This window comes from Eptesicus fuscus, chromosome 5 (genome assembly GCF_027574615.1).
Source record: "Eptesicus fuscus isolate TK198812 chromosome 5, DD_ASM_mEF_20220401, whole genome shotgun sequence".
NCBI lineage: Eukaryota > Metazoa > Chordata > Mammalia > Chiroptera > Vespertilionidae > Eptesicus > Eptesicus fuscus.
In genome coordinates, this window is record NC_072477.1 from 106,724,158 (window position 1) to 106,862,482 (window position 138,325).

At 51.1% G+C, this 138,325-nt stretch overlaps 7 protein-coding genes and 2 pseudogenes across 22 annotated transcripts; 3 read left to right on the forward strand and 6 right to left on the reverse strand.

Moving 5' to 3' along the window:
• The window catches only part of LOC114226690 (phosphatidylinositol 4-kinase beta-like), a 4,918-nt pseudogene extending 3,099 nt beyond the window's left edge, over positions 1-1,819 (reverse strand).
• A 23,565-nt stretch (positions 1,820-25,384) lies between these two features.
• FAM219B (family with sequence similarity 219 member B) lies at positions 25,385-31,070 on the forward strand. Of its 7 annotated transcripts, none has more exons than XR_008556177.1 (5): positions 25,385-25,652; positions 25,852-25,939; positions 26,476-26,553; positions 27,521-27,771; positions 28,457-28,521. XR_008556177.1 is itself a non-coding variant. In XM_054716695.1 (5 exons), exons 1-5 carry the CDS (start codon positions 25,460-25,462, stop codon positions 28,619-28,621), a joined length of 573 nt encoding a protein of 190 aa, XP_054572670.1. In that variant the 5' UTR covers positions 25,385-25,459; the 3' UTR covers positions 28,622-31,070. The 7 variants fall into 7 exon arrangements, 5 of the variants coding, with proteins under 5 accessions (XP_054572670.1, XP_027989224.2, XP_054572668.1 ...); XR_008556178.1 differs by having other exon boundaries at positions 27,539-27,771; XM_054716695.1 differs by lacking the exon at positions 27,521-27,771 and adding an exon at positions 26,996-27,044 and having other exon boundaries at positions 28,457-31,070.
• A 379-nt stretch (positions 31,071-31,449) lies between these two features.
• Positions 31,450-41,607, reverse strand: MPI (mannose phosphate isomerase). 4 transcript variants are annotated; one of them, XM_008157056.3, is made up of 8 exons: positions 41,535-41,607; positions 40,935-41,062; positions 38,398-38,598; positions 37,313-37,454; positions 36,791-36,973; positions 34,140-34,313; positions 33,185-33,393; positions 31,450-32,890 (listed from the first exon to the last, which is right to left on the reverse strand). In XM_008157056.3, exons 1-8 carry the CDS (start codon positions 41,548-41,550, stop codon positions 32,672-32,674), a joined length of 1,272 nt encoding a protein of 423 aa, XP_008155278.2. In that variant the 5' UTR covers positions 41,551-41,607; the 3' UTR covers positions 31,450-32,671. The 4 variants fall into 4 exon arrangements, with proteins under 4 accessions (XP_008155278.2, XP_054572666.1, XP_054572667.1 ...); XM_054716691.1 differs by having other exon boundaries at positions 40,935-41,149; positions 41,535-41,596; XM_054716692.1 differs by lacking the exon at positions 38,398-38,598.
• Positions 41,608-47,480: 5,873 nt separating this feature from the next.
• Positions 47,481-79,286, forward strand: SCAMP2 (secretory carrier membrane protein 2). Of its 2 annotated transcripts, none has more exons than XM_028133420.2 (9): positions 47,481-47,676; positions 60,065-60,133; positions 61,042-61,143; positions 62,964-63,081; positions 63,766-63,894; positions 64,547-64,706; positions 66,395-66,496; positions 78,586-78,703; positions 78,918-79,286. In XM_028133420.2, exons 1-9 carry the CDS (start codon positions 47,620-47,622, stop codon positions 79,050-79,052), a joined length of 990 nt encoding a protein of 329 aa, XP_027989221.1. In that variant the 5' UTR covers positions 47,481-47,619; the 3' UTR covers positions 79,053-79,286. The 2 variants fall into 2 exon arrangements, with proteins under 2 accessions (XP_027989221.1, XP_008155280.1); XM_008157058.3 differs by having other exon boundaries at positions 47,485-47,676; positions 61,045-61,143.
• A 3,346-nt stretch (positions 79,287-82,632) lies between these two features.
• ULK3 (unc-51 like kinase 3) lies at positions 82,633-88,454 on the forward strand. 6 transcript variants are annotated; one of them, XM_054716698.1, is made up of 16 exons: positions 82,633-82,971; positions 83,617-83,757; positions 83,842-83,962; positions 84,474-84,578; positions 85,258-85,401; positions 85,610-85,692; positions 86,081-86,236; positions 86,395-86,500; positions 86,692-86,732; positions 86,966-87,068; positions 87,180-87,244; positions 87,329-87,407; positions 87,456-87,520; positions 87,909-87,956; positions 88,185-88,251; positions 88,371-88,454. In XM_054716698.1, the coding sequence occupies exons 1-16, from the start codon at positions 82,870-82,872 to the stop codon at positions 88,385-88,387; spliced, it is 1,443 nt and encodes a 480-aa protein (XP_054572673.1). In that variant the 5' UTR covers positions 82,633-82,869; the 3' UTR covers positions 88,388-88,454. The 6 variants fall into 6 exon arrangements, with proteins under 6 accessions (XP_054572673.1, XP_008155281.2, XP_054572672.1 ...); XM_008157059.3 differs by having other exon boundaries at positions 87,480-87,520; XM_054716697.1 differs by having other exon boundaries at positions 87,329-87,520.
• Positions 88,455-94,478: 6,024 nt separating this feature from the next.
• Positions 94,479-99,028, reverse strand: CPLX3 (complexin 3). The gene is made up of 3 exons (XM_008157061.3): positions 98,736-99,028; positions 97,493-97,580; positions 94,479-95,583 (listed from the first exon to the last, which is right to left on the reverse strand). The coding sequence occupies exons 1-3, from the start codon at positions 98,897-98,899 to the stop codon at positions 95,359-95,361; spliced, it is 477 nt and encodes a 158-aa protein (XP_008155283.1). The 5' UTR covers positions 98,900-99,028; the 3' UTR covers positions 94,479-95,358.
• A 2,714-nt stretch (positions 99,029-101,742) lies between these two features.
• Positions 101,743-112,765, reverse strand: LMAN1L (lectin, mannose binding 1 like). Its single transcript, XM_054715663.1, is given in 20 exon segments — positions 101,743-101,873; positions 101,876-101,921; positions 102,601-102,637; positions 102,639-102,705; positions 103,355-103,424; positions 104,535-104,572; positions 104,575-104,668; positions 104,927-105,031; positions 105,311-105,363; positions 106,074-106,182; positions 106,371-106,450; positions 106,596-106,731; positions 108,288-108,377; positions 108,380-108,403; positions 108,502-108,578; positions 108,581-108,647; positions 110,953-111,020; positions 111,023-111,076; positions 111,079-111,145; positions 112,733-112,765. Coding segments are annotated over 20 exon segments (1,446 nt in total).
• A 2,801-nt stretch (positions 112,766-115,566) lies between these two features.
• On the reverse strand, positions 115,567-134,224 carry CSK (C-terminal Src kinase). Its single transcript, XM_008157062.3, has 13 exons — positions 133,788-134,224; positions 120,810-120,886; positions 120,355-120,468; positions 120,127-120,239; positions 119,598-119,817; positions 118,235-118,328; positions 117,985-118,050; positions 117,805-117,904; positions 117,618-117,708; positions 117,098-117,171; positions 116,819-117,014; positions 116,626-116,712; positions 115,567-116,396 (listed from the first exon to the last, which is right to left on the reverse strand). The coding sequence occupies exons 2-13, from the start codon at positions 120,822-120,824 to the stop codon at positions 116,214-116,216; spliced, it is 1,353 nt and encodes a 450-aa protein (XP_008155284.1). The 5' UTR covers positions 120,825-120,886; positions 133,788-134,224; the 3' UTR covers positions 115,567-116,213.
• Positions 134,225-135,844: 1,620 nt separating this feature from the next.
• LOC103300217 (60S ribosomal protein L32-like) lies at positions 135,845-136,311 on the reverse strand (annotated as a pseudogene).
• Between the last annotated feature and the right edge of the window lie 2,014 nt (positions 136,312-138,325).

Here is a 138,325-nt window from a genome sequence, read left to right on the forward strand (position 1 = left end):
GGAATTTGATGAATTCTCAATCAGGAGTCGGTCTGAAAGGCTCATCCTCCTTCTCCACTTTGGGTTTGCTGGCATTCATTTCAGATTGCTGCTGAGACTTATGCTGGTGGTGGCATCTGACTTAAGACACCGGTGAGCTCTTTTAGAGGGAGACAGCCCTGCCTGTGTCAGGGACTGGACTCAAGGAAGGCGGCTCCCTCTTTCCGTGAGCTGGCTTCAGCTCGTCTGAGATCAGCTCCCGTAGCTTGGTCCCACAGGAGTGTTGTTGAGTGGAAATGTGCATATCTGAAGAGTAGGCCCCAGGCAATAGGGCACACTGGAGGGAAATGTTAATGCTCTAACAGCAACAGTGGACTAGACTATGTAGGGCTTGATGGCATCATCCATGTCCTCATCCATGTGGATGTACATGTTAAGCAACTGGGGCAAATGGAAGTCCATGTCCCTTCAACATCACTCATCATCAGAGCAATGCAAATTAAAACCACAATGAGATATCACTTCACACCTGTCAGAATGGCTACCATCAATAAACCCACAACGGGCAAGTGTTGAGGATGTGGAGAAAAGGGAACCCTTGTGTACTGTTTGTGGGAATGCAGATTGGTGCAGCCACTATGAAAAACAGTATGGAAGGTTCTCAAAAAAATTAAAAATGGAACTGCCTTATGACCCAGTAATTCCATTTGTGGGTGTATATCTGAAGAAACCCAAAACACAAATTTAAAAGAGTATATGCACCCCTATGTTCATTGTAGCACTATTTACAACTAGAAATTCATGCACCAGAGCAGGGGAGAGATGTCCCTCAGCCTAGCCTGCATCCTCTTGCAATCCAGGACCCCTCAGGGGATGTCAGGCCTAAACCAGCACTTTGTAAAGTATATGATTGTCTAACCACTGTTCTGTGCACCAGGAACCAATACAAAATAGTGAAAGTAAACTGTAATTGAAAAAAAAAAAAAAGTCCACATTCTAATTGTGAAAGCAGACGAGCCAGTTGTTGATGTAGGCTTGTAGTCTGGGCTCCTTGGAGTTATACAGCTATAAAACGGCCATGGACATGTCAGAGTTTTGACTTAGTCTTAGCAGCCACGATGTTGTTTTGCTGCTGCCTTCTTGCTCTCTTGGCTGTGTTGGAGGCTGCAATGGCCCCCATCTCTCTTCCTCCTCTCTTATCTGGGCAGATATATCATTCAGGCAGCAGATCTCACTGTGCACACCATCTGCATTAACCAACTCCAGGGGGATGCCTCTGCTAGAGATAGCCATACCTTCATGCAAAAAGCTTGACCCTCTCCAGCACCTCCTGGCAGGCCTCTTGGCCACTTCAGGTTCAATTACAATAGGTCTCTGCCCCTCTCCATGATGAGGCTTAGCAAGGAGCCCCCTTGTTCCCTTGTGGGCCAGGAGTGGGCTCAGCAGTGGGCCTCAGGGGGCAGGCTCCACTACCATATTCCCATAGCCACAGCCAGACTTCGAGCTTAAAAACTCCCTAGGACCAACCCCCCTTGAGCAGGTGCTGGTGGTTTGGGTCGCGCTGCCAACACTGCCACCTTAGTGGCAGTGTAGTTGCTCCAGGTTCCATTGGCTGCCTGTGCTTCCCTGACAGTGGCCACAGGGGCTGCCTCTAAAAGGTAATTTTATTTTATTTTTCTATTAAATTTATTGGGGTGACATTATTATACAGGTTTCAAGTGCACAATTCTTCAGTACATCATCTGTACACTGTATTGTGTGTTCACCACCCCAAGTCTTCGTCCATCACCATTTATGTCCGCTGTACCTCCCTCCACCTTACCCTACCTATCCTCCCCATCCCCACAATCACCACACTGCTGTCTGTGTCCATTGATTTCTTTTTGTTTCTTTTTTGTTCTATCCCTCTACTTACCCCCTACCCCACCACCCCACACCTGAGAGCTGTCAACCTGCTCTCTATGAGTTGGTTTCTATTTTGCTTGTTAGTTCACTGCATTCATTGGATTCCACATATAAGTGAAATCCTATCTAATAAAAGAGTAATATTCAAATTGACTGTCACACCAAGACACAAGATGGCCGCCCCCATGTGGTCAAAGATGGCTGCCCCCATTTGGACACAAGATGGCCGCCACAAGATGGCCTGCAGGGGAGGGTAGTTGTGGGAAGTTAGGGGTAACCAGGCCAGCAGAGGAGGGCAGTTGGGGGACACCAGGCCAGCAAGGGAGAGCAGTTGGGGGGGACCCAGGCCTGCAGTGGAGGGCAGTTGGGGGGGACCCAGGCCTGCAGTGGCAGGCAGTTGGGGGGGACCCAGGCCTGCAGTGGAGGGCAGTTGTGGGGGACCAGGCCAGAAGGGGAGGGCAGTTGGGAGCCAGCATCCTGGATTGTGAGAGGGATGTCCGACCGTCCGTTTAGGCCCGGGCCTAAACGGGCAGTTGGACATCCCTCAGGAGTCCCAGATTGGAGAGGGTGCAGGCTGGGCTGAGGGACACCCACCCCCCATGCACGAATTTTGTGCACCGGGCCTCTAGTCATATGATACTTGTCTTTTTCTGGCTGGCTTATTTCACTTAGCATAATGCTCTTCAGGTCCATTAAAAGGTAATTTTATTTTTTAAATATGTTTTTACTAATTTTTAGAGAGAGGAAGGGAGATGAAGAGAGAGAAACATAGATGAGAGAGAAATGATTGGCTGCCTCCTGCACACCCCCTACTGGGGATCAAGCCCATAATCCAGGCCTATGCCCTGACTGAGAATTGAACCAGTGACCTCTTAGTGCATGCATAGTATGATGCTCAACCAACAAACCACACCAGCCAAGGCTAAAAGGTAATTTTAAAAAAATTTTTAATATATATTTGTATTGATTTCAGAGAGGAAGGAAGTAGGAAAGAGAGATAGAAACATCAATGATGAGAGAGAATCATTGATAGGCTGCCTCCTGCACGCCCCCTACTGGGGATCGAGCCCATAACCTGGGCATGTGCCCTGACCGGGAATTGAACCATGACCTCCTGGTTCATAGGTCAATGCTCAACCACTGAGCCACACAGGCCAGGCTAAAAGGTAATTTTACCTTTTGGTTTTTACACCATTGGAATGGAGAGGAGGGATTTTTTTTCACGTTCTCATACGTAGATACATAATCACATTTAAATATCCTTCTTTAATTACCAAAACCTAAAGGAATTACTATAACTAGCTGAAAAAGGGTCATGTCAGTAATCATGGGCTCTTAACATATAGGAGAAAGGCCAAATGATTACAATGGTTTCTGCTCTTAAGGTCATGGGAGGAGCCTGAGGAGGGGACATAGTGGGTCACAGCTATCTACAAAGGTGAAATAAGTGCTGTGAGGGTCTTCATGCCACAAACATTTACTGAACAGGTACTAAGCATTGTGTCAGGTTCTGAAGTTAGAACAGGAGAGACAGAATTGGAGCCCAGAGAAACTGGAGGTGGGGGCACAATACAACTATAATGGATAGCAGTAGAGTTATCACTTAATGAGGATTTTGAACTAGGGTAACAGCAGTAGAAATGGAAAGAGGTTAATTTTGAGAGTTACATTCCTGAGGTATAGTTATCTAATTTGGTGAGGGGTAATGGGAACTCTTGGAAGGCCCCTTTTACAGATATGAGTGATGGTGCCATTCATAGGAAAACAGGAGTCAGCAAGAAGAGGAGCTTGGTACATGGTGGAGAAGGTACTGCATTTGGTCCTGATCCTATTAGATCTCAAGTATTAATGGGCAGAGAAGGCCTAGAAAGCTGGAAAGAGGCAGAGACTAGAGGGATTATGAAGGAGGGCCATTTGAAGACAGTTGTTAAGTCTATTAATGGCTAAAGTTGTAGGAGCAGGGACATTTAGAGGGAAATAAGAGAGTTAACTTTTTATTACAGAAAATTTAAAACATTTATAAAAATAGAGCAGTATTATAAATTCTTATAAACTCAACACTCCACTCTTCATCTGTATCCTCAGTAACCCCAACTCCAAATATTTTGAATCAAATCTCAGGCATCATGTCATTTCATCTGTAAATAAATATACTGGAATATCTAAAAAATACACACACACACACACACACACCCATGATAAAGACTTAAACTTTAAAAAAGAATCCTCATCCCTGACTGGTTTGGCTCAGTGGATAGAGCGTCAGCCTGTGGACTGAAGGGTGCCAGGTTCGATTCCGGTCAAGGGCATGTGCCTTGGTTGCGGGCACATACCCAATAGGAGGTGTGCAGGAGGCAGCTGATCGATGTTTCTCTCTCATCGATGTTTCTAACTCTCTACCCCTCTCCCTTCCTCTCTGTAAAAAATCAATAAAATATATTAAAAATAAATAAATAAAATAAAAAAGAATCCTCACGTGAGGATATGTTTAAAGAGAGGTAGGGAGGGAGATGATAGATTATGATGATAGATAGATAGATGATAGATAGATAGAGATAGATAGATAGATAGATAGATAGATAGATAGATAGATAGATAGATAGATGATAGATACATCAATTGGCTGCCTCCCACATGCACCCCAATCAGGGATGAAAACTGCAATCTAGGTATGTGCCTTGACTGGGAATCTAGTCCACAATCATTTGGTGCACGGGACAAAGCTCCAACCAACTGAACCACCCAAGCATCGCTAAGCTTTTTTTAAAGGAAGTTTTGGTTGTGGTCTTTTTTCCTTCAAATAAAAATACCTGCTGGAGGCTAATTACAGCAGGTCATAAAGGCAAGAAGTTCCTCAAAAGGTTGGTGGAACTTGAGCCTTCAGCAGGGCTGAAGACACATATTATTGCCTACTGGAATGGCCAAAAGCATTTCCCCAAACCTGAAAAAGATGCATAAATGATTGCTTGCTGGCCAACAGCTGAACAGCCAAAGGCATTTCCTCCAACCTGACAATGCCTACTGTATACCAAACTTACCTTTGATATGTATATCTACTTTGCTATAGGGCAAAATGTGGGAATAAAAAGAGCCCTGGGTCCAGAGATAGAGAGAACTTGGTTACTGAAGCTAAGCCCTTCTCTGGCTCCCCCATGGGTTACAAATTTATATTATATTTATACTCTCTTTATTAATTTACACACAGCCCTTCGCAGATTCCTGAACGCTTCTAAATGCTGGATATCACCCTGGCATTAAATATCTTTACTAGTTTCTTTTCCATTATAAATAATATATGCTCATCCTACCTAATAATAGACAAATATGCAAATTGACCGTACCTTCACTATGCCCGCGATTGGCCAGGAGGCGCGGGGGGGGGGGGGACTCGGGGTGGCCGGGGTGGCCGATTGGGCAGGCGGAACGCTGAGCTCGCATCGCCAGCGGCAGCTCGAGCTCAGCGTCTGCACCATGGCTGTGCTGTGGCACAGAAGGGGCCTCTGGGGCAGCGAGCTCACGTCCCATCGCGGACCATCAAAAGCGGGGGAGCTGGGTGCCTGTCCGCTCAGGCACCAGGCCTTTCAGAAGCCTTCGCCGCACCAGAGGCTTCTGAAAGGCCTGGTGCACCAGCAGACAGGTACCCAGCTCCCCCGTGATCGAAAGCAAAAGCGTGTAGGAGACCCTACACGTGCATGATTCAATCATGCACTGGGCCTCTAGTCCTATATAATAAAAGGCTAATATGCAAATAGACCAAACGGCGGAACAACTGAACAACCAGTCGCTATGATGTGCACTGACCACCAGGGGGTGCACGCGGTATGTGGCAGATGTCAACAGCAGGCGGCAGAGCATGGAACATGGAGGGTGTTGGCTGCGGTGGGATGGTGGAGCAGGTGAATGGGGGTGCCTAACCAAGGTGGGGTGCTGGTCACTGTCATCGGGGCGAGCCTCTAGCAGTTACTGAAAATTCTTTGCTCTCACATGCTGCGGTCCCACTGGGTGCTCACACCTGCTGTCGGCACTGGCCCCGGCCCTAGCTCCGCTCGCACCCGCTGCCGGTGCCCAGCAATGGCAAGAGTGGGGCTGCAGGCAGACAGGAGACCGGGGGCCACGGTGGGAGGGGCAGGGTGGGGGCATGGAGGATGGGCTGAGACCCGCCCCTGTGTCTACCTCAGCCCCACGACCCACAGTTCCTTCCAAGGTGCATGAATTCGTGCACTGGGCTCCTAGTGAAATAATAAAAGAAAGTACAAGAATAAACACTTGAAATTTCACCACCTATTTATAATCAAGACTATTATTTTGGTGACCATATTTCTAATGTTTGTTGTGCACGTTTAAGTACTTTTGCATATAGTTTTACAAACCTGTTTTTCTCCCCTCTGCTTGGTCAAGGCTATTATTTTCTACTAGAGGCCAGGTGCACAAAATTCGTGCACGGGGGGTGTGTGTCCCTCAGCCCAGCCTGCACCCTCTCCAATCTGAGACCCCTCGAGGGATGTCTGACTGCCCATTTAGGCCCAATCCCGGTAGAATAGGGCCTAAATGGGCAGTCGGACATCCCTCTCACAATCCAGGACTGCTGGCTCCCAACTGCTTGCCTGGCTGCCTTCCTGATTGCCCCTAACCGCTTCTGCCTGCCAGCCTGATCACCCCCTAACCACTCCCTGCCAGCCTGATTGATGACTAACTGCTCCCCTGCCAGCCTGGTCACCCCTAACTGCCCTCCCCTGCAGGCCTGGTCCCCACCAACTGCTCTCCCCTGCAGGCCTGGGTCCCCCCCCCAACTGCCCTTCCTTGCAGGGCCGGTCGCCCCCAACTTCCCTCCTCTGCCGGCCTGGTCACCCCTAACTGCCCTCCCCTGCAGGCTTGATCACCCCCAACTGCCCTCCCTTGCAGGCCTGGTCCCTCCCAACTGTTCTCCCCTGCAGGCCTGGGTCCCCCCCCCCCAACTGACCTTCTTTGCAGGCCCGGTCGCCCCCAACTTCCCTCCTCTGCCCGCCTGGTCACCCCTAACTGCCCTCCCCTGCTGGCCTGGTGCCCCCTAACTGCTCTTCCCTTCAGGCCTGGTCCCCCTAACTGCCCTCCCCTGCAGGCCTGGTCCCCCTCAACTGCTCTTCCCTGCAGGCCTGGGTACTCCCCAACTGCCCTTTCCTGTAGGCCTGGTTACCCCCAACTTCCCTCCTCTGCCAGCCTGGTCACCCCTAACTGCCCTCCCCTGCAGGCTTGATTGCCCCCAACTGCCCTCCCTTGCAGACCTGGTCCCTCCCAACTGCCCTCCCCTGCTGGCCTGATTACCCACAACTGCCCTCCCTTGCAGGCCTGGTCCCTCCCAACTGCCCTCCCCTGCTGGCCATCTTGTGGTGGCCTTGTTGTGTCCACATGGGGGCAGGATCTTTGACCACAAGGTGGCAGCCATCTTGTGTGTTGGAGTAATGGTTAATCTGCATATTACTCTTTTATTATATAGGATAGAGGCCTGGTGCATGGGTGGGGGCCAGCTGGTTTTCCCTGAAGGGTGTCCTGGGTCAGGGTGGGGGTTCTCTTGGGGTGTGGGGTGGCCTGGGCGAGAGGCCTGTGGTGGTTTGCAGGCCAGCCACGCCTCCTGAAGACCCAAGCGGAGGTCCTGGTATCTGGGGTTTATTTATCTTCTATAATTGAAACTTGGTAGCTTGGAGCAGAGCCAAGCCTTCTGCTTGCTCCGTGGCGGCAGCCATTTCTGTTGGGATTTATGTATCTTCTATAATTGAAATTTTGTAGCCTGGAGTGGAGGCCTAGGCCGGCCAGGGCTGCAGAAGCTTGGCTTCCTCCATTGCCGGGGCAACCCTAGCCTCCTGCCCTTCCAGCTCTGTGGCTGCCGCCATTTCTGTTTGGATCTATAATTGAAACTTTGTAGCATTGAGTGGAGGCCTAGGCCAGCAAGGGCAGGCGGAAAGCTTGGCTTCCTCCATCACCAGGGAAACCCAAGTCTCCCTCCTGCTCTGTGGCTGCAGACATCTTGATTGGGTTTATTTGCATATTTGCTCCTGATTGGCTTGTGGGCGTGACTTGTGGGTGTAGGGGAGGTAGAGTCAATTTGCATATTACTCTTTTATTAGATCGGATGTTGATAAATGTAATTCTCCTGCTCTTTAATGGGGCATAGTATTCCATGGTGTGGATATTTCAGTTTGGGTGATGGCTTTTGTAATGATTTGTTTAGTAAGGTAAAATTTCCATGGATTCAAATATGAATTTCATGGGATAACCATATGAAATTCAGAAAACTTAAGTGCACAGCTTGAATTCTTACATTTGTAATCTATGGAATCATGAATGGAGAACTTTTAAAAGCCGTGTGTGTGTGTGTGTGCGTGTGTGTGTGTGTGTGTGTGTGTGTGTGAAGATTAAATAAAATTAAGTGAATTGTCAGCATACAGCAATGTTCAACAAATGTTAGTTTTTCTGCCATGAATTAAGGGAGTACAAGGCCAAATTATAGGAGGTGGAGAAATTGTCTTAGGCAATGAGGGAGGAGGGCTCCTGAAGAATGATTAAGTCCCAAGAGAGTGATGGGAAAGATGGTGAGGGTTGAATGAGATTTGGCATTTCTTTTACATGCTGGAGATTTTTACTACGTAACTAGATAGAACTGATAGCTGGAAAATGTTACTGTTTCCTTTGCATCTTAAGTTCTGTTGAGATTTCTAAATTTAGTTTTTACCTAAGTCATTTGTGCTTTTAGAAACAGATGGGTATTATAATTAGTTTTTTGTAAATGCTAACCTTTAAACTCATTAGTTTTTTACAGCAACACCTCAGACTGCAGAAATAAGTGCTGCCTTTTAAATCACATGATATATCTCCTATATCTCTAAGGTAAAGGTTGCAAACTATGGCCCCTGGGCCAAATCTAGCTCACCACCTGTTTTTGTACAGCTGGCAAGCTAAGAATTGTTTTTATATTTTTTAATTTATATTTTAAATATCAATAAACAATATTTCATGACATGGGATAACCATATGAAATTCAGAATTTATTGTCCATAAATAAAGTTTTATTGGAACACCAGCTACACATTCATTTGCATATTATCTATGGCTGCTTGTTATTTCTTTATTTTTAATAAACCTTTATTGTTCAGATTATTACACTTGTTCCTCTTTTTTCTCCCCATAGCTCCCCTCCACCAGGTTCTCACCCCACCCTCTGCCCTTACCACCCACCACTGTCCTCATCCATACATGTACGATTTTTGTCCAGTCTCTTCCTGCACCCCCCACACCTCTTTCCCTCCGAGAATTGTCAGTCCACTCCCTTTCAATGCCCCTGATTCTATTATATTCACCAGTTTATTCTGTTCATCAGATTTTTTATTCCCTTGATTTTTAGATTCACTTGTTGATAGATATGTATTTGTTGTCACTTTGTTGTTCATAATTTTTATCTTTAACTTTTTCTTCTTCCTCTTCTTAAAAATACCCTTCAGCATTTCATATAATACTGGTTTGGTGGTGATTAACTCTTTAGCTTTTTCTTATCTGTGAAGCTCTTTATCTGACCTTCATTCTAAATGATAGCTTTGCTGGGTAGAGTAATCTTGGTTGTAGGTTCTTACTATTCATCACTTTGAATATTGCTTGCCACTACCTTCTGGCCTGCAAAATTTCTGTTGAGAAATCAGCTGACAATCGTATGGGTACTCCCTTGTAGGTAACTAACTGTTTTTCTCTTGCTGCAATTAATATTCTCTCTTTGTCTTTTGCCCTTGGCATTTTAATTATGATGTGTCTTGGTGTGGTCCTCTTTGGATTCCTTTTGTTAGGGGTTCTCTGCACTTCCTGGACTTGTAAGTCTATTTCTTTCACCAGGTGGGGGAAGTTTGCTGTCATTATTTCTTCAAATAGGTTTTCAATATCTTGCTCACTCTCTCTCTCTTTTTCTGGCACCCCCATAATTCTGATGTTGGTACACTTGAAGTTGTCCCAGAGGCTCCTTACACTATCTTCATATTTTAGGATTCTTTTTTCTTTTCCAGTTGGGTGTTTTTTGCTCCTTCGTATTTCAAATCTTTGACTTGATTCTTGGGATTCTCTAGTCTGCTGTTGGATCTCTGTATATTATTCTTTATTTCAATCAGTGTATGCTTAATTTCTAATTGGTCCTTTTTCATATCCTTGAGGGTCTCACTAAATTTCTCGGAGGTTTCTAGAAGATTCTTGAGTGACCTTATAACCGTGGTTTTGAACTCTATATCCAGTAGTTTGCTTTCCTCCATTTCTTTCATTTGTGACCCGTTTCTTTGTCTCCGCATTTTGGCTGCTTCCCTGTGTTGATAGAGTGGCTTTGTGTGCTAGGTTTCCTATAGGGCCCAGTGGCTCAGCCTCCCCAGTTACCTGAGGTGGACACTCTTGGTGCACTCCTTTGTGGGCTGTGTGCACAGTCTTGTTGTAGTTAAGCCTTGATTGCTGTTGGTATCACTGGGAGGAATTGACCACCAGGCCAATTGGCTATGAGGACCACTTGTGTCTACAATGGGAGAACTTCTGTGCTGAAGACACCCTTATGGGGCAGGGCTTGCTTCAGTGGGGCTTTGGCGCTCACTGAGTCTGCCCCAAGTTTGTCTTTTATGGATGTGAAGAGTTGTAATCTGGATGGTCTCACTCTGACCACTGAGTACACTGGCTCTTGGATCTCCAAGGAGGTGCAAAGTCAGCCACTGCCTGTGGCCACCCAGCTGGAGCTACAGAGAGATCTGCAAATTCCTCCTCTTTGTTTGGGGTTTGGGGATTCCCATATGAGGCCCAGCTGTGAAGCAATGCAAGCTGCTGTCCAGCCTTGGGCCTTCTTTTGGAGGCTCTGGGGCTCTCTAGGTAGATAGATGATAGATAGATAGATAGATAGATAGATAGATAGATATAGATAGATAGATATAGATAGATAGATAGATAGATAGACAGATAGATGATAGATAGGTGATAGATAGTAGATAGATAGATAGATAGATAGATAGATAGATAGATAAAAATAGGCAAAAGATCCAAATAGGCATGTTTCCAAAGAAGACATATGGATGGCCGAAACCGGTTTGGCTCAGTGGATAGAGCATCGGCCTGCGGACTCAAGGGTCCCGGGTTCGATTCCGGTCAAGGCATGTACCTTGGTTGCGGGCACATCCCCAATAGGGGGTGTGCAAGAGGCAGCTGATCAATGTTTCTCTCTCATCGATGTTTCTGGCTCTCTATCCCTCTCTCTTCCTCTCTGTAAAAAATCAATAAAATATATTTTTTAAAAAATAGTGATCTTTAAAAAAAAAATGTTCTGAGTGAGGAAAAAAAAGGAATAAAAAACCTAGGAATAAATTTAACCAAAGACTGATGAAAAAATTAAATACACTAATAAATGAAAAGATACTCTATGCTCATAGATAGAAATAATTAATATTGTTGAAATGTCCCTATTACTCAAAGCAATCTACAAATTTGATGCATCTCTATGAACAATCCCAAAATTTGTACAGAATCACAAAAGATCCCAAGTAGCCAAAGAAATTTTGAGAAAGAATAAAGTTGGAAGCATTATCCTCTCTGATTTCAAACTGTATTACAAATTATAGTATTCAAAACAGTATGGTATTGGTATAAAAACAGATACATAGATAAAGGGAACAGAATAGAAAACCCAGAAATAAACTCATGCATGTTCAAATCATTTACAACTAAGAATAAAAGGACAGTGTCTTTAATAAATGGTGTTGGGAAAACAGGACAGTCACACCAAAAGAATGAAATTAGACTACTATTTTACACCTTACGCAAAAATTAACTCAAAATAGATGAAAGATTTTAATGTAAGACCTAAGAGCATAAAACTCATAGAATAAAACATGGGCAGTAAGCTTCACATTGGTCCTAGCAATAATTTTTGGGTATGACTTCAAAAGTAAAGGCAACAAAAGCTAAAATAAGTAAGTGGGACTACACCAAACTAAAAAGCTTCTGCACAGCAAAGGAAACCACCAACAAAATGAAAAGGTATCTAAATGAATGGGAGAGCATCTTTGCAAATAACATATCTGGTAAGGGGTTAATATCCAAAATACATAAAGAACTCACAACTCAATAACAAAGAACAAAAAATTCTATTAATAATGGGCAGACGTTCCTGGGCAGGTGGCTTGGTTGGTTGGAGTGTTGTCCCATGCACCAAAAGGTTGCTGGTTCTGAGCACATATCTGGGTTGCAGGTTTGACCCCCTGACAGGGCACATATGGAGGGCAACTAATTGATGTTTCTCTCTCTCCCCATTCCTCTTTCTCTAAATTAAATGAAAATGTATCTTTGGATGATGATTAAAAAATAAGTAGATAGATAGATAGATAGATAGATAGATAGAGAGATAGATAGATAGATGATAGATAGATAGATAGATGATAGATAGATAGATGATAGATTAGACAGATGATAGATAGATAGATACATAATAGATAGATAGATGATAGATAGATAGATGATAGATAGATAGATAGATAGGTAGATAGATAGATAGATAGATAGATAAGACAGGTGATAGATAGGTAGATAGGTAGATAGATAGATAGATAGATAGATAGATAGATAGATAGATAGATAGATAGATAAAAATGGGCAAAAGATCCAAATAGGCATGTTTCCAAAGAAGACATATGGATGGCCGAAACCGGTTTGGCTCAGTGGATAGAGTGTCGGCCTGCAGACTGAAAGGTCCCAGGTTCGATTCCGGTCAAGGGCATGTACCTTGGTTGCGGGTACATCCCCAGTAGGGGTTGTGCAAGAGGCAGCTGATTGATGTTTCTCTATCATCGATGTTTCTAACTCTCTATCCCTCTCTCTTCCTCTCTGTGAAAAATCAATAAAGTATATTTTTAAAAAAAAGAAGAAGACATATGGATGGCCAACAGGCACATGAAAAAATGCTCAATATCACAAACCATCGACAAAATACAAATCAAAACCACAATGAGATATCACCTCCCATCTGTTAGAATACTAGTATCAAAAATACAAGAAAGGCCCTAACCGGTTTGGCTCAGTGGATAGAGTGTTGGCCTGCAGACTGAAGGGTCCCGGGTTCGATTCCAGTCAAGGGCATGTACCTTGGTTGCAGGCACATCCCCAGTAGGGGGTGTGCAGGAGGCGGCTGATCAATGTTTCTCTCTCATCGATGTTTCTAACTCTCTATCCCTTCTCCCTTCCTCTCTGTAAAAAATCAATTAAAAAAAAAGAAAAGACAAGAAAGCCTGGCCAGTGTGGCTCAGGGGTTGAGCACTGACCTATGAATCAGGAGGTCTCATTTTGATTCCCGGTCAGGGCACACGCCTAGGTTGCGGGCTCGACCCCCAGTATGGGGCGTGCAGGAGGCAGCCGATCCATGATTCTCTCTCATCATAGATGTTTCTCTCTCTCCCTCCCTCTCGCTTCCTTTCTGAAATCAATAAAAATATATTTTTAAAAAAAGACAAGAAAGAGAACCAAGATGGTGAATAGGTAAATGCCTATACTCAACCACATCAAAATTACAACTAAAATACAGAACAATCATCATTCAGAACTGCCTGGAAGTTGGCTGAATGGAAGTCATAGAATTAGAGAAGTAAAGAAGAAAGCACATTGAGACTGGTTGGAGGGGTGTAGGCATGGAACAGGCTGGTCCAATGCCCATATGTGCCATTTTTTAAATCAGGATGGAGATCATCTCTGTGGAGGCCTCCTATGGGAAGCAAGGGATCCCAGCCCCACACCAACCACTAAACCAGGGATCCAGAGGCAGAGAAAGAAGTCCCCACAACCACAGGCTGTAAAGACCAGCAGGGATTATGGCTGAGCAACACGGAGGCTGCTGAAGACCCAGGTGTTCCTCTTAAAGGGCCTGTGCACAAACTTACATGGTCCCGTTTCTTCTGAGCTCCGGGGCAGGGCAGGGGGGGGGCAGACACATATGGGGAGGAACTGGACTATCTTGCTTCAGGGAAGAAACTTATGAGAAGCTTTCTTCCTGACAGGGGAGCTCGGCAGGAGTCATTGTTCCTGTGCTGGGACCTCCTCTGCTGCAGGGCTGACTGGCAGCCATATCTTAGTCTCCATCAGCCTGGAGCACACTGTTTGCTCCACTCTGGTGATCCCCTGAGACTCCACCCCATCCAATTTGCAGCCCCACCCAAGCTGTTTGCAGCAGCTTTTCCATATGAATGGCCTGTCCCAGCTCAGGCTTCAGACTTTGCTAAAATCTCTCAAACAAGCAGCAGCTGGTGACAGTATGCCCCAAACCTATCATTAAAAGGCCCAAGACCTGGCACTAGCACCAGCCTACCTTGCTTCACAACTGGGTCTTGACTGAGCACCTCCAAGCCCAATATAAACAGCAAATAGCAGCTGTCTGCACATCCCTCTGTAGCTCCTGTACCTCCTGGGAGGCCCTAGAGCCAGTACACCCGGTGGACAGCTTCAGGCCTTAGCAGATTACAACTCTACACATGCACAAGCGACACACTCAAGGAAAAGACGCAGTGAACACCAAAGCCCCACTGAAGCAAGTCCTGCTCCATAGGGGTGTTTCATGCATAGCAGCTCTCCCACTGTAGCCTCAACTGGTCCTCACAGCCAATTGGCCTGGAGGTCAATTCCTCCTAGTGACGCCAACAGCAATCAAGACTCAACTACAAAACTGTGCACACAGCCACACAGGGACCTAGAGTGCCCAGCTCAGGTGAATGGAAAGGCTGAGCCACTGGGCCCTACAGGACACCTACTACACAAGGCCACTCTACCATTTCCAGGAGATATAGCAGCTCTACCTAATATATAGAAACAAACACAGGGAAGCAGCCAAAATGTTGATACAAAGAAATATGTTATAAATTAAAGAAATAGAAGTAAGCAAACTACTGAATACAGAGTTCAAAACCATGGTTAAAGATTACTCAAGGATCTTCATGAGACTTTCAAGGATCTTAGTGAGAATTTCAAAGACATGAAAAAGGACCAGTCAGAAATTAAGCATACACAGCCCTAGCCAGTTTGGCTCAGTGAATAGAGCGTCAGACTGCAGACTGAAAGGTCCCAGGTTCGATTCTGGTCAAGGGCATGTACTTCAGTTGCAAGCTCCTCCCTGGTTGGGGTGTGTGCATTAGGCAACCAATCTATGTGTTTCTCTCACATTGATATTTCTCTCTGTCTTTCCCTCTCTCTTCTACTCTCCCTAAATATCAATGGAAAAAAAATCCTCAGGTGAGGATTAACAACAAAATAATAATAATAAATAAAATAAATAATTTAAAAAATAAAGAAATTAAGCATACACAGCCCGGCTGGCAGGACTCAGTGGTTGAGCATCGACCTATGAACCAGGAGATCAACCCAGATCACATGCCTGGGTTGTGGGTTCAATCCCTAGTGTGGGGCATGCAGAAGGCAGCCAATCAATTATTCTCTCTCATCATTGATGTTTCTATCTCTCTCTCCCTCTCCTTTCCTCTCTCTGAAATCAGTAAAAATATAATTTTTTAAAAAGAAAGAAATTAAGCATACACTAACTAAAATAAAGAATAATTTACAGGGATTCAACAGTACAGTAGAGGATTCCAAGAATCAAATGAATGATTTGAAATATAAGGAAGCAAAAAACACCCAATCAGAAGAGCAAAAGGAAAAAAAGAATCCAAAAATATGAAGATAGTGTAAGGAGCCTTTGGGGCAACTTCAAGTGTACCAACATTCCCATTTGGGGCTGCCAGAAGGAGAAGAGAGATAGTAAGATATTGAAAACCTATTTGAAGAAATAATAACAGAAAACTTCCCCTACCTGTTAAAAGAAATAGACTTGCAAGTACAGAGAGTCCCAAACAAGAGGAACCCAAAAAGGCCCACACCAAGACAAATCATAATTAATGTGCCAGGGGTTAAAGACAAAGAGAGAAATCTAAAAAGCAGCAAGAGAAAAGCAGTTAGTTACCTACAAGAGAGCACCCATACAACTGTCAGCTGATTTCTCAACAGAAATTTTGCAGGCCAGAAGGGAGTGGCAAGAAATATTCTAAGTGATGAATAGCAAGGACCTGCAACTAAGATTACTCTATCAAGCAAAGCTATCATTTAGAATTTCACAAACAATAAAAAGCTAAAGGATTTTATCACCATCACACCAGTATTATATGAAATGTTGCAGGGTATTCTTTAAGAAGAGGAAGAAGAAGAAGAGACCAAAAAAAAAAAAAAAACAAGAAAAGAAAAAGAAAAATAGGGCCAAAACCAGTTTGGCTCAGTGGATAGAGCGTCAGCCTGAGGACTGAAAGGTCCCAGGTTCGATTCCAGTCAAGGGCACGTACCTTGGTTGCGGGCACATCCCCAATAGGGGGCGTGCAAGAGGCAGCTGATTGATGTTTCTCTCTCATCGATGTTTCTAACTCTCTCTCTCTCTCTCTCTCTCTCTCTCTCTCTCTCTCTCTCCCTTCCTCTATGTAAAAAAAGCAATAAAATATATATATTTTTAAAAAATAGGCTTATGCCCGAAACCGGTTTGGCTCAGTGGATAGAGCGTCGGCCTGCGGACTGAAGGGTCCCAGGTTCGATTCCGGTCAAGGGCATGTACCTTGGTTGCGGGCACATCCCCAGCAGGGGGTGTGCTGGAGGCAGCTGGTTGATGTTTCTCTCTCATCGATGCTTCTAGCTATCTATCCCTCTTCCTTCCTCTCTGTAAAAAATCAATAAAAATACATTTTTTTAAAAAATAGGCTTATGGCAACAAATACATATCTATCAACAATTGAATCTAAAGATCAAAATAAATTAACAAGAAATGTAATGAACAAAATAAAATGATGAATAAGATAGAACCAGAAGCATAGAAGCATGGAGCAGACTGACGAATCTTAGAAAGAAGTAGGGAGAAGGGGTGGGAAGAGATTAACCAAAGATCTTACCTATGGACACAGAAAGTTAGGTGGTGAAGACCTAGGGTGGGGCAGGAACCAGGTGGAAGGGGACATCTGCAATAATCTCAACAATAAAGATTTTTAAAAATTAAAAAGATAAGAATTAGCCCAGCCAGTGTGGCTTAGTGGTTGAGCATTGACCTATGAACCAGGAGGTCCCAGTTTGATTCCTGGTCAGAGCACTTGCTGGGGTTTCTGTCTCAATCCACAGTAGGGGACCTGCAGGAGGCAGCCAATCAATGATTTTCTCTCATCATTGATGTTTCTCTCTCTTCCTCTCCCTTCCTCTGTGAAATCAATAAAAATAATTTTAAAAAATACAAGAAATATGTGTTGAATACTTAACTACACAAAGGAGGACCAAGATGGAGGCATAGGGCAGACACCTAATTGTCGCCTACCACAACAATTTTGAAACTACAACTGGAAAACAGAGCAGACACCATCCAGAACCACCGGAGGGCTGGCTGAGCAGATGCTCTACAACTAGAATAAAAGAGAGGGGGACATGGGATGATGCTGATGCCGGTGAGCCAAAGATCACACTTTAAGAACTACGGCTCTGGCGACGCAATGGCGGCCTGGAACGTGCTTGGCGCAGTTCCCCCGGCGGTCTCTGGCTGAGGGGACGGCTCCACTCACTGCCGAGCACGGACAGACGAGCCCCTGGGAAACATGGGGTGGGAGACTCCGTGCTTGCTGACCTCCGAGTCCTTCGAGAATCTCTGCGCCCCGGAAGCGGCCAGGTGTGCACGCCCGGCGATTGGCCACCAATGCAGACCCGAGCGCCATCGCAGCGACCTAAAACCAGCCCGCCACTGTACACCGGGCGCACCAGAGCTTCGCCGAGCCCACCGCCCAGTGAGTTCTGCGGCAGCCGCCCCGGAGCTTTGAGAAAATGGCCAGAGGAATTGCTGAGAGGGAATTGACTGACAGGAATTGGGATCAAGAAGACGCAGCCCTGCTGGGTCCCGGGTCCGGGTGAGGCCGTGCCCCTGGGTCCGGGAGAGGCCACGTGCCCCTGGGTCCGGGTGAGGCCGCGTGCCCCTGGGTTCGGGTGAGGCCACGCGCCCCTGGGTCCGGGTGAGGCTGGATCCCGGGTCCGGGTGAGGCTGGGTCCCGGGCCCGGGTGAGGCCGTGCGCCCCTGGGTCCAGGAGAGGCCAAGCGCCCTTGCGTCTGGGTGAAGCTGGGTCCCGGGCCCAGGTGAGGCCACGCACCCCCGGGTCCGGGTGAGGCCGCGCACCCCTGGGACAGGGTGAGGCTGCACGCCCCCAGGTCCGGGTGAGGCCGCGTGCCCCTGGGTTCGGGTGAGGCCTCGCGCCCCTGGGTCTGGGTGAGGCTGGATCCCGGGTCCGGGTGAGGCTGGGTCCCGGGTCCGGGTGAGGCTGGGTCCGGGCCCGGGTGAGGCCGCGCGCCCCTGAGTCCAGGTGAGGCCGCGCCCCTGGGTCCGGGCGAGACCAAACCAGAGGGAGTCAGACCTGCATTACCACCATTTGTCCACCATCCAGAACTGAAAAGTCAGTGCTGACATGTACACATAAGGAACTGGTGGACATTGAAATTGGGTCTCAAAAGATCTGTTGGTCCAGAAAGAAACTCACTACAGACTGATTCATTTGCCTGTCAGCATAACTACTATTGCTCGTCTCACATTCAGTTCTTATAAGTATATTTCTAGTAACATATGATCTCACTCATCTAGTGGAAATGATGAACAACATAGACTGATGAACAAGAACAGACCCAGAAACAAGGAGGCACCGACCAGACTGTCGGGCCTCAGAGGGAGGGTAGGAGAGGGTGGGGGTAGGAGGGAGAGATCAACCAAAGGACTTGTGTGCATGCATACAAGCCTAACCAATGGTTAAGGACAACAGGGAGTTGGGGCATCCGTGGGGAGGGGTGTGGGATGGGAATGGGGGGATGAGGACAAATATGTGACACCTTAATCAATAAAGAAATAAAAAATATATATATATATATGTGTGTTGGCAAGGATATGGAGAAAAGGGAACTCTCATGCACTGTTGGTGGGAATGTACTTTGGTGCGGCCACTATAGAAAACAGCATAGAACTACTGTATGACCCAGCAATTCCACTTCTGGGTATTTATCCAAAGATAAGGAAATACTGACTCAAAAAGATATATCCACCACTGTGTTTACTGCAGCATTGTTTACAATATAGAAACAACCTAAGTGTTGATTTATGGATAAATGGGGGGAAATTTGTATATATAATATACAACTCAGTCAATAAAATGACATGAATTATTCTTATTTAGCCATGAAAAAGAATTAAATTTTCCAATCTGTAACAACATGGATGAAACCTGAGGCATTATACAAAGTGAAATAAGTCATATAGAGAAAGACAAATATATGATCTCACTTATATGTATAATGTAAAACACAAAACAAATTCATAGATGCAAAGTACAGATTGGTAGTTGCGGGAAGGAGGAATGGATAAAGGGGATCAAAAGATACAAAAAAATTTTTAATATATTTTTATTGATTTCAGAGAGAAAGGGAGAGGGAGAGAGATAGAAACATGAATAATGAGAGACAATCATCCCTGCACCACCCACTGGGGATCAAGCCTGCAACCTGGGCATGTGCCCTGATCAGGAATTGAACCCTGATCTCCAAGTTCATAGGTTGATGCTCAACCACTGAGCCATGCCAGCCCGGCAAAAGTTATAAAATTTCAGCTATAAAATAAATACCATGGGATGTAAATGTACAATATAATGACTATAGTTAATAATACTATACTTCATATTTGAAAGTTACTAAGAGAGATCTTAAAAGTCCTTACACGAGAGAAAAAAATAATTTTGTAACTATGTATGATTATGGATGTTAATTAGACTTACTGTGGTGATTATTTCACAATGTATACAAATACTGAGTCATTCTGTTGTATATCTGAAACTAATATAATGCTATATGTCAATTATGCTATCCTATATAATAAAAGCCCAGCAACCGAATGGTGGAACGACCAGAAAAACCAGTCGCTATGATGTGCACTGACCACCAGGGGGCAGACACTTAACACAGATGCTGCCCCCTGGTGTCAGTGTGCTCCCACAGTGGGAGCGCCACTCAGCTGCCCGGGATGTGCAGCTGCTTCCACAGCAGGAGCAGCCTCTGAGCGGGCGGGTCCACAGCCACTCAGCTGCCTGGGATGAGCGGCGCTCCCACAGCAGGCCAATCCCCTGGCCACGCCCCCCACCAGTGCACGAATCCTGTGAACCTCTCGTACCTCAATAACAAATATTTCACCACTCTTCCCCATCACTTCCTATGCTTAATCACAGGCACTTCCCAGTGGTCAGCAGAACAAGAATTCTCAACTAATAATGAAGATTCTTCTGTCCCAGGACTACAGAAAGGTTAGGGAATGGGTAGGATGCCCATGATCTGAAGCCAAAGGTAAAGGATGTGACTGCCCAATGGGAACAGGAGGGCCTGGAAGCCAGGGTGGGAATTTCCCTCCACTCCATCCTACCCTACCTCCAACAAGAAAGAATAAAAGAAGACTGGGAATCAAAAAGTAGCAGGCGCCTTCTCTGTCCTGTTCATCATTAGATCCGTAGGGTCTCACATGGCACCTGCCCCACCTTAGCTGAATAAAGCTTTGCTGAATGGAGGAGCTAAGGCCCTCCAGTCCAGCAGGGGTGCCAGCACAGTGGTTCCGGGTAAGGGTCGGAGTAGATGAGTGAGGAAGAGAGGCTTTGTGCCGTCTCCTGTGGCAGTTCTTGTCCTGAAGACTCATCCCCTTGAGCCTAGGCTTTATTCTTTGTTGTTTGTTTTGGGGAGTTGGGAATAATTTATTTTTTCTCTGATTCCTAGTGAACATCATGTCTTAAACAGAAAAGAGAGCTGTCCAGCCAAGTGAGAGATTAAACACGAAATACTTAGAATACCATGTAAGCTGCGTAAGGTTAAATTTCTTGGTGCCAGTCCAAGCACTTGACAATTTAACCTCATAATACTAGTACATTAGATAGGTATATAATCATCCCCATTTCTCAGCTAAAGGAATGAGACGAGACGTAAGGAGGTTAAATAACTTGATAATAAGTGATAGAGCAAATAAACTGGAGTCCAGGTGCATGTTCAATCACATAGCAATGAACTGAGCACTAACGATGGGAGATTCAGGAGGGGCATGAATGAAGGCGCTCAGACTCTCTTTTGCTACGAGTTCTTGAAGATTTTCTAGCATCAATAGGTTTTGGTCACATCTTCTTTGGCCTTTGGTGAGGTCCCATCAGTTTAACAGGCAGCATAGCCATGAGAAAAGCCATTTCTTTGGAGTCTTAGGGAGCTGGATTCAAAGTCCAAGTTTACCGCTTAACTAGTGAAATTGACCAAATCTAAGCCTTATTGCATAACAGGAGTAACAACCAGCTTCATTGGGAGATCAGAAAAATTAAATATTAAGTTGCCCAGCCTGTGACCTATGAACTAGGAGGTCACAGGTCAATTCCTGGTCAGAGCATATGCTCGGGTTGCAGGCTCGATCTCCAGTAGGGGGTGTGTTTCTCTCTCCCTCTCCCTTCCTTTCTGAAATCAATAAAAATATTTTTATTTTATTTTTTTAAATTTCTTTATTGATTAAGGTGTCACATATTTGTCCTCATCCCCCCATTCCCATCCCACACCCCACCCCACGGATGCCCCAACCCTCTGTTGAACTTAACCATTGGATAGGCTCATATGCATGCACACAAGTCCTTTGGTTGATCTCTCCCCCCTCCTCCCAACCTCCCCTATCCTCCCTCTGAGGCCCGATAGTCCGATCGATGCCTCCTTGTTTCTGGTTCTGTTCTTGTTCCTCAGTCTATGTTGTTCATCATTTCCCCTAGATGAGCGAGATCATATGTCACTAGATATATACTTATAAGAACTGAATGTGAGACGAGCAATAATAGTTATGCTGACAGGCAAATGAATCAGTCTGTAGTGAGTTTCTTTCTGTACCAACAGTTCTTTTGAGACCCAATTTCAATGTCCACCAGTTCCTTATGTGTACATGTCAGCACTGACCCCTCTGCTCTGGATGGTGGACAAATGGTGGTAACAGAGGTCCGACTCCCTCTGGTTTGGTCTCGGCCAGACCCAGGGGCACGGCTTCACCCGGACTAAGGGGCACATGGCCTCACCCAGACCCAAGGGGCGCATGGCCTCACCCGGGCCCGGGACCCAGCCTCACCCGGATGGATCCAGGGGCACACGGCCTCACCCGGACCCAGGATCCGGCTTCACCCGTACCCAGGGGCGCAAGGCCTCACCCGGACCCAGGGGCACATGGCCTCACCCGGGCCCAGGGACCCAGCCTCATCCGGGTCCAGTGGCGCGTGGTCTCACCCGGACCCAGGGGCGCGTGGCCTCACCCGGGCCCAGGGACCCAGCCTCACCCGGGTCCAGGGGCGCGTGGCCTCTCCCAGACCCAGGGGCGCGTGGCCTCTCCCAGACCCAGGGGTGCGTGGCCTCACCCAGACCTGGGTGTGCAAAGCCTCACCCGGACCTGGGTGTGCGAGGCCTCACCTGGACCCGGGACTCAGCCTCACCTGGATCCAGGGACACATGGCCTCACCCGGACCCAGGGGCGCGTGGCCTCTCCCAGACCCAGGGGTGCGTGGCCTCACCCAGACCTGGGTGTGCAAAGCCTCACCCGGACCTGGGTGTGCGAGGCCTCACCTGGACCCGGGACCCAGCCTCACCCGGATCCAGGGACACATGGCCTCACCCGGACCCAGGGGCGCGTGGCCTCTCCCAGACCCAGGGGCACGTGGCCTCACCCGGGCCTAGGTGCGCGAGGCCTCACCCGGTCCCGGGACCCAGCCTCACCCGGATCCAGGGACACATGGCCTCACCCGGACCCGGGGGCGCGTGGCCTCTCCCAGACCCAGGGGCACGTGGCCTCACCCGGTCCCGGGACCCAGCCTCACCCGGATCCAGGGACACATGGCCTCACCCGGACCCGGGGGCGCGTGGCCTCTCCCAGACCCAGGGGCACGTGGCCTCACCCGGTCCCGGGACCCAGCCTCACCCGGATCCAGGGACACATGGCCTCACCCGGACCCAGGGGCGCGTGGCCTCTCCCAGACCCAGGGGCGCGTAGCCTCACCCGGACCCAGGTGAATAAAAATATTTTTAAAAATTAAGTTAAACCATATGAAATTGCTGTTTCTGGAAGTCAAAACAGAGGTGGAATCTAACAAAATAATCAGCATTCCTTTTTGCCTCTAATTTTTAAAAACTCCAGCTCTAGCCCTAACTGGTTTGGCTCAGTGGATAGAGCGTTGGCCTGTGGACTGAAAGGTCCCAGGTTTGATTCCGGTCAAGGGCATGTACCTTGGTTGCGGGCACATCCCCAGTAGCAGGTGTGCAGGAGGCAGCTGATCGATGTTTCTCTCTCATCGATGTTTCTCTCTATCCCTCTCCCTTCCTCTCTGTAAAAAAAAATCAATAAAATATATTTTTAAAACTCCAGTTCTAAATTCTTTTCTCCTATGCTGCCTAAGGTATAGTCTAGCTCAACTGTTTGTATCATCCTTAGGGCTCAGAAGTTGCATTTGACTCCAAACAGCCTCAGGAGACTCATTAGTTCCTACAAGGATCTGGGACTTCTTTCCAACTAGCTACAACCACACCCCTTGGGGGCCAGAGAAGTCAAGAGCCATTGTGGCACAATAGTAAGGAGCTAGGAGAATTTCTGGGCAAGTAGAGGGGAAACTGAGAAAATTAACAAGGCCAAACAAGTTTGTGCAGCTTGTAGCCAGCTTGTAGCAAGACCTTACCTTCCCCAACGACACTTGAGAGCAAATGATTAATACCTCTCCTCCCAAACCAAAGAATACAGGAAAGCGGGGAGGGGTTATCTCACCCACTGAACAAAGAAGTCAGCAGTCTTGGGACTTGCCAAGATAAAATCACCAGATGTTCTCATAAATTCTGGGAAAAGCCACAACAAAGTAAAAGGGGGACCTTAAAATTTAGTCTGTTGCCCAAAATATCCAGGCAGGAACCTATAAAAGGGTAAAAACCACTTGAACCCCACGGGGCAGTGTGCTCAGTTTAGCTGAGTGAGTGCTTGGGCTATATGCCAAATTTATCCTATATAATAAAAGGCTAATATGCAAATTGTCCCCTCGGGAGTTCAACCGACCTGGAGTTCGACCACTTGCTATGACGTGCACTGACCACCAGGGGGTGGTGCGGAACGAAGGAAGGCCCCGGCCGGCAGCCGGGGCAGGAAGGCTCCCATCACTGGCCCTGATTGCCGGCCAGGGCTAGGGACCCTACCTGTGCATGAATTTCGTGCAGCAGGCCTCTAATCTTTAATAGAGTTGCTTGCCTTGCTTCCTTAATAAATTAATTCACTTGCTTTGCTTCGACACTGATGTCTGTCACTCCTTTCAAATCTTTCTTACAGCCCAAAAAGGGATAGCCCTCTCCCTCCCACTCAGAGGGCTGACCCTTAACACCAGGGCAGTTCCATGCCCTACCTACCACACAGTCAGCGCACACTTTCACCCTTCTGTCTACAGCCTACTTTACCCTTGTTTGTCGCTGCTGTAGGGTTAGTGAGGTTGGTTCCATTTTCAAAGGTAGAAACTGAGGCCTAAAGAGTGTCTGGCCTCATCCAAGGTCTCAGACAACCCCTGGTGTTGGAAGTAACGTGATTTTGGCGTTAAATCAGCCCAGGCACTGCCTCTAGTTATGACCTCTGCAAGGTCATTGAATCTCTCTCCAAACTGTTTCCTTTTATGGAGAAAATACTGAAGCATCTTATATTAAAAAAACTGCTGTTTGAAACTCTCTGCTATTGTTAGATAGTCCCTAGTCCTGTAAACTCTGTCATTATAAACTGTCACTTTAAGACAGTCTGTTATTCTGTAAAATAACTTTGTTTTTTAGTTCAAATAATAGAAAAAGATAAACTTAACTGTCTGACCTTGCAAGCTAGCCATCCAATGTAATAGATAATTCCCATATTCTTATGCCAAGTACAAACTCATTCTGTATTCAAGGTTACAACTGCCTGTAACAATAACACACAGAGCCCTTTGAAAAGTATAAACGCGGGAGACTTCGTCTATGTTGGGGCTCAGAGATTTGGAGAGACACCTCCCTCTGGGCCGCGCACAATCAGACTCCTACTTAACTGGCTCATTAAGGCGTCTTGTATCTCACTCAGTGATTCACAGCACAACAATACCCCTTCCTCACACAGTTCTTTCCCGTCCCACCCGGCTCTCCCCGGTCCTCGAGGGCTCTGGCTGTGGCCATGTGACCCGTGACACAAACGGGAGACCACGTGCGCGCAGGGGCTTAAGGGCGCCGCCAACGCTCCATAAACATCAACCTTTGGTTTTCATTAGAAACAGAGCCAGCAGGACCCCCCAACCTTCAGACCTACTGCACGTGGGATGCGTGGGAACGGAGGCTGCGATTGCCCCGCCCCGGAAGAGCGGAGTGGCCGGCCACGCCCCCAGGAAGCGGGCCGGAAGCTCTGCGGCACCACCCGCGCCTGCTCGCCACCATCTTGTTCAAAGAGGCACCTCCCTCCGCGGTTAGCCATTAGGCGGGGCTTGGCGAGGCCATGGCGGCTGAGGAGCGCGGCGGGCACGCGGCGCGAGCCTCCACCGGAGCCTGGCCGGGCGGGGCACAGCCCGCGGGGCCGCCCTCCGGGCCGAGGGGCTGCGGGGCCCGCCGGGGGCAGCCGACGCCGGCGGCGGCGGAGAAGCGTGGCCCGTACAGGATGGTGCGCGTGCCTTCCGTTCCAGCCCAGCTGCGTGAGTGCGGCCCCGGGGTCTGCCTGGGCGGTCTGCCGCGGCCCCCGGCGGGCCCCGGAGCGTCCCCCCGCTGGGCGACCCCCGAGAGGCACCTGCAGCCCGCTCCCGGCCCCGATGGTCTGCTCGACCAGCGGGTTCCTGGCGTTTGGGAGGAACGCCGAGTGGGGAGCAGCCGCTAACTGGCCCCTTTGACTTCCAGAGAGGCACCGGGACGTGGCCAAGGCCGCTCTGCGGAGGAAAGGCTTGCTGGGCGCCTCGCCGAAGCGCCCCGACTCTTCAGGGAAAAGGTGCCCCAGGCGCCGCCCCCTCCGTGCGCGCAGCTCTCCGAGGAGGCTGGGAGAGCCGGGCTCACGTTTAAGGCCCAGCCGGGATTCCCCCGACGCCAACCTGTCAGGCTCACTATTTTAAAATAGGAAGGAAAGGGCCTTTTTCTTTTTTATTTCTTTAAGAATGTGATGGTGTCAGGGCACAGAATCATTCACTGTCTTAGGTGAGGGAGGAGCACAGCGGCCGGGTGCCCAGGAGTGAAGACGGTCAGCGGTGTGGGGAGGAGCCGGTGCCGTCCCGATGGGTGACTGTGGCCTTTCCTGGGTGGCAGTAGGGAGAGTGGTGTGGGGAGGAGCCGGGGCCGTCCCCATGGGTGGCAGTAGGGAGAGTGGTGTGGGGAGGAGCCTGTGTAGCACAGCTGGCAGCGGTGGCCGTGTGACAGGCAGACGGCAAGTCAGGAGGAGAGCCGTTCTTTTTCCATAAGGAAAGGATTCTGGCTTTCCTGTAAATGCTGGCGCTTCACCTATGCTTGATCTCTTCTCCCATCTTCCCTCAGGTCAGTGAAGTTTAACAAGGGCTACACTGCTCTGAGTCAGAGTCCAGATGAAAACCTGGTGTCCCTCAACTCGGACAGGTGAGTGCTGTCCTTGGGATACCCCTTGGGGAGTGACGGGTAAAGCCGCAGACCGCTTGGTGCCTTCACTAGGCCCCTGTCTCCTCCAAAACCCTTCATGCACGGTCCAGGGCTGTCTTCTCTGGAGCACTATTCCGTCCCAAGGTGGCTTGCTTAGAGGACTCAGGGGATTCATTAGCTCTTGCATTTGGAGCACCAGCCCTGTCTGGAGAAACCATCTTTCCCTCTTGTGTCTTGCACTGTTAGTGACGGTGTCCTTGTCCCTGCCGGCACCAGTGAAGGAACCACTTGTACACTCAAAGCAGACTCTGGTCTTGAATCCTGTGGTGTGTGGTCTTGACTTCATAAGTACTGCAGACCCTCTTGCATGCTCTTCACCTTGTCCTTTGCAGCAGTGCTTCCTAGGCATCCCCCTGAAATAACTGTCTTCCTCTTCTCCTAGTGATGGGGAGCTGGAATCCAGATACTCCTCCGGGTATTCCTCTGCAGAGGCAAGTGCAGAGTGCCTTCTTGCGTGGGGCCAGGCATCAGGCAGTGTTGCCACCACTGCCAAGTGCTTGTCTAGTGCCTGCTGTGTGCACAGCACTATGCCAGACTTCCCGTTGGTTCTCCAGTCTACTCTGTCCTCTTCCTACAGCAGAGCTATAGGTGTCTGAGGAGGGCTGTTGAAAATCCAGGAGACCATAGACCCTTAGGGCTGGAAATGGCCTCACAAATCTAGTTCTGAGGAAAGGAATCCGAGATAAATCCCAGCCAAGTGTTTACCAGCCTCTGCTTGGTTGCTTCTTGTAATCAGGTACTCACTACCTCCAAGAAACCTTGTTGCCCGTCCTCCCTCCAGCCCATACGCACAATTCCTTCTTCATGCAGCTCTGAGAGCTAAGTCTTCCTTATTAATTTGAAATGTCTCCTATACCTGGACTCAGTGGTCCTAAGCCTGCCCTCCAGAGTCACACAGTAATTCTAGTCTCCCTTTTTTTGATAGTCTTTTATCTGACATCAGCATTCCTGCCCCTCCCCTGGCCATCCTCCACCAAGCTTGCTTGCTTCCAGGCCAAACAACCTCTGTTCATCTATGGGAACTCAGACTGAGATACTCTTGGGCTGGTCTTTGGATGTGTTTCCAGAGTGATTGTCCCAGACAGAAACAAGGGATGTAAAGTTCTGGCATGTGCTTTTGACAGAAGTGAAGTGCGGGGGCATGACTGTATACCACAGGTATTTCTTCCTTGTACTCCTGGAAACCGTTGACTAACCCCAAGCTTCTGCCAAAGAAAATAGAGGCGGTTTTTAAATTGCATCCTCCTTGGATATCTGGGTGCCTAAGATTGTTAAAACTAAGAAAAATCAGCCAAGAACCAGAGAAAGTCCTGCACTGTTCCCAGTCTGACTTTCCTGCTCAGAGGAGCTGGTAAAACAGAAGGACAGGTTCCACTTTGCAGGGGGTGAGCTCTGCAGGCATCCAAGGACTGTATGTCTAATGGTAGTACCCACAAAGCAGCTCTGCCCTGTTGTACTGTAACTTATATTCCTTACTATTCTACCCACCGTTCTGTGTTATGGTCCCATCGTTTTCAGCCTTCACAGGGACCAGTCTGGGTTCCCAGTGGGAATGGTCAGAGCATTGATTTTCAAACATATTCTAGAATCTGGTGTTTACATCAGATTCCTCCATATTGAGTGAGAGAAGCTCCCCTGGGGGTTTGCTCCTGAGTGCCCCTCACTGCTGGCTGAGGCACAGGTAGAAAAAGCTGGCATTTCCACCTGCAGTCCAGGAATGTCCGGGGTTGACCTGAGGGTGGAGAATGGACAGGGAGCTCTGTAAAGGGAATGTGAGTCTGCATTGTGGGCAGCAGTTATTCCGCTTTGCAGGCTGGCTTATAGTCTTCTCTCCTGCTCTTAGCAGGTGAACCAGGATGTGAGCCGCCAGCTGCTCCAGGATGGGTATCACCTGGATGAGATTCCAGATGATGAGGACTTGGACCTCATTCCCCCCAAGCCTATGGCCTCAACGTGCTCCTGCTGCTGGCGCTGTGCTGGGGACGCGTTCTCTTGTAGCCTCCAGTAGACAGTGTCCCTAAGTCAGGCCCTGCTTCCATGCCTGCAGATCCCTTTGGCTCTTCATAGGTCACAGACTGCATTCCCAGAATCACTTGAGGTGCTGGCCTTCTGGGAAGTCAGTGACCTGTCGTTACCCCTTACCGGGTGCTTCTCGGGCCGAAGGCCCCATCTGGGCGATAGGGTAATCTGTGGAATTCTGCTGTTGGAGCAGAGTTTGGTGAAACCATTTAATAAGGGTGGGAATAGAGGAATTCTGATTCTTAGGGTGAGTGACAATGCTGGCTAAGAAAAACACTTGAAGACATCTTGACTGGTATTTGTTGTCATGCTCTTGGGATGGAAAACAGCTTTTGTGCCCAGATTGTGTTGTGTGGAGGCAGAAAATTTGTGGCTTGCAGCTGGGAATCTTAGAAAAAGAATTTATGTGGGACCAGTTCAAGAAATTCCTTAAGCTCTCCTTAGCTCCAAGATGGGTTTGCCCTTCAAGAGAGCATAAAGCTTTGGCCCTCTTCTGGTTGTGCCTGACTGTTGCAAGGAGGATAGCAGCTTGCTTGATGACACAGCAGGTTCCAGAATCCCTGGACCCAGAGCATCCCCAAATGGTCCACCTGTGTGAGTAGATTTGTCATTCCTTGGTTGCCATTCTCTGCTTTGGTCTTAGCTAGTTTCTTCATCCAGTCTTGGAGCTAAATGTTGGCCCAGAAGCCTGCAGATTTTGGTCACCAGGAGAGGGAGCTGCAGGGAGCATTCAAGTGTTTCTATTTAAAGCTTTGTAAACTTGAGAAGTAGCAGTGGGTGAGAAGTATACTGGCCAAGCTGAGTGTGGGCTCTGACATAGATGGAGACTCACAAACAGGATGGGGAGTAGGGACCTGTGCCCGCTCCCAAGGCCTCTGCCTGAGGAGATAACCTGCCATGGCAGAGGGCCTCCCGTCAACCCAGTGTGGACCATTCTGTTGTGTCCAGCTGTCCAGGTTCCTCTGACCACAGTATGGGCCTCACAGTGGATATTCAGGATTGGACTTTGTACAGTAAACCTCCGCGTGCAACACAGCCTTTCAGCCCCCAATGTGAACACAGCAAAGACCCATAATCCCCTCCATGACCCTACTAGACAGCATACCTTGCTAGACCACACGTCTCCCTAGAATTTAGTTTTAGTATTTTTGTGTTTTTTGCCTTACCTGGAACCGTGGTGAGAGCTGAATGGGAGTGGGCAGGTTTCCTAGCCCAAGGGGTATGATAGTCAGGATTGGATTGTGGGTCCCACATGGGAAAGTGCTTGGTCTCATGACTTATTTGATGCCCTATCACCACTAGGGGTATATGAGGGATGGCATGGACTCTATTTTGCTCTCCTACTACATGAGGTGATTGAAAGACTGAAAATGTCAGATTAAAAGGCCATATTTGTCAGAGGACTAGCCTCATGAGGGTAATCCTATTAGCTTGATTGGCATCTATATTGGTGCTTTTCTCAAATCTCGGAAAGCTGAGAGGAACTCAGTATCTAGGGGGCTGTGGCTAACTTATTCTGTAATCTCATAGTGCACACAGCAAGAGAGAGATGGGACAGGAACCAGAGGCACTACTGGGATAAGGGAGGCATGGTCATTCTATTCTGGAATGGGGCTCTGCAACTCTACATAGGTTCCCACTTTCTGAGCACTGTGAAAATGCTTGCAGGGAGTGAGGACATCTCCATTCTGAACCCCTTGCCCATCCAGATATATCCAGGCCTTTCTGCCTTCTGCATAGGTGGCAAAATGTACACAATAGGGCTCAGATGTAGGACAGTGTAAAGGAAGACAGTGGTAACAGGAAACCCAGTGGGGGCCAGAAAGTGGCTGTGGCAGCCAAATGTGGGACAGTTTTCTGTGAGGGAGGTGGTTGGGACAGTGGACAGAGTAACCTAAGCATTTGGTAATGGCTGGTGCGTGCTGATGGTGGAACCCAAGACCAGGCCCTCAGGATCATTGTTGCTGTTAACACTAGCATATTTGGCTGCAGTTGTTCCTGAAGAGGATGTTCCAGAGCTGGTTGACCCTGAGCGGGAGGCATTATCTTTGTGGGGAAAGTTGCAGGAACCTGAATAGGGGGAGTGTGTAGTGAGGCAGGATAGGTATGGTCAGTTGTTTGGGGCCAGAAGCTAAAGTATCACCAAAAGGCACCAAGAAGCCCAGTACCAAACAGCCTTATTGAGAGTGCTGGGTATTCTGTAGTGACAGTGCCCTGGGGACAGGGTGTATTCGGGCTTTACCGGACTGATGGGAGTGGTGCTCTATGGTGCTTACAGAGTACTCTACAGAACTCTTGGCTAAGGTTCCACAGCTCTGTAAGTTTATAATAAATAGAGTCATGCTAGTTGAGCTCTCTGTTACAATAGGATTTTTAAGAAAGGTCCAGGCCACAGTCATTGCCACTTGTAAATTCTAAAATAAAGAAATATCCAAATAGCCTGGCCAGTGTTGCTCAGTGGTTGAGTGTCAACCTATGAACCAGGAGGTCACAGTTCAATTCCCATTCAGGGCACATGCCTGGGTTGCAAGCTCCATCCCCAGTGTGGGGCATGCAGGAGACAGCTGATCAATAATTCTCTCATCATTGATATTTCTATCCCTCTCCCATCCTCTCTGAAATAAATAAAAATATAGAAAAGAAAATAAATAGCCTAATAGCCCCAACTGTGACCATTCCTCCTAGGAGCTCCTCTCTGCTCTTGCCAGTAGACTTTACTTTCAGACCTGCTTCACTGGACACCATGGATGGAATCAGCCTTTGCACATCGCTTCTCTTTAGAATGAACTCCCTTTGACAGACCCTTTTCTTCCCAGGTTTTTTATTTTTTTCTTAAGCCAAGGACATTTGGGGGCCAAGAAAACCCAGAACAGATTGACCAGAACTTTTTTTGAAAGTAGTTTCCTAGAATTCGCTTGAACAGGGAGTCTAGTGTGGGCAATAGCCCAGAAAGATCCTTTTGTGAGAGTCCAAACCCTTATCCACAGGAAGGAGCCAATAGCCTGGGTTTCTGCTTAGCCCGGGGTGATAAGCTCTAAGACTGTTGGTCAGAATCTTCAGTGGCAAAACAGCCGTGCAGCCTCCTGCAGAAGTGTGTCCCCCTGAGATGGTAGGCACAGGGAAAGTTATGTGCCCTCCTAGGTACTTCCTGCCAGTTTAGAAAAAGTACCTAGGTTGCTCTTTTACAAGACGAATTGTATTATCTTGTCCCTGGATCTATAATGACTGTGCTCCGGAGAAGTGGCTAACAAACTGTCTGTGAGGGGCCAGTCAGTACTTTGCAGGCTATACGGTTTGATGTATCTACTCAACTTTGTAACCTGAGAGCAGCAAGGGAGTATGTACATGAGTAGGTGTGGCCAAACAGCCTGCTGCTTTTGGCAAGCTCATCTCAGCCCAAAGGCCAGCGCAAATCCTTAAGAATCTTGCTCTTTTATACCCACTTTCCACTGTCTGCAAGGCTGAAGGGCCCAAGGCCTGCCTATAAGCTCTGCATCTGAGGCTGAAGCTGGCCACACCTTCCTATAAAAGTGCTGTAGAGCCCAGCCTACCCACCTCAGAGACAGAAATACCAAAGATTCAGTGCCTCAACACAAGTGATCTTTTAATTGCTTTGACAAAGCAAGAGGGTGACGAGGAACAATACTGGCCCACAGGCCTAACCTTTCACTCCTCTGCCACTGAAGAAAGGGGCACTCCCAGGGCCAGAACCCTGTTCTTAGAAATTAGTTACTACCCTTTTGCTGTAACGGATATTGAGCTAACTATAGATTTCACCAACTTGTCTAATCCTGTAGGTAAAATAGCTGCTCTATCCTGCATTGAATTTGTGTCAGGTGTGGTGAGAATACAAATGGAGTATTGGCCCTTACTCCTCACATGGGCCTCTCCTCCCAGGAAGATGGTTCAGCCTAGGCTTGCTCAGGAGCTCACTGCTCTATACCAGCTCTCCGAGGAAGTACTCAGGGCTGGGCCTGAGGAGTTAAAAGTGGCCAGGATTTGGGATGACTGGGCAGGAGAGCCAGGATGGCTATGGCCTCTACAACAGGCAGCAAGCACGAAATATCAGCAGGTCCTCGGGCACAGTGAGCTTCAGTGAGACACTCTCATTGGCCCCAATGAAGAGCACCCCACCACGCTGCAGGGGGATTACTGCCTGGGCTGTGGGAGTGCTGGCTGTCACTGTACCCTGCACCATTAAAAGGATGCTGGCGGAGTCCACTGCTGAGACTTTATACTCAGTGACTGAACCAGGGACCTGGGTGGGAAGAAACAAAAGAATGATGTAGCTCAGATCCGCTCCAACAGCTCACAGGCACAGGACAACCCCAAGGACCGCCTTCTCCCACTGCTCAGGCTCTTGTCAGCATGGAGGCCTACATCTGGACCCTGGTACAGAGAGGAGTGGGCAGGCCCTGGGCCATCTCTCACCAAATGAACTTAACAAGAAAAGGAAACCCAGCCCCAAGTATAGCCCACAATGTGTCTTTTGCCAGGGTTTATCAGGCCCCACAAAAAAAGCAAAGGACACCCACCACGGCCCCCTACTCACCTCCATCTTCATAACAGCAAAGTCTGGTACAGGGGGTGCATAGAGAGAAAGGTAGGGGTCTTCCTGACTCCGTTTTGGAGGAAAGAGCCTGTCCTTGCTGGGGCTGGGGGTATAGCTGAGCATTTCACACAGAGTTGGCACATCGATGAACTTTGATGTCAGGCCAGCACGTACTGTGTTGTCTGAACACGCCATGCACTCCACACAGTCTGAGGACAGAATTGTCACATGCTGAGCTGATGAAGGATGCCTGGGTGTTTGGCTCTCCAAGGCTGGTCCTTCAAACTTGAGCACTACACATCCACAGCAGCTAGGTAAAAATGTGTGAATGCATTCTCTGGGAGAATAAGCCAAAATGTTGGACACCAAAAACAGGTGACAGTTCACCCGCTATTAGGGGTAGTCAGGTTCACCTTTGGGGAGCCACAACCCTCCTCAAACTCTTAATTCTCCCAGAAATTCCTGTCCATAAATGGATATAAGGCCAACAATCAAAATGGAGCACCCTTCTGTGGCAACGTGTATTTTAATGTAAAATCCTTGGGTTAATAGGACAAAAATGAAGGCAGTGTGATGCAGGGGAGAGAACAGACTTGATCCAATATAGCCTAGGTTCAAATTGTGGTTCCCACACATTGACAGGGTTTAACATGAGTATCATGACCTCAAGGAGTTGGTATGATGATTCAAGCAGTGTCTGCTATCATCTTAGTATTCATCATCCTTACTGGCCTCTTCCCTGCTGACTCCAGGAACTCTGGAACCCTGGGAAGTCAAAACTGGATAGGGCCTTAGTATTCATCATCCTTACTGGCCTCTTCCCTGCTGACTCCAGGAACTCTGGAACCCTGGGAAGTCAAAACTGGATAGGGCCACCCTCTCTGCCATTTGTCTGGATGGGGAAACAGGGCCCAAGGGAAATGGCAGTGGGGCTCACTGCTAAAATGTGGCTCACCTCCTTTCAGGTAGGCATGGGGCACATTGGCCTCAAGAAACATGGCTTCCCCTGGCTTCAGGGTAAGCAGGTTCAGGAAGTAGATGGCAAAGCATCCAATATCACCTGGATACTGCTGGTGCAGCTGCAGTAAGAGCTCCCCACAGATGTCTTCCACATTGTTTCCTGCAGCCACTGAGGATCACAGAGCACCCCAAGAGCATTTAGGTACACTCAGTGGTACTTACAGCCCCACCTTAGAGAGTCAAGTGCCTGCCCACAAGAATCTAAACCAGCCACATGCTCAACCTTTTGGAGACCAGCCTTCCTTGATATTCCAGCTTACACAGATGACCTTTTTCTGTGCCCAGGACCACCCAGGCATTCGAAGATCTGTAGAGTACGCCCTGGCCAAGGTGGCTCAGCTGGTTGAACGTCCTCCTATGCCCGTTCAATTCCCAGTTGGGGCACAGGCACAGGCTGGGGGCCTGGTCCCCAGGAGAGGGCTTGCAGGAGGGAGCCGGTGGATGTTTCTCATCATGTTTCCTTCCCTCCCTCTCTAAAAAGTCAATAAAAACATTAAAAAAAGAGAGAGCTAGAGTTTGTTTCTCACCCTCAGCACTATTGACAATTTGGGCCAGGTGAATCTTTGTTATGGAGGCTGTCCTGTGCATTGTAGGGTGTTTAGCAGCATCCCTGAGTTCTACCCACAAGATACCACTAGCACCTCAACCCAAGTTTTTGTTGTGTGTTTTTTTAATTAGAGAGGGAGAGAGAGAGGAACATCAATGATGAAAGAATCATTTATCGGCTGCCTCCTGCACGCCCCCCACTGGGGATCGAGCCTGCAACCTGGGCATGTGCCCTTGACCGGAATCTTTCAATCCGCAGGCCAATGCTCTATCCACGGAGCCAAACTGGCTAGGGCTCAACCCAGGTTTTGACAACCAAAAATGTCTCCAGATAATTGCCAATGTCCCCTAGCTGAGAACCACTGTTCTAGGAACTCAAAATCTAAGAGAGAACACAAGAATTCAGCCTTTACCTTTTTTAGCACTGAAAGTACTGCATCTCAGAAAATTACTCAGTCCCAGGTTGGTCACCCCAGATAGCATGAGAAAGAATGACCAAGGGCCAAAATGTGAGTTCAGCTTGGGCTAGAGTGGTGAGGGAAGATTTTTAGAAATGGGCAGGGAGTGGGGGGTAGCAGCTGAGTTGTCTTTATTGGAGGGGAGGGTATCTAAGTAAAAGCAGAGTGTGTCAGTGTCACATGAAGAAACCAGCTGGTCTACATTGGAGGGCTGTTCTGAGTTCATACAGACAGCTGATTGCCTACTATGGGCTAAGCATTTGGGACACAGAAAGGTCAAGGAGACAGGTCTACGACCTGTATTTGCACATGATATAGACTCACAGGTGTCAAGGGCTATACCTGACATATGAACAGGGCGCTGTGAGATTTCCAGATAGAAGGAATCACTTCTGCTGTGAGTGTAAGAATCCCTAAAGGGACAGGCATGCAAGCAGAGAAAACACCAAAAAAAAACACAAAACAACAACAAAAAAAACCAAACAATTGGTAGACTTGGATAAAACAGTTACTTGTGGCTCAAAAGTAGCAGGGGAGCCAAAACCGGTTTGGCTCAGTGGATGGAGCGTCGGCCTGCGGACTGAAGGGTCCCAGGTTCGATTCCGGTCAAGGGCATGTACCTTGGTTGTGGGCACATCCCCAGTAGGGGGTGTGCAGGAGGCAGCTGATGGATGTTTCTCTCTCATTGATGTTTCTGACTATCCCTCTCCCTTCCTCTCTGTAAAAAAATCAATAAAATACATATTTTTTTAAAAAAAGTAGCAGGGGAAATGTGTAGAGACAGAATCAGGAGAGTTCTGGGGTTACCTGAAGGAGCTGGGGCCTCATCATGTGTGTCATATAAGCTCATAGGTGAGAGTCCATTCTGCCTTGTTTCTCACTATTGATTCTCTAACCCAGTGGTCGGCAAACTCATTAGTCAACAAAGCCAAATATCAACAATACAACAATTGAAATTTCTTTTGAGAGCCGAAAACCGACTTCTGCGCATGGGCCACGAAGTTTCAGTCACACTGTACATGCGCGCCCGCACTTGGTATTTTGTGGAAGAGCCACACTCAAGGGGCCAAAGGGCCGCATGTGGCTTGCGAGCTGCAGTTTCCCGACCACTGCTCTAACCCAAAGATGACCACACCCACCACAGTCATTTCCTGAACTTGCCTTAATTAGCACAAGGTTGGGCACAGGGCAGGTATTTAAGTTAAGATATATTAATTGAGAGCTCTGAGCGTCAGGCCTATAGAGGAGAGAAAATCCCCTTCCTTCTTCCTGTTATCTAGCTCCAAAGTGCAAATACATCCACAGGGGGCAGCTGTATGGCTGGGGAAATCTCAGAATTCCTGGGTGAAAAACATCCTAATTGTCTTCCAGGCCGATCTGTCTGCAGCCATCTAGAGGAGATAGCCAGTTAGGGCCCTGGTCCACAAAGGTTAGAAAAGGAATGCTAAGTCACCGACAGGCCACCTAAGCCGGGCCTGTCTTAGTGTTCCCCGAGCATAGGGGCTGAGAACCCTGTCCCCACAGCCCAGTGTGTGCTGGGGACCTAGGACAGGGTGCTGGCCCAGCCCATGGTGACACCCACCTTGCTGGGAGATCCGCTTCACCAGCAGGTTGAGCTGCTCCACCACCAGCTGCTTCTTGCTCTCCATCAGGTGGGAGAAGCCGCTCTGCAGAGCAGAGGCCATGGCCTGGGAGTCGCGGCTCAGGCTCTGCTTTAGCTGGGTTGTTGCGTTATCTCCAACTAGGAACTGGAACTCAGGCACTTCTGCAGGAAGGCCAGGCAGGGGCCCATATCAGGAATGGCAAGATGGAACCCACAGAAGTGGGAAGTTGCGGGAGGCCTATCCATCCCATCCCTAACCAAGAAGTCAGGCGGTGCTAAGCAAACTGCAGTGAAAACCGACTGCTCACCAACCCTCAGCAACCACACTAAGCCTGGTCTCACAGGATTCTCCCAGTGGCTTCAAGAATTCATGAGGCTAACCAGCCTTTCAGTTCCTGTGACATTCAACCTCTGTTCTTGGCCACTGTTCTAGCTCAGCCCTGGGTTGCCCATGTATTCTAGCCCCAATATGCATGCTGTCCGCATTTTGCTCAACCTTACTTGTCAGAAAGGTCACAATTTCCTCAACTGGCCGGAAGCCACATAAGCCCTGAAAGGAGGTGAGGGCAATGGCCATCTCTGGCTTATGGTTGGCATCAGGGTAGTGCTGTGGAGCCTGGAGGTGGAGCTTCTCTGCCAATTCCTGTGGGATGGCCAGGGGAAGAGGAGGAAGGTCAAGGTGCAGCCATCATCTAGCAGGATACCAGTCCCACCCAGGCCTTGCTCCCTACCCTCCCAGGCCCCAGACAGCAGTAGCTTCCTACTTCTAGCAACAAGCCCAATCAAGGCATAATGCAGAAATTCCAGGTTCAGCCAACCCAGGGCAGAGACATGGGCCAAATCTGGGGAAGAAATGGGGCAGTCTTAAGAGGCCTGGACTGCGAATCAGGAAAGCCAAACACCAAGCCACACTCTGACACTAACAAGCTGTGTGACTTTGGGAAAATCCCTCACTTCTCTGGGTCTTACTTTGCTCATCTAGAAATGAGGAGGTTGGATAGGCAAATGCTTATGTTGCTCATGGGCTTGTTGCAGAAAGACTCCCTGGGGGTGGAGCGGAGGCAACAGCTAGGGTACCTGCCCTGCTCTAAAAGGTGAATTCCCTAAAAGAACCAAATAGGAAAATGTCAGATATGAATAGTCCTGGGCTGGGTAAAGTGAGAGAAACCCCCCTGGCATCAGCTGGTCACTGTGCACTTAGACTTAGCTGCCAGCATGTGTCACCATCACCTGGCCTTGCCGAGTTGTCAGGCCTGGATTTAGCTTTGAGCTGAAGCCTAGCATAGGAAGGTAAAAGCAGCAATAAAAGTTGTCAGAAGGGCCGGACTGGCGTGCTCAGTGGTTGAGCATCAACATATGAACCAGGAGGTCACGGTCCCATTCCTGGTCAGGGCACATGCCTAGGTTGCAGGCTCAATCCCCAGTGTGGGGTGTGCAGGAGGCAGCTGATTAATGATTCTTTCTCATCATTGATGTTTCTATCTCTCTCTCCCTCTCCCTTCTCTGAAATCAATATATATTTTAATTAGAGGGCCTTAAAAGTAAGCTTTTCTCTACCCTGATTGTACCCCATTCTGATCCTATACCTTGTTAGGGTGTGCCTGGATGGAGAGGGCTGTTTCAACCGAGAGCACTTTGAAGAGGAAGGGCAGCTTGCCATCAAAGGTGTCCTTGACCTTTGAGCCCAAGCAGTCCTGGTTCTCAGCGATCCACTGGCCTAAGGTCCTCTGAGAGATGCGACTGTCAAGAATCTTGGCATCTCCCCGGGGGTGGGCCCCCATCCACAGCTGGAAAAACAGGAAATTTGGGAGGAAAGAGGGGAAAACATACACCACCAGTTTGCCTGCCCCAATCCCAGAGTTACCCTGTGTTCCATAGGGCAGCTGAATCCCAAGACAGGCCTCCCAGCACTGGGTATAAATGTCATGCAATCATGGACCTAAAGGGAGGCAGCGGACCCCAAAATACCAGGAGTCAGGAGACCCAGGCTCTAGCCCAGGTTCTGCCTCTAACCAGCTGTGAAGGCTTAGACTAGTTATTTCCTGTCTCTGGGTCTCGGTTTCCTCATCTGTCCAACAAGGAGAATAACACCTACACTGTTAAGGTCACTAGAAATCTGAGATGCTCAAAGAGCTCCATGAGGTGTTAGCATTCATTTATGCCAGTCTCAGATTTAGAGGCTAAAGCCTCCCTATGCTTTGGCTTTTTCTCTACTAAATGGGCAGGAGAAATAGATAGTATTTTAGCTTTAAAAATGTAAAAAGTGCCCTGACTGGTTTGGCTCAGTGGATAGAGCCTGCAGACTCAAGGGTCCCAGGTTTGATTCCGGTCAAGGGCATGTACCTTGGTTGCAGGCACATACCCAGTAGGGAGTGTGCAGGAGGCAGCTGATTGATGTTTCTCTCTCATTGATGTTTCTAACTCTCTATCCCTTTCCCTTCCTCTCTGTAAAAAATCAATAAAATATATATTTTTTAAAATGTAAAAAGTGCCCTGGCCGGTAGCTCAGTTGGTTAGAGCGTCATCCCAATTCACCAAGGTTTGTGGGTTTGATCCCCAGTCAAGGCACATACAAGAAGTAACCAATGCCTGGCCAGCATGGCTCAGTGATTGAGTGTCGACCTATGAACCAGTTCACAGTTCCATTCCCAGTAGGCATATGCCTGGGATGTGGGCTCAATCCCCAGTATGGGGCATACAGTAGGCAACTGATGAACGATTCTCTCTCATCATTGATATCTCTGTCTCTCCCTCTCCTTTACTCTCTGAAATAAAAAAATAAAAATAAAATCCTATATAATAAAAGGCTAATAGACCAAACAGTGGAACAACCAGTCACTATGACGTGCGCTGACCACCAGGGAGCGTGTGCGGAACATGGCGAGCACTGGCCACAGCGGGATGGTGGAGCAGGTGAGCAGGGGCGCCAGACCAAAGCGGGGCACCGGTCACTGTCATTGGGGCGAGCCTCTGGTGGTTACTGAAAATTCTTTGCTCCCGCGCGCTGTGGTCCGGCCCGGTGCTCGCACCCGCTGCTGGTGCCAGAGCCACCACTCACACCCACTTCCAGCGCCAGCCCTGCTCCCACCTGCAGCTGGTGCAGGAGCCACCATTCGCACCGCTGCTGGTGCCCGGCGCCAGTCCCGATCACTTGGCGCCATCAGCTGGTGCAAGCGGCAGCTGCAGGCCCTGATTGCCCCTGAGGGCTTCTCCACCTCCCCCTTCTCCTGAGGGGCGATCGGGGCAGCAGCCGCCACTCACACCTGCTGAAGGCACCAGCCCCACTCACACCCGCTGCCAGCACTGGCCCCAAATGCTCCACACCGTCAGCAGGTGCGAGTGGGGCTGGCTCCATCAGTGCGTGGGAGCAGCGGGAGCAGGGGCTGCGGTGAGCGGGGCCGGGTGGGGGCACCGAGGATGGGCCGAGACCCGCCCCTGTGCCCACCACAGCCTCGAGGCCCACAGGTCCTTTCAAGGTGCACGAATTCGTGCACTGGACCCCTAGTACATAAATAAAAAATAGAAGCAACCAATTAATGCATGAACAAGTGGAACAAACCAATGTCTCTCTCTAATAAATAAATACTTTTTTTGGTTAATCCCCACCTGAGGATGTTTCCCCCATTCATTTTTAAGAGAGAGTGGAAAGGAGGGAGAGAGGGAGGAAGGGAGACAGACAGACATCAGTGTGAGAGAGATGGATTGGTCGCCTCCGGCACACAGAGGATTGAACCTGCAACCCAGGTACCCGCCCTTGACAGGGACTAGAACCCATGACCTTTTGACCCTTCAGTGTGGGAGTGGGGACCAAGACTCTAACCACTTAGAAACACTGGCCAGGGCAATAAATAATTTCGATAAAATAAAAATGTAAAAGTCAAAGTAAAAATTTTAATTGTCAAAGAAGCCTGAGTAAGAGTTCTCTGAGGAAGGAAATACTGGAAACCCCAGCCTATTATGAGGAAACCTTTCTTCTTTCGGTGCCACCATCTGGGGCCATCAACCTGTACTAATCTGCAGACCCCAGAGGGCCCTTTCTTTGCAGCTTCCCCTCCCAGGGATCCACGTGTCTGGCCTCAGGTCCTTTTGAGTGGCGGAGTCTACGTGGGCTGCCGGCTCTCACCTCCGCATACGGCTTGTCCTCTGAGATCCGGGCCAGTGGGTCACTGCTGGCCAGTAGCCGAGCCACTTCGCTGTCTGAGCCCATCTTCCCCCAGGCATACTGCTGCACCACACAGGAGAGCGGGAACACTGGGGCACAGACAGAGAGTCAGCTTCCACTCCCCGCTGAGGCCTGACTGCTGCCCGGGGAAACTTGACACGAGCTGAGGGTTTTGTCTGAGGGCAAAGCCACATAAGGGGTTTGTAGGTTGTGAGCGGAGACCCTTCTCTGCAGGCCCCAATGTCCCTCGCTATAAAACGGGCAAGAGGATCGTCTGCTGACGTGGGCAGGTGGGTGCATCGAGATGGCGGGGAGGGAGGGGAAGAAACCTTTCCCACCGCACGCGGTCTCAAAGCGAGCCTCGTGCGGCCTCTTCCCTAAGACCTTCCTCGAGGGCTGCCGTAACGACTCAGTCCCCACCACACGTACCCCTCCCCCGCCTGACGCCCTTCCGTCTTTCCGCAAAGTCCCAGGGTGGGTTCGACCTGCCACATCAAGTCCGGAGGGGTCCCCAGGATGCGATCCACACCCTCGCTCTCCTGCACCCGGGGCAAAACCCACCTCGCGGAGAGGCCATCCCGGCAGCACCGGACCTGACTTCTCCCACGTATGCCTTTCCCGGCAGCACCCGCGCGGCCCCTCTGCGCCCAGAGCTTCATGGGATACGTAGTTCCCCTAGAGCGAGAGCCTGGGAGGCGCGGGAGCCCCCTGCGGCCATTCCTGCAATCGCGCTCCCACTCTCCAGTAACCGGGAGAATCTCCACCAGTTCAGAGGCTCCCAGTCGGCAATCCTTAGATCTAAGTGTTCATGCGTTCTCCTACTGGACACATTCTTCGAGAACCTGCTAAATGCCAGGACTGTTCAAAGGGCTGGAGGTACATCGGAGGACAAGATGCTGATCCTTTTGCCTCTGTAGAGTTTACATTCTTGTGAAGGGAAGACAGTCAAACAAGTATAATAAATAAATAAATAAATAAATCGTACAGTATGTTGAAAAATAAGTGCTACAAAAAGGGGGTGCGTGGCAGTTTGCAGAATTTAAAATGTTGTCTAGGTAAGCCTCATTGAGGAGCTGACATCTAGGCATAAACTTGGAGGTGAGGACAACAGTGTTCTGGGCAAAAGAAACAGCTAGAGGGAAGGCCCTAAGGTGGGAACATGGGCATGCTTGGTCATGATGGTAAATACCACATGCAAGGCCCTTAGCCTGTCTGAGCTTCTCTTTCTTCATCTGTAAAAGGGGATAATGCTGGACTGACAGGCTTGGTGGAGGGTCAGATGGGATGATGTGGGATTCAGGAAGGCAGACAGTTCTGGGGGCTCCTCTCATCCTCCCTGCCCTAAGTTCTATAGGACTCAGAACCCCAGCCCCTCCTCCAGGCTGAACTGCTCACAAGTCACAACACACACACAAGTCAAGGAGAGTCACCAGGAGCCCTGTATGGCAAAGGCTGGCCTGGGCCTTGGATGTGGAATAAGAACACAGTAGCCAAAGCTCCAGGGAACCTCTTGTGAGGGGGCTACAGTCCTGACTCTGCCTCCCCTACACTGATTCCCACAGCCTCTACCACACATGCCCAGGAAAAGAGGGGTACTGTTCTCTGTTATGTTATGTCCATCTGTAAACATCAACGCCCCCCCAACCTGGGGCCCCCAGGCTCAGATAAATCAGCCTGCATTTCAAAGTAAGTGTCACCATACACTAAGGAATAATAAAACAGAAAACATAAGAATCATACAAACAGCCCTAGCTGGTTTGGCTCAGTTGGATAGAGCGTCGGCCTGAGGACTGAAGGGGCCCAGGTTCGATTCCAGTCAAGGGCACATGCCCATGTTGTGGGCTCGATCCCCAGTGGGGGGTACGCAGGAGGCAGCCGATCAATGATTCTCTCTCATCATTGATATTTCTATCTCTCTCTCCCTTTCCTTCTTCTCTGAAATCAATAAAAATATATTTTTTAAAAGAATCATACAAACAGCATAACTCCCCCTAGCCTTTTTGCTCAGTGGTTAGAGCATCTGACATTCGGACTGAAGGGTCCTGGGTTCGATTCTGGTCAAGGGCATGTACCTTGGTTGCAGGCTCCTCCCTGGCCTGGGCCCTGATTGGGGCACATATAGGAGGCAACCAATGGATGTGTTTCTCTCAGATTGATATTTCTCTCTGTCTTTCCCTCTCTCTTCCACTCTCTCTAAAAATCAGTGGAAAATATCCTCAGGTGTGGATTAAAAAACAAAACAAAAAAGAGGGATTAGATTAGGCACTGAGGGTTCTTAGAGCACCTCCCACTATGACCACCACAGAAGACAAAATCACTTCCTCATAGTATTTCTACAGGGAGGGAAGAACTTCGATTGCTGGGACAGAGCCTCCACCCCATGCCACCCTCCCTACAAACAGAAAAAATATCTATAAGGAAATCTAGGATTTTTAGAGAACCTAGAACCTTTCACCTCTTGCTTGTCTATCTCTAGCTGAACTGATCACACTATATTATCCAGTGATGATCTGTTTTCCTCTCTCTTCTCTACTAGACCATGTGTCTAATTCACCATCACATATCTGCCAGTGCCCAGCTGAGGCTCAAGCTATAATAGCAGCTAACATTTCCTTTTTAAAAAATATATTTTTATTGGTTTCAGAGAGGAAGAGATAGAAACATCAATGATGAGAGAGAACCATTGATCAGAGGCTCCTGCATGCCCCCTACTGGGGATTGAGCCTGAAACCTGGGCATTTGCCCTTGATTGGAATCAAACCTGCAACCCTTCAATCCACAGGCTGACGCTCTATCCACTGAGCCAAACCAGCTAGGGCCAGCTATCATTTATTTTCTACTAAATCCTGTACTAAGCTGCTCTCAAGAATTCTCTCACTTCATTCTCAAGATACCCTTATGGGATAGGTACTGTCATGAGCCCCATTTTATTTTATTTTATTTTATTTTATTTTTTTTATTTTTAATTAAATGAGAGTTGGAAGTTACTTTGTTTTTTCATTTCAATAAATCTTTATTGTTCAGATTATTACAATTGTTCCTCTTTTTCCCCCCATAGCTCCCCTCCACCCAGTTCCCACCCCACCCTCTGCCCTTACCCGCCCCCCCCCCCACTGTCCTCATCCATAGGTGTACGATTTTTGTCCAGTCTCTTCCCACACCCCCCACACCCCTTTTCCCCCAAGAATTGTCAGTCCACTCCCTTTCTATGCCCCTGATTCTATTATATTCACCAGTTTATTCTGTTCATCAGATTTTTTATTCACTTTAGATTCACTTGTTGATAGTTACCTATTTGTTGTTCATAATTTTTATCTTTTTCTTCTTCTTCTTCTTCTTAAAGAATACCCTTCAGCATTTCATATAATTCTGGTTTGGTGGTGATGAACTCCTTTAGCTTTTTCTTATCTGTGAAGCTCTTTATCTGACCTTCAATTCTGAATGATAGCTTTGCTGGGTAGAGTAATCTTGGTTGTAGGTTCTTGCTATTCATCACTTTGAATATTTCTTGCCACTCCCGTCTGGCCTGCATAGTTTCTGTTGAGAAATCAGCTGACATTCGAATGGGTGCTCCCTTGTAGGTAACTAACTGCTTTTCTCTTGCTGCTTTTAATATTCTCTCTTTGTCTTTTGGTGAGCCCCATTTTAGAGATGAGAAAAATGGATCTTGAAGAGATGAAGTAAATGGTCCAAGAACATAGAGTTCTGGTCTACTATACCTCCTCCCTTGTTGAATATGTGAATTAATAAATAAATGCATGATATATCTTTCACAGGAAAGTGGACAGATCCCAGGAGAGTTCAAAGACAGATAAGTGGGCCAGCTCTACACTGATGATAACAAGTTCCATTCTTTCTTCACCAGTCCACCATTATACTAGGTTGGGCAGACAAGGAGGCAGGACAGCCTCATGTTGTATAGACTGTTTTCTCAGGCTGCAGACAGCAAATATCTCTGTATGCTTCCTGTGATATTATCTATATACTAGAGGCCCAGTGAATGAATTTGTGCACAGGTGGGGTCCCTAGGCCTGGCTGGCGATCAGGGCTGATCAATTGGGTCCTGCCGGCTGTGGGGAGGGATAGGGGAGGGACTACGGGCCTATCAGGGCCTGCCGGCTGGGGGAAGAACAGGGCATGGGAGGTTGGCTGCAGGCCCCAAGAAGGGAGCTGGCCCTTAGCACCGCTGGGAAAGGGGCTGAGTTCACCACCACCCACCTCAGGGTCCCTGTCCCAGCCCAGGGCCCAAAGGCCCCGGTGGGGTCGGGAGAGGAGGCAATGTTCGCTGGAGAGAGCACGGAAGGAATGGATACTAAACACCAACACTGGTGCCCCGCCACTGCACAGTTCCCCGCCTCCCCCCTTCCCTCTGTGGTGGACAGGCAGTGGGCGGGGTGGTGGGCCGATTAGGGCCTGCTGGCCTGGGGTGGGAGGCGGGTTGGAATGGGGTGCAGGTGGTTGGCTAAGGGGCCTGAGGAGGGAGCTGTCCCTCGGCCCCCCGGGGGAAGGGGCTGGGCACAGAAGGACCAGATGCCAGACGCCAATGCTGCTGGCCGGCCACAGATGGTTGGCTGTGGGAGTGCACTGACCTCCAGGGGCAGCTCCTGTGTTGAGTGTCTGGCCCCCTGGTGGTCAGTGCGTGTCATAGTGACTGGTTGACCAGTTGTTCCTGTTGTTCGGTTGTAGCTTAGGCTGTTATATATCTATATATAAAACCCCTAACATGCAAATAGACCGAATGGCGGAACAACTGAACAAGTGAACAACCGGTCACTATGATGTGCGCTGACCACCAGGGGATGCATGCGAAACATGGTGGGCGGTGGCCGCAGAAGGATGGTAGAGCAGGTGAGCGGGGGCGCCAGGCCAAGGCGGGGCGCCAGTTGCTGTCATTGGGGCGAGCCTTTGGTGGTTACTGAAAATTCTTTGCTCCTGCATCTCGCCTGGCGCTCGCACTCATGGCTGGCACCGGAGCCACCACTCACACCTGCTGTCATCCCCGATTGCCCCTGAGGGCTTCTCCACCTCCCCCTACTCCTGAAGGGTGATTGGGGCAGCAGCTGCTGCTCACACCCCCTGACGGCGCTGGCCCCAATTGCTCCGCACCGTCAGCGGGTGCGAGTGGGGCTGGCGCTGTCAGCACATGGGAGCGGTGGTGGCAGGAGCGAGTCTGCTGGCAGACAGAGGATTGGGGGCCACAGTGGGAGGGGCCAGGCAGGGGCACGGAGGTGGGCTGAGACCCGCCCCTGTGCCCACCACAGCCTCAGGGCCACAGTTCCTTTCAAGGTGCACAAATTCATGCACTGGGCCCCTAGTCCTATCTAATAATAGACAAATATGCAAATTGACTGCACCTTCGCTACGCCCAAGCCACGCCCACCAGCCAAAGCCACGCCCACCAGCCAATCAGGATGGGTATGCAAATTACCCCAACAAAGATGGCAGCTAATTTGCATATCAAGACAGTGTAGAAAGAAAGCCAAGAGCTGCAGAAGGGAGCAAAGCTGCAGAGAAGCAAGCAAGCCAGGGAGAGGAGAAGGGAGGAGCGAAGGCGGGGCCGGGGGAGAAGGGAGGAGCGGAGGCGGGGCTGGGGGGAGAAGGGAGGAGTGGAGGCGGGGCCAGGGGAGAAGGGAGGAGTGGAGGCGGGGCCAGGGGAGAAGGGAGGAGTGGAGGCGGGGCTGGGGGAGAAGGGAGGAGTGGAGGTGGGGCCAGGGGAGAAGGAAGTTGAGCAGGCAGGGCAGGGGAGAAGGGAGGAGCGGAGGCGGGGCCGGGGGAGAAGGGAGGAGTGGAGGCGGGGCTGGGGGAGAAGGGAGGAGTGGAGGCGGGGCCAGGGGAGAAGGAAGTTGAGCAGGCAGGGCAGGGGAGAAGGGAGGAGCGGAGGCGGGGCCGGGGGAGAAGGGAGGAGAGCGGGCTGGCGGGCGGGGGGGGGGGGGAGAAAAGCAGCAGGGGAGCTGGTGGAGAACGAGAGGTGGGGGACAAGGGAGGAGAGCAGGCAGGGCGGGGTAGAGTGCAGCAGGAAACCCTATTACAGGATTTTTCCTACAACGTGAACGCTAGTATAGATATAAAAGCCTAAGTGACCGTTGGACTGTTTAACCGTTCACTATGATGTGCACTGACCACCAGGGGGCAGACACTCAACACACAGGCATGGAAACATGGAACAGACTGATGAATCTCAGAGGGAAGGGGGCAGGGGGGAGGGTGGGAAGAGATTAACCAAAGATCTTACATGCATACTAGAGGCCCGGTGGGGTCCCTTGGCCTGGCCTGCAAGGATTGGGCCAAAACCGGAGAGTTAGGTTTCCGGCTCCCCTTAGAGGAGTTTACTTGGAAAGTTTATATTGGGGAGTTCCCAACACAAATCTCGATGCCGTCAGATAGAGAAGCCGCGGGGAATGGCTCCCCAGCTCCGGGACGCGGAAGCACGGGCACCAGGAAGAAGCTGCGGCAGAGGAGGGCAGGGCAGGAGGGCGGAGCGGACCTCTGTTACGTGCGGGATCACGCCCCTGGGGAGGGCGCTGCGCCTGCGCCGGAACGGCCGGCTCGCTCCCGGAAGTGGAGGGTCTGACAGGAGAGAGCCGCTGGGTCTCGGCGCCCGGAGGCAGAAACGCTCGCGAATCTCGCCCGTCAGCCGCCGACTACCATGTCAGCCTTCGACACCAACCCCTTCGCGGACCCAATGGACGTGAACCCCTTCCAGGTAGAGCCTCCTACACGTCGCTCTCCCCGGGGCCGCAGGCCACCACCCGGGCCTTTTCGCCAGCGCCAGGAGACGTGGCGTGGGAGGGACGGGCCGACTGCCCAATGGGAGAGCGGGCTCCCCAGGCTGGCCTATCGTGGCGCGCGTGGGGCGGTACCGGCAGCAGGTGCTCGGCCCGAGGGGCTGGACGGCCCGAGGGGCTGGGCGCCGGTGGCCGGGGAGGAGGTGGGACCCTCTGACTTCCCGGACAAAGCCCTCTGGCGGCTCCGGGGGAGGGGCTGGGCGGACTGGAGGTGCCCCAGTCAGAGGGGAAGGACTGCACTCACCACAAGTGCTCGGGGAAGTGTGACCGCCTCAGTCCCGCGTCTTGGTTCGAGTCGCGTGAGGAGAGGGGTGACCGCAGCATCATGAAGGGGTGGGAGGCTTAGTGGGGTGGAGAAAGGTGGACATCCCAAGGCAACCCTCTCTCCTCTCCCCCAACAGCCAAACCGGCGTTTAAGGTACAAGAGGACCCCAGAGATTGGTCAGGGAAGGAAAGCTAGGGAGAGTGATAAGCTGAAATATGGCCTTGATAAGAATGACACTTTGGCCCGGCCAGTGTGGCTCAGTGGTTGACCATCGGACCCAGCACCAGGAGGTCGCCGGTTCGATTCTCATTGGGGCGCATGCCTGGCCTGCGGGCTCCATCCCCGGTGGGCGGTGGTCAGGAGGCAGCCTACCAATGTTGATGTTTCTCTCTCATCCAGGTGTCTATCTCTCTTTCCCTCTCTCTAAAATCAATAAAAACATGTAAAAAAAAGAAGTACACTTTGGCCAAGAGTCTGCTTTGGACTGAACTGGCTAGACAGGAGAGCCCAGGTCAGGGAGGGAAGAGAAGTGAGAGCTCTGAGGGCCTTGGCGTTGGTCGGATGGACCTGTATGTGGAGGCTGGGTAGTTGAGATGCAGTGACCTACGAGTTGGCCTCACATTTCAGTCAATCGATGGGGGAAGAAACAGTCTTCCTACTTAAAGCCAAAACTTCCCCGCCCTTGAGCCAAGGGGCCAGGGCACTCTTTCTCCATAATGAAATGCTGGGTCTCCTCTTGTTTCGTGTCTGCGTAAAACCGGTTCTGGGAAGCCGTGCTGTGTCGCTGGTGATGTACAGCCCGGAGGTTTCTGCTCTGGAGGGTGTCACCGGCACGTTAACCGTCCTGCTTGGGCTTTGGTCGTTGTCAGCCTCCTGCACGTGCAGGGGAGGTTTTGGAGGGTCCTTTCTGCAGCCAGCAGCATGAGCTTTCCCACCCTGAATCTCCTCAAGGGTCAAAGCCAACCCCAAAGACTAGAACAAAATTACTATACGTTGTTAGGAGGCTGAACGTTTTATGCTTCTTTCATGGTCTCAAGGTGACTTAGCCAATGGGAATCCCCCAGACAATTTGTTGACGTGTTCTTTGTAAAATCAGGGAATTCTTGTAGCTTAATGCTTCTTGACAGGACCTTTAGCAAGGACCGTGTCTCTTATGTAATTCAGTCACCTCTGTTAGTCGAGTAAGGAAAGAACACTTGGCCCTAGCCCGTTTGGTTCAGTGGACAGAGCGTCGGCCTGGGCGCCAAAGAGTCGCAGGTTCAATTCAGGGTCAGGGCTCATGCAGGAGGCAACCAATTGAAGTGTTTCTAATCACATCGATGTTTCTTTCTGTCTTTCCTTCTCTCTCCTACTCGCCCTAAAAAAATCAATGGAAAAATATCCTCAGTGAGGATTAACAAAAAAAGGAAGAAAAAGAATATTTGCATTTTATTTGCCAGTGTCTTCTGGTAACTGTTTTTGCTTTAATTACAAAACTGCTGAATAATACTGGAGTTTGAGTTTTCATAAGGATCCAGTAGGCTTTTGGTTTGTGTGCTGTGTAATCATTTGCTTTTTTTTTTTTGTCCTGTCAGAAACAAAATGTCTGTTGCTGTCTGACAGAGGTGGTCAGCTTGTCCCCACTGCTAGTAGTGGCAAGCTAGTTGGCCTGAGTTCAGCTTTGTATTAGTACTAGCTGGAAAGTATTAAACTACATCTTCAGCCCCAGAAATGATTGTGCAAACTGTGTTAGAAGAAACGTCTGCATTCAAGCAAGACAATCTGTCCATCAGGCAGTCCCAGAATGTGGCAGGACAGGAAACAGCTGTGGGCCTGTGAATAGCAGCATCTGGTTGGGGAATCCTTTGAAGGAAGAAGAGAGTTGGGTGGCTATGACTCTTCTCCATACTCTGGGCTGGTTTTCCCCCTTGGTGCACAGTTGTGTGGGGAGAAGGAGCTGTGGAAGGGAGGCCCCAAGCTCCTCCTCCTGAGCTGCTCTCCCTCTCTCTGTACCGGCAGCATCTGGTTCCACGACTGCCAGGGCCGGGACAGCGGAGGGCGCAGCCTTTGGGTGACAGGGCGTGAGCCCAGCTTCATTTACCCATGGTGTTGGCCCAGAACTCCGGAGTGATAGAGTCCTTTTTTCTATCACTTGATGGTGGGTTGTGAAAATATATTTAGCATTCAGAGTCCATGGTGGACTATTAAAGCTGGGAATATCCTCAGAAGTCTGTTTTAACCCCTTCAGTTTAGAGATGAGAAAACCAAGAACCCAGTGAGGATGGGACATGCCTGAGTCACTGGCTAATTTGCAGCAGGAAGGAGCCCAGACCTGGATCTGATTCCCAGAAGGATCTGATTCCCAGAACAGTGCTGTTTTAAAGGTTTTTAAAGCTCAGATATTGTCTTAACCTGCTCTGGGGTTATTTAGGCCAGCCAAGAAAAAACTGTTATGTCATCACCACCGCCACCATTCTTAAAATGAGAGTACTGCCCGGCTGGTGTGGCTCAGTGGTTGAGCACTGACCCGTGAACCAAGAGTTCCCTGGTTCGATTCCCTGTCATGTGCCCTGCCCGGGTTTCGGGCCCAATCGCCAATAGGGGGCATGCAAAAGGCAGCCAATTGCTGTTTCTCATCGATGTTTCTATCTCTCTATCCCTCTCCCTTCCTCTCTAAAATCAATAAAAAAACATTTTACAAAATGAGAGTGCTGATAGGGGTGAAAGTAACAAATTAGCATTAGCAAGGCTATTTTTTTCCTCCAGTGTGTGGGGCTGGAATAATTGCCTTATGCTTTTTAAGACAGTACTTTTTAAAAAAATATTTTTAAATAGATTTCAGAGAAGAAGGGAGAGGGAGAAAGAGATAGAAACATCAATGATGAGAGAGAATCATTGATCAGCCATCTCCTGCACGCCCTGCATCGAGCTGGCAACCCAGGAATTGAACTGTGACCTCTTGGTTCATAGGTTGATGCTCAACCATGCCAGCTGGGCAAGATAGTACTTTTAAAGTAGTGTATGTTCTGAGTAATAAGTTTTTGGGAATCACTACATATTCCTATTTTTCTTGAAGATTGATAAGGCTTGTTAATTTGTTAAAGGCTCTGAGAAATCCTCAACTATGACCCAACATTTCTCGAAGTTATTAAACCATTGAATCCTTTTTCTGCTAACTTTTGTAATATCTCATGAAACTTCCAGTTCTCCTTTAAGTTGACTTTCTTACCCATGTTCATATATATATATATATATATATATATATATATATATTTTATTTTTTTAATTGATTTCAGAGAGGAATGGAGAGGGAGGGAGAAATAGAAACATCAATGATGATGAGAGAGAATCATTGTTCGGCTGCCTCCTGCACATCCCCTACTGAAGATCAAGATCACAACCTGGGCATGTGCCCTGACTGGGAATCAAATTGTGACCTCCTGGTTCATAGGTCGAACCACTGAGCCATGCTGGCCAGACCTTACCCATGTTCTTTATCCACCCCCTACTCCGATCCCTGCCCCACACTGTGGGCGTGGCCTTTTATGACTTCCTTGTGCACGGTATAGTTATAATTGGAATTATTAGAAAACTTCCTGTAAAGAAAGAGCCATGAAAGGAAAGTTGTCACAAGAGTGCAGCTGAGGGTTTACTAAACTTGTGGGAGGAAGCAGGAAACTGCAAGCCAAGTGTTGCTGATTTCACAACCTCCAGTGGCACTCGGTAACCCCTCTATTAACGATGGTGCATCTGCCTTGTACTCTCTGGAGATGCGGGTCCTGCTTTGGACTGTTTCCAGTGTATCTGCTCCTAAAAGTTTCTCAGTCTTGTCATGGTGATGAGGAGGTAAAGGGATAAACAGGTAGGCAGTGCACTGTTCATTTGATTTTTCAGCAGGCCACTGACAAGCAGGTCACCCAGGCACACCACAGCGTTGCTTTCCTCCTTGGTGTTTCGGCCAGGCTACCTGGTGGCCCACATTGATCTGAAGGAGGGGAGTGGACCAGCTGGTGGCACTGAACAGAGAAAGCCTTTAGGTCTCCATGAGTTTCCAAATCACACAATTTATCACTTTCGCATGTTGCCTCTTTGCAGTTAAAAGATAATCTCAGTGGTGTGGCTGCTTCCTGAGGATTTAAAACAGTTCTCTCCCGTGGGAAGAAAAAGTGGTGACAGAAATGTGATTTGTGTGTAAACAAAGTTACACGAGGTTCTTGGCAGACACGGATGGTTTTGCTGCTTTCCCGAGGGTAGGCTCCAGCTTGACTCTGACTGGGAATTCTCAAAACCACCAAATGGACATGGTAGGACTTTCCTGTGGGACAGGAGAATTACCTCAGAACTTTATCTTATACATTTAGAAGTGTCCTGGAGTTCTGTCCTTGACTTTTTTCTCACTGTATACTTCTGTAATTTCTTCCATCTGCATGGCTTCAGAATAGCATTCACATAACAACAATCCCAGATCTAGTACTTTATCTAGCTCTCACTTAACTCCTGAGCTTCAAACCAGTATTCAGCTCTCACCTGGACATTTCCAACCATTCCAACCAGTTATATTGCATATGTATCTCCATTTTGACCCAGTATCTTCTCAGATCTTCTTCCTGCTCCCCCACATCCACGCCTGAAAAACCTGTTCCTTTTGTCCTGTGATCACTCACCATGCTCAGTGGTCACCCAAGCTGGCAGCTCACCTCCTTCCTTTCCCTTCCCTGCCTCCTCCTCTCCTGCTCTGAGTAATGCCATATCCCTACAATCCAGAGAGTGCCCAACCCTGTGGCATCTACCTGAAAAGGGTCTCCGGGGCCTCTCCCTCTTCTCTAGTCCCCAGCTGTCATCCTTTAGTTCAGTCCCCACTGTCACCCATGTGAACTCTTGTGTCCCAGCCAGTCTTCCCGGCACCCTCCCTCCAGCATTGCAGTCCCCACGGCTGGCAGAGGCAATCCTGGCGATCCCTGCTCAGTCTCTAGTTTTCCTCTATTGCCCATGGGGCAAGTCCAACTCCTGCGGTCTGGCCCTCCCCCTTCTTCAGGTGGGTTCCCTGGTGCTCCTGGCTGTTCTCTGTACACACCCCACTCCACAGTCCTCAGAACCTTCTCCTGTTCCCTGAACGCATGCAAGCTGTTTTTAAAGGTGCCAAGTCCCTGCAAATGCTATTTTTGCCTTGTCCTTTAGTGCTTGCTAAATTTCATTTCTCAACTGAGCTGCCACCTCAGTAGAGCCTTTTTTATTTCTTTTAAACGGTAGTTTAGCCTGACTGACATGGCTCAGTGGTTGAGCGTCGACCTGTAAACCAGGAGATCACGGTTATTCTCAGTCGGCACATGACCGGGTTATGGCTCTATCCCCAGTGTGGGGCGTGCAGGAGGCAGCCGATCAATGATTCTCTCTCATCATTGATGTTTCTTTCTCTCTCCCTCTCCCTTTCTCTCTGAAATCAATAAAAATAAAAATAAAAAAGAATATTGATTTTTAGAGAGAGAGTAAGGGAGAGGAAAAGAAAAACATCAATGTGAGAGCACAATATAGATAGGCTGCCTCCTGCACACCCGGTACTGCATGTAATCAAACCGGCACAGTGACACCCAACCAACTGAGCCACATGCTCCAGGGGGCCAGGGGCCAGGCCAGTAAAGCCTTTCTTGACTCTTGCAGATAGCTTAGTCTGCCCTTCTCTGTGATTCCCTTGCATCTGCCCTCACCTTGTTACCGCACTGACTATGTGCTATCTCTGCCCTGGCCTGTTTTGTGCTCTGTACTGTTTGCTTCTTTTTTTTTTTTTTTTTAATGTGAGGGACGGCATGCACATCATATATATATATATTGATTTTTTTTTACAGAGAGGAAGGGAGAGGGATAGAGAGTTAGAAACATCGATGAGAGAGAAACATCAATCAGTTGCCTCCTGCACACCCCCTACTGGGGATGTGCCCGCAACCAAGGTACATGCCCTTGACTGGAGTCAAACCCGGGACCCTTCAGTCCACAGGCCGATGTTCTATCCACTGAGCCAAACCGGGTAGGGCACTATTTGCTTCTTGAAGGCAAGAACCAATGTTTTTCCTTGGTGTCCTCACCCTGTGCTTGGTGTGGAATGGTTTGTACTGTAGCAACAGACAGAGGTGAAGGCAATGATGAGTGGCACAGTTTGACTGAGAATGGACTGTGCTCAGAGAGTGCTGTGCCAGGTCATGGGGCCTCCAAGTCAGGCCTGGCGGCTCAGACTCACTGTCTGTGGCAGGGAGGTAGGCCCAGGATCACTCAGGCTCTTTTTAAAAATATGTGTTTCCCTAAAATAAAAATAATAATCACATTATGGAAAATAAAATTAAGGCATCCATATTTCTATCAGTCTTTTGCAACTATTGTTATTTTGATGTTTTCCTGCCAGTCTGTTTTCATGAGTACTTTGGACAAAATGTATTGCTGTATTGCTCCCTATGTTCATAGCTTTAATTAAAAAAAAAATATATATATATATATATATATATATATATATATATATTTTTTTTTAATTTGAGAAGGAGAGAGAGAAACATTTATCGGCTGCCTCCTGCACGCTCCCTACTGGAAATTGAATCTGCAACCCGGGCATGAGCCCTGACCAGGAGCCACATGACCTGTTGGTGTATGGGACGACATTCAACCTACTGAGCCACACTGGCTAGGGCCACTGCTGTAATTTTTAATGGCTGCTTAGGCCATTAAGGGAATGGGTACCAAAACATGCTTGTGTTTAGTTTATTATTATTATTATTATTATTATTATTATTATTTAAATATATTTTTATTGATTTCAGAGAGGAAGGAAGAGGGAGAGAGAGATAGAAACATCCATGATGAGAGAGAATCATGGATCGGTTGCCTCCTGCAAGTCCCCCATTGGGGATCGAGCCCACAACCTGGGCATGTGCCCTTGACCGGAATCGAACCTGGGACCTTTCAGTTCGCAGGCCGATGCTCTATCCACTGAGCCAAACTGGCTAGGGCATGCTTGTGTTTACTGTCATTAGATATTTAAGTTGTTTTCTGATTTTTTCTACTATTGTAAATACTGGTGCAATAAATGTTTTTGCAGATACAGATTTTTATGTGTTTTTGTCATATTTCCTTAGGATAAATTCTTAGGTTCTTGGTCAAAGTACCAAGATTAACTGTGGCTCTTGGTACACTTGGGACCCAGCCAGCCTGTCTGGGAGTGGTTGCTTTTCTTGTTCTGTGACAGCCTCTAAAGCAAATAGGACTTCGCAGAGCTTCTACAGTATTGGAGACCCCATGCCTCCCAGAGAGAATGGTGGAGTGTTTTTTAGCCCATAAGGTATTTAATGTTTCTTTGGAGCTAGAACTAAACCCCACATTGGGGTTTATTGGGTAGAGTGTAAGATGGGAAAACAGGGAAAGTTCCAGAGAGCTAGCTCCCAGCAGGACGCGTGAGCCACGAGGGAAGACATTGCCAAACCACTGAACACCAGTGTGTGTTTCAGGGCCCCTCCTGGAAGAGCTGCAGCCGAACTCTGCCTCTTTCTCTTGGGTCCCTCACACCCTGATGACATGGAAGTGTTCCCCTGCCCCAGAGCGGTGGTGAGCCTTACTCACTGGGCCTTTGCTCACCTTTTTCCCTGTCTCTTGGAACCCTGCCTTCCTCAAAGCCCTGCCTAGACCTTTCTTCTCCTCCCTTCCTGTCTTCATTCTGCCCTGGGTTCTTGTGCACGTCTCAGCTACCAGATCGTGGACTCCAGAAGGCAAGAGCTATGCCTTGTTCATCTTAGTGTGTACTTAATGTTAACTGAATGAAAATAACTGAGTTCAGGAGCATTTTATTTGTTATAAATTAAGTAAAAGGCATTAGTCAGTCCAGGGCCTTTGGCACTGAGGGAGTTTTAGGTTACTTCTTTGTAGGTGAAACTTAGCTCTCACTATCCTCTTACTTATTTGTTTGTTTGTTTATTTTTTAAATATATTTTTATTGATTTCAGAGAAGAAGGGAGAGGGAGAGAGATATAGAAACATCAATGATAAGAAAGAAACATTGATCGGCTGCCTCCTGCATGCCCCCCACTGGGGACCGAGCCCCCATGTCCCCCACTGGGGACCGAGCCCACAACCTGAGCATGTGCCCTTGACCAGAATCAAACCTGGGACCCGGACCCTTTAGTCCGCAGGCCGACGCTCTATGCGCTGAGCCAAACCAGCTAGGGCTCACTATCCTTTTAAATAACTACTTGACCCACTTATGAATTAGTTAATGCTCCGTGAGTGGAAAAGAAGATTGCTGTTGTTGACTTCTTATTTGTGACTCAGAGTAAAAGCTGAGGATCCTCATTCAGGCCAGTCAGTGTGGTTCTTAGTCACAAGACTCTGTGCATGTGTCCTACAAAGGAAGTTTCCCAAGAAGGACTTCTCTGAGGCCTGGGAGTAAAGAAATGAGCAGAAGCAGTTATCCCGGTCACTCACAGTGCCCCTGTCAGTGTCCTTCCAGAGTGGGGTTCATTCCACCACACATTGATGGAGCACCTTCCATTTGTCCGGCGCTATACCAGGCTTTGGGGGTGCATCACTAAACAAGGTAGAACTGGGTCTTTCCCTCCCAGGTTTACCACTTTTGCCTTCGGAGACAGCCAGCCTTGGATTCAGAGGCAGGTTCAGCACTACTCTGAAACCTTGGTCGAGCTGCTTCCCCTGAGTGGAGGCTTTCTCCAGCTGCCAACGATACACACTCCTCCCTCACAGGGTGGTCTGAGGTGGAATGAGGAGGAGAGGGTGTCGCTTTTCTTAGCCAGGGATCCTTAGCTGAGCCACAGGACACAGAAATTGATTGACTGTTTTCTCCATTCTCTCAAGGATGGAATATAACCAGGATGGTTCACGATGCACAGGAGAGAAGTCGAGTCATTGCAGACAGTGGATGCCTTAGGGTAGTGGGGCTTAATTCTCTTGAGGAACCAGGTTGAAAGAAGCTAGTAGAACCTTCTTTTTGGATGGCTTGACACAGTGGCCAGTTCTGGGGTGGCTAGAATTTCACAGTAGCAGCCTGGTGTGGTAAGCCTGGCACAGAGTAGACACTCAGTAAATGTCAGCTCCCTTCCTCAGTCCCTCCTCCTCCCTACCTCTGTCCCCAGGCCTCAGCTTCTCTTGAAGCCACCCACAACTTTCAGAGGAGCCCAGAGCTCCTCAGATGGGAGTATCCTTGTCTCCCAGGGTGTCCCATTCCAGGCTCCTCTTCCCAGGCTGCTGGGATGCAGGTGCTCCTCCTCGGTGCCCTAGCATCTGGGCAGCGCCTCCTAGAGAGAGCAGAGGGCCTACAACATGCAGCACTTGTTCTCTGACATTACTTGAGCTTCTGCTCTACACAGACCCTTCACCAAGCACTAGGAAGCCAGAGTATGAACTAGACACCTGGCTGCAGAATTTATAGCCTGTTAATGGAGACAGGATTTGTTTATGGTGAACTATTGTCTTTTTCCATATAGCAAAATTAGGGGGTTCCATGGGGCCTATTTAATGTTAAGATAGTGTTTAAAAATCCAACCTATGGCCCTAACTGGTTTGGCTCAGTGGATAGAGCATCGGCCTGCAGACTGAAGGGTCCCAGGTTCGATTCCGGTCAAGGGCATGTACCTTGGTTGTGGGCACATCCCCAGGAGGGAGTGTGCAGGAGGCAGCTGATCGATGTTTCTCTCTCATCGATGTTTCTAGCTCTCTATCCCTCTCTCTTCCTCTCTGTATGAAATAAATAAAATATATTTAAATAAATAAATAAATCCAATCTATGGAGGCTTCCTGGTGGAGGTGAGGCTGGGCTGGAAAGACAGGAGCATCTGGATGAGGAGTGAGGGATGGGGGTGAGGTGTGCAGACAGGGGAGCCTAGGTGAGGCCTGTACAGGGTCCTTGACAGAGTCCAGCGGCAGTCTGCTTACTCTTCACAGCTGTTTCTCCCCAACCCAGGCATGGTGTTGAGCTGGACCCGAGCTCCATACCTATGTGTATGGAGAAGGGGGAGTGTGTAGGAGCTCTGCTGGTGAGGGGCAGGATGAAGACAGACTGGCCTCAAGTCAGCAGAAAGGCTGCTTGGGTGAAGACGGTGGCTGGGAGCCTGTGCAGGGCCTAGGCCCGAAGGGCTGGCCTTGGCAGAGATCAGATGGCAAAGGGAAGATTAAAAGGTTAGGATAAGCTGTGTTCTGAGGATCTTTTTGTATTTTTTTTTAAAAGAATCGAGAAAAAAATTACCAAAAACATTTCTCTGGCTTTTTATCTGAGCCCTTTATATCTCTTTACTAGGTGTACCGGTTAATAATGGTGGATTTTGTAATCAAAGAAAACAATAATTTCAAGAGAAACACCAAAAGTGCTTTATTAAAAGTAATGTCCATCGCTAGCTACACATTTCCCCCACCTTTCAGGTAATTTGTGGATACTGTCCCAATAGAACTTTTCTTGTTTTGAGGCAAACCATTCAGAGACCCAATTTTCCACTTCTTTGTACGTTTTGAAGTGCTGCTCAGAAAGTGCGTGTGCCATTGATCAGAACAAGTGGTAATCTGAAGGAGCAAGGTCTGGTGAATACGGTGGATGGGTTAATACTTCCCAGGCAAGATCTTTTATCATGTCTTTAACTGGTTTTGAAGTGTGTGATGGTGCGTCATCATGAAGCAAAATTACTTTGCTGTGTCTTCTGGCACATTCTGGTAGTTTCACGATCAAAGCGTAGTTCAAATTGATTATTTGTTGTCGGTAGTGATCAGTATTAATGGTTTCACCTGGTTTTAGAAGCTCATAATACACCACACCTTCCTGATCCCACCAAACGCAGAGCATTGTCTTCTTTCTGAAGCGATTTGGCCTTGCAGTCGATGTTGATGGTTGACCTGGATCAGCCCATGATTCTGTGCATTTGGGATTCTCAAAATAAATCCACTTTTCATCGCCAGTCACAATTCGATGCAAAAAGGACTTACTTTCGTGCCATTGAAGCAACATTTTGCTGATGACTTTTCGGTTTTCCATTTGTCTTTCGTTCAGTTGATGTGGCACCCATTTTCCTTCCTTTAAAATCTTTCCCATTGCTTGTAAATGATCAGAAATTGTTTGCTGAGCAACGTTTAATCTTTCTGCAAGTTGTTTTTGAGTTTGGCACGCATCTTCATCCAATAATGCTTGTAATTGTTGGTCTTCAAACTTTTTCGGTTGACCTGGACATTCTTTGTTTTTCACATCGAAATCATCACTTTTAAAGCATTTAAACCAGCGTTCACAAGTATCTTGAGATGGACCAATGTTCACCATAAGCTCCCCGAAGTATATGATAACTTTTTCTTCAAAATAAAGTAATGAATTAAAATTTCCCACAAATGTCTTTTTTTGGGGCACGAAATTTGACATTTTTAAGCGTAAAAATATCTGATGTTAACACCTTCAGCAAATTTGATATATGAAGTTTTGAAGCTTGTTGTCAATACATCAAAATAGCATACATATCAAATCGCATATATATCGACATATGTGTAACTCCATCTATTGGACAAAATCCGCATTATTGACTGGTACACCTAAGCATGCTTGACTTAATCAGTCAGCACTGGCACCTGGCAGCATGCTTTTGTTCTAAGACCTGGAGCTGTCCTTTAAAAATAAGAGGAATAAAACATTACAGAAAAGTTATAAAGTGAAAATCTCCACCCATACCACCTCTTCACCCCCACCCCCACCATAAAACCCTCCTCCCTGGAGGGAAATACTAGGAACCGTTATGAATCTGTGAAGGGCACTAACAAGAACACATTTCGTATTGACTCCCAGGCCTCAGGGTGTAAAGCTTGCTTTATATCTTCTGGAAAGTCATCTGGGCTGAACCCCTCCTTTTCCAGAAAGAGGAAAGAGATTGCAGCTCCATGTGGCAGGGGCCGGGCACAGGAGTCTGCAGAAGAGGCTGTTCAGAGCACTAGGAAGGGCCATCAGCGGCCTCACTTAGCCGGCCCCCTGGGATTGCCTGCTGGCCCCGAGATGGTTATGTCCCTTCTCCTTCTCCTCAGCATCTAATGGCTCTTTTTTACCTCCTCAGGATCCCTCTGTGACCCAGCTGACCAGTGCTCCACAAGGTGGCCTGGCTGAGTTCAACCCCTTCTCAGAGGTTGGTGAGCATGTCCTCTTTAGCAGTCCCTGGGTCCTCTGGGTGGCGCTGGGCCCTCTGGGGCAAGGAGCCTTGGCAAGACTGAGTGTTCTGAGAATCTGCAAGTTCTCAAAGGGACAGTCTTTTTGTGTTGTTGTTTTAAATATGTTTTATTTATTTTAGAGAGAGAGGAAGGGAGAGGGAGAGAGATGGAAACATCAATGATGAGAAAGAAACATTTGATTGGCTGCCTCCTGTGCACTCCCTACTGGGGATTGAGTCTGAAACCCGGGCATGTGCCCTGACCGGGAATCTAACCGTGACATCCTGGTTCATGGGTTAATGATGCTCAACCCCTGAGCCACAGAGGCCGGGCTCAAAGGGACAGTCTTTTTTTTTTTTTTTTTTTTTAATATATCTTTATTGATTTCAGAGAGGAAGGGAGAGGGAGAGAGCAATAGAAACATCCATGATGAGAGAGAATCATTGATCAGCTGCCTCCTGCACACCACCTATGAGGGATCGAGCCTGCAACCCAGGCATGTGCCCTTGACCGGAATCAAACCTGTGACTCTTCAGTCTGCAGGCTGACACTCTATCCGCTGAGCCAAACCGCTAGGGCTCAAAGGGACAGTCTTAACATGAACTTGAGGGGTGGGGGTAAGATGAGGAAGCCACCAGTTCTCCTCTTAGGGTCCATGATCTGGGCTCCTCCTGAAGAAGGCAGGGCAGGCAGTTCCAGGAGCTCTGGACCCAAAAAGGCCAGGTTAGGCATCACACTGCTCAGAGCCTGAGGCTTGTTGGCTGAAAAGCTACAGAGGGAGTACTCCTCATAGGCAGGGGCATATCACCCTCCCTGTTGTGGGTTTGCCTCCCACATGGCCAACTAATGGCGTCCCACTCACCTCACTCCTTTAATCTGTCCCAAGCAGACAAATGCAGCAACAACGGTTCCTGTCACCCAGCCCCCTGGGCCCTCGCAGCCAGCAGTTCTCCAGCCCTCAGTGGAACCAACCCAGCCAACCCCCCAGGTACTGTTGACAAAGATCCCTTTGCCTCTCCTTTCCAGAAAGGGAAGCACCCAGACTAGTAGCTGACTCCTGATATCGGGGTGGGCAGGGGTCTTATTCTCTGGCTTCCCTTCAAGGGCCCTCTTAATAATCTCTTTAGAGTTTGTCACTTGCATGTGGAGGGTCTGCTCACATAAACCCTCACCCCCCACCTCACTGTCAGCACCAAAAAATAAGCCCTACTCACTAGGCTGGGCTTCTGGGTGTCTTCAGACAGAGCATTGCCGCTCATGCCATTCCAGATCCACCTGAGGCCTTTTTTTACTCAGGGCCCAAAAAACATCTTTTTTTCCTAACCTTATTTATTCCTGCCTTCCTTCTTCTTTTTCTTGGTCCCTTCACCAAATACCATGAATCTTGTCTGCTTGGTACCCAACGCTCCGTCCCTTGCCTCATTGTTTACCCCATGCTCCTCACTGCCCCTGGTGAGCAGTGGAGTTGTATGTTGCAGCTCCTCCTTAGACAGGCCAGCAAGTTCCTGCCTACCAGTTTCCTGGCAGTGAGCGAGCTCTCAGAGAGGCAGATGCTACTAGGAGGAGATAGTATTCTCAGAGACAGCTACATGCGAAAGCTCCCAAAGGTAGGCAACGTATAGGTGAGCGTGAGTGAGGGCAGGGTGCCTGGACTCCAGTGGGCCCCAGGCTGCTCCTGTCATTTGGCCAGACTTACTCTGAAAGTGCTGTCCCTGCATGGAATCCTGGAATCCTGGGATCCTGGGCCCCACCCACGGCCCTAGAATCCTGTGAGGCAAGGCTTAGAGGCAGAGGAGCCTTTCTTGTTCAGCTGGGTGGGGGGTCCTGGGTCCAGCTCACCTGAAGTCACAGACTTGGGGAAATAGGCTAAGACCCTCACCGTCAATTCTGGTCCTGCTTCTACCTCTAGTGCCTGAAATTTACCTCCTGAAGGTAGCCTTAGCTCTTTGGAGAACTCATTTCGGAGAGATAGAGAACACACATGTACACATATGCCTGGCTTATCATCCTGTGAGATGACCAGTTTGGTATTTGCTCCCTAAAAGGGACTGTAGACTTCTGGAGGAACTGGGCTCTGGGCTGGAACTCTGGACCCAGCTCTGCTCGGCCTCACGCAGAGTCCTCTGGCTGCTTCCCTCCGAGGCGTTGCTCTGCCTGGAGAGGGGTGAAGCTTGGACTGTACATCATCAAAGCCAGGCGGAGCAGGGCCAACCCAAAGGGCAGTCCTGGGATGTAGCCAGTAACAGGTCCGGTGGACCTCGGAGCAGTTCCTGGGAATGGAGCAGGTGCAGGTGCTTGAATATACATCCCTCTGGTTCCAGGTGCACAGAGTGTGGCCTCACATGCTTCCCCATCCCACTCACTAGCAGGTTTGCACTGTTTCCCTTCACACACACACCCTCCAGGCTTTCCAAGTGAGGCTTAGGTCTCTGGGTTTCTGACTACAAGACAGTCTGTTGTGATGCCTTCTGCCCTTTGCTATCACCCCAAAGGTCAATATAATGAACTTGGCCTGGACTACAGTATGGAGGATGGTTCTCCTATCTCAAGTTTCAGAATGAAGGGGAGAGGAGAACCCTGGTAATGGGAAAGGGGCCACAGAGGTGTTTTAAGAGCAGTAGGGGACAGGTCCCTTGGCCTCTCGTTGGTGGTCTCAGGTGCCCACGACATTGGAGGGGGCGGGACTACCCTTGGAACTCCCAGCTAGCTCTCCCTGCATGGGGCATGGGCCCTGTGACTTCCTGTCAGGCCAACACTGTTCCTCTGTCTCTTGTGTTTGGTTGCCTTCCACTTCCCTTTTCGCTCCAGGCTGTGGCCTCTGCAGCCCAGGCAAGCCTACTCCGGCAGCAGGAAGAACTGGACAGGAAAGCTGCCGAGCTAGAACGAAAGGAACGGGAGTTGCAGAACACTGTGGCCAACTTACACGGTAAGGGAGGCCACACTAGGTCCTGGGTTCCCGTCCTGGTGCAGGAGAGTTCCCTCGGCCTGCTTGTTCCTGGGGCAGCCTCAGCTCTTTGCTGAGCTCCTGGTCATCTTAGAATGGTGTTGGTCCTGGGGAGAGCAGTAAGTGGGAGTCAGGAAACCTGTAGTGTAACCTTAATGGGTGTAAATTATTTCTGCATTCCTTTCCAGCTGTAAAATTATTTGATAAGAGTGGGGGCATTGGCCCCACGATTCCTTGGTTATAGGCTGTTCAAAAAAATAATCACTTAGGCCAGTGGTCGGCAAACCGTGGCTCGCGAGCCACATGCAGCTCTTTGGCCCCTTGAGTGTGTCTCTTCCACAAAATACCACGTGCGGGCGCGCACGTACAGTGCGATTGAAACTTCGTGGCCCATGCGCAGAAGTCGGTTTTCGGCTCTCAGAAGAAATTTCAGTCGTTGTTCTGTTGGTATTTGGCTCTGCTGACTAATGAGTTTGCCGACCACTGACTTAGGCTGTTTAGCTCTGTGTTTCCCAGTACATTTGGGGTCCATTATCTTGCACTGAGAGTGTGGGTGTTTATGTCCCATCATCCTTTTCCCTTCCCACTTTATATCCATGAATACCCTGAACCCCGCTTGTTGATGCCCCTTTGGGGGTCCTCATCTCATCATCTCCTTCTACACAGTGAGAGAGAACAATTGGCCGCCTTTGCCCTTGTGGTGCCCTGTCAAGCCCTGCTTCTATCAGGACTTCTCCACAGAGATCCCTGCTGACTACCAGCGAATATGCAAGATGCTCTACTATCTCTGGATGTGTGAGTCCAGCTCCTGTGCTTCTGCGCTTAGGGCTGAATGGTCTGTGTCTTGAGAGCCTTGTCTGTGCTCTGGCTGCTCCTCCCTGGCAGACTCCAGCCTTTCTCACACTGGTTGGGCTGGGTGGGGATCTTTGCCCACATAGTTGGCCCTCTGAAGACTGCTTCCTGTCATAGGAACCTCCCCTCAAGGGCGAGTCCAGACCATGAATCAAGTAGGGTGAGACTAGCTTGAGACTTCGAGTTGGAGCTCATTGCACTAAAAGGTTCTCCTTAGGTGGAGGCTTCCCCTCCCCACAGACGCCTGGGCTCCTAGGAGTGAGGATAAAAGACTCCCGGTTGCTAACCTGTGGACCACCCAGGGCCAGGGAAAAGAGTTGCTTAGAGAAGGATTCCATTCCCCAAGGACTCCATTCCCCTTAGATACCTGGGCTCTCCCATCACCTCTTAGGAGCTTGGTTTGGTCCTGGTTTTGAGGTCCCAGAAAAGCAAGGACGGGAGCTAGCCCTGCTTGGGTACAGATCGAGGTCCTTTACTTTCGCTGCAGCTGCCCTGACAGCATGGACCTCGTCTCCTCTCTAGGGATAGTTTGCCACATCCGGGAGCCCTCAGCCACCTGGCACCAGCCCACGTCTGTCTCCCCCCTCTCCCACAGTGCATTCAGTGACTCTGTTTCTGAACCTGCTTGCCTGCCTGGCCTGGTTCTTAGTCGACAGCAGCAAGGGAGTAGACTTCGGCCTCTCAATCCTGTGGTTTGTGATCTTCACCCCCTGTGCCTTCCTTTGTTGGTACCGACCCATCTATAAGGCCTTCAGGTGAGTGGGGCTGGAACAAGGGGGGCGTATATGGCTGGCATCCCAGGTAGCAAGCCAAGGCCATGAGCCCTGGGATCCCATTCCAGTCAGAGCAGAATAGATAATGGGAAGTTCACTTCCCATTCCCACCCACAGCCAGCGTTGGCAGGGACCAGGGGCCATCTGGACCAGGAAAGGAGACCCGGAGCGGGGAGCAGGAGCCGTACTTGCCCTTCCACTGCACCGTCTGTTTGGTGCGGGAGGGTTTCAGTGCCTGGGAGAAGGCAGGAGCTTCCTCAGCTCCCTTCCAAGGTTCTAGGGCCGCGATTTTCAACCGGTGTGCTGCAAGAATTTAAAAGCATGCGGTACCTGACTATTTAGTCATGGCACTGACCTCTTTTCCCTTAGATTGTCAAATTAAAACATGGCGGCAGCAAACACAGTAGCTGTCAGTGTGACTGAATCAAAAGTATACCTATTTTTTGTCAGATTGGCAAAAGATATATTTTTGTTGTGCCACAGAATTTTAGTAGTTTATGTGTGCCATGAGATGAAAAAGGTTGAAAATTGTTGCTCTAGGGCAGTGGCCGGCAAACCGCGGCTCGCGAGCCACATGCAGCTCTTTGGCCCCTGGAGTGTGGCTCTTCCACAAAATACCACGTGCGGGCGCGCACGTACAGTATGATTGAAACTTCGTGGCCCATGCGCAGAAGTCGGTTTTCGGCTCTCAAAAGAAATTTCAGTCGTTGTACTGTTGATATTTGGCTCTGTTGACTAATGAGTTTGCCGACCACTGCTCTAGGGTATTCTATGATAGGGTCAGACTCTAAGATACGCTTTTAATAGCTTATTCCTCCATGCTTACTTATGCCCCTCCCCCTACTTTCCTAGTAACTATGGAGCATCGCTGAATGCCAATATTTGACCAGCTGATCTAGACTAGATTCTGTGGACTTTAATGGATCCACTTTACAGACCCTTAGGGCTTTTGGAATTGTGCCTCAGAGCTGATGCTTTTCAGGGCTGGGATGCACTCAGCAGGGAGGACTTGAACCCTCACTGTATTCTAGCCCTCAAGGACAGGAAATGGAGGTGCTCAAAACACCAGTTTTATCTAGTGTCTTCTACTTCCCAAATACCTTTTCTGCCACTCAGGCCTACAGTTTTATTATTAGAGGTTTATACCTTTGGCTTAGATTTTCTTCCCTGTTATGAAATGCAGATAAGTACTCCAGGAGATGGACTGTTACACTCTTTATATTGTCCTTTGGGTAAGCAACTTTACTAGCTCTTTGAGGAAGGGATCCAGCACTGTCCCCTTAAATTGGAAGGCAGTGAAAGGCAAGCCCTTTCTGATTATAGTTTGTGGGTCTTTGTAGACCAGGCGTCCTCAAACTACAGCCCGCGGGCCACATGCAGGTGTTTTTGCCGTTTTATTTTTTTACTTCAAAATAAGATATGTGCAGTGTGCATAGGAATTTGTTCATAGTTTTTTTTAAACTATAGTCCGGCCCTCCAACGGTCTGAGGGACAGTGAACTGGCCCCCCGTTTAAAAAGTTTGAGGACCCCTGTTGTAGACAGTGCTCTGTGTACTCTCCCATTCTGCCTCATGGCTTCTAGTGAGGAGGAATGTCAGACCATGTGAGGACTGTTGTGGAATGAGTCCCAAGCCCTTTTGTGACTTCTGGTTTCCCCCTTCTCTCCACAGGTCTGACAACTCTTTCAGCTTCTTCGTGTTCTTCTTTGTATTTTTTTGTCAAATAGGGATCTATGTCATCCAGTTGGTCGGCATCCCTAGCCTGGGAGACAGGTGAGACCCGGGGCATTCCAGAGGGAACTATGCTTTGGAGGCTCAGCTCAGCCTCTCTCGCCCTGTTTGCCAGCCTCGGAGGGCCCTCTTCCACCACAGCAGGAAGAGTGGTAACGGGGCCAGCGTGTATCTGTCTTCAAGCCCCCTCTCCAGTTCTTTACCAGTAGCCACTCACTGTCTTCCTTGTTCACCACTTTCTGGGGTGTTGTGGGTGAACATGGCTTGAATCCTTAGGCTACCTGGCTGTGTCCTACATGGGATTACAGCCTCTTTTTCTCTTGTCACACCCTCCTAGAAGCTGGTGGTACTGCCACAGGTTCCACACATGCCCTTAGGTTTGGGCACCTGCTGACGGATGCCCTGGTCTTTGTAGACTCTGAGCTGTGACTTTCCTGGAGGCCCTGTAACCTCAGGAGATGGAGCCCTAGCCTTTCCTGGGTGCCTCCTCTGGCTGCTCCCGGGGAGCAGACAGCTGGCTTGAGTTTCCTGGGTGCTGCAGTCCTCCACTCAGTATTAGTTTCAGAAAGAAAAGCCGATGGTTGATGTTTTCCTTTCTGCCTCAGTGCACAGGGAACATTACAGAAAGGTCAGGCCGGCACTTGGCTAAAAGCCTGAGCCTGGAAGGGCTGCACTATTTTGGTCCCATCTCTCCAGTGGAGCTGGCAAGTACAGAGCAGTAGGGAGGGCCTGAATCACCTTGAACTCAGAGCCAAGTGCACACTGCCTTCCCGCCACCCCTCTTCCTTCTCACCATGTTTATAACCTATCCCCTTTTGTCTTTATATGGTGACCCAATTACATTACTCATTCCCCTAAGTGAGATCCTGGTAGAAAGGCTATGATTAATAACAGCTGTTTGCACCCAGTCAGGGATGACTGTAACCTTCACTGCTCTGCCTAGGACAGTGGTCAGCGAACCGCGGCTCGCGAGCCACATGCGGCTCTTTGGCCCCTGGAGTGTGGCTCTTCCACAAAATACCACGTGTGGGCACGCACATATAGTGCGATTGAAACTTCGAGGCCCATGCGCAGAAGTCGGTTTTCGGCTCTCAAAAGAAATTTCAGTCGTTGTACTGTTGGTATTTGGCTCTGTTGACTAGAGTTTGCCGACCACTGGCCTAGGCCTAGCTGGATGAGTTCTGCAGCCTCCAGCCTCCCAATACCTTTCTCATCTCACCTCCTAACACTCTGTTTTGATTGTAAAATACACATAACATAAAATACACCATTTTATGTACCACTTAAACCATTTTAAAAGATACCTCTGTTTTCTTCTAAGTTTTATAGTTTGAGTTATTATTAGGTCATTGATCCATTTTGAATTAATTTTTGAAGTAAGGAGTCCAACTTAATTGTTTTCCATGTGGATATCCAGTTGTCCCAGCACCAGGTTTTAATGAGTTCTTTTTAAAAAATCTTCATTATTAAAAGTATTGCATCCACCCCCTCCAGCCTACCCCCAACCCCCCACCCCAAGCCCTTATTGTCTGCAACTATGGGTTACACTTATATGCATACAAGGTTGATTACCTCCCACCCACACACGCTTCCCCGCCTTCCCTCTGAGATTCCCCACTCTGTTCCATGCTTCCATGTCTCTGGATCCATTCTGTTCATTAGTTTATTTTGTTAAGTAGATTCCATATATCATGTGATACTTGTCTTTCTCTGACTGACTTATTTCACTTAGCATGATATTCTCCAGGTCCTTCCATTGCTGTCTCAAAGGGTAAGAGATTATTTTTTTTTTTTTTTTTTTTACAGCTGCATAGTATTCCATGGTATAAATTTACCACAGCTTTTTTATCCACTCATCCACTAATGGGCACTTGGGCTGTTGCCAGATCTTAGCTATTCTTTCTGATTGGTGTTTCGGGTTTCTTAGGACATATTCCTAGAAGTGGGATCACTGGGTCATATGGCATTTCCATATGAGGAAACGCCATACTGTTTTCCATAGTGGCTGCACCAGTCTGCATTCCCACCCGCAGTGTACTAGGGTTTCCTTTTCTCCACATACTCACCAGCACTTGTCATTTGTTGATTTGTTGATGACAGCCATTCTGACAGGTGTAAGGTGATACCTCATTGTCATTTTAATTTACATCTCTCTGATGACCTTTGAGGATTTTTTATAGGACTTTTGGCCATCTGTATATCCACTTTGGAGAAGTGTTTAGATCCTTTGCCCATTTTTTAATTGGATCACTGTCTTCCTTTTGTTAAGTTGTAGGAGTTCCTTATATATTTTGGATATTAACCCTTTATCAGATGTATAATTGCCAAATATGTTTTCCCATACAATGGGCCTCTTTTCGTTTTGTTGATGGTTTATTTTTTTTTTAATTGATTTCAGAGAGGAAGGGAGAGAGAGAGAGAAAAAAAAACACATCAATAATGAGAGAGAGTCATTGATCAGCTGCCTCCTGCATGTCTCCTACTGGGGATCAAGCTGCAACCAGGGCATGTGCCCTTGAGTGGACTTGAACCTGGGACCCTTCAGTCTGCAGGCTGATGCTGTATTCTAAGCCAAACTAGCTAGGGCTATTGGTGGTTTCTTTTGCTGTGCAGAAGCTTTTTATTTTGATGTAGTGCCATTTGTTTATTTTTTCCTTAATTTCCTTTGCCGTAGGAGACATATCCATAAACATATTGCTATGAGAGATGTCTGAGATTTTGGTGCCTATGGTTTCTTCTAGGACTTTTATGGTTTCATGTCTTACTTTTAAGTCTTTTTACCCATTTTGAGTTTTTATTCTTGTATATGGTATAAGTTGGTGGTCTAGTTTCATTTTTTTTGCATATACCTACCCAATTTTCCCCGACATTACTTACTGAAGAGACTGTCTTGACTCCATTGTATGCTCTTGCTTCCTTTGTCAAGTATTAATTGAGTGTAATGGCTTGGGTTGATTTCTGGAGTCTTTGTTCTGTTCCATTGATCTATATGCCTCTTCTTGTGCCAGTACCAGGCTGTTGTGATTAGGGTGGCATTGTAGTGTAACTTGATATCTGGTATTGTGATTCCTCCAACTTTTTCTTCTTTCTCAAGATTGCTGCAGCTATTCGGAGTCTTTTGGTTCCATATAAATTTTTGGAGTATTTGTTCTACAACTGTGAGATATGCTGTTGGTATTTTAATAGGGATTGCATTGAATCTGCAGATTGCCTTGGGTAGTATGGACATTTAAATGATGTTAATTCTACCAGTCCACGAACATGGAATATTCTTTCACTTGTTTATATCTTCTTCTATCTTTTTTTTTTTAATGTCCTATAGTTTTCTGAGAACAGGTCTTTTGCCTCCTTGGTTAAGTTTATTCCTAAGTATCTTAATTCTTTTGTTGCAATTGTAAATGGGAGTGTTTGCTTAGTTTCTCTTGCTGAGAATTTATTATTATTATTATTATTTTTAATGAATCTTTATTGTTCAGATTACAATTGTTTCTCCTTTTTCCCCACATATCTCCCCCCCACCCAGTTCCCACCCCCCTCTGCCCCTACCTCCCCCCCGCTGTCCTTATCCATAGGTGTATGATTTTTGTCCAGTCTCTTCCCATACTCTCCACACAGACACCCCTTTCCCCCTGAGAATTATCAATCCACTCCCATTCTATGCCTCTGATTCTATTAAGTTCACCAGTTTATTCTGTTCCTCAGATTTTTAATTCACTTGACTTTTAGATTCACTTGTTGATAGATATGTATTTGTTGTTCATAATTTTTATCTTTCTTCTTCTTTTTCCTCTTTTTAAAGAATACCTTTCAGCATTTCATATAATACTGGTTTGGTGGTGATGAACTCCTTTAGCTTTTTCTTATCTGTGAAGCTCTTTATCTGCCCTTCAATTCTGAATAATAACTTTGCTGGGTAGAGTAGTTTTGGTTGTAGGTTCCTGCTATTCATCACTTTGAATATTTCTTGCCACTCCCATCTGGCCTGCATGGTTTCTGTTGAGAAATTAGCTGATAATCGTATGGGAGCTCCCTTGTAGGTAACGAACTGTTTTTCTCTTGCTGCTTGTAAGATTCTCTTTGTCTTTTGCTCTTGGCATTTTAATTATGATGTGTCTTGGTGTGGTCCTCTTTGGATTCCTTTTGTTTGGGGTTCTGTGCGCTTCCTGGACTTGTAAGTCTATTTCTTTCATCAGGTGGGGGAAGTTTTCGTTCATTATTTCTTCAAATAGGTTTTCAGCATCTTGCTCTCTCTCTTCTTCTGGTACCCCCATAATTCTGATGTTGGTTCGCTTGAAGTTGTCCCAGAGGCTTCTTACACTATCTTCAACTTTCTGAATTCTCTTCTCTTCATGCTTCTCTGGAGGAGTGTCCTTGGCCTCTTTGTATTCCAAATCTTTGAGTTGATTCTTGCAATCCTCTAGTCTGCTTTTGGGTCTCTGTATAATATTTTTTATCTCAGTCAGTGTATGTTTAATTTCTAGTTGGTCCTTTTTCATATCCTCGAGGGTCTCATTGAATTTATCGGCCTTTTCCATGAAATTCTTGAAAAACCTTATAACTGTGGTTTTGAACTCTATGTCCAGTCGCTTGTTCTCCTCCATTTCTTTGGTTTGTGATCTGTTTCCTTGCCTTCTCATATTCTCTGCTTCCCTGAGTTGGTAGGGTAGCTTTGTGTACTAGGTGTCCTATTGGTTCAACGTGTCAGCCTCCCAGTTACCTGAGGTGGACACTCTTGGTGTACCCTTGTGTACTGTGTGTCCCCCAGCAGGAGCTACAGCAAGAACTAGTTTTCTCCTCCTTTGCTTGGGCGGTTTTGGAGCAGTCTGACTGGAGCTGCAGTTAATTTGGTTGAGCTGCCACAGAACAGGCCATTTATATGCAAAAGCCGCTGTGTGGAGCCTGGGCGGGTTTGTAGAATGTGCGGGGCGGGGTCTCAGGGCGGGGCGGGGTCTCAGGGCGTCACTAGGCTGGGGCATGGCCAACGGCGATGGCTGGCGTCAGCCGTCTCCGCCTTTCCCGTTTCCAAGTCCCTGCGCCCCGCGCTCCAGCGCAGTAAACAATGATTGCTGGGCGCACCACCGCAAAAAAGTCACTCTCACTTTCCGACCCGATGGCCGAGAGTCCAGCCTCTCCCCGTAGGTGTCTGGGTCCCCCGAGTGTCCCCAGAAACTGGATTTCACAGTGATCGGGAGCTTGTCTCCCTGCGGGTTGAAGAAAAATCGCGCACCCAGCCGCCCGCTGCCAGCCCGACTCGCGTGCCTCCGTACCTCAGCTCCCCAGCGTTTGTGCTCCTTTCTCTTCCTAGTTGTAAATCTTCCACTCAGCCAGCTTTCCCGTGGTTCTGGGTGGTAGACGCTCTGTCCCTTAGTTGTACCCTCGAAATTGTTGTGTGAGGCAGCAGATTAGCTGCTTAACTATGCCGCCATCTTGGTTCCTCCTCTGACATTCGAGAATTTATTATTGATGTATAAAAAAGCCATCAATTTTTGGGTGTTGATTTTGTATCCTGCTACATTGCCAAATTCATTTATTAAATTTAGTAGTGTTTTTGTGGAGTCTTTAGGATTTTCTATGTACAATATCATGTCATCTGTGAATAATGGGAGTTTTACTTCCTCCTTTCCAATTTGGATACCTTTTATTTCTTCTTCTTGTCTGATTGCTGTGGCTAAGACTTCCAGTACTATCCTATATAATAAAAGGCTAATAAGCAAATCTACCAAATGGGGGAATGACTGGTCGCTATGACGTGCACTGACCACCAGGGGGCAGACGCTTAACACAGGAGCTGCCCCCTGGTGGTCAGTGCATTTCCACAGGGGGAGCACCGCTCAGCCAGAAGCCGGGCTCACCAGCATGAGCACAGCAGCGGTGGCGAGAGAAGCAGCACTAAGGAGCAGTGAGCCCGGCTTCTGGCTGAGCGGCATTCCCGGCAGGTGGACATCCACCGAGGGGTCCCAGACTGTGAGAGGGCGCAGGCTGGGCCGAGGGACACCACCCCACCCCTCTAGTGTTGAATAAGAGTGGTGAAAGCAGACATCCCTGTCTTGTTCCTCTTAGGGGAAATGGTTTTAGTTTTTGCCCATTGAGTATGATGTTCACTGTAGGTTTGTCATATTAGGCCTTTATCATGTTGAGCTATGCTTCCTCTACTTCCACGTTGCTGAGAGTTTTTATCAAAAAATGGGTGTTGGATTTTGTTGAATGCCTTTTCTGAGTCTATTGATATGATCATGTGATTTTTGTCTTTCAATTTGTTTATGTGATGTATCACGTTTATTGGTTTGCTAATATTGTACCAGCCTTGCATCCTTGGAATAAATCCCACTTGGTCATGGTGTATGATCTTTTTAATATATTGCTGGATGCAATTTGCTAATATTTTGTTGAGGATTTTAGCATTTATGTTCATCAGGGATATTGGCCTATAATTTTCTTTCTTTGTAGTGTCTTTATCCAGTTTTGGAATTAGGGTAATGCTGGCCTCATAAAAAGAGCTTGGAAGTGTTCCTTCCTCTTGGATTTTTTGGAATAGCTTGAGGAGTATAGGTATTAGTTCTTTGAATGTTTGGTAAAATTCCCCTGTGAAGCCATCCGGACCTGGGTTTTTGTTTGCTGGGAGTTTTTTAAGTTACTGCTTCTATTTCAGTTGTTATTGGCCTATTCAGGTTTTCTGATTTTCCTGATTCAGTTTTGGGAGATGGTATTTTTTTAAGGAATTTTTCCATTTCATCCACATTGTCCAGCTTGATGGCATAGTTTTTTGAGTGGTTATGCTATGTCTGGATGTGGGCCTGTTTGGGTTCATAGTTTTTTCTTACAATCCTTTGTATTTCTGTGGTGTCAGTGGTTACTTCTCTACTTTTGTTTATGATTTTATTTATTTGGGTCCAGTCTCTTTGTTTCTTGATGAGTCTGATTAACGGTTCATCAATTCTGTTTATCCTTTCAAAGAACCAGCCTTTGGTTACATTGATTTTTTTATATTGTTTTTTTTAAGTCTCTGTGTCATTTATTTCTACTCTAATCTTTATTATTTCCTTCCTCCTACTTACTCTGGGTTTTTCTTGTTGTTCTCTGTCTAGTTCTTTAAGTTGTAGGATTAAATAGTTTATTATTAATTTTTACTGTTTTTTTGATGTAGGCTTTTAGTGCTATGAACTTCCCTTTCTGGACTGGTTTTGCTGTCCCAGAGATTTTGGGTTGTTATGTGATCACTTTCATTTGTTTCCAGGAAGTTTTTTATTTCTTTCTTGATCTTGTTGGTAACCCATTCATTGTTTAATAACATGCTATTTAGCCTCCATGTGTTTGAATGTTTTGGGTGTTTTTACTGTAATTGGTTTCTAATTTCATTCCACTGTGATCTGAAAAGATGCTTGAAATGATTTCAATCTTCTTGAACTTGTAGAGACTTGTTTTGTGTCCTAACATGTGGTCTATATTGGTGAATGATCCATGTGCACTTGAGAAGAATGTATAGTCTGCAGCTTTGAGGTGAAATGTTCTATAAATGTCAATTAACTCCATCTGATACAGTGTAACCTTTAGAATCACTATTTCCTTGTTAATTTTTTGTCTGGAAAATCTATCCAGTGAAGTCAGCGGGGTGTTAAAGTCCCCTACTATGACTGTATTGTTGTCAATTTCTCCCTTAAAGTCCTCTAGAAGTTTTTTTATATATTAGGTGCTCCTATATTGGGTACATATATGTTTCCCAGGGTTATATCCTCTTGTTGGATTGATCCCTTTAGTATTATGTAGTGACCTTTGTTGTCTGTTGTGATGGCCTTCATTTTTAAGTCTATTTTGTCATATGAGTATTGCTACACAGCTCTTTTTTTTCTTTTCCATTTGCATGGAAAAGTTTTTTTCATCCCTTCACTCTCATCCTTTTGTTCTGAGGTGGGTCTCTTGTAGACAGCATATAGTTGGGTCATGTTTTTGTATCCATTCAGCTACCCTGTGTCTTTTGATTGGAGCATTTAATCCATTTACATTTAAGATTATTGATAGGTATTTCTTTATTGCCATTTTAATTCTGTATGGCTAAGTTTCTCTATTTTTCTTTTTATTACAGCAATCCCTTTAGCATTTCTTGTAATGCTGGCTTGGTGGTGATGAACTCCTTTAGCCTTTTTTTTGTCTGGGAAGCTCTTTATGTGATCGTCTATTTTGAATGATAGCCTTGCTGGATATAGTAATCTTGGTTTCAGATCCTTGCTTTCCATTACCTTAAGTATTTAATGCCATTCCCTTTTGGACTGTAGAGTTTCTGATGAGAAATCAGGAGTCAGCCTTATGGAAGCTCCTTTGTAAGTAATAGTTTGCTTTTCTCTTGCTGTCTTTAAGATTCTCTCTTTGTCTTTAATTTTTGGCATTTTAATTATGATATGTCTGGGTGTGGGCCTGTTTGGGTTCTTTTTAATTTTGACTCTCTGTGCCTCCTGAACTCATGTGACTTTTCCCTTTACCAGGTTAGGGAAGTTTTCTGCACTTATTTCTTCAAACACATTCTCTATCCCTTATTCCCTTTCTGCCTCCTCTGGCACACCTGCTATTTGAATATTGTTAGGTTTAATGTTGTTCCACATCTCCTTTAAGCTGTCCTCTTGTTCTTTTAATTGTTTTTTTCTTTTTGGTTCTCTGGTTGAGTGATTTTTTCAACCCTGTCTTCTAATTCACTGATTCGATCATCAGCTTTCCCTAATCTGCTGTGTATTCCTTCCAATGTGTTTTTTTAAAGTTTTACAAGATTTTTTTAGAAGTGAAATTTTTTTTTCAAGAAAAACTATTTTAAATATAAAAATTTTAAACATAAAAGCCAATGTGGGGAGAAATCAAGATGGCGGCATAGGTAAACACCTAAACTGCTGCCTCGCACAACAGTTTCAAAACTACAACTAAAAGACAAAACAAACATCATCGAGAACCACAGGAAGACTGGCTGAGTGGAAATTCTACAACTAGAAGGAAAGAGAAAAGCACACCGAGACTCAGAGGAGCTGCAGAAGGCAGAGGTACGGAGGCGCATGCGCGGAGAGGGCTGGCAACTGAGTACGCTGCTGGCTTTCTCAATCGAGAGGGAAACAAAAGCTCCCGACTGCTCTGAACTCCAGTTCCAGGCGAGACTCTGGGGACCCAGACTCATTCGGGGAGAAACTGGACTGTCGGGCAGTGGGTGAAACTCAAGGGCGGCTTTCTCTCAGAGGTGCTTGCAGTGATTACCGCGGGACACTGAGACCCAGGGGCCTCTTAGGGCAGGGCTGATGGGAAGCCATTGCTGTCTACTCCGCCCTGAGACTCCGCCCCATCCAAGCTGAACACAGAGGCTTTTGCAAGTCTTGTCTCATAAGGTGTCTCCAGCACAGAAGTTCTCCCAGCATAGACACAGCTGATCCTCACAGCCAATTGGCCTGGAGGTCAATTCCTCCCAGTGATACCAACAATAATCAAGGCTTAACTACAACAAGACTGTGCACACAGCCCACAAACGGGTGCACCAAGAGTGTCCACCTCAGGTAACTGGGGAGGCTGAGCCACTGGGCCCTATAGGACACCTAGCACACAAAGCCACTCTACTAACTCAGGGAAGCAGCCAAAATGCGGAGACAAAGAAATAGGTCACAAATGAAAGAAATGGAGCAAAGCAAATGACTGGATATAGAGTTGAAAACCATGGTTATAAGGTTTTTTTAAGAATTTTCTAGAAAAGGCCGATAAATTTAGCGAGACCCTTGAGGATATGAAAAAGGACCAACTAGAAATTAAGCATACACTGACTGAAATAAAGAATAATATACAGAGATCCAACAGCAGACTAGAGGATCGCAAGAATCAAGTTAAAGATTTGAAATACAAAGAAGCAAAAAACACCCAACTGGAAAAGCAAAATGAAAAAAGAATCCAAAAATATGAAGATAGTGTAAGGAGCCTCTGGGACAACTTCAAGCGTACCAACATCTGAATAATGGGGTTGCCAGTAAAAGAGAAAGAGCAAGATACTGAAAACCTATTTGAAGAAATAGTGACAGAAAACTTCCCCCACCTGGTGAAAGAAATAGACTTATAAGTCCAGGAAGCACAGAGAACCCCAAACAAAAGAAATCCAAAGAGGACCACACCAAGACACATCATAATTAAAATGCCAAGAGCAAAAGACAAAGAATATTAAAAGCAGCAAGAGAAAAACAGTTAGTTACCTACAAGGGAGCACCCATACGATTGTCAGCTGATTTCTCAACAGAAACTATGCAGGCCAGATGGGAGTGGCAAGAAATATTCAAAGTGATGAATAGCAAGAACCTACAACCAAGATTACTCTACCCAGAAAAGCTATCATTCAGAATTGAAGGTGAATTAAAGAGCTTCACAGATAAGAAAAAGCTAAAGGAGTTCAGCACCGCCAAACCAGTATTATATGAAATGCTAAAAGGTATTCTTAAGAAGAGGAAGAAGAAAAAGGTAAAGATAAAAATTATGAACAACAAATACATATCTATCAACAAATGAATCTAAAAATCAAGTGAATAAAAAAATCTGATGAACAGAATAAACTGGTGAATATAATAGAATCAGGGGCATAGAAAGGGAGTGGACTGATAATTCTCAGGGGGAAAGGGGTGTGTGCGGGGGTGCGGGAAGAGACTGGACAAAAATCATACACCTGTGGATGAGAACAGTGCGGGGGGCAAGGGCAGAGGGTGGGGTAGGAACCAGGTGGAGGGGACCTATGGGGGGAAAAAAGAGGAACAATTGTAATAATCTGAACAATAAAGATTTATTAAAAAATAAAATAAAAACCAATGTGTTTTCTGTTTGTGCTATGTCATTCTTTATTTCTGTTTTTACAGTTACTATATCTTTTCTCATGCTGTTGATCATTTTTACCACCATTATTCTGAACTCTATGTCAAATAAATTTCTTATATCCATTTCATTTATCTCTTCTTGAGAATTCTCTTGTTCTTTCATTTGTGGGTTGTTTCTTTGTTTCCTCATTTTGACTGCCTGTTTGGGTTTGTGACTCTGTATTAGGTAGATCTGCTACACCTCTCAATCTCTAGTGCAGGACAGTGTCAAACGCTGTTTGTAACTAATTAGATCAGGCAAAGACTCAAAGCTTCCAGAGACCCCTCTTCCTACAGCCTGATAGGATTCTGTCTTGAATAGCCCTCAGGCAATTGTCCACAGGTGTAGTGAGAGTTTTTTCAATGGGGGGGGGGCAATTGCTTCTGCCTGGAGGCTAATTGTTATTCTTAGTCTCTAAATGGGCCTCAGAAACACCCTGGGCAAGGTGTTTTCCAATACGGTGGTTCAGCTGTCTTCCCCCCAGGCAAAGCTGCCTGTATAGCAAAGATCTGTACCAGTTTTCTTAAGAAAAAAAAAAAAAGATTTTGAGAGAGAGAAGAGGGAAACATCAATAGGAGGGAAACATTGATCAGCTGCCTCCTACACGCCTCCTTCCAGGTATGGAGCTCATAACCTGGGCATGTGCCCTGACTGTGAATCAAACCGGTAACCTTTTGGTGCATGGGATCATGCTCAACCTACTTAGCCACACGGCCAGGGCCCAGCATCATTTGCTGAAGAGACTATTCTTTCTTCATGAGTGGTCTTGGCACCTTGTGAAAACCAGTAGATGGTAGATGTGTGGGTTTGTTTCTGGGCTCTTATTTCTATTCCATCAACCTCTATATTGTATATGTCTGTCCTCATGCCAGTACCACACTGTTTTGATAACTGCAGCTTGGTAGTAAGTTTTTAACTCATGAAGTGTGAGGATATTTCCTTGTATAGATGAAAAAGCTGGAGCTCAGGAAGGAGACATGTTTGCAGGCAGAGGGGCCTGTCCCTGTGCCCCAGTGGGAAGAGCTGAGGTGATAGGATGAATGCAGTTCGTTGGCCAGTAGTTCTCTTTTCCAGAGGGTGGGCCCTCAGGAATGATCAGCCATACTTTCCATATTCCCCCACACCCCCAAAACAGCAGGGAAAGTGCTGTTCCTGACTGAGGGCACCAGCCACATCCCTTCCAGACCTCACATGCCCCTCGTGGCAGTGGAAAAAAGCCCCTCATGGGACCTCTGGGGCCCAGTTCTACTATCCCCTCTCACCTCCTCTTCCTTTTGTAGTGGTTGGATTGCAGCCCTGTCTACGCTGAAGCAAGACTTGGCTGTGTCGATCATCATGATGGTGGTGGCTGGCTTCTTCACACTCTGTGCCGTGCTCTCACTCTTCCTTCTAAAGCGGGTGAGTGGTGGGTGCCGGACCAACAGCTAAACTGAGGGTGCAGGCACCGCTCTCCAGCCTTGCCATGGGAGTGTTCATCACTACAGTAGTTGGGACTCCTGAGTCCCCAAATGTCCAGTGCCTTTCTCCAAGGCTCTGGGTGGGAGGTCAGGCAGGCGTGGGTTTCTTGGGGGCCTACAGAACAGGCTTCTCTCACCACAGCCTTTTCCCCCAGGTGCACTCTCTGTACCGCCGGACTGGGGCCAGCTTCCAGCAGGCTCAAGAGGAATTTTCCCAGGGCATCTTCAGCAACAGGACCTTCCGCAGTGCTGCCTCATCTGCTGCCCGAGGAGCCTTCCAAGGGAATTAGTCCTGACTCTCCTCCCTGTGCCCCAGCCTTTTTTCCTGCCTGCCTTCTGAGCTGCACTTTCCGTGGGTGCCTTAAGCAGTGCTATGGCCAGCACAGACCTGGGAGGGTCTTGCTGTGGCTCTTCCTCCTTCCTCAGCAACCAGCTCTCCCTTCCACCCGAGGGAAGGGGCGGAGGGACAGGAACTTTTTTACACAAGAGAAAAGAAAAAACACAACAAAGTTTTCCTTCTCTGGTGGTTTGGTAGGATTCTTTTGTCTCTCTGAAGCAGTGGGACTCAAGTTCTCTTTTCCCTACACACACACACACACACACACACACACACACACACACACATGCACATATATACACACTTGGGATCACTGGCCAACCTAGGCCCACCCCAGTGGGAGTTGTATTTCTGCCGGGGTCCTGGGCCTCCACTCATCCCCTAGAAACCTGGCCTGAATCTGGCTTCACAGCCACAGCCTGTGGCTTCCATAGTCCTGCCCTCCCTTCCTGCTGGGCTGGGCTGACCTCCCAAGGGCTCACCTTTACTAGTAGATGAGCTATGGCCTGGGCTGGTGGATAGCTCTGTTCCCCCAGATCACTCTGGACAGGTCTCTGGGCTTCCAGAGCCTCTGGCTGATTTCTTAGCCTCTTCCCTGCCTCATGTTTCTCACAAACAGATTCATAGCCCTATCGGCCCCCTGCACCTTCCAGCTGTGGGCAGCACCCTGTGCCATCTGGCCCTCCCTGAGCCCTCCCCTCCTTATACTTACTGAATGTGCATTGGGGTTGGTTGGGGTCTGGGGATGGGCAGGAACAGAGGACAACCCGAGTTGTCCTGCCCAGCCTTGAACAGTCTTCTAGGAGGAGTGTGTGTGACTGTCCTAGTGTGGGTTGTTTGTCCCTGTTTGTTTTGATTTCCTCTTCTCCTGGGGGACAGCTGTGCTCTGCCTTGGCCTCACATTCTAACCCTCTGTTCCCACATCAGCAATATCTAGCTTGTATGACTCTTAGGAAGGGCAGGTCAGATCAGTTCAGAACGGAATCCTTCAGGCTGGTCTGATGAGCCAGAGTTCCAGACATCCTCCAGGGTTCTCCCATACCCCGAGTAGGAGTAGAGTCTAGGTCACCTTCCACTGGTCCTAGGTATTCCCCAGGAGGTGTGTCACTGTGATGAGCACCTAAGAGTCTACCATTAACACCTGCACCCTACCCTGCAGAGGCTGTAGGGATGGATACACCTGGAGTTAGCTGTGGATTGAGGGAACTTCTCAAAAAGCAGGCCAATCCAGAGGCAGCCCTGTCTACAGCCCACTCCACTCCAGAGCCACTGAATGATGATTTAATGACAGTGACCAAGGTTTTGTAAATTCCTTTCTGGTATTTTTTGTCTCCATGTACAAATGTATATGTTGTTTCAGTTTTGTGCTTAAATAAAGACATTTTCAGACAACACTGGTTCTGTCTGCTGGACTTGGGCGGATGTGGGTGGCCCACAGGAGTAGGGGCCGAAGTGCTCTATAGGTGTGAGGGGTCAGTCAACATGCCCCCCGCTCCCTGCTGGTCTGTGACAGGCTAAGCCTCTCACCCCTGGGGGAAAGTCCCTTCCTGAGATAACTATTGGCCTCTTCTATTATACTTCTTCTTTTTAATTAAAAAAAAAAAAATTCTCGCCCTAACCAGTTTGGCTCAGTGGATAGAGCGTCGGCCTGCAGACTGAAGTGTTCCAGGTTCGATTACAGTCATGGTCATGTACCTTGGTTGCGGGCACATCCCCAGTAGGAGGTGTGCAGGAGGCAGCTGGTCAATGTTTCTCTCTCATTGATGTTTCTAACTATCCCTCTCCCTTCCTCTCTGTAAAAAAATCAAAAAATATATTTTAAAAATTCTCACAGATTTTATTGATTTGAGAAACAGATTTGTTGTTCCACTTATTTATGTATTCACTAGAAGCCTGTTGCATGAAATTTATGCACTGGGGGGGCGGGGATCTCTCAGCCCGGCCTGCACCCTCTTGCCATCCGGGAGCCCTCAGGGGATGTCCAACTGATGGCTTAGGTAGGGAGTGGGCCTAAGCTGACAGTTGGACATCCTTAGCACTGCTACTGAGCCCAGCTCCCTGTGGTAGCACATTGACCACCAGGGGGCAGCTCCTGCATTGACCATCTGCCCCCTGGTGGTCAGTGCATGTCAAAGTGACTGGTCGGTCCACTGTAGGGCCGAAACCGGCTCTCTGACATCCCCTGAGGGGTCCCAGATTGCGAGAGGGCACAAGCCAGGCTGAGGGATTCCATCCGTGTATGATCAGGCTGGGGAGGGATGCGGGAGGTTGGGAGGGCTCCAGGGTGTATCCGGCCTGTCTCAGTCCTGATCAGCAGCAAGCTAACCTACTGGTCAGAGCATGTGCCCCTGGTGGTCAATGCACATCATTAGCATATTATGCTTTGATTGGTTGAATGGCTGACCTGACGATGGGACACTTAGCATATTAGGCTTTTATTATATAGGATTGGTTGATGTATGTGCCCTGACTGGGGATGTCTGCAACCTTAGCACATGTCCCAGTAATTCCACTTTCAGAGCTGCTGGTCTTGGGAGGAGGGGCCTCTTTGAATCCCCTGCCCCCTCACCCTTCTTGATCCTCACGTGGGCGCTCTCTAAGATCCTAACAAGCCTGGATGTGACTCCTGATGACCTCGTGTGCTGGTCTCTAGTTTAAGGTGACCAGATTTTAACATTGGTAAAGCAGGACACCATTGACCGGGGACGGGGGGGGGGGGGGGGGGGGTTCTTGATTAAAAATTTGGTCTATATGGAACAACAAAAATTTTCATAGAACGCAAAAATAGTATTGTAATATATTTTTTTAAATTTCAACATAAGTACAATTTACAAATATAATAAATAAAAAATTATGTATAGTATTTTATTCTTTGGCATATTTCTCATCTGAGTGAATTTTTTTTAGTAGATTGCTGTCGTTGTTTAAAAGGTCATGAATTTGCCGTAACGTAAGTCGTGTCACTTTCAAAGCTGGCGCTAGACTTTTTGCCGCCACTATAAAATATAAATAATACGAGTACTGTCTGCTAAATTCAAGAACATTTATGTATTTATGAAATAAATAAATTACTTACCTAAATTATCTGAATAGCTGATTTGTAATGACATCACTTGTTTAACTAGCTTACTAGCACGCAGTACGATGTGTATCGTCTGAGAGACAGTTACAAAATGTTTTCGTCGTTGCCAATCCCAAAAAATGCCATTGTTCATTCAGTCCAAACAATGGTGGTCGAATTCTAACAACTGATCCACAATGCGAACTTTGATAAGCAGTTCTCGATCATCAGTTCTCAACAATTATTTGTTATTATTAAAGTTTAACATTATAAAATTAACAAAAGTAATATAAAACTCATATCCTGGCTAAATAGCCACATGGCCGCCGAAAACCGTGTATTCCCTTCCGGTTCTCCCGCCGTTCCCTAGCTTGTCGTGCATTCTTTCCAAAAATCGGGACTTTTTTAAAACGCCGCAGGACGCGGGACAAATTGTTAAAAAGCGGGCCGTCTGGTCACCTTACCCTAGTTCCTCCCTTTGGCCCAGCCAGCTGGATCAGGCAGATCACGTGATTTCCGGGCTGACGGAGGCCGAGCAGGGGGGGCAGCGCCTTGGGGCGGGGAGCCTGGCCCCGCCCCCGCGCTGCACTTCCGGCGGCAGCGAGGACTCCGGCCAGGTGCGGCTCGCTCTTCCGCTCTCCGCGCTGGACTCGGCCGGAACCCGCCAGGGAAGCAGGAAGCGCCTGGTGGCTGGCGCGAGGTGGTCGGGATGGCGGGGTCCAGCTGGGGCCCCCCGCGGCTGGATGGCTTCATCCTCACCGAGCGCCTGGGCAGTGGCACGTACGCCACGGTGTACAAGGCCTACGCCAAGGTGGGGGAGGCGGGCCGGAATCGGGCTGCGGGACTGCGGAGAGCCAGGCCTGTGCCCGCTAACCCCGAGCGAGCCAGGCGGGGGGCAGGCCGGGAAACCAGGGCGGGTAGGGCATGAGAGCAGTTAGGCACCCGCGGCCTGACGTGTCCCCATCTGGTGTCCCGTGGACGAGGTGGGAGCTGACGGACCCCCCTAGGTCTGTACACACAAACACGTACACACACCTGTGTTTTGTTTGGAGATGCAGGCGGAGACCTGGATGGAGCCTCGTGTCAGTGGCTTAAGAATAGGCCCCAAACTGGTGGGCTGGGAGGAATCTTGGACAGGGTTCTGGAAGGCTGGACCCACTTAGGAAGCCTTGTGGGCAGTTCTAGAACACGAAGTGAATGACATGCCTTAGTGGGAGCACTCTAGAAGGGCTCGCGGGACTAAGGGAAGAGAGGGTTTAAGAACACCAGGCTGGGTGGGGAGGCCAGAATTCCATAATCAGGGGTTCCCATTAGCCTGAGAAGGGAAGGGTTGGATGCTGGTGTGAGTGGGTAAGCCCAGTGAGGGGGAGAAGGGTAGAGGGAATCGGAGCCTTTCTGGCCAGGCATGGGCCCTGGCTCGCTCAGGGTCGAGCCCTCAAATGTCCTGCCTCCATAGAAGGACACTCGAGAGGTGGTAGCCATAAAATGTGTGGCCAAGAAGAGCCTGAACAAGGCGTCGGTGGAAAACCTCCTGACAGAGATTGAAATCCTCAAGGGCATCCGACACCCCCACATCGTCCAGCTGAAAGACTTCGAGGTGCGGGCCTGTGGTTCGCCCACCTGCAAAGGAGACTGGAGGAGAGACACGCTCTTCAAGTCGCCTCTTTGTCTCTAACCACAGTGGGACAGTGACAACATCTACCTCATCATGGAGTTCTGCGCAGGAGGTGACCTGTCTCGCTTCATCCATACCCGCCGGATTCTACCTGAGAAGGTGGCTCGTGTCTTCATGCAGCAGTTGGGTAAAAACCTCTGACCCCAGACTTCCCATGATCTCTGTCCTCCCTCTGCACTCTTAGCAGTTGCCTCCTTTCCCAGCTTGGATTTGTAGGCCCTGTCTTTGCCATGTGCCCATCCCTAGCTTAAGGCTGTTACTAGAGAAAGGTAGGAGCCTTAAGCTGTAAGAAGTCCAGATTTTCTACATGCGGAACAAAATGGAAAGACCTTGTAGGACACATCAGGGCCCACTGGGGTGCATCTAAGTGCTTTACCAAAAGAAAGAGCAAAAGTCGAAAGGGCTGGGGCACCCAGGGAGGCTTCTAGGAGGAGGGAGACTTGCAGAGGAGCCCAAGGGAGGAAAGATGGCCCTGGGGCTGGGAGTGGGGTGCTCTTGTGTAAAGCATTCAGAAGACCAGCCAGGCCAGAAATGGGGTCATGCAGGCTTGAAGAAGCAGATGTACGTCAGGGAAGGCGAGAGGCAGCTGGGAGATGGGTCCCTCTGACCTGTTTCTCTGCATGTGTCCTGTTCCCCAGCTAGTGCCCTGCAGTTTCTGCACGAACGAAACATATCTCACCTGGATCTGAAGCCACAGAACATTCTGCTGAGTTCCTTGGAGAAGCCCCACCTTAAACTGGCAGGTGTGAGTCTGGAACAGCAGGGGAAAGCTGGGCCTGGATCTCCACAACAATCTGTGAGCGGTTCTGGGTCCTTAGAACTGAATGGAGCTTCAAGGTTTGGAGGGTGGGTGTGCACTCAGCAGCCCTGGTTCTTGTGGAGTCATCAAACAGCAACAGGCTGGGAGGTCCAGAAATGGGCCCCATCACCAAAAGGTAGGGCCTTTCTCAGGCCATCCACACTGGACTCCAGCAGTGTAATGCTGGGCTCAGGGCCAGGACTTGGTAGGTCACCAGAATTGAGGCTCAAGCTGTAAACTCAACCTGCAGCAGTGTTGGAGGGTGAAGGTGGGGGAGGGGTGGTTGTGGTCCATGATAGGATTTGGAAAAGAAATTTGCTTGAGGCTGCAGAGGGTATAACCTGAGCTTGGTGGGACAGTGAGGGAGGGTTCTAACTCCTAGTGGGCCATTGTCTTCATAGCTGGTGTGAGCAGAGTGGGCTTCCTGGAAAAGTACCTGAGGGGGGCTGTGTGTGATGGGAGGATTTGTGCCCCCCTGAAAGATGCAGGAGGGTGTTCGAGGTTAAGAGCTAAGACTGGGAAGTAGAATTGATCCTGGTGAATCTGGAAGGTGGGCGGAGTCCTGTGCTGCAGCTCAGGGTAAGGCTGGGATCTGAGCCTGCTGCCTGGCCTCTTGCCTGCAGACTTCGGCTTCTCACAGCACATGTCCCCGTGGGATGAGAAGCACGTGCTCCGTGGCTCCCCTCTCTACATGGCCCCTGAGATGGTGTGTCAGCGGCAGTACGATGCCCGTGTGGACCTCTGGTCCGTGGGGGTCATTCTGTATGGTGAGAGCTCTGTCCCCTGCCCCACGCTGTGAGGCCTGCACTGTGTGTCCTCGGGCATGCCCTCCCTGGTCACTCCTGAAGGGCTTTAATGAGAAGGCGGACTTTAATGGCCCTGAGCCCCTGCTCTGGGGGTTATCAGCCCTCCCAGGAGTGGGCCAGGCCAGGCTGCACCTGTCCCTCCCAGCTTGCCCTCTGCCTCCCTCCACAGAAGCCCTCTTCGGGCAGCCCCCCTTTGCCTCCAGGTCGTTCACAGAGCTGGAAGAGAAGATCCGGAGTAATCGGGTAATCGAGGTGGGTCCTGCAGGGCCTCGGCAACCTGCTGTGGGCCAGCGGGAGTCAGAGTCCTCAGGTTGGAGACCTCACTACCCTGCACCGGCTGGCTGTGGGCTCTAGGGACCTTGTGGCGCTGGGCATGCTTGAAGCTCCATTCAGCTCTAGGGGCCTGGATCAGCCCACAGATTGCTGTGTAGACCCAGGCCCAGGCTTCCCAAAAGCATAAGCCAGGGCGGGGAGAGCCCAAATTAGGATTCTTCGACAGCTCAGGGCTCCAGGGAGGGCGTGGGCAGGAGGCTCGGCTCTCAGATTCTTCACCCGTCAGACGGTTACCTCTGGGACATACCAGGACAGGGTGGGGGAGGTTCTGGAGCCCAGTGTGACCTGTCCCCCACCTGCCCCTCAGCTTCCCCTTCGGCCCCAGCTCTCCCCAGACTGCCAGGACCTGCTGCGGCAGCTCCTACAGCGGGACCCTGGTCGTCGCATCTCCTTCCAGGATTTCTTTGCCCACCCCTGGGTGGACCTGGACCACATGCCCAGTGAGGAGAGCCTGGCACGAGCAGTGAGCAGGCTACGAGGGGTGGGCTGGGGTGAAGGCAGGTTGGGGGTAAATAGGGGGCTTGCCCCTCAGGGGTTGAGGGTGGGCTCAGGGGGCCTGCTGTTCCCACTTTATGGTGAGCAGAGGGGTGGGCCTGACTCCCTGATCTGCCCGTCCTCCAGACCATCCTGGTGGTGCAGGCTGTGCAGAAGGACCGGGAGGGGGATGCTGCAGCTGCCTTATCGCTCTACTGCAAGGCCCTGGACTTCTTTGTGCCTGCCCTGCACTGTAAGTGCATGGAGCCCCGGGGGTGGCAGGGCTGGTCGGCCACAGCTGCTGGGGATGGATTCCAGAAGCGTGTCCCCATCCATAATTTTATGGGAGACAGGCAGAGGATAAATCTAGAACTTAGTGCTCTGGAGGGTTCTAGAGGGTTTGGTGTGGGACAAGGTCCTCATATAAACCACCACTGTTTGCAGACGAAGTGGATACACAGCGGAAGGAGGCAATTAAGGCAAAGGTGGGTGAGCAAGTCCCCTGCAGGAAACTGATGAGGGGTCCTGGGGCTGCCTGAGACTGGCTCTCTTAGAACCGGGACTTCCTGTCCTGGGAAGGGGTCAGGCTGGCTCCTGACATTACAGCTTGGGACAGTCACTGAGGACCTAGGGGGAGAACTTGGATGTGGATGCTGGCGAGGGAGGCCAGGTGGGACAGCCCTCCACAGCCCCTCCTCGGCTCCTCCTGCTCCTGCAGGTGCGACAGTACGTGTCCCGGGCTGAGGAGCTCAAGGCCATCGTGTCCTCCTCCAATCAGGCTCTGCTGAGGCAGGGGGCCTCTGCCGGAGTCCTGCTCAGAGGTAGGCCCAGCTCCTGACTGACCACCAGGCCCCCAAGCGGCTTGGGGTCAGCTCCCTGCGATGAGAAAACAAGCTGCTCCCCTCACCCTGAGCCTTTGCCCTTCATCCCAGAGATGGCTCGGGACAAGCCACGCCTCCTGGCTGCTCTGGAAGTGGCTTCAGCTGCTGTGGCCAAGGTTTGTATCCAGTGGGAGGGGTCCAGGTGGGGCAGGGAGGGATCTAGATCATGACCCTAAATGACTGGTGTCCTGTGGCTGCAGGAGGAGGAAGCTGGCGGGGAGCAGGACGCCCTGGACCTGTACCAGCACAGCCTGGGGGAGCTGCTGCTGCTGCTGGCAGGTGAGGCCCTCCCCACACACTCCCTGACTCCCTGCTGCCCTGCCTTAGCACTCGCCCTCCCTCTTTCTGCAGGGGAGCCCCCAGGCCGGAGGCGGGAGCTGCTTCACACTGAGGTGCCACCGTGGTTGGGTGGGTTGTGGGGGGCTTCATCTTCCCCTTTGACCCTCCTTCCATCTGGGAGGACCTCCTTGGGTTCCCTCGGGGTGTTTCAAGTCTGGGAGTCAGACCTTACAGACCTGATAGGTTGTTGGCCCCATGCAGTTCCTAGGGGCTAGGAGCTCAGGTCAGGCCGTGGGACAGGCAGGATCCGGGGACCCAGCAACAGAAAACTGGCTGGGCCACTTCAGTTGGGAAGGCTTTCCGGAGGAGGGAGCAGATAAAGGGCTCAGAAGGCAGTTGTTCTGGGGCAGAGGGTTCGAGAGCAGCAGGAGTGAGGAGGGTCTCACTCTGAGGGCCCCACCCCCACCCCCATGGGCACATGGGTATGTCTTCCCACGGCAGGTTCAGAATCTCATGGCTCGAGCTGAATACCTGAAAGAGCAAATCAAGGTGAGCACATGAGGGGGTCCCACTGGGGCAAGGCTATGTGGCTTCTGCTCCTCTGCTTGTAGCTGTCTGTCCCGCCTTTTCCCCTGTGTGTCTCCCTTTCTGGGTTCCGTCTGCAGGCCTCTCCACTCTGTCTCTGTCTTTCACTCCCAGTTGCTCAGGGACTGTTGATGCGGCTCCTTTGCCTGCCCTGGCTTCCTGTCACCTTGGTGCTGCTTTTTTGTTCCACAGATGAGGGAGTCTCACTGGGAAGCTGAGACCCTGGACAAGGAGGGGCTGTCGGAGTCCGTTCGGAGCTGTGAGTCCTGCTGAGGGTCCTACCTTCTGCCCAAGGAGGAGTGAAGGCCAAGGGCAGCCCTGGATTCTTCCTCTTTTGCCAGAGACCTGACACTGACCCTTCTCCCTTACCCTCCTCAGCTTGCACCCTGCAGTGACCGCAGAAAGATGACTGGACAGACCATGGGCCACCTGAAGTTGGGGGACACACCAGGCTGGTGCCCAGAATTCTGTGGCCCTCTGCACCATGGCCGAGTAGCCTTCCTGGATGGGCAACTCTGCGACCACTTTCAGGATGCTCTCCGCCCCACAAAGGCCCTGATGGCCCAGCCCTTGTATGGGCTGGGAGCACTGGGTCTGGCCCCGGGAGGGGAGCAGGCCTCTCAGAGAAGAGTGTCTCCTGTGACGTTGGTTTAACAGGTGACATTGGAGCTGGACCCTGAGACTGTCAGTTTAGGGCATCAAGGCTCTGTTTTGCTCTCACATGTAGCCTGTGCCCATCCCTTTCCTTCCTGGGAGCCCTTATTTCAACTCGCCTCTATCCTCGCAGGGCACCAGGGCGCTCAGGGACCCCTCAGGGACCACCCACCATGGTCTGCACTCGGCCCCGCAGAACACCAGTCATCTTGGAAGCTGATGTCTGTCTACCCTCAGTATTTTAAGTTAATCCTGCAAGCATGAAAAGAATCTATTTCGTAGGGTGGGGCAAAGTGAAGAAACTTATGCCTGTCCCTGCCCTGCCCCAGAGGGTATGAGGGAAGGGTCCCTGACCCTCACTCCTCCAGCCTTCATCTCTAGGGAACACCTTACTTCCTGCAGAGCTGGTCCTGGCCTGGAACAAGGAGGCATGGCGCCTGCCCTCTCCTCAGGTTTTGGAGACTCACTAGCCCAGGAGACATTTCAGGGCTGATAGGGCCGCCACCCCAGCATGTGCCCTGGGCAAGCACCTTTCCTTCTCTGGGCCTGGGTCTTCCCAGCCCCATTGGTGTTGCTGTTACCTCCTATCCCCCTCCCCCATGTGGGCTTTTAGGAGTTCCAAGAGACTTCCATCTGGAGAACAATGTGTATACCGGGAGTTATTTGGGGATTTGTTTTTAAAACTCTGGCTGTGGGTGATTTCTAACCTTTTCACCCTTCAGTGCCTCCTGGGGCAAGGGTCGTCTTTTCTGCCTATCAGAGGCCAGTATGAAGTGCATCATTTATTGTTTCCCTATTAAATTATTTTCTGAACTTGTGATTTTTTTCTTGCCCTGGAAGAAGAGAAGGAGTAAGTCGAGGCGGGCAGCCCCTTTTCCTTGTCTAGTGCTATAGGGACCCCAGGAATAACAGGGTAACCTGAGGGGGGGCTGGGGAAGGCCACAGGGTGGGGAGGGGGGGGAGTGAGAGCCACACCTGCCTCCTGCCCTCAGGCCCCAGGAGAGTCAGGCTGCCCAGCTGCTGTTCCTGCCCACCACCTAAGGGCTGGTGGGAAGGGGACAGGCACAGGCCTCGGTGCCAGGCATGCCCCTCTGTGCACTGGAGAAGGGTGCACTCCATGAGGAGCAGTCCTGTAAAACCTGTGCTCTGCGCTGCACACGCCCTGCCCCACACAGGATCCCTGGCCTCCCAACCCTCTTTCCCTTGGGCCAGTGAATGAGCAGGGTTGGGGCAAAGGGCATTCTCTAGGGTATCTTATACTCAGCCCTCCAGGAACCCCAAAAGCTGGAGTAATTCCCAGTAGTCCCTACCCCACCTGCAAGGTCTTGGTCTTTTTATTTTTTATTGATTTCAGAGAGGAAGGGTGAGGGAGAGAGAGAAACATCAATGATGAGAGATAATCATTGACCGGCTGCCTCCTTCATGCCCCCTACCGTGGATCGAACCTGCAACCCAGGCATGTGCCCTTGACTGGAATCGAACCTGGGACCTTTCAGTCTGCAGTCTGATGTTCTATCCATTGAGCCAAACCAGCTAGGGCAAGGTCTTGGTCTCAACAGCACTTAGAAGCAGCTTTGGGGACTTAGGGGATAGGAAGCCCCGCCCCCCGGCTGTGAGGGGCAATGGAGAGCAGTGTCCAGAAGGCAGGAGGCTCTGCCACTTGACCAAGAGACCCATTGACAAACCGAGTGATTGTCAACCCCTTTCATCTCATGGCACACATAAACTGATGACTACAATTCTGCAGCACAGCAAAAATATCTGCTAATCTGACCAAAAAAATAGGTGTAATTTTGATTCATTTACACCAGATGGCTATCTTTTTTTTAATTTGACAATCTAAGGAAAAAGAGATCAGTGCCCTGGTACTGGTTTTGCATATTTTAAAAATTATTGCTGCACACAGGTTGGAAATAGCTGGACTGGCCCATTTCTCAGTAAAACTAGGATGAAGTGAAGTGCCCTGTAGAAATCTCTAAGATTGTAATGAGTTACTGTACACTAGCCTGACACACAGTAAGATTCAATAAACTATTATTTTCAGATGTAGGGAGAGAAATATACTTCAGATTATCTTTGGGGGTGGGCTGGACAAAAAAAAGCCTCAGTAAGTAAAAGGAGGGAAAGGAAGGAAGGGAATGAATAGAGATGGTTATGGGGGTGAATGGAGAAGATTGAATGGGAAGGAGAGACTGATTGGCTAGGATGATGGGATGGAGGGGTTGCCTACAGGTCCCAGTTATTTCCGATATCTACATTGACTACCTGCCAACAGGGCACTGGACACGTGGGACTGTGGGGGGATTGGGCCCTCTCTGGGCAGAGTGTTCCGATGCCTCCACGCTGGTCCTATATTAGGGCCGCCTGCCAAGGAGAGAAACAGCCCAGCCAGAGAGCTAAGGTAGGGAGGAGGGGGGCCCACTCTCTAGGGCTCCCTTCGAATGGCAGAGACGTATGAGGAATAAGCCAATCTGCTTTTTTAAAAAGATTTTCTCTCTAGGGGTAGGAGTTGTTTCTGCCTCTCACCTTTAATACTTTGAAAATGCCCAAAGCAGGGCAGACATTTCCCCAGCATCAGGGCGCCTCACCCTGCCCTGTCCTCCCACCTCCACTCAGTCCCCCAAGTCCAAAGCCAGTACTGGACCAAGCTGGGGGAGCACCTGGGCCTGGGACCCACTGTCTTCCATGGGACCAGCCCTGGGGACAGGACAGCAGATGGGCCTTGGGCAGATGGAGGGACCCAGGTCCCTGTGCCCAGCCTGCCCCTTTTTTGCTAACGGGAGATTCGGAAGGTCATTGAACCGTGGATCCTGCAAGTCAGCGAGGAGGACTCTTATCCCCGAAGATCACTGAGGCTGGGCACGCCTTCCCCAGAGTAGCTCGCACCCATACTTATCCACTTGAAATATCATAGACATGCAAACACTGACAGGCCACAGGCCTCAAGCACATACACAAACACCGAAAGCCACGTCTAAGCTCACAGATCCATGCAGATTCCATGTAGACTCTACTCATGCTCACACACATAGGCACGTCCCTGCTGAGCAAGGCTAAGGCAGCCTCAGGGCTGCTGCTCCCCCGACCCAGCTCACCCTGGCCGCTGCTCTCTTGGAGCCTCACATGGATTCTGGGAACAGCTATGCCTGGTGGGTACTGGACTAGAGGCAGGTAGCAGGCTTTCTTCCAGTCCCCTCACATGTGGTTCCCCACCCCAAGCAGCCTCAGGCGTCAGCTGGACTAATAGGCTCTGCCAGCAGCTCTGGCGCAGCACACATTCCCCCAGATGTTCCCAGCTCGCTTGCTGGGAGCCTCCAGGATCGGAGGGGGGACCATGGCCACTGGGGGAAGGGGGAGCCTCCCAACTCCAAACCCTGTCACCATCCTCCCCAAGTCCACCCTGGGGCCAGGTGGCCTCTGGACAGCCACTTGAGATCTGCACCCCTCTCCCTCTGGGAACTAGGCCTGAGCTATCTGGATGGGTAGAAGGAGACCTGAGTGGAGCAGGTACCAGAGCTTGCCACCAATCCCCTGAAATCCCCCATGTCGTGGGGCTAGAGAACCTCAGGGTGGGGGTGAGGGGGAGCAGACTGGCCATCTTTGCTGTCACTCTCTTCCTGAAAGAGTAGTGGTGAGGGGGTGCGGCGGGGGTGGTGGTGGTGGAACTGTCTCATCACCTTCCAACATTGCCTGTGTCTTCAGACCGCCTGCAGAGGTGAGAGGACAGCGAGAAGGATGAAAGAAAGAGAACAGAGGGAGATGAAGAGAGGACCTGGGGAGGTAACTGCTTTGCTCTAAACTATGGGGCCTTATTGGTGGGGTTTTAATCGCTGAGAATAGGGAAGTTCTGGTAGCGGGTGGCGTTCTTTGTTGTCCTCATATAGTACCAGGTGGACTAGTCATGGAGCAAGTGATTATCTAAATAAGTGGGAGTAGAAACAGGATGTGAAGAGGGCGTCCTCAGTAGGCCCCAAGGGCTTGGAAATGAGGCAGGTGGGTGTAAGATAGGTATGAACCAGGAATGAGCAGAGGGCAGGGACATAGATGAGAGGGGCATGGACTGCCAGAGAAGCCAGAGAGGAGGGGAAGGAAGGGTGAGGGGAGGCAGGGGGAGGCCAGCAGAGCTTGGGACCCCTCAGTCTGCTTTCCTTGCCCATTTTAGCCTGAGCAATGGAGCTGGTTCCTGCTACCTCAGAGCCTCTTCCCCCCAATTCCAGGAACATGCAGACAGGTCAGGGCTTCTTAGGGTTTCTAGCCTGTGAGGAGAAAACCAGTGTTGGGACTCAACCTCCTCCCTGACTCCAGATTCCAGCCATTCTGTTGGGTGAGGGTTCAGTGAACACTAACCCTAGCCTCCCACAGCCATCTCCTCACAGCCATGTCCCCCTGCCTCTTTCATCCTTGGTCCTGTAAACCACTGGGGTAAAGGGGTCTGCCCAACCCCATTAGGCAGGAGGCCCCTGGAAGGCGGAATACTGACATGGGCCTTGCTGCATTTGAAGAATGATTTATCATTTATTGATATAGCCTACCATGTGCCCAGTGCCCATGTCCCCACACACACACAGCCTGCGGCCCTGGGTTGGGTCTCCAGCTTCAGGAAGGTCAGGAGGGGTTTTTGTCCAGTGACAACTTGGGGACAGCCTAGGGCCGTGGTCGGCAAACTGCAGCTCACAAGCCACATGCGGCTCTTTGGCCCCTTAAGTGTGGCTCTTCCACAAAATACCACGGCCTGGGCGAGTCTGTTTTGAAGAAGTGGCGTTAGAAGAAGTTTAAGTTTAAAAAATTTGGCTCTCAAAAGAAATTTCAATCGTTGTCCTGTTGATATTTGGCTCTGTTGACTAATGAGTTTGCCGACCACTGCCCTAGGGGATGCTCAAGAAGGACCTAGCGTGACAGTCACAACAGCACTGCCCCAATCCTTCCCTGTTCGCACCCTCCTAATTCTTCATCCTCTCGTCTCTCTTCCACCTGACATCCCCCACATCACCTATTGCACAGGTTTTATGTGCCTTGTTCTTATTTTGCAAAGGAGGCCCTAATGGAAACTTTGCCTTGAAATCAAACCCTCCGATGGCCGTTCCGCCTGTAAGTCTTCTCCACAAGCTGGTGCCAGGGGTGGGGTGGGGGAGGTGTTGATACCTCGTTCCTGTTCAGGCCCCGGGATGGCCTGCTTGTGGAGCCTCCTGGTTGGTTCCCTGGACACTATATAGGTGAGCATGATGATATTTGGGCTCTTCGGTTATTTTAAAGAATGAGTTATCATTTATTGATATGGCCTATCATGTGCCCAGTGCTTTACAAATGGTCACCCTTTGAAACATGTATTGTTATTTTTTTGATGGGGGGCTCTTCATTTCACAGGGGAGAAAACAGGCTCAGAGAAGGAAAGGGACCTGTTCACAGTCACACAGCAGTGGCAGGGCTGGAATGCAGTTGTCCTGCCTTCTTTGTGTCATACCTTCCATCTCCAAGGTGAGGAGGGGGTATAGGCACAGTTGCCAGAGACAGCTGTGGTTGATGTGTGGCCTCTCCTGTGGTTTCAGGTAACACCCCAGAGGCCCTGCCCATCCAGCTGGCTGCCACATTCTCCTCAAAGCCCAGAGTCTGGACCTGGTGCTTGATAATGCAGGAGACCCCTGTCCTTGCCCAGGGCCCTGAGAGGGTAGAGCTTGAACATTGTATAGGGGCTAGTGCCTCATATGAGGCTGTGGTGAAGAGATAGAGGACCCACTCCAAGGAAGGATTGGGGTGGTGGTCTGTGAACCCAAAGACTCTTAGAGGTCAGTAAGAAGTGGGAAGATAAGCAGGTCATTTGGAATTTTTATTTTTCACTGAGCTGAGTGAGGAGATCCAACTATGGAATCCAGAGAGAGAGAGTCCTACAGGAAGAAAACAGAAATAGGCCAGGCCCTGGGCGTGGCTCAGAGAAGGCCTGGAACTGCCTGGGCTACTGTTCGGTGCCAGCTTCATCCTTGGCACTTAGTCCCTCCCATGGCATCACTCAGCTGCCAAAAGCCAGAGCCCACAGTGGCAACTGCTTGATGCTATAACTGCAGCTGCTGCCCTGCCCAAGGAGAGGTGTGGGTTGACTTCAAGGGGCCAGGGAGGCCAAGCTAGAAAGAACCTTAAAAATCACCGAGTTCATCCTCATTTTATAGATGATGAAACGAGGCCCAGAAAGAACAACGGATTTCAAGGAAAATGAATGTCGAGACTCAAACTCAACTGTTGTCTGTTGAGTTTGTCTGCCGAAAGCCCTCTCTAAGCATATCTGAGTGTTGGTGCCCGAGGCACCAGCGGGTTGGCTTGTGTATGTGTGTCTGTGTGTGGCAGGATGCAGCTGTGGTGTCTGCTTCTGCACATGCCAAGGTCTCTGTGTCCCTCTGTGTGTCTCCAAGGGTTCACCTAGGTGCAGGAATTTGGGGTCACGGAGAGAGAAGGTCAGTTGGGCCTATTCCTATAATCTTGGGAGGCTTCCCAGGCTGAGTAGGGAGGGTGAGTCCTGAAGGGTAGGGGGAAAATGGGGACTTTGCTCCCAGAGGAGAAGGAGAGAAGGCAGGCTGGAGCAGACAAGGGTACTGGGACTAGCCTGGTGCAGGGGAAATGAAGACAAGGTGGGGTATCAGTCTACGGAAGTTGAGGCATGCTCTTAGCACTCATGTGGGCCCAGCCCTCTGATCACCCCAGTGAGCAACCCCAGGGGAAGTAGTCACATGATGTGGCACTTCTCAGCTGATTGCTTGAGGTTCCCCAGTGTGGCTTGAGCTTTGTCCTTGAGGGAGCCAAGGTCTAAGCCAGGAAGGCTGGCCAGCTGCCCGAGGACTGAGGCCCTCTCTTCCTCCTCCTCCGTGTCCTCCTCAATCATCTTGGCCAGCTCCCGGGGCAGCTCCAAGTCTCCACCTGCCATCTGGATCTGGCTCTCATCTGTCTCATTCTGAAGAGAAGGGAGGGTTGGGCTGGAGTTGGAGATCTGCGGGACCCCAAGCTGAGGGTGTAGGGAGGAGCCTGGACTGGGTTCCAGGCTCCTAGGTTCTTGAGCCCCATGTTCCAGTGAGCTCAGCCCCCTCCCCCACATCCCAGGATCAAGCTTTTGACATTTGTATTTTTATACCACTTTACTTCACTCTGAGATACTGAAGGGGATACACAATAAGAAAACCTAGGAGTCAAACTGTTACAGTTAGTCATATATTGACTATTGTAAACTACACTGAAGGACATTACCAATAATAGTGGTGGGTACCATTCATCAAACACTTTTTATATGGCTGATATTGAGCTGTGTGCTTTTATTTATTTATTTTTTTTTTTTTAAATATATTTTATTGATTTTTCACAGAGAGGAAGAGAGAGGGATAGAGAGTTAGAAACATCGATGATAGAGAAACATCGATCAGCTGCCTCTTGCACAACCCCTACTGGGGATGTGCCCGCAACCAAGGTACATGCCCTTGACCGGAATCGAACCTGGGACCTTTCAGTCTGCAGGCCGACGCTCTATCCACTGAGCCAAACCGGTTTCGGCGAGCTGTGTGCTTTTAATTCTCACAATGACCCTCCAAGATAATTATTGTTTTCTCCATTTTACAAATAAGGAAATTGAGGCTCAGATAATTTAAATAAGTAACTTGTTCCTGGTCATACAACTTGGAAGTGGGACAGCTACATTTAAACGTATGTCACTGATACCAACATCTGTGCTCTCTTTGCAAGGCACCTACTAATGTCATTGCACTTCTCTATCCCTTTGGGGGCCCTGGGGCTTTCTCTGTTATGTCCTACTCAGTTACAGCCAGGTCTTCCCTCTTCTACTGGACTCAGAGTTCCCTAATGAAAGTTGTGTCTCTTACATGCTATTGCAAGCATTTGAGGAATGACTTCATTCCTAACTATGTTTAACTCAGTTACTTCCCAGAAAGGCAAACTTTCTGGACCTGTTTTCCCTCTGAGATACTTCTAAAAGGCTGGGGCCCTGTGGGGAGTCAGAGGTAGCCAGAGGCTCAGGACATATTTGTTGAATGAGTGGATGTGAGATTCACATATCTGATCTTCCAATTCAGGTGGAAGATCAAGGTCGGTATACTGTAGCACTGTTTCTGTTTCTCCTTAGAGTCTGTCATAGTTCTGGGCACTTGGAGTAGTTTGTGCCTTAGTTCTCTCCTTAGGCAACAGGAGTAGAACACTTACAGCCCATCTGGTGCTGCAGTGCATAGAGGAGACATCCTCCTGGCTGCTTGGCCAACCAAGGAGTTACTTTGCTGTCTGCCGACAGACCCATGCCCTGGAAAGCAGCCAGAGGCCTGGAGGAGGCCCATCACTCACTGATTGTATGATCTTAGCCAAGTCCTTTAATCTATCTGAGTCTCAGTTTCCTTATTTGTAGATGTGGGTGATTGCTCCCTAGAGGAATGACTAAGAGGTTAGGTAAGGGTGTGAAGGTAGCACAGGTTGTGCTACCTTCTCTCTCCCATCCCACCTTGCCCGGGTGTTTAGAAGCCTCAGGAGCCTCACCCCCATGGTAAAATCTATTGCCTTCCAACTCTTCATCTGCTTGGGCCTGACTTGTATTGGGGGAGTGTAGGTTGGAGGGCAGAAGGGGCCTGAACTGGCTCCAGAAACACAAACCTATCAGCCTCTGGAGGACTGGACAATCCCTCCTTGCCAAATCCTAGGCTTAGGCGGGCTCAGTTAAGGAGTAAAGGAGTGGAAGAATAAATGATCTCACAAAGCTTTCCATGAGTCTTAGGAGCTGAGAGTCATGGCTCCCAGAGTGGGGCAAAGGAGTCCAGGGCCCGGGGCGCAGGGGCCTGGATGTGTCTTGAAGCCCTATCTCCAAAGCTTACCTTGGGCAGCCGGTATTTGTCTCGGAAGTGGCTCCGTAGCATGGCCCGCTCTGCCTTCCTCTGTGTGAACTGTGTGTCACGTTCCATCCTGCAGGGGCACAGGGCCAGAGTCATTGCCAGCACTAAAGAGATGGGCACCTGTGGGCCTGTATGTCAGGAGGGTGCTTGGACCTGGCAACTGCCTGTTGCTCTTTATGGCCTAGCCCCCCAATCACAGGGCCCTTTCTAGTCTCCACACATGCCTCTGGACAGAGCTATGGGAGGGAGGTCATTCTGGCTGCCTGATATATGTCCCTCTAAGCCTCGGACTCATTGGGTCTTTTCCCTTCCTGGCAGGTTACTTGGAGTGTGTGTGTGTGTGTGTGTGTGTGTGTGTGTGTGTGGTGGGGGGGGGGGAGTATTCGAATCAGACTTGGTTTCATATCTGGCTCTATTACCACTTTTGTTATGGATTTGTCTTTGGGTTAGTAACTTACCTTCCTCTTTTGTAGAATGGGAATAAGATTTTGCAATTCACAAAACTGCTATCAGCTGAAATAATTATAGCTAACAGTGAATGATTTACCATGTTTTAGGTGCTGTGCTAAGCAGTTTACATTAAGTAATTTAATCCTCATAAATATAAAGCATGCTTTATAATTATCATCCTCACTTTACAAAAGAGAAAACCAAGGAACAGAAAGGTTAAGTAAATTACCTAAAATCACTCAGCTATAAAGAAGCAAAGCCAGGATCTGACACAAGCAGCTCTGGAGTCTAGCCCTAACTCCACTCCAGCTGTCTCTCTGTCCCAGCATTGTCCAAACATCAGTGGACTCATTGTCTACGAGTGCCCCATCTCAGGATCTGTCTCCCTGACTCTGAGCCCCCCTCAGCTGCACTGCTTTTCTCAGAGCCTCAGGCTCAGAAGAGCTCCATTTGGAAGACCCAGACATTGGGGCCAGATCGGATTAAAGGATTACTTGTTTCATCAGAAATGCACGTGCCCCACCCGGTCCCAGACCCCTATCGCCCCTGCCCCCACTTCCTCTGGACCTAGTGTGAAGCTGGGGCGAGGTCCTGGGTTTGAAATGTTGTGGCTGGGGGTGGCAGAGGGCAACCTAGAGGTGCACATCCCAGCCTCTGACTGTCTAGAAAAGCAGGGGAAGGGATTGGGATGTGAGACTACCCTAGAGGTGGGCCGGACAGCTGGAGGATGGAGTGTGGGAGAGGGTCCTTGGAGGCGGGAAGGGATCTCACTCACTTCTCTTCCACCAGTTGCTTCTGATACTCCTCATACTCCTCTTGGCTCATGCCCTGTGCTTGGGCGGCGGACTTGTCCCCGTCCCCCTTGTCTTCGCCGCCACTCAGGCTCCCGGTGAGGTTCTTCAGCTGGCTGCCCACCATGGTCTTTACCATGAACGCCATGGCCTTCGCTGGCCCGGGTACTGGGCACCGGGTACCACTCCCCAGGCACCAGGCACATCTGCGCCTACTTCAGCACTAGGACTCACGGACAGCTCCCGCTGCAGGCCAGCACCCCACTCTGAGCCGCCAGCTGCTCGCTCTCCACCCCGGCCCCGCCCCCATCTCGCAAACCGCTCCTCACGGGGGTGGGGGGCATGCACGGGGCTGAGGAGACTGGACCACGTGCCCGCTCTGCACTCCCGCCTCTCCCACGTGCCTCCTTCAACTCCAAGCTCTGACCAGCACTGCTGACAACGGATTAGGGTCTTTGGGGATGGGGTCGCTCCCTAGGGAAATGGGCTATGCTGATATGTGCCCCAGGAACCCGGAAACTGGCTCCCTATGACCCCCAGACAGTTGCAGCCAGGGGCAAAAATCCAGCCCTGGGCCCTACCCCTACTTCTCCCCAACCTGCTGCCCCAGCAGCTGCGTGAAGAGCTTCACACTGGGAAAGGGAGGGAGACCAGAAAGTGGGGAGACCCCAATTATGGCTCCATGGGTTGCCTCACAGAGTTCTCCATCATGTGCCTGCCCCTCTGACCCCCTGGAACTGAAGGGAATTGGGAGAGAGAGAGTTGTTCATGGTGGTGCTGGCTGGGTTGAATTTGTTCTGGTGAATTTGGGGACAGAATTTCACACAGTTGTGACCCCCTCTCCCTCCACAGTCCAGGGTTCAAGATCTGTGTGGTATCCAGTCTTTTTGTATTCAAGCCAACTCTTGGCCTCCTGGCTGCTTGAAGCCCACTCCCAGCTACATCCCCAGAGGAGGTAGGAAAGAACGCCTTCAGAGACATAAAGGCAAACCTGGAAGGTAAATGAGCTTAGAGAGAGGGAACTCACCTGTAATAAGGTTGGAGCTCCCCAAACGCTGGGAGGGTAGGAACTGGGCGCCCGGAGGGAAGGTACTGGTAGCTCTCCACCCCACAGACACCATCCACTTCCCAGTGAAGAGAAGCGGACGCTCCTTCCGGGCTGTGAGGTCGGTCACACATGCAAGCATGCTTGGGGGAAGGTGCTGCCTCCTCAGAGCCCAGGACCCCAAGGATGCACGTACAGGACTCAGGGGTAGGCTGCACACTGTCCCGAAAGCGATTGCTCGGCTCCTGCCTGCTGCCAGGGGGAGGAGAAGCTTACGTGAGCCTCTCCCTGCTGGGCTTTGAGAGCAGGTTCCTTACACTTGTTACACGTACTGCACCACAGTCTCCCTGGTCGGGACTTCTGCGGCTCCTTTGGTCTGCTCCATCAGAAACACACTGTCCCTCTGGCATGCAAGGTCTGTCTGTCCAAGCGGTTCCAGCCTTATGGCCACCATTGCAGTCCTATGTAACGCAGAAGCCGGTCATCATTCCACCTCTCTCTTCCACTCAAAATACTATTGCTCTTCTCCTCACCAGGACATCGTCCCTCTGCAACTCTGCTTCCCACCCCCCCACATGCTTTTATTTCCTAATGGGTGTTCATCCTGTTAAGTATCTAGCAGCCAATGAATGACCGCAATCTGATTTCCAGGTGGCTGAAAGCATTCCGATCCTGCACCATTCATGTCACTTGTCCCTCGTCCTGCAGCCTTTGAAGCGCTCTAGCTTGTCCTTCTGCGGAGCCAGACGCTGGCTGCCCGACGCTGCTGTAGAAGTTCGCGCCCACCCGGGCCAGGCTGGGCGAGGGCTCCTTGGGGCGGCTCCTGAGCCGCATCTGCTCCAAGCCCTCGTGGGGGGAGGCCGCGAGCCACTCGTGCTGCCGGGTCTCCATCCTGACCGGACCAGCGGCGGGCGGCGGGCGGGGGCTCGGGAGAGTCGGGGAGCGGGACGCCGAGGACGAGCAGGAGGGAGGGGCGGCGCCGGAGGAGAGAGGAGGGAGTGGGGAGGAGGGGAGGAGGGGCGCCTGCTCCGCGAAGGCAGAAGCGCGGGTGGGAGCGGAGGGGCCGCGGTCCCACCCGCCGCCGCGGTCCGGGCTGCTGGCGGCGCCGCCTGCGACCCTGCTTTTAAAGCTCAGCTCACTTCACTGCTCCTCCAGGACCACCTCCCTCACCGATGCTTCTTGTCTTGAAATTCCACCAACTAAAGCTGTCAATCCTATTTCTGACTTTTTAGCACACCCTACATCTCTAAAGGCTTCCCTCACTCAACAAACACCCACCGAGCAGAAATAGTGACCTCCGCCCAACCTGTGTGGCTTTTTAAATATATTTTTTATTGATTACAGAGAAGAAGGGAGACGGAGAGAGAGAGAGAAACATCAATGACAAGAGTCACTGATCAGCGGCCCCACACTGGGGATCAAGCCCGAAACCCCGGCGGGAATGGAACCATGGCCTCCCGGTTCATAGCGAGGCAACCTTTGTGGTTCTTTTTGCCCATTTTCACAGTTTGGTCCCAGCCTTTGCTATGATAGTACTGAACTTGCCACTTTTTCTCCAAAATATCGTGTTCTTTCCTGCTCCCATGCCTTTTCTCATGCTGTTTCCTCTGTAATGATGACTTTACTCATCAGGTTGGAAAACTAGTTGCCTGATGACCCATATCAAAGATCCCTTCTAGGCCAATTCCCTGATCTCCCTAAGCTGAGTCAAATGCTTTTTTTGTACTGTTATATGGCCCCTGAGCTTTCCTGCCATCATGGTACTGACCAGTTAGAGTGTGAGTGTCAGGGACTTGTCAGTTTCTCACACTAGGGAGAGATTATTGTGAGGGCAGGATCTAGATGGGACCAGTGGCTGAGCACATGGTTAGTATGCCTGTTGAAAACATTGCCAGCAGTTAGAACAGGCAAGTGGGTCTTAATGCTCCCCCTCTCAAATCAAATCATTATGCCCAGAACCAAGCCAGGTAGGTGTGGAAAGTTCTGCCTATAGGAAGGCCCACTTGAAGTGCACATAGACGAAGAAAAAGGAAGGTGAGGAGGAAGAACAGGAAGATGCTGGGCTGTAGGCACGAGAAGGCCCTGGGGGCTGGCCAGCTGGTCAGGGTTCCTTGGCTGCTGCTTTCTGAAAGGGGAAGTTCTAAGGTCCTGGATCAGCTTCTTACTCAGAAGGAGGGAGGAGCCCTGGAATCTGGGCCATTGTGGGTTCTGTTTCTCTCTCTCAGGCTTGGGGTGCTATGGTTTTCATCCAGGGCACTTGGAGAGCGGGCAGAGTGCAAAGCTGCCTCCCCACAGCTCCCATGTCTCCATCTGTGGGAACAGCTGGGAAGGCCTGGGGCCTGGGATCATCAGGGGAACAATGGTTCTTGAGATGAGAGAGAGCGAGAAATAGAGAGCAAAAGACAGGGTGGATGGTAAGGGCAAGGGAAAGAGCAAGAAGGGGCAGGGGTATGGGGAGGAGCAGGCTGCTCTGAATGATCTTGGGCACAGCCCACTCCCATTTATCTTCTAGTCACTGAGGGAGTTGGGCCAAGTGGTCTCCAGAGCCTTGCTGACATGAGAGTCTGTGAGACTCTCCAGAGAGCAGGCAGGGCAGAGAGAAGATGAGATGTGTCCCGCGTGCATGTGTGCATTGCACACACAGATACAGACACGGGTTTACCTTCCAAGGGTTCAAGGAGGGGAGGATTAAGACAAGACAGCCTGGGGCTCGGAAGTATTGGAAGAAGGAGCTGAGCCTGGATCTCATGGATGGAACCCCCATGGTTCCCCTTCCTTCCCCCTTATTCCTGGGCCCAAAGGGCCTTCTGCAGGAGGCTCAGGATCTGAGCCAGCTCTAAGGTGATGCTTGATGCCCACAGGCAGGTAGAAGACCTGGGCTCTTGAAGCCATGTGGGTTACTGCATCCCAGTGGGGAGTAGAAACCAAGGCAGAGGACTCATCACCCATTTTGGTCCCATCCAAATTGCCCAACCATTTCTCATAATTCCCAGAGGCAGCACCTGGGTGGGGAACAGGCGCCATCTCTAGGGCCCCTTCTTGTGGGCTGTTCTTACCCCAGACCTCCTTTCTGGTTCCCAAGACAGCTTCAGCTCAGCGAAGGGTCCCCCTAAAGCTATCTGTCTCAACCCCAGGCTCCCTGGGCCCCGCCTTCCATCCCTAGCCCTCAGGAGATTTAGCTCTTTTCCCTGGTCCCTTCTTCCCACTCCCAGTCTAGACAGCGGGGGGACAGGGATCGGGCTGCAGCCATAGCATCCAGCCTGAAGCCTCCCTCCTCCCTGGTATCAAGGTAAACCCCTGTTCCCAGGGCTCTGTGGGCAGCTCTAGAGACCTGTCCTAGCGTGGGATGCTGTGAGACGGGAGGGGGCAAAAGGAAGTCAGGGACCTCCTACCATCAATGGCCTGATCTTGGTTGTGCTTCCTCCAAGAACCCCATCAAGATGTCCCCTCCTTCCAGGAGCTCAGATTTACTACCCCTCCCTAGGGTGAGAATGGCCAGTGGGATGGGTCTTCTCTTTCCTCCACCCTCATGACCCCTCCTAGTCCTGTGCCCTTACCTCATCTTATACAGGCTTTGGCGAAGAGTCCACTACTGTCCACAAAACAGCGTGCTGACCCTGGCAGAGTCCTGCAGGAAAGCAAGCCTCTTCTCTAGGGTTCAGGACACAGCCCCTCTGCTCTCAGAGCCCACCTTTCTAGGGCACTGCAGCCCTCTTCCTTCTAGAGGCCTTACCAGATTACCTGACCCCTCATTTGGACACATCGAATTTATCTGACCCCTGTCTATCTCAGCTTTTGGATTCCCCATCCTCTCAAAACCCTCTCCCAGAGTATGGTCCTCCCCCACCTCCCCAGACAGTGGTCACTCCTGGGGTTTCTCATAACCCCTCCACTTTCTAGAAATGGTTCTGCCCCTGAAGGAGCAGAGGCCCAGTTCAGTCCTCCCCCCGCGCCCCCACTTCTCCTGGGACACAGTCCAAACTGTGGCCAGTGCCAGTCAACTCAAGCTCAATGCTTGAACCCCTGTCTTGCCGAGTGACCTAGAGAGATTGCCTCTCTGGGGTGGATAGAATCTGGCAGGAAGGATCCTGGGCCTGGAAATAGGAGTAGAGAGGCCTAGCCTTGGAGTGTGGTGTCACTCCAGCAGCCCAGCCTCAGATGCTCTGGCCTGAGGACACAAGATTCAAACCTTGAGCTACCAGAGCCCGGCAAAACCCACAGGGATCACTGGCCTCTTCTGCCCAGTATCTAACACCTGGGCTGGTTCAACTCTCAGGCTTCAGGCTGGGCAGGCCATGGGGAGAAGCCAGGATGGCAGTGGAGGAGATGAAACGAGGACTCTGGTACTTCTGAGCACTAAGCAAGTCATATGTGAATCAAGTCACATGTGGAACTACATGCAAATTAGAACCCAGTCTACTTTTGTTACTTGTCTAAGGACCTACAGCCAAATACCTGGCATCTCCTCTCTCCAGTCCCAGCTGTGTGGCTCCTTGGGCATTTGCTTGTGCTGCGTTACCCTCCTGCATAATCCCCTGCCTGGCAAGTCCATCCCATCCTGTGACCTGCAGCATTTCACCCTTGCCCTCCTTTCCCTCCAGACCTTGAAGGACAATAGTTCCCAACTATAGTGCTTGCTCCTCTTTCAGGACACAGGGAGCCCCCTGGGGCCATGGGGCCCAGTGCCTAGGGAGCTCAGCTTCTTCAGGCCTGCATGGATGTTCCAGGGGCCACTCACCCAGGCTCCTGCAGGCCTGGCCTGACCTAGCGATCCAGCTGCTTCTTCCATTGCCTCTCAGCCTGGGCCAAGTGGTCAGAGAGACCCTGCAGGATCTTCTTGTGTCTGTTCAGGGTCTCCTCCAGGTCAGTCCCCTGGGGATTGGTGCAGAGCTGGGACACCAGACAGCTGGGTGGGACAACAGATCCTATCTGTGGGGGCTTTTTGGAGAGGGGGACAGAAGGCATGGCTTCTGCCTCCAAAACTCCCCGGAAAGATGTGTCTGGGTGGTGGAGTGGGAATAGGAGAGAGCATCTAGGCCCCAGGGACTGCTTAGATACAGACTCTATCTCCCCATTAGTAAAAGGACTCCTGATTGGAAGGGAAGATACTCAAATGGGCCCCTTCCCTACCTGCCTGCTCCCTGGGCCCCTACCGTCTTCCTGGTCTTTGGAGTTCATCTTTGGAATCCTGTCTTCCCTGGTGCCCAGGGCCAGCCTTGCCTGTAGCCCTTCCGGCTGTCTGGGTGGTTAGGACCCCTTCTCTGTGCTCCCACAGCCTTCAGCCAGCCTGCGAGGTCCTTGAGGACAAGGCCTGGCTCTAGGTCACCTCTGATCCCAGCACGGCCCAGCACAATGCCCAGCCTGAGCAAAACTCAGAGAGCAGGAAGAGATAATGGTTGGAATGGCAGGTCTGTTGGCACCATGACATGAGCAGAAGCATCTAGGGCGGGAAGGAGTTCCTGAGCTGCCTCTCCCCCAGCCCTGCCCCCGATGTGGGCCCGTGGCTGATATCACCTCTGGACCTTTCAGATTGAAGGTCAGATAGGACAAGACATCATGGCCATCGGGAAAAGGGGACAGAGAAGGAAGGGAAGGCCTCCCACCCCCAGCAGCCTACTCACTCAGTCCTCACCTCCCAGGCTCCATTCTATTTCAGGCAGGCAAGAGATCTGTGTGTCCTTAGGCAGCTCTGACCCTGGTCTGGCTTATCTCATAAGAACGATATGAGGGTCAGACAAGCAGATGGGTGGTCTGTGAGGGTCGACGTCCCCCCACCAGCCAGAGTTGGGCCCCCAGTGAGGAGGAAAATTAGAGCCAAGGAAGCAGACTGAACAGCACACTAAGGCCCCAGGGAGCTACTGACAAAAGCAACCACATGGCGGCTACCTCCTCAAAATGGCTCTGACCATGTCACTTTCCTCGGAAACCAATGACTCCCCAATGCCCAGAGGCTAAAGACTGAAGTCTCGGCAGTCACGGACTCCCACGGTCTGATTGCACCAACTATGGGTCCCTCCATGGACTCTCCATTATATCCTTTGCTCCATTTCCCTGAACACTCCTCATGGCTGTCCCTCTTCCACTTGCCCCACAGCTCCCAGCAAGGGGCACTTATGGGGCCAACACTGGGATAAAAGCTTCTTGTGTTTTATCCTATTCGAGACTTTCAACAACTCTGCAAGGCAGGCAGGAGAGAACTTGTGATTTGCCCAGGCCACACAGTGAGCAAGTGGCTGGCAACACACCCAGTGCTCCTTAGAAGGTGCTCACTCAGCTGCCAGGGTTCTGGTGGCTGCTGAGACCCCAAAGAAACTTCCAGGAGCCAAAAGCAGGGGTCCCACACCAATGCACACCAAATCCAGGTCTCTGGGAGTGTTCAAGGACACCTGAGGGGCACGGAAGGAGTTGAGCACCTTACAGATGGGGTCCCCTCCTCTTTGCTTGTGGCAGGGAAAAATATCCCCAAATCTGAGTGTCTGGGTCCCCTGGCCCTAAAGGGGGGCAGGCAGCCACAGGGCTTGGTGTCAGAATGGCATGGAGCGGTTTGCACACCTGGTCTCATGTTAGCCCTCACAGGTATGTGCTTTGGGCCAGTTAGGATTCTGTTGTAGGGAGGAGGATCCATATATGTGCTGCTCATATGTTCCAGGGGCCCTGCATGGTGTCAGGCACAATCAGTTGAGGCCACGAACAACAGATTACACAGCATCTTCGTAGCTCTGAGCCCTGTAATCTGCACTCCCTGTTTGTCTGCAGGACCTGCAAAAGCAAAAGAAGCCGTGTGTGCTCATGGGCAGACGCTGCTCCCAGTAGGCGAGCTGTGCTTTGCAAGGGTATGGCCGATTCCGGAAGTTGTGGTAACGAGAGCCCAGCACCCAGCTGGCTCCATCTCTGTGGGGACTTAGAGTCCAGCAGGGCCATACAGGACCCAAGGACTGGACAGTGGGGGTGGTCCCAGAGGCCATTCTTTCCAGCCAGCTGTGCCACTTCCCCCAACTAGACGACCTGCTGGGACATGTCCCTGTGGTCTAGCTTGAGTCTCCCTTGCTGTAGTCTACTCCTCAGCAGAGGAGGGAGAGGCAGGAGAACCAGCCCTGCCTAGCAGAGTACAGGGACGTGGAACTTACAGAAGAGGTCAAAGTTCTTTCTCGGACTCTTCCCCAGGGGGACAGAGGCTGCACCCAACGTGGAGTTTTGCCCTCAATCCCCCAGGCCCACCACCTCCTCCCACTGCCCTCGCTCTTTCCTTTCCTTAAACCCCAAGTCCCCCTTTGCCGCTGGGCAGGGCCTCTCTTTCCTGTCCCTCTGCCAAGCCTGGACTGTAGCAGGACAGACATGAGATGGCTCCTAACGGACAAGGACAATACGACCAGCTTGCCTGTGGCGCAGGGCTGTGCGGCAGGCTCTGGGCGTTGGGAAAGGGTGCTGAGCCTGAGAGGCCTGAGTGTCTCTGGGCACACAGACCACAGTGCTGCCCACAGCACAATGCCGTCACTGCCACTTCAGAGGAAGGTGACGCACAGCAGAGCGAAGCCAGCTCCCAGCAACCACCTGCATATGCCTCCTAGCTGGGACCATGAGCAAGTCACCTCACCTTCCCAAACTCCCACTTCCTCACCTTTAAAATGAGAATATCAATCAAAACTACCTCATAGCATTGTATGAGGGTTAACAAGACAACGAACGGTGCGCTGCCTGGCATACAGTAAGCTCTGCTCCACAAACGTCAGCAAGTATTCCCATTGTTACGAGCTAAGGGGTGTTTGCTGAGAGACACTGGTGAACTGGCCCAGCTCCTGAGGAGGCAGTGGGCTGGAGAGGGAGGGGAAGCCACATCATCTGGAGAAAGGGAAGGGCATAGATAGGCAGCTGGCACAGGGAGAGGGTGTGGACCATCCATAGGCAATTCTGGCCTCAAATCTCAGGTCAGTACACAGCTGTGTAACCTCAGGCAAGTCGCTTCATCTCTCTGGGCCTCAATATATTCACCTGTAATTGGGGACTAACAATCCCCACTTCTCAAGAAGGTTGTGCATCCGATGAGATGACGTGAGAGAAAACACTCAGAGCAGGCCTCACCCGCATCGTTTCACTACCCCCACTGATCTGGAGCTGCTGGGTTGAGTGAACAGGGGGTCCTCTGGGGTGGTTCCCAGGAAGAACAAGCAAACTCTGCTCCTGGGCCCAGAGGAGGCACAGCTGGGACTGAGTGGGAGGGAGTCCCAGGGAGGCACTGTCTTTGAGCTCTCAGCTCCGATGGGCAAGGAAAACATAGCCCTAGGAGGGGTAGGCTCCTTGCCAGAGGCTGGGGCAGGGGCATGAGTGGGCAGTGTGGATACAGCCCAGGAAAGGGAGTAGGTGTCAGTCCAGACAGGCGTACAGGGGATGTGCTCTTCACTGGTCAGCGCATGGATGACAGGGCTATGCATGCGCTGACCAGTGGACACAGGAGGAGGGTGTAGGTGTGGGCAGGCAGAAGACCATTACTCACCTGGGTATCCTGGGATGAGGAGTCGAAGAGGATCCCGATGTCATTCCTCAAGGCAGGCTCCACCAGGACAGAGCTGACTTGGCCCCTGCTCTTGGCCCCTGGGGGTACCACACAGTCTGTGGGTCCCCAGCTGCTCAACTTCCCTGGGGGACACTGGAACCGCGGGCTCACCACCCACCTCCCTGACTCACCCTCTCTGCTGGGGGCCACTCACCATGACCTGGGCTCCCTGGCGCCCTGGCCCAGTCACCCTCATCTGCATGTCCACCTGCCAGCCAGAGAAGGGGACGGGGCCCTGCTCTGCACTGCACCACTTCAGTTCCACACGCATGGGGCCAGCGCACTTCCTCTGGATGGTATCTGTGGACCAGGGCAAGCCAGGGCCTGGGTCCCACCTTCCCTTCCTCCCCATTATGCTCTCTCATTGGCCTGGCTGGGCTCTGGGAGAGGGAAGCAGGTAACATCAAGGCTTGCCATTAAATACCAGGCTGGCTGGTCAGACACAGGAATCCACTGAAGAAGTGGGCATTGGAGCCTAGCACAGGGGAGGGCAACGCATGCCAGACCATGTGGAGCACTTTGCCTGCCTTCTCACTGAGCTCACCACAAGTCTGTGCAGTCTGTCTTTATCAGACCACATTTTACAGATGAGAAAACCGAGGCTCAGAAAAGTTAAGGAATTAAGTGGATTGGAACTCAGCTCCATCTAACTCCAAAATACAAGCTTTTTCCACCAGGAGAGAGCTTTGTGTCTAACCCTTTCTGTTTCTCAGATGAGGAAACTAAGGCCCTGTGAGGGAAAGGGCGTGTCTGCGACCAGAGAACGTCGGAGAGCACTTTGAGAGAATTAACCATGTGGAGGACTCCGGTGTGCCCTGTGCCCGATGAGACTGGGGGCGGGTGGGGCTTCCTGGTGGGGGAGTTAAAGGGGGAGCAAAAGAAGGTGAGAAAAACATGAAAGCGAAGGTAGAATTAGCCTGCAAGATTGAGAAGGAAGGGGGAAGGATGGAGTGTATATATGGGAGAATTATCATTGGTGGAGGCGAGGGGGATGAAGGAGCCCTATTTTGTAAAACGGAAGGAAGGGGAGAGAAACTGAGACAGGATTGGCCGGAACCAGGGAAAGGGAGGTCAGAGACCCCACCCCAGCTGGCTCCCCACCCTTCCATCCTGCTAGACTGGAACCAGGCTCAGGTCCCAGTCCTGCCAGGACTTTCTAGAGATGTTATTCCAGCCTCTTAGCTTGGCAAAGGCCAGGGCTGGGGACAGGGAAGCTCAGAGGCTGCAAGGCCAGAAATCCTGGGGGCCCTTGGAAGCCACCACTGCCTCTGAAGTGACTTGCAGGAGGCAAGGGTTGCTCCCTGTGACTACACTCATGCCTCGCGCCTTCTGTGGATTGTTCGTGGAACTGTGAGCTCCTTGCGCCTGATGCAGCCCTTTATCTTGGTGCTGGGCCCAGAGGGACATGGGGAGGGAGTCCAATAAAAAGATCAATGAATGAATAAATGGACCATGTGCATACCCTGGTTAATTTGTTCCCCCACACGGCCTGTGACACCCCAAACTTAGCAAGGCCCACCGCGGTGAGTGTGGTACAGGCCCTGCCACCTGGCCCTGAGGCAGAGCCTGGCTTGGTGCTATGAGGAACAGCCACTCCTTTGTTTGCCTCTTGGTGCTTCTGTGAGCAGGAGCCAAGACCCTGAGCTAGGAGCTGTCATCTTAAAGGGACGTTTGTTCTGGTCTCAGGAATGGTGCCGTTTTTCAGAAGTTACATCTCATAGACACAGAAATACACAATGGGTCCTCTTCTGTTTGCTTTGCCCGCTAGGAAGCTCTGAACCAGATTCATGGCCCAACTCTGAAGGGTATGCAGATCTTGGTATAACCTGGGCAGACCTATGTTTTGGTAACAAGCCATCTTCTGAACTCATTTTATGTCTCAGCCCCAACCACAAGCCTCACTCTTCTTGCTCATCCTAGTTAAAACTCCTGCCTAGTGCATAGGTCCTTGTATGTCCTCAAAAATCGTATTGAACATTAGGTCCGGGTTTGGGCGGCTCTGAACAGACTTGTGGGTAAGATGTTCTCACACCAGCTTCACCAGCACACATACAGGGCAGAGCTGGTGTCTCTCTGGCAAAACAGCCAGCCATGAAGAGCCTTTCTCCACACAGCCCCCTGGTTCTCCTGGACGCCGATAGGCCCAACAGTGTGGAGCTAGGTGAGTAGAGGTTTGTGCTCATCCAAGTTGCCTTGTGTCTCTGTGTCTGGGACTTGGCATGTGTGTGAGTGTGTGTGTGTGTGTGTGTGTGTGTGTGTGTGTGTGTGTGTGTGTTCATGAGTCTAAGAGGGCGGGGTTAGGGGTGTGGAAGGGTCCTCCAAAAAAAGTCAGAAGGAGAGAGAAACCCTAGGGCAGAGAAGGAAAGAGGCAGAGAGGAGAAACTGAGGCTGGTGGATAGGGCTTTGATGTGGTGGGTGGAACAGGAGACAAGTCTGGGAGGGGTCTTGGGTCCCTGGCACCGCCTGCCCCAGGCCTGGACCCATCGTGGGCAGAGGCTGGTATTGGCAGACCCACTCCTCTCCAAGTCACAGCCACCCCTAGTGGTCAGCTGCTTCAGCACTCTGAGGAATCCTGAGCATGGCTGGTCCCCATCCCATCCCTCACTCCATGATGGCTCCAGAGTGGTATCCCAGATCCAGGCAATGCTAACCTTGGTCCTTGGAAGCTGAGATGTACTCAAACTTTCACTGAGGAGGATGGCACCCCTCCGGGCTGTGGGGGGTGGGGGCAGGAGGAAGAGAAGGCAGAGCCGGGGATCAGGGCCACTGACCACAGGTACCGTAAAAAGACCTGGTGTCTGGGCCCAGGGCGGATCCCTACCTGGGAGGCCGGGGATGGGCAGGTGGGAAGGAACCGGGTACTGGCTTTTGGAACTCCACTCTCCCTCCCTCCCCTCACAGACATTCTGTTCCTTCAGGCCATCTGTCCACCTCCCCTCAGCTCCCCCACCTGAGGGGCCTTGGAGATCACAGGGACAAGCCCACTCTTCAGGAGCCCTGGTCTCTCCTCTTGGCTCAGGAAGGGCTCCCACGTGCGGCTGCTGTCTGTCCCGCAGGTGGATGTCCTGACTGTGTGGCCAGCACCCACCCACCCTTCCCTCTTCACTGTCTGCTCAGCTCTCTACCGGATTCCCAAAGGCCCAGGCCTCCAAGCAGCCTGGTTTTCTCAACAAATAAACTACATGAAAATAGAGACAGACGCAGTATGTAAACCTTGTCTGAAGCCTAATTTTAACCAACTAACAAGGCGGTGGGGGGTAAGTGAGACAATTGGGGAGATTTGGACAATGGATATCGAATTAAATTAAGAAATTATTGTTAATTTTTTGGAGTAATAAAAGTATTGTGGTTATATTTTTAAAAGTCATCTTTTGGAGAAATGTACTAAAGCTTTCTGGAGGAATCAATGTAGTGTCTAGGATCTGCTTCCAAATACCCCAGACCGTGGGGTGTGTGGATGGCACAGCATGTGGCCGTGGGGTGTGTGGATGGCACAGCATGTGGCCGTGGGGTGTGTGGATGGCACAGCATGTGACCTTGGGGTGTATGGATGGCACAGCATGTGGCCGTGGGGTGTGTGGATGGCACAGCATGTGACCGTGGGGTGTATGGATGGCACAGCATGTGGCCGTGGGGTGTGTGGATGGCACAGCATGTGGCCGTGGGGTGTGTGGATGGCACAGCATGTGACCGTGGGGTGTATGGATGGCACAGCATGTGGCCGTGGGGTGTGTAGATGGCATAGCATGAGACTTTGAATTGATAACTCTTCAGGTTGGATGGTGGGTTCATTATAGTCTTCCCTTGACTTTTATGTTTGATAATTTCCATAATAAGCACATTAAAAAAGTAAGTAATCCTGTAAGTCAAGTATTTTTATCCAGATAAATGTTCGTTTTCCAGAGTGGCTCTTTTTCTGAGAATTCTGGATAGCTGAGGTTTATTATAGTTTGTAAGTTCCTGGTAGGATTCAGTTACTGAAGCTCTGCAGATTAAAATCAAGGCTGTGAATGGAAAAATGTAGGACATGCTAAAGACACACTTCGTTTCTCAACACTAATCCTCAGCCACCGTCACAGTCACGCTGCGGAAAGCTCGGGCCCCACCCGGGTCCTGCTTCGTCACCTCCCACTTGATCTTCCCAGCTGCTGCCCCTGCTGCCCATTGGGTAACAACTGCTCCAGCAAGGCCTGTTCTCTGTGCCTAGTGGATACTTCTTAACCCAGTCTGCAGTGTGAAAGGCTATGGAGATCCGTCCCCCACGCCCAGCCCTGCCCAAGGCTCCCTGCCCGCCCCCCCTCCCCCCGCGGTTCCTCGCTGCCCTGGAGCTCCTTTGCCACTGCTCTGCCTCCCAGCCCTTCCACTGGGCATCTCTCCTCACTCACCACATGCTCCCTGGCAAGCTGGTCCATGCCCATGGCTTCAAGCACTACAGCTGTGCCATGATCCTCAAATCCCCACTTTCAGCTCATCTTCTCCTGGAGCCTCAAACCCTAATACATGTCCAACTCTGCAGGGAACAACTCTGCTTGGATGCCCCCAGGCTCCCAGGTGACATGTTCAAACCAAACTCCTCTTCTCCACCCCTCAGCCATCCTCTTCTGTGGCTGGCACTCTCACCTTATGGAGCCAGAGACTGGAACCCCCCAGATCCCTTCTGCTTCCTCCTCTCATCACCCATCAGCAAGCTCTTCCCCTCTCCAGCTACTGTCCCTGAGTCTCTCCAAGCCTTGGTTCCTTACTTGTAAAATGAAGATGATAATAGTATCTCCAAGAGTTGTTTGGAGGGTTACACGAGGGAATACACCTACCTCTTGTGCTTAGAACAGGGCCCGACAGACAGCGAATGCTCAGGTCAGTAAAACATCAGCTGTGTTCCTCTTCCTCTCCACCTCCCACTGGCTCCCCAGCCCGGGCACCACCATCACCTGCCTGGCTGACTGCAACCTCCCCACTTGTCTCCCCGTCTCCACGCGGGACGTACTCCCCAAGGCCAGATGGTAGTCGGAAGGGTGTTTCTAAAATACAGATCTGCACAGGTCATTCCTGTCCTAAACCCTTCATTGGTCCTGGTCATCTCTGGATAAAGCTGAACTCCTGTGGGGCCGCCAAACCAGGCGGGGCTGGCCGTTTTCTCTTCAGCCTTACCTGCTCCCAAACCACACCCTGGCGCCTTTGCCCCAGCCACACTTGCGCACCTCACCACCTTTGCTAGGCAATGCACTGTCTTTACCAGACACTCCTGCTCTGTCCCTGCTTGTCCTCTAAGCGTCTGAGAAGCTGCCCCCCACCTCCCCGCTCCGCTGTCTCACGGGCTTGTGGGCTGTTGGAAACCCTCCCAGGTCCTGGGCACGGAACTGAGTCTTGAGTGAGGGCCCCACCAGTCCATGAGCTCCGGGAGGGAGAGAAGTCTTGCTCATCTATGATGAGCCAGCGGCCAGCACAGAGCAGAGGATGAGAGAAAAGAAAGGGGAAAACAAAAGAACTATAAGCCAAGTGAGAGAAAGGGGCGGATAAAGGAAGCTACATGCCAACAGGTAGAAATAGGGACAGCTGGCTACCTGGGCCTGCATTCCCTCAGGGCCCCAGCAGCTGGCCCCTCTCTTACTCCCGATTGTGTCAGGTGCCTGCCTGGCCCCTCTCACGACTGGCACCATTTCATTTCCGAACCAAGCCGGGTTGGAGCAGCTAGTGAGAGCCCACTGTCAGAATCCCCTAGACCCGGTATCGACGGCTAAAATCAGAGCTCCCCACCCACTCTTGCCCCAGCTTCGTGACTCCCTCCCCTGGCAGGCCCATTGCACTCACCCCTTCCATCACTATGTGTTTCTTTCATAGCACTTATCAGTTTTGTAATTAACTTTTTTTTTGCTGTTAATCTTCATCTGAGGATACTTTTCCCATTGATTTTTAGGGAGTGCAAGGGAGGAGGTAGGAAATATAGAGAAAGAAACATCAATGGGAGACACATTGACTGGTTGGTGCCTGCACACGCCCTGACCAGGCCAGGATTGACTCTATAACCCAGGTACATGCCCTTACCCGTGAATAGAACCCACAACCCTTTGGTGTGTGGGCTGATGCTCTAACCACTGAGCACACTGGCCAGGGCTGTAATTGTCTTTGTGATTGTTTTCCTAACTGAACTCCACAGGGTCTTGGCTCACTACTGAACTCCAGCTCTAGCACACAACAGGTTTTCAAATATTTGTGTCTGAATGGTCTAGTTTTAAAAAAACGAGAGGATAGACTGGTGGAGGCAAGGAGGCTGCTGTGCTGGGCCGGGTGGGAGATGCCGTTGGCTGGATGACCTGCCTGGAGCCCTGGCAGGCGTGGCTCAGTTGGTTAGAGCGTAGTAACTACCCTGCACTAGAAGGCGGCAGGTTCCATTCCTGTCGAGGTTTTGGGTTTGAGTTCTGGTCGGGGCCCTTACGGGAGGCAGCTGAGGATGTCTCTCTCTGCCCCTCTTCCCCTCTCTGAAATTAACTTTAGAAAAGGAAAAGAAGAGCTGCCGGAGTTCCAGGCCCTGCTGACTGGAGCAGAAAGGGTCAGAACCCCAACTGGACAAGGACCCCCCAGCGGCCTGTCTCGGTGAAGGAAGTGAGCCTCCCGTCCCTCAGAGGTTCTGTACTGTTGCCCTGGGAACCTGAGGGAAGAGTGTCGTGGCTGGTCCTCATTCCCCATCTGCGCCCCCTAGAGGCCGCTCACATTTGCATCCTCAGGCCTGGGGCTGGGTAGTGCTTACATCTCAGGTGAAGGTGAGACCCAGCAGCAGCTCAGAGCCTCCCTCCCCTCTCCCTCCAGGGTCAACAGCTCCTCTGAGATATTCACTTTCCTCCTACCAGGGGGACCCCATCTGTATCTGGTCAGGCTGGCACCCTCCCACCCCCACCCCTATCCCCATGCTTGGTTCCAGCCTTCCTTGTGCTGATGACTTGAACACAGCAGGAGAGACAGCCAGGGCCCCAGAGCCCAGATGGTCCCAGGGCCAAGCCTGGGCTATAGCAGAATGGTGGGGGAGGGCAGTGGTGAGAGCTCCCAGGCAGACACAGGACACTCACGGTGCAGCTTACACAAAGCGGCGGCCACATCTTCCGGCCGTGCTCCCCACCACTCCTCACAGGGCGAGCACAGCCCCACTCACAGACAGAGGCATGGACGAGATGGCACGGGGGTAGATGGGGCAGGCAGGCTCAGGGAGTAAGCGCCGAGGCTGGGCGGTGGTGTCCTCATGGAGTGGTTTATTACGATTCTATCTCACAAGGCAGGCGGCAGCAGCACAACGAGCTCCAAGCCCCTGACAGACGTCCGCCTCGGGCGCATGCAGACAGTGCAACATGGTCAAGCGCAAACACAGGGCGACCGAGGCGACACAGAACACAGAACGGGAACAAGGCTGGGGTGAGGGGTCTCTGGAGAGGGGCCTGGTTTCCCCGACCCTAGGCAGGACAGGAAAAATAAGATTCGTACTTCTTGTAAAATGCCCATTTCCTGGGTACTTTCTTTCTCCTTATTGTGAAAAATAATAAAAAATAAGCACATGGAAAAGAACCTCAAAAAAGTAAAGGAATAAAACTCTGGGAAGGTGAGAGATGGGAGGCCAGGGAAGCCTGACCGTGGTGGGGCATCCGCCTCCTGCCCCTCACCCTCCTCTCTTCTGGGCCGTCAGCAGGACTCCCCAAATCCCACAGCGGGCCCACGAGAGGTGCCGGGCCTCGGCGGGGTCCGAGGGGGACCGGGGCACAGGCTGGGACAGAGGAGAGGTCCACTGGGCTCAGTTCAGGCTTAGGCCCAGCAATAGGGGCACGAGGTCCAGTCTCTCCAGGTTGAGTCCCCAGAGGCCCATGACCTGTGCGAGCCCAGACGTCACAGGTGCAGCTCATGGGCTTTGATGTGCTCCAGCTGCTCTCGGAGCTGCAGGAAGGAGGGCCGTGTGGCGGCGTCCAGCTGCCAGCAGTTCTTCATCACCTCGTAGACCGCGGGCGGGCAGCCGTCAGGGGCGTCCATCTTGTAGCCCTTCTCCACCCGAGGGACGACGTCCTTCAGGGGCTGAGGGCAGACGGGGGGCATGAATCTGCAGGGCCCAACCCCTGGAGGGGATCCCTACTCAGCATCCCTCTTCAGGGGTCCCCTTTAGCTCTGCCTCACACCCAGGCCCAGGAAGTGGCCCGGAAGGCCCCGAGGGCAAGCTTCCAGGCCTCAGACTAGGGAGGCAGGGCCCAGGGAGGCCCCACACCTTGCCTACCCCAGCCCGACCCACCCCAGTGCCCACACTCACAATTCTTGGATAAGGCACTCGCCCAAAGGAGTAGATTTCCCAGAGAAGGATTCCGAAACTCCACACATCAGACTTGGTGGAGAATTTCTGCCACGTGGGTGGGAAAAGCTGTGTCAGATCCTGGGAATTTGGGGGTAGGGTGACCCAGGACCCCCGCCCCCACTGCTCAGGATATAGGGGGAGGCCCGCCTACCTTCTCTCTCAGGGCTTCAGGGGCTGTCCACTTGACTGGCAGCTTGCCCGTGTCCTGGGTGCTGGAGGCCTCCTTGGTGAGGCCAAAGTCACTGACCTTGGCCACGTTGTCCTCAGACACCAGCACATTTCGGGCAGCCAGGTCCCGGTGCACAAAGTTGTTGCCTTCCAGGTATTCCATAGCCTCACACACGTCTCTAGGGGCGAGGCAGACACACGTCCCCTCAGATAGGCCTCCCATAGCAAGGGGGGGCCCTCCCCCAGGGGCTGCTTCACTCACAGTGAGAACTTGAGGAGGCAGTCTCCGCCCAGCACCGACCGACCCCGCGACCGAAGATAGTCCACCAGGCTCCCCTGGGGCAGGAGAGACAGACCACGGCCCACAGGTTAGACCTGCCCTCTAGCCCTTGGGAACAGTGAACCTGAGGCTGGGTGAAGGGTGACGCCCAAGGGAGGTGTTGGGAAAGGAGAGGAACATGGGAGGAGGTGACATGAATATTAGGCTCTACAGCTGGACACTGCTCAGCATTCTCTTTTAATTCTCATCCCTCTGAGGTAAACTTCGTTAGTATCTCCGTTTCACAGATGAGAAAACGGAGGCTTAGAGGCGAAACCATTTGTCCAACGTTGAAGTGAATGAACGACGAGCCAGGACAAAAGCTGAGCTGTGGGGACTTCAAAGCTCAGTCGGAAGGAGGGGACTAAGAGCAGGGCCCCGTGGGGGGCTGAGGCAGTTGGGAAGCCCAAGTGTTCACAAGTACTCAGCTCTAGCACAGGGGTGACTTGGGGCTGGTGCACACCTTGGCCATGTACTCGGTGACAATGTAGAGTCCGCCCTTCTCTTCCACAATCACGCCCAGAAGCTGTACCAGGTTGCTATGCCGAAGTTGCCTGGGGCGGGATGAAGTGATCAGAGCCTTCCAAGCCATCTCACCCCTACCGCTCATCGTGAGGGGCAGCCTTCCCGGACACCCCTACCCAACTCACGTCATGACCGAGGCTTCAGCCAGGAAGGCCTGGGCCGTGGCATCGTTCTTAATGCATTTGACAGCGACTTTGTTCCCTCGGTAATCGCCCAGCATCACGTCTGTGTGGAGTGTTTGGGGTTATTCCCAGACTCCCCCAGTCCCTTGGCCCCTCGAAGGGCTCCCAGCTCCCCCTGCTCACCTCCAAACTCCCCCTTCCCAATGGTCTGCAGCAGCTTCAGGTCCTTCATATTCAGCGCCCAGCCACCTGGTAGAAGGAAAGGGGTCCAGTGAGGGGTGTTGAGGCTCGAAGAGAGTTCACAGCAGGAGAGACAGAGGCCGACTATAGTGTGCGGGGTTCCCTGGAAGTCTCCAGAGCACCTGGGATGGGAAGTGCCAAGAAGCCTGGATAGCAGGAGGCGAGTGAGGACTGGGGTGGGGGTAGCACTCACTGCGGAAGAACTCGTCCTGGGCTGCCACTGTGCCCTCCATGACCTTTGGCTTGATGAGCCGAGTGCAGAGTCCATCTGCATCTGAGGTATAGTGCTGCAGGGTACAGGACAGGCCATCATCAGCTGCTCACACACACTGCCCAGATCTGACCACTAGAGGGCGGCAGAGGCTCATACCAACCGGCCCCAAGTTGCTTTGGTGGGGGAGAGCTCCCTTTTTGGCAGCGCTTGGGTTAGGGAGGCCCCAGACTGACACGTGACCCACTGCCCATGCCACCTCACACCCAGTTGCTGGACAGATCCCCCATTGTTGCTACCACTCTGGTCCTCGCCAGCATTCCCTGACTCAGTCCAGACACCAGTTTGTAGCCAGGCATGCCCAGCACTCTTCCCTGCCAGAGGCCAAGCCAGATAGGCAGCGGGGAAGAAGCTGAGAGTGAATTCGGAGACACCTGGGAGGCTGTCTGGAGCTACAGGGACGCGTGGGCACATCCTTGAAGGCGCATGAGTCCAGGGGACCCTGGCCATTAAGGCGTAGCTCATGAGGTCATGCTTCTGTACACACACTTGGACATGCAGTTCTGTAAGTGGCTGGAAGGAAGCTAGTTCCAGGATTCAAATCCTGGCACCTCCAATTTATAGTTATGTGACCTCAGGCAAATATCTTAACTGCTCTGAACCTGGCCGATGAAATGGGGATAGTGCCCTGGCTGGTGCGTCATCCCATGCACCAAGAGGTTGCTGGTTTGATTCCTGGTCAGGGCACATGCTCAAGTTGTGGCTCGATGCCCGTTAAGGGGCGTGTAGGAGGCAGCTGATCGGTATTCTGTTCTCACATCGATGCTTCTCTTTCTCTCTCCTTCTCCCTTCCTCTCTCTCCAAAAATAAATAAAAATATTCTTAAAAACACACAAAACTAGTACTTAAGAAAATAGAAATGGGGCCCTGGCCAATTTTTCTCAGTGGTTAGAGTATCAGCCTGAGGACTGAAGGATCTCAGGTTTGATTCCTGCACATACCTCGGCTGCAGGTGCAATTCCTGGCCCAGCTGGAGGACATGTGGCAGGAAACCAGTCGCTGTGTCTCTCTCGCATCAATGTTTCTCTCTTTCTCTCCCCCTCCTCCCTCCCTCCCATATTCTCTCTAAAGATCAATGGAAAACTTATCCTCAGGTGAGGATTACGAAAAAAAAGAAAGAAAAGGAAATGGGGATAGTGCCGCCGTCCCTGTGGTGCATTGTGGGGTCAGAGATCCACCCTGGCACACAGGAAGCGCCCTCCAGTCTGCAAGACAGTCCCGAGGTCACAAAGCCAGAAGCAGTGGGCCTAGAGCCACATCCAGGCCTGTGGGTGCTGCAGCTCACCTCCACCAGCTGCATGAGGTTCTCGAAGTACACCTCCTCGTCGATGCTGAGCTTGCTGGCGTGGTACATGATACGGTAGTGCTCCACCTTGCCATCGCAGCTCACGCACAGCGTGTAGTCCCCAGGGTAGTTGGTGCTCTCCCGCACCAGGAACAGGCCTGTCTCTGGCGGGCAGAGAAGCCGCTCTGCCTGCTCCCGTGTGATCTTGCCATGGAACCAACTGGGGGACGGCAGGCCAGGGGTCATGGTGGCCCACGGGAAGGAGCCTGGTGCCCCTGCCAGCATCCTCCTGCATCTGCCAGGCTCGACTTTCTGAAGGCCCTCCCTCTGTCCACCCTTCTATCTTCAGGCCTAGACCCATCCTCCCCCTGGAGGTCCAGCACCCATGCCCTTCCCCATCTTGAGAAGCCCTCAGGACATTTCAGCCCTTTCCTCTGGCCTCCCAGTTTTCCTGACTCTTTCCTGGGGAATCAGGGCTCCTCCTCCCCCCTCCTCCCAGGCTGGGAGAGGATCCCCCGCAGGTACTCACGGCATGAGGCTAAGTTTGGTGCCGACCTTCACGCCCTCCCGCTTTTGGACGTAGTTGGCTGGAATGATGCCCTCCCGGCCCACCTTGTTCTTGGCTTTGTACCAGTTGGGGTCCTAGGGGAAGGGCAGCCGCACACGCTCTCAGGCCCCCCTCCTCTGCAGGGACCCAGGACCAGAGGGAATGCCCGAGGTGGGAAGGGTGGGGGTGCACGTGTGAGGTCCCGATTACCTTGGTGACGGCCACAATGGTGAGCACATCTCCCTTGCAGAAGGGAAGGTCCTGCTCAGCAGTGCCGTGGAAGTTGTACTTGGCAATACATTCTGTACCAGACGGCCAGGCGGCCTGCAGGACAGGCAACAAATGGGCAGTGCGGCCTGGGGCCCCTCTCCCCCACCTGCCCACCAACCCTCGAGGCCATAGCTCTTGGCTGGCATCTGTGGGCCAGGTGAGGTGCTACCTCCCACAAGAACTTGGGGTTCCTTCCAGTTGACCTTCTACACTGACTGACCTGTGCTCCCATCTTGAGGGCCCTGTGACAGTGGACCCTGGATTCTACTTTGTTGAAAGCCAGGGTTAAGACAGAGGGCTGGGAAAGGGAAATGAACTGATCTGAACCCCTTTTTCTGCTCAGCATCCCCATGAGGGATGGGGATCTCAACTGCCCAAACCCGCCCCCATGGTACCTGTATTGCTGACATCTTCTCAGATCTGGCGTCCCCGTGTCACAGGAAGGCCAACCTGTTACTTGGTACCATGAGAGCTGTGGGGAGAAAGGGAAGATTGAAAAGTATGAGAATATGCGCCCAACCCGCAAGTCACTGAGATCCCACTCCTTCCCCATAGCAATATGAACAGGCGCCAAAGGCAGCCAGAGCTGGGGCTGGGAGGGAGGGGGCCACCATAGGGGCTTACAGACTGTCAGAACAGCCAACAGAGGCAAAGGAGGTTCGGGGCTGAGTAGCACCAGTGTCACCTGCCCCACCAGCCCCAAGCCTGATGCCAGCTCACTGGTCTGCAGGGGAAGAGGGCCCAGGGAAGTTCTGTGAACTGGGGAAGGTGCCGTGTGACTTGGGAGAGTCACCTGTCCTCTGGGGACCTCCTGGTTTCTTGGTCTATAAAGTCCTGCCCAGGCAGCATCTTTAAGCCAAGGCTCACCGACCCTTAGCCTGGAAATCCCACTCCAGGGTGCACACTCAACAGAAAACAGGGCCGGTGTCCACGGAGGCGGGCACAGGGCACTCTCTGCAGCACGGTTTGTAATAGCCTCAAACGGGCAGCTGCCCAGATGCCTCCGAACAGTCGGATGGATCGGCTGCGGTATACCCACGGGATGGAACACTGTGCTGTGACGAACATCGATAAGCTACAGCTAAGAAACAACCTGGATAAACCTTGAAACATAGTGTTAACCAACAAACCAGAACAGGCGGAGCACATGCCACGTGATTCCATCGTAAATGTTCGAAACTGGCCTAACCTATGGGGCAGGACGGTGACTGCGTGGGGAGGAGGCAGTGACAGGAAGGGGCTTCTGGATGCTGGTTGTGCAATTGCCTGAGCCCAGACGGGGTGGGTTCACTCTGTGGCAATTCGCTGAATTGGACCTGGCATAAACCTTCCAGGGTGCAGGGGCTTCAAATGGCAATGCGAGGATCCAGGGTTTACTTCTGGGGGTCATGGGGCCTCAGCAGCAGAGCGTGTGATCTCAGAGACCAGGAGGAGCCAGGGAGGTAGAACCGGGAGAACCACCCCACTTCCAGGCCTCGCTCCTGGCTCTAGAGTCAGGCAGACCTGGCACTGTCAAATGTCCAACCTGGGTGAGTGACTCAACCCTCTGAGCCTCAGACCCTCACCCTGAGAGGCAGGGACTGGCATCCCTGCAAGCAGGCTGTGGGAGGAACAGAATGAGGCCCTAGACTTGGAAGTGTCTGGCATAAACCCCCCACCTCTCTTCTCTTCCCCAAAGGTCAGCCCACCAATCTGACAGGAAGACTGAGGTGCGAGGAGGATGACCCATGCCCCCTCTCCCCCATTAACACAACTGAGCTGCCTGGGCCGCTGTGGTCCGCACACTGGGAGCTGTGAGCTCCTTAGCCCACTTTCCGGAAGCAGAAACAAAGGCTCGCACGGTGGAAAACAACTTGCCTGGAGTCACACAGCCCAGACCTTGAACTGGAGCCCCCAACCTCAGGCCCTTCTAAACAGGGACTCTGCTTACTCTCCATCCCACACCTCCCTCCCCCACAAACAGGCCACTGCAGGAGGGCTTAGAGGCTGTGGCGTCATTAGTCACCCCCTCAGCTGTCAGTTTGCAAACACTCCTTTCCCAGCCTGCAGCTGCTGCCGCCTCCCCACTGACTTGATGATGATAATAAAAATAACAGGCCCTGTTTTCTGAGCACTTATTCTGTGCCAGACCCTGTCTTTGGCACGTTAAGGCTTGTCAAGTCCTCTAACAACTGAGAGAGAGGCTACACCGTTTTATAGAAGGAGACCCCGAGCGAGGCCAAGAGGCAAGGTGGCTTTGCCTGAGGTCACCCTCTCTCCCCACTGACACCTGAGGGCTCAGGTGTCACCCACCTCTGTGCCTCCATGCCTCCCCTGCCCACCATGCCAGGACCACACTGGTCTAGGAGAGAGAGAATGTAAGGGAGGAGAAGCAAGTGATGCTCAGAGAAGGGACAAGCCCAGGAGGCAGTAATCTGGGTGGCCTTCCTTGAGGGTCCAGGCTTGGAGAGGGAGGAGTCAGGCTTGGAGAGGGAGGAGTCAGGCTTGGAGAGGGAGGAGTCAGGCGTGGAGAGGGAGGGGTCAGGCGTGGAGAGGGAGGAGTCAGGCTTGGAGAGGGAGGGGTCAGGCGTGGAGAGGGAGGAGTCAGGCTTGGAGAGGGAGGGGTCAGGCGTGGAGAGGGAGGGGTCAGGCTTGGAGAGGGAGGGGTCAGGCTTGGAGAGGGAGGAGTCAGGCTTGGAGAGGGAGGGGTTAGGCGTGGAGAGGGAGGGGTCAGGCGTGGAGAGGGAGGAGTCAGGCTTGGAGAGGGAGGAGCCAGGCTTGGAGAGGGAGGGGTCAGGCGTGGAGAGGGAGGAGTCAGGCTTGGAGAGGGAGGGGTCAGGCTTGGAGAGGGAGGGGTCAGGCTTGGAGAGGGAGGGGTCAGGCGTGGAGAGGGAGGAGTCAGGCTTGGAGAGGGAGGAGTCAGGCTTGGAGAGGGAGGGGCCAGGCTTGGAGAGGGAGGGGTCAGGCGTGGAGAGGGAGGAGTCAGGCTTGGAGAGGGAGGAGTCAGGCTTGGAGAGGGAGGAGCCAGGCTTGGAGAGGGAGGAGTCAGGCTTGGAGAGGGAGGGGCCAGGCTTGGAGAGGGAGGAGTCAGGCTTGGAGAGGGAGGGGCCAAGTTCTCCCCTTTGCTCTACTGGCAGCGTGACCACTCAGTGCTCCCACCAGTAAATAGGGTTGGCAATAACCCGCAGCTCCAGCGGGGCTCTGGGACTCACCAGCTCTCCAGTGCCTCCTTAGGCCTGTTTTCTACCTGCTGCCCCCACGTCCTGCCTTGGCATTGTCTTCCCACTCCCTCCCCTGCTCTGCCCAAGGAAATGCCACTCAACTTTCAGGGAGCAGAGGAAATGCTTCGGTTGGATACGCGCCTAAAAAATGTAGTGCGGCAGTCCACACAGTACTGTTAGTAGCAAGAGATTGGGAGACAATCTCTCTATGTCCATTCATAAGGGCCAAGTAAATAAATGACCAGTTATCCCTAAAAGGGAACAACGTATTTCAGCTAATGGGGCCAGAACAGATCTGTAGCTGCTGATATGATACACAACACTCTTCATGACAGAGTCAATAGAAATGGCAAAAGCCAGCCCCAGTCATTAAGGGAAAAGCTGCTGGACACAGCTTCCAAATACCAGCCCGCCCATTAATCAGAAGATGAAAAAGCACCTTCACAACAGGGAGATCTGGCAGACGTGTTGCTAACCAAATGGTCAAATTAAGCATCACCAATAGTAAGAGAAGCAACGAGGGCCCCCGCTGTGATCTGCTCTGAAGCCAAGGACACAGACTCTGGGGTAGTCTCTGCAGAGCGGTTGAACCTGACTCACTCAGGAGGATGCTGTCAGATGGAGCCCAGATAACTGGCCTGGACTCTTTTTTTTCTTAAATGTATTTTTATTGATTTCAGAGAGGAAGGGAGAGAAGGACGGGGAGAGAAACATCAATGGTGAGAGAGAATCATTAATCAGCTGCCTCCTGCATGTCCCCTACTGGGGATCGAGCCCGCAACCCAGACATGTGTCCTGACCGGGAATCGAACCCTGACTTTCTGGTTCATGGATCAACACTCAACCATTGAGCAACACTGGTGAGGGCTGGCCTGGACTCTAAAGTCAATGTCACAAAAGACAAAACAAAGGCTGGGGAACGTTACAGGTTAAATAAGACAGGGAAGGAGCAGGATACAACAACAAATGGTAATTATGTGAGGTGAAGGGTGTGTTAATGAACCATATTGCGGTAACTTTTTGCAATATAAACAAATACCCAATCATTACATTGTACACCTTACACTTACAATGTTATATGTCAATAAAGCTGGGGGGGGGCGGTAAAAGAAAGGTGACAATATTCAATGAGTTATTCTAAATGAGATTCTGAGATAGAGGGAAAAATAGCTATAGAAATCATTACAGGACAACCGAGAAGATGGCAATGTTCGCCAATATAAGTGTGACCACGGTACTGAGACCCACACTAAATACTTCAGAGTAAGCCCTGGCTGGGTAGCTCAGCTGGTTAGTGTTGTCCCAAAACGCCAAGGCTGGGAGTTTGATCCGCGGTCAGGGCACATACAAGAATCAACCAGTGAGCCCTGGCCGGGAGAGCTCAGTTGGTTGGAGCGCAGTCCTACACCACAGGGTGGTGGGTTTGACCCTTGGTCAAGGCGCTTACCTAGGTTGCGGGTTTGACCCTTGTTGGGGCACCTACAGGAGGCAACTGATTGATGTTTCTCTCACATCGATATTTCTCTCTCTTTCCCTTCCTTTCTCTAAGTATCAATAAAAAATTTAAAATATCAACCAATGAATGCATAAATAAGTGGAACCACAAATGGACGTCTCTCTAAAAATCAAATAAGCCCTGGCTGGTATGGCTCAGTAGTTGGAATGTTGGCTTGTGCACTGAAGGGTCGCAGGTTTGATTCCGGTCAAGGGCACATCCAATCTCCACCCCAGGTCGGGGCACCTGTGGGAGGCAACCAACTGATGTGCACATCATGTTTCTCTCTCTCCCCACCACTCTCTCTAAGAATCAATGGAAAAAAATATCCTCAATCCTTGGATGAGGATTAAAATAATAATGATGATAATGATAATGATAATAAAATAAAAATAGAATACTTGGGAGTAAAGGGTATGATGCCTGCAACTAACCCTCAAATATATCAGCAAAAAAATACATATATACACGTGTCTATGTATATAAAAGAGGTAACGTAAATGTGGCAAAATGTTTAGAACTGGTGAATCTGGGTAAAGGATATATGGGTTTTCATTATACTATTATTTCAGCTTTTTGGTAGGTTTGAAATATTCAAAAGGTTGTATAGAAGAGCAAGGTGCAAAATGTCATCCATGGTATGTTACAAGTGACATAAATTCCTCCCTAAGCTCATATGCACAGATTATCTTTGAAAGATAGAGGAAAATGATAAGCAAGGTTGCTTCTGAGGTGGGACGGGGGAGTATTAAGTTCAAGGGAAACTTACTTTTCACTGTATATTTGCTATTTTGGCCTTGACCTTTTTTTTTTAAACAACATGCATCTATTACCTTCCCCCTAAAAATAAGACTGAAAATAAACAACTTTTTGAAAGCCACCTCTGTCAGGAGCTTTCTGTGATTCCCCAGCTGTGCTGGCTGCTCTAAGCCTCCATCCACAGCCTCTCACACATTCCAATGCTCCAATAAGAACCTCACTGGTCCTGGCCTGGGAACTCTTAGGGGAAAAGTGTGTGTGTGGGGGGGGGGGAGCGGGAGGCTGACTCATGTCCCCAGCATGGGCTGGGCCCAGAGTGCTGAATGAATGAACCAACAAAAGAAGGGGAAGCTAGGATGGCTGTACCACACTGAGGTCCCTTAACCAAGTGGACTATATTTAACCCTAAAGGACAGCAGCTGTCACCCACCCCCATAGACTTGGGGACAGGGAACTTTGTAACTTTGTTAAGTCAATGCTTCACTCTGACTTCCTGCCCCAAACTCTGCTCCTAGCAGCCCTTGTGCTGGGGTCCTGGAAACAGACTGGGCATTGTGCCCAAGTACTGAGGTCAGTGGCCACAGCCTCAGGCAGGCCTTTCTGGGTAGCCCAGGCTGGTGGGGGCGGAAGCCCAGAAATTCCTGGGCTGCCATTTCCCTGCCCTGGGGGCAGTTTTAGACCCCCACTGCCAAGCACATGCTGAGAGCCCTGGGAGGTCAAGGGGCTCCTGCCCTGCCCCCTCACCAAAACTCCCTGCCTAATGGGGTATGGGAGCCTTCAGTAACTGTTTATACCCAGCTAAAAATACCCACTGAAAGGGGAAGTGCACAAGAGACCTAGGGGAACTCGGGGCCATGCCCCCAGAGACTCTGATCTGCCACAGGATGCAGCTAGAGTCTGGGTGTGGGGCATGGGCAGCCACTGGAGGCAACCGGCAGGTCCACCTTGCCTTCTCATTCCCTGAGTCAGTTTTTCAGGAGCCTCGTATGCACCCGGCCCTAAGCTTGGTGGGCCAGGTTGGGCAGGAGGAAAGGGCCCAGGAGGTCCTGCCCTTAGGGCTCCAAGAACTCCACTCAGTGTCCTCCTAATAGCAAATCACAGTCAGGTGTGCTCAGTGCCTCACCAGGCAGGACAGACCTGGGCAGACTCTCAGGAGGTAGGGGAGGGGAGCTGCAACTGGGAGGATTTTAGGTGGAAGCGACTTGAAGGGGTGTGTGCTTAAGACTCCAAACTGTGGTACGGAGGGAGTTAAGGCTGAAGAAGGCTCAGCGTGGGGCACACGAAGGCTTTGAAGCCAGCCCGGAAGTTTCTGACGGGTCACAGGACAGATACAAGCAGAACTGAATTTCCGATTTGGGCATGCCCCTCCGAAAGGGCAGTGCACCTGAGGAGGGTGGGGCACTGCCGGCAGTTTGGCTGGTTTGGCAGTAAAATCAGCCCCACCTCTGCAAAGGACACCCAGGCTTTGGGCACTGGGGCGCCCCTGGCCACACACCAGACTACGGGGGTGAAAGGTTCTGGCTGACCCAAGCAGGTGGTCCCAGAGCCCTCAGCACCCCACTGCAGACGTCTCAGTGCTGGGCAGCAGAACTGGGCACCAGACCCTTGGCGATACCTATACTTCTCTGGGATCAGGGAAGGCCTGGAAGGATGCTCTACCTTGGCTCCAGTGTATGCTGCCCAAACCCCATCCCCAGAGCTCCCACAGCCTTCAGCACCCCTTCCTTAAGGGGAGGTGCCAGTTTAATGGATGAAAATGTTGAAAAACAAAATTACAGCCCCTCACTGGCTTTCTTCCTGCGCCCATCGGCTGGCTCGGTGGGGATGGCAGTCCCACCTCGGCTGCCTGCACGGGAGCCGACACTCCTGGCCCAGAAAGGGTTCTAATTACCACTCAGGGCTAATTACCTGCAGGCTCTGGCCGCAGGGCCTGGGGCCTCCCCAGGGTCCTCCTCAGTCCTGAGCTCAGGCTGTACAGTTTGCATCTCCATTTGCCTATATTTACATACAGCCTCTCAGCACTGACCTCCAACGAGCCCTTAGAAATCAGAGTGTACCTGCTCCTCACCCAAAGTCTCCTAGCCAAGTTACAGATGGGGAGACTGAGGCCCAGAAGCCCATTAGCTGTCTAGAACTTTGGCCTAGATTCCTGGTCTCCCAATCTCAGAAAGGGATCCATAGAACATACAGCTCAGAAGGGAAAACAATGAGGGTCCAACACAGGACATACAGCTTTGCTGCCTACGTGAGGGAGAAGCGGGGTTCAACACCCTCCCCAGCGGGATGGGCTATAAAAATGAAAGCACAGGAGAGCCTACGGACCCACCCTGAGTTAATTACTTAATCCTCCAAAAACCCTGTGAGATTTTACTGCCCATCTATTTGTCAGAGGAGGAACTAGGCTCTGAGTAGTGTCACCCAGCTTCCAGGAGGCAGGGCAGGGAGTTGAGCTCAGCTCTGTCTGAATTTGTTCAGGGGAAAAACCTTCCACTTTTCCTTGGGCAGAACAGATGACACCCTGAAAATGGACAGATAGGTGAGGAGGGTGTTCGCGGGAGGTCTGCCCAGAGCTTGGCCCTCCTGTTCAGGAAAGCACAAGTTACATCTGTGCCCACTCCGTGTGTGCCACACCCTGCCTCGCACAGAGAGACCAAGAGTTTGTCTAGGGCCGTGGTCGGCAAACTGTGGCTCCAGAGCCACATGTGGCTCTCTGGCCCCTTGAGTGTGGCTCTTCCACACAATACCACAGCCTGGGCGAGTCTATTTTGAAGAAGTGGCATTAGAAGTTTAAGTTTAAAAAATGTGGCTCTCCAAAGAAATTTCAATCGTTGGACTGCTGACATTTGGCTCTGTTGACCAATGAGTTTGCCGACCACTGGGGCCACACTGCAACTAGAGAAGCCAGCAACCCTAGGGAGGGCAGAAGCTCCAAGCAAGGAACTCGGCCCCAACCCTGCCTCTTCGGCAAACGCTTCTTGATTCTCACGGCCCTTCCCCTCCAGGAAGCCCTGCACATTACAGCCCAGCAGATCCTCAGCTCTGCCAGGAAGTCGTAACCACAGGCCTCCCCAATTGACTCCTCTCCCCATCTGGTCTCTCCTACAGTAGGCCAGTAGGGGAGCTCCCAGGGTTCCTTCTTCATCCTTCCCTCCAGTCTCCCCGAAGCGTGGACAGCAGAGACCACAGATGCCCGAGTCTCAGTGAGGACCAGGTACTGGGCAGGACTGAAGAGCAACAGGGTGAACAGGCGTGAGAATGACCCCAGATTTTCACCCACCCACAGGCTTCCCACTGCGGAGAGCCGGGTAGGCAGAGGGGCATCAGGCAGCCTCTCTTCTGCTGCTCCTGCAACTCTGGGTCCAGACCACAGAAGGGTGGGGGAGGGGGGAGGCGGAGGGAAGCTGCGGTTGGAGGCCCAGCCCCACGGAGGCGGAGGCGTACAGAGCTGGTGTGCGAGGAGAAACTACTCTCATCATAGCACTTCAAAACCAGGAAGAGAAACTGAGCAGGCAGAAAGGGCGAGCTGGCTGCATGTGGCCCTCAGGTCCCTGGGGCCTGCCACGGGTAGCTCCAGGAAAGTCACAGACCGCTTCTCCCTTCTGGGCCTCAGTTTCCCCAAGGAAAGAATGGGATTCTCTCCCTGGCCCTGCCAGTCTGCCCGACCAGTGCCCATCCCGCTTGTTAAGACTCCACATTGGGTGGAGCAGGGCTGATACCCCAGGGGGCTGTGGCCTCTCCCAGGAAGCTAGCCCCGCCCTGCTCACTTCTCCCCTCAGCCACGCAGGGAGCACACCAGCTCCCCCTTCACCAGCTCTTTATTTTTAGGTTTGAATTTGACTTTAATCATTACTTAGCAGATTCTATTTCCAGCCCCTGAATACAGGGACCCGCGGAGAGGCAGGGAAGCAGGGCTCCCTGCCTGGTATGGGGTAGCCTGCTGCTCCGCCCATCCTGCCCAACCAAGGAGCGGGACGAGAAACATCCAAAGGGCTTACCCAGGCCGGACCAGCATCTTGTAGAGGCCCCCACCCTGTGACCTCAGCCCAGCCCCAGCTATGGGGCAGGAGGGCAGCTGTACTACCTACTTCCCCGAACCAAGACCAGGGAGGAGGGAGACACTTCACAGGCAGAGGAGTGGCAGCCAGAGTCCAAGGTCACATGCACGGGGACCTCTGCAGTGAATGGGCCATTTTGGGGAGGACCCTCTGCCTAGGTTAGTCCTAAGCCATCCTCCGGTCAGCTGGGACAATGGTTTCCTAGGCCTGGGAGTGACAAGCTGAGACTGGTTTCCTCCTACTGTCCATGAGGTGGCTCCAGGAGGGCACTCCCAATTCTGTAGTTTCCACAGAAGCAGAACAAGAGGAAGCAAGCAGAGTCACAGCAGTACACACTCAGGATAGAGCAGGGAACACCTGCCAAAGAGGAGGGCGCTAACACACAAGACTTCCCCAGGGATTTGTGGACCACTGATGTTCTCTTTTAACTCCCTGCCGGGAGGCTCTGAAAACCCCATCTCCCCCATAGCTTTCTTCCCTCCCCCGGCCACCTGGGAAGATGAGGCTGGCACGGCTGCACCAGGCTGGGGCTCAGAATGCCTGGGTTCCTTGCCCAAGTCTGTTTTTCCAGGGAAAGCAGGCCTCTATCTCCAATGGGGAAATGCAGGGCTTTCCCAAAACGGCCTAGGAAGCAGCAGAAGCTGGGGACAGGAGGCAGCTGAGCTCGCAGAGAACTCACCCACTCAGTTCTGATGCTGGGCAAAGAGAATGGGTAGGGTCAGGTTCCAGAAACCAACCAGTATCCTGTCTTCTCAGAGCCAGGCCCATGATCTTGGCTGGCAAAGCACAGGGTGATTGGGAGGGGGAAGGCAGGGAAGCCAGTGTAGTCCAGAGCCTCAGGGACATAAAGAGGGTTTCAGAAGCGCCCCCCCCCCCCGCCCCCCAGCAGAGACCAGCCCTTGGCTGGGTGAGCCATCAGCTAAGCCTGCCCCAGGTGTCTTCCCCATATGTTGAGGCAGCCTGTGGTGGGCACTCCATCAAGAGTGCCAACCCCTCCTGACAAAGTGCCTACAGAAGCCAGGGGCTGTGCCAGCGCTTTCTAGCACCTTGGTTAGTTTACACTATCCACCCCCCCCCGTCTCCCAAGGAGGTATCGCCATCCCAGGTGTACATACAAAGGAACTCTGGCTCTTCAAGGCCCCTCCACCAGGCCTAAATGGCATGGCTGGGCCTAGAACCTACGTTGATTGGGAGCCAAGTTGCCCATTCTCTCCAATACTCCTGGCTGCTTTGGGGGCCTGTAGCAACTACCATCACAACAACAGATGGGCAACAGGTGCACATGCTCAGTAAGAAGGTCTGGGTGAGGTTGCTGTAGCAGCTATTTGGAAAATTCTATAATTTCTTAGAGGCAAAGTTACACAGACCATGTAGCAATATGAGAAAATGCCCACAGACACAGTATTAAGTGAAAAAAGGTGTCACTGCCTGCACATTCAAATGACAACAGTGACGAAGAAACAACCAGGGAAGACTGGCAAGGAATTCAAAAATGCTACAATTTGTGAAGAAATAGTGGGTGATTTTCGTTGTTAATTTTCTAAATTCCCTGTAGTTCTGTTTTGTCTTTCTAAATTAAGAAACTAATACATACATAGTTTGCTCACAATGAGCTCAGATTTGCTTTCCTGAGCTCCACCCGCTCCCCAGCTCTGGTCCTTGTGTCTGGGACATCTCTTGCCATGGGACACCCTTCTGTTAAGAGGCAGCCCCTCAGATACATCAGGTCTCTCCCTACCATGTCTTTCCCAGGCCAAACACCTCTGTTTTGGGGGGACTATGTGTCAAGGCTTTGAAATTCCTCAAAAGATGAAATTCAGAACTAGACCCAGGCTATCCTGCCCGATCAGGCCACCTGGAGGCTTGGTAGGGCAGCCTCATCCCACTGTGGATCCTTAGCCTCAGGCCCTGCCTCGCTCAGATGCTTCACAGGGCTCAACCTCTTGGGGCCTGGTGTCCCCTGCAGTGGTGCTGGGGACCATTTTCTGTCCTTTCTTGCCCCCAACCCAACTCAGAGAGAAAAGGAACCACTTCTGAGAAGGAGGGAGACACCAAGGCTGCCAGATAAAATACACATCCCTGCACACACGCTAGTCTGAAGCCAGACCCTTTTCTATCCAGGCCTCAGGACCCCAGCCACCCAGTGCAGGTCATGGTTGGTATAAAAGCACCTAACAATGTCAGGCCTCAGCTCCAGCCCCTCGGGCTGGAAAGAAAATTACCGCTAGGTGAGGGCAGCCCTCACAGGCCAACCACATCTGGTTCCCCTCCACTTTGCATGTCAGGATGACCAAAAAAACAACTTCAAAATCAAGGGTAGAGGCCTGAGCTGGGCTCAGACATGGCTCAACATCCTCCAGGGAACCTCCCACTCTTCAGGAGCAAGAGGACCCTGCCACACTCCCAATCTCCCTCTTGCTGCCTTTCCATTCCTGCTGAGGTCCCTCCTAAGAAGACGCTGGAGCCGAAACCGGTTTGGCTCAGTGGACAGAGCGTCAGCCTGCGGACTGAAAGGTCCCAGGTTCGATTCCGGTCAAGGGCACGTGCCTTAGTTGCAGGCACATCCCCAGTTGGGGGCGTGCAGGAGGCAGCTGATCGATGTTTCTAACTATCTCTCTCCCTTTCTCTCTGTGAAAAATCAATAAAATAAAAAGACACGGAACCCCCATGGTGTGAGAAGCTCCCTGGTGCCCCTGACGACGCTCCTAGGCCAAGGCTGTAGGGTGCTCCCCCTGGAAACAGGCCCTCATCTTCCGCATCCGGATCTCATGCACACCCTGAACCTGGCTGTCCCTATGCTAGCTAGGACCAGGTGTGGGAACTGACCGTCAAGCTGTTTCAGCTCAACTCTAGGGTCACACCGGTTGGGTGCCCCACACATTCACCACATCCCCATTGGTGGGATCCAGCTTCAGGCACAGCAGGGAAATCCCACGGCAGAGCAGATGCTGTCGGAGCCCTAGCCGGCAGAGCTGAGGCCGGAAGTCCTCTCCCTCCCCTCCAGCCCTCTGGGTGGCACATGCCCACTCCACAGGGTCCCGTGGGCCAGGCTGGGGGCCTGTGTCCCTGATCGGTAGAGGTGCCTCCAACCTACAGAAGCCCTCCACCTGCAGTGTGGGGGCAGACGGCAAAGCTACCAGAGTCCTGGGGGAGTCACATCCCCTTTGAGCCTCAGTTCTCTGGTCTACAAAATGGGGGGAGAGGAGCTGAACCCCTAGTTAAGCTTCAAGAACCTGGTAGCTGGACACGCCCCTTCCTCACACCTGGCCCTGGCCCTGAGCCCAGGAGAATGGGCTGACCAGACTGTGAGGTGGTGGGACATGGTCCTAACACCCAGTGCTACCTCCCAGTGTCCCCACCCAAGGCCAGAGGTCCCAGCCAGAGGCTTAGGCTGGTCTGGGACGTCAGGGTGACAAGTTCAACCTCTGGGCCCTGGGCACCCTGGAGCCGGCAGAGCCTCAGCGGAGGGAGGGAGGCAGGGAGGGAGGGGTCAGAAGCAGACAGGCCAGGGAACCTGCAGGGGGCCCAGGACAGGGAACCGCACACTGCCCTGTCCCCAGGCTCCCGCCCGCCCTCCCTCGGGGCTCCAGCCAGCCTCTACGGGGAAAGAGGGGGACACTCAGCGGCTTGAGACAAGTCTGTGGACTCAGGGGGCAGCAGCTCCCTCCTGCGCTCCCCTCCCAGCCGGGCTGACAGTGACTCCCGGGAGAATTCGAACCCAGGAAGGAGGGGCGAGGGAAGTGGGGGATGGGAGTGGACGCGACGGCGGCTCCACCCGAAGCCGAAGGAGCGGAATGGGAGACCTCCACCCCTTCCCCCGGGAAGCAGCCCCCGTCCGCCTCCTCCGGCCGGCCCGGCACTCACCTCTGGGGAACTGCGGTCCGAGCCACCTCGCCGCGGGCAGCATCAGCGGCCTGCGGGGCGGCCCATGTGGCCAGGAGCGGGAGCAGGGTCCCGGGGCGCGCGGAGCGAAGGGGCAGAGGGGCGAAGAGGGGCGGGAGGGGCGGCCGGACGGAGGCCAGGGGCCGGCCGCGCGGCTGGGGTCGGGAGGGAAGAAAGGCGGGGGAAGGGGCGGGCGGGAAGGGGGAGGAAACAATGTAGCCGGCTCGGCCCCGGCAGAGTTCCGCTTCCGAACGCCGCCACCGAGGGTCGATTTCGGGGCGTCGCGGCCGGGGCCGTGCGACGCTGGCTCGGGGGCCGCGGGGCTCCCCGCACGCTGCGCCGCGGGGCTCCGGCGGCCACAGGCTGGCTGGGGCGGGGGGACTCCCGGCCGGTGGCCGGCCCCGACGGCGGCGCGGACGGCCCGCTGGGACCCCGCCCCAGCAGGACCCCCAGGCAGGGAGCGGGTGGGCCGGGAGCGGGAGCGCGGCGGCGGGGCGGCGGCGGCGGCCCACCTCGGCTCCCGGGCTCCGCAGGGAGGAAGCGCAGGCCCGGCCGGAGGAAGCGCGGCCCGGATCCTCCGCCCGCGGCAGCGCGCCTGCGCGAGGGAGCCCGCCGGACGTGCGGCGGGGCGTGGGCGCGGGAGCGGAGCCGGCCGGCGGCGCCCCCTGCCGGGCGCCGGGGGCACGGCGGGAGGTGTGTCCGCGCCGGGCCTCCACCTGCCCGCCCGCCGGGAGGGCTCGGAAGGACCCTCGTGGGGCCGCCGGGCCGGCCGGGAGCCACCTCCCCTCCCCTGGGCGCAGCGCCGCCGAGGCAGCCGCGGTCGCGGCCGGGCCGGGGCCCTCTCCCCGGTCTGCCGTGCGGAGGGGGCCTCCCTCGCCGCAGCCAGCAGGTGTTCATTCATTTCCAGACTTCTAAAGGCGCTGAGGACGGACCGCCCGGCTCCGGCTCCGGAGTCCACCAGTGGGACTCCATGCCTGCCAAGGAGTTCTCAGTAGTGAACTGATCGGCCCACAGCCGATCTCACAGAAATAACTGGTGGAAGTGGAGAGGTGATGCACCAGGTCCACAGGAAACAGAAAGGAGGGGCGGGCTAATGGGAGACCTCAGAGCTGGACCCCAGGCTGGGAGCCGCGTGGACAGAGCAGGGAGGGTGAGAGAGCTGGGAACTGTAAAGAGCTCAGTGTGGATGCGGCTTTGCAGTGTGGGTCCAGGAAAGTGGTGGGAGGTGGGGGTCGCTGGAGGCCACAGGGACTAGAGAGATCCCAAGAGCCTTGTGGGACTTCCGTAGGCTCTGTTTTCAGCCTAGAGCTAGTAAAGAATTTGTCAATAGCTGTGTGACTTTGGGAAAGTTACTTAACCTTTCTATGCTGTAAATCCCCATTTGGTAAAATGGGGGAAATAACAGCCCCACAGTTTTAAGATTAGGTGAGACAGGAAATGAGTAAAAACATTTAAAACGCTTTGTGTGCTGTGGCTGGCACCTGGTCAGCCCTCAATGGTGCCTGTTATTATATATCATTATTAACAAGGAACAGGGAGGTGATCTGCTTTGAATTACAGGAGCAGGTCTGTGTGGGGGGAACAGAGTGGGGTTGGACAGTGATGGGGGAGAGATCAGAGACTCCAGAGTAGGTAGTAGGTGTCAAGGCACTTCATAGGGACTGGGTTGGGTGGGCAGAGCGTAGGGGCATTCTCAAGTGGGGGAAATGAGTTGTACTGACAAAATCTTGAAATTCAAAATTAGGGAGGGGCTGAGGGAGTGAAGTGAACAGTAAAGGGCCCTCTGGGAGAGTGTGGCTGCAGATTGTAAAGAGTCTTACATGCCAGGAACAGGAGTTGGCTGTGCCTCCCCAGACAAACCACAGGTTGGCCCTTTGACCCAATGCACCCCTGGGCCAGCTTCCCAGGAAGAGGCCAGCCCTTCAAGGAGGGAAGTAGTTACGAGGAGACATCCAGTAAATCGGAGAGAGAGCTATGGTTGGTATAGTGGAGAAAAGCATGAATTTGGGATTCAAATCTTTTCTTGTGTGTGTGGCAGAATTTTACGATTTTATTAACACAAATACAATGTGCACACAATCTGTCTATTCATTTTCTTCGCTGCGCAGCCTGGCCCTGGGATTGGTGACCCTGATGGCCCGCTGGGCTGCTCTTTCCACAGTGGCTTTGCGGCTCTTTGAGGAGACGCTGTGAGCAATCTCAGCACAGTGAGATCTGTTGCACATCAGCAGCGCTTCAAGCTCCTTGATGTTACGGACCAGAAACTTCCGAAAGCCACTGGGCAGCATGCGCTTGGTTTTCTTGTTGCTCCCATAGCCAATGTTGGGCATCGAGGTCTGGCCCTTGAATCTTCTACACACCCTGTTGTCAATGCCTCTGGGTTTCCGCCAGTTCTGCCGAATTTTGACATATCAGTCTGACTGGTGCCGGATGAACTTCTTGGTCCTCTTTTGGCAATCTTGGGTTTCACGAGGGGTCTGAGGGCAGCCATGGTGCCGAGTAGGAGATGGCTGCCTCCTCTGTAGGGAGCCCCGAGGAAGAGCTGGGATTCAAATCTTAAAGTTAAATCTCAGCTGAACCACTTACCAGCTGTGTGACCTTGGGTTAGTTACTTAAGGTCTCTGAGCTTAGTTTCCGCTTCTGTAAGATCCTGCTCAAAGTACACCTCTCTCAAGAGAGATGGTGCAGATTCAGCGAGATAACAGCCTCGGGGTGAGAGGGATGTGAGGGTGCTCGGCTCCTTTGGCTTCCCTTTTCTCCTCTGAGGTCAAGATGGAATGATAAAGTGGGGGCTGATGGGGCCACCTCTCAGCCTAAAAGGAAGCATTTCAGCAGCTCTGCAAAGGCTTCTAGAAGGGAGAAGTTGACAGCTCTCCTACCCTGCCTGAATCAGCTAGCAAAATAGGAAAGGACTGTGGGGATTTGGAGAAAATGTTCTAATCCCTGTCCCGATTTTGTCACCAACCCATCTTTCCTTAAACTTAAATGCATTTGACTCCCCAGCCCCTCCCTCTGGGTTTATGCGGCCCAGAGCATGAACTTTGGAGCCAAATAGACTTGCATGTGAATCCTGGCTCCACCTCTTCACAGTAGAGCAAAATAAAATTTAAACTTCCCTGAACCCCAGGCACAGGGGACAAATCAATAAAGGGCTCTGTGCCACAGAACTACCCCCTAGAGCAGTGGTCTGCGGACCACTGGTGGTCCGTGAGGTCCGAAAGGCTGGCGACCGCTGCTCTAGTGGAAGAGCTAATTAACTCCCAACCTCCCCATTCATTTGCTCGTTCAATAAATACTGAGCACCTACTAAGTGCTAGGCACTGTTCTGGATGCTGGAAATGAAGAAGTGAGCAAAGAGTGAGCATGGGTCTAGCTTGAGAGGCTGATTCAATAAACAGGGAAATTAGATACCGTGGCAGGAAGGCAACGAGTGCTTGATGGAGGAGAGCAGGCCAGGAAGACAGGCAGAGGGTTTAGCACCTTGAGGGACAGTAAGGGGGCTGAGGTAACAAAACCAGTAAGTGGGAGGGAGTAGTCTGAGAGAAAGGGCCAGATTCTGTAGAGTGCTGTGGACTAGGGATTTTACTACATGAGTTTGGGTTTTATTATAAGAGCAATGAGGAGCCATTAAAGAATTTTAAGTAGGGAAGTGACATGACCGAGTGAAGGTCAAGAGACCAGAGAGGATGTTGTGAATAATCCCACCAGTGGCAATGAGCGTGGGCTTTGGTGGGCCAAGGAGAGCCATGTGACGGCTCTTGGTGAGGGGCTGTGAGGGGAGTGAGGCCACAGGAGAAAGCAGGCTGGTCCTCAGGGGTGGCTGGAGCCCTGGGGGGGAGTATGGTGCTCTTTACTGAAGTGGGAGGGCCTGGGAGAGGCTCAAGCTGGGAGTAATGCTCAGGAGCTGGCTTTTGGACAAACCCAGTTGAAGACGCCTACGAGAAACGGAGGTGTCAAGCCAATGTTTGGAGCCATCTTTTACAGACCAGGCTCAGAATAGAAAGAATTTTCCCAGCGTCCACTCCCAGGACTAGGGTTTAGATCTGAGGACCTCCGAAACCGGGAACACCAGCTCCCCCGTGTAGTGGGAAGGAAATTATTAGAGTAGGGGCCTTGGGATTTAGGATTTGGGAGGAAATTGAAGAGGAGCCCTCTCCCACCAGGTAGGCTCAAGCACTAGCTTTCTCAAGCTGGGCCACCTGTCTGGCGTGAGGGAAAGGAGAAAAGAGAGGCTGGAGACCCTGGATGTGGGAAGTGGAGCTCAGGACTTTGGGTTGCATTCTTATTAGATGACAAACTGGGCTAGCTTGTTGCTAAACTGGGTTGGTTGTTGATGGCCAGAGGTCCTGAGCTTAAGCACCATTTGGGTGAGCTGTGCTCTGCTCCTAGGGCCTCTCTTCCCTGCTTCGTTACTCCTCCCCACCCCCAGCATCTACTTTGAGATGACAGTTTAGAGAAGCTGGTGTGAAATAGTTTGAAACTCAGTCCTGTCTGGGCGTCCCCAGGGGCAGAAAACAGGA

Excerpts from the sequence above, each read along its gene's own strand:
- MPI (XM_008157056.3), bottom strand. Across the intron at positions 38,599-40,934 it reads AGGACAAGCCGTATGCGGAG|CTGTGGATGGGGGCCCACCC; the intron begins GTGAGAGCCGGC and ends CTGTTTTTCCAG. Across the intron at positions 33,394-34,139 it reads CCATGCCTACCTGAAAGGAG|ACTGTGTGGAGTGCATGGCG; the intron begins GTGAGCCACATT and ends TTCTGTCCTCAG.
- CSK (XM_008157062.3), bottom strand. Across the intron at positions 120,240-120,354 it reads CCATTGTGGCCGTCACCAAG|GACCCCAACTGGTACAAAGC; the intron begins GTAATCGGGACC and ends CCCTTCCCCTAG. Across the intron at positions 116,397-116,625 it reads GAGTGCCTTATCCAAGAATT|CCCCTGAAGGACGTCGTCCC; the intron begins GTGAGTGTGGGC and ends GTCTGCCCTCAG.
- CPLX3 (XM_008157061.3), bottom strand. The coding sequence starts at position 98,899 with ATGGCGTTCATGGTAAAGACCATGGTGGGCAGCCAGCTGAAGAACCTC. Across the intron at positions 97,581-98,735 it reads AAGCAACTGGTGGAAGAGAA|GATGGAACGTGACACACAGT; the intron begins GTGAGTGAGATC and ends GTGCCCCTGCAG. Across the intron at positions 95,584-97,492 it reads ACAAATACCGGCTGCCCAAG|AATGAGACAGATGAGAGCCA; the intron begins GTAAGCTTTGGA and ends CCTTCTCTTCAG.
- FAM219B (XM_054716693.1), top strand. The coding sequence starts at position 25,460 with ATGGCGGCTGAGGAGCGCGGCGGGCACGCGGCGCGAGCCTCCACCGGA. Across the intron at positions 25,940-26,475 it reads CCCGACTCTTCAGGGAAAAG|GTCAGTGAAGTTTAACAAGG; the intron begins GTGCCCCAGGCG and ends ATCTTCCCTCAG. Across the intron at positions 27,772-28,456 it reads GGCATGACTGTATACCACAG|CAGGTGAACCAGGATGTGAG; the intron begins GTATTTCTTCCT and ends TCCTGCTCTTAG.
- SCAMP2 (XM_028133420.2), top strand. The coding sequence starts at position 47,620 with ATGTCAGCCTTCGACACCAACCCCTTCGCGGACCCAATGGACGTGAAC. Across the intron at positions 47,677-60,064 it reads TGGACGTGAACCCCTTCCAG|GATCCCTCTGTGACCCAGCT; the intron begins GTAGAGCCTCCT and ends TTACCTCCTCAG. Across the intron at positions 66,497-78,585 it reads ATCCCTAGCCTGGGAGACAG|TGGTTGGATTGCAGCCCTGT; the intron begins GTGAGACCCGGG and ends TTCCTTTTGTAG.
- ULK3 (XM_054716697.1), top strand. The coding sequence starts at position 82,870 with ATGGCGGGGTCCAGCTGGGGCCCCCCGCGGCTGGATGGCTTCATCCTC. Across the intron at positions 85,402-85,609 it reads CGTGGGGGTCATTCTGTATG|AAGCCCTCTTCGGGCAGCCC; the intron begins GTGAGAGCTCTG and ends CTCCCTCCACAG. Across the intron at positions 86,237-86,394 it reads AGGAGAGCCTGGCACGAGCA|ACCATCCTGGTGGTGCAGGC; the intron begins GTGAGCAGGCTA and ends CCCGTCCTCCAG.